The sequence below is a fragment of the Mya arenaria genome, chromosome 4, assembly GCF_026914265.1.
Source record: "Mya arenaria isolate MELC-2E11 chromosome 4, ASM2691426v1".
In the NCBI taxonomy this organism is placed as follows: Eukaryota; Metazoa; Mollusca; class Bivalvia; order Myida; family Myidae; genus Mya; species Mya arenaria.
The window spans coordinates 39,644,451-39,761,054 of record NC_069125.1 but is presented as its reverse complement, the minus strand read 5'-3'; the positions used below and the strand labels follow the sequence as shown (position 1 = coordinate 39,761,054).

The window sequence follows — 116,604 nt, the reverse complement described above, 5'->3', positions numbered from 1 at the left end:
CTAGAAAAAAATATCTATCATGTGTGTCCGTTCAGCATAGAAAAATCCGATCCTCGGGCACGCTGTGTGGCCGGTAACTCGGCAAGCCTCGTTACCTGGCAACGCAGGTGCCCTCGGGTCGGATTTCTATCCGGAACGGGAACACATGGCAGATATTATCATTACTGGACCATTTATACTGCAATATCGCTCATATACGAATAGTTGTGGCCATTGCCATTTTATTTCAAAAGCATTCAAGTAATTTAAGTATTGTGTACACTACAATACCGCTCATATACGATTAATTGTGGCGATTGCCACACTATTTCAAAAGCCTTCAAATAATTTGAGTATTATATACACTGCGATATCGCTTATATACAAATAGTTGTGGCGATTGCCAATTTATATCAAAATCCTTCAAGTAGTTCCATTATTATGAAGCGGGCACGGATATATATTAATTTCAAATATTTTCTATTATGTCTATTGAACATTTTAAAAGACAATTTATGATAGTTTACCGTCCAGTTTTAAAGAATATATATATATATATATATATATATATATATATATATATTTATAATGTCATGTAACCATACGTGTGTGGCCTTGACCTACGGATATGAACATTCGTGGTTGGAGCAGGTGCTTTGCACGTTGATAAGTATTTGAGTTAACTCAAACACGGACAGACGGCGGCAACGTTATGCTCGCCTTTCCAGGAACATTAAGTACAATATGTTTAATTTATTGATGTTTATTACAGCATGGTGTTCAATACTGATTTTGGAAATGGTAAACGTTAAACAATATGTATTATATCGAGACAAAACCTTTTCGATCCAGATCTGTTTTAGCTGGACAGTAAAATTATAAACAAAAGCACAACTAATAGGGAATTACGAAATAATAAAGTTTTAAGCAAAAGAAGAATTTCGTGCTCTGCAGTTATGACATTTTTTTTCCTTTTTAAAAGATTGTTCGCTACACTACTCGACTGCTAGTCAACTAGCTCCGTGAAAGTGAAGCTAAATCACCCTTTCTCTATACAACCATCCCTGTACCGCCCGTTACCTTCTATTTTTACAAAACAGACAGCACTTGTCCTGTCCATAGTATGCGTCCTGACACATGTCATAGATCGTCCAATAGTAGTTCGATATCTCATTACACGTTTCGCCTTCGTCACCTTTGTCTACACACTCTGAATCCCCTCCCGTGTTTGTGCCACCTGAATCCCCGCCCGTGTTTGTGCCACCTGAATCCCCGCCCGTGTTGGTGCCACCTGAATCCCCGCCCGTGTTGGTGCCACCTGAATCCCCGCCCGTGTTTGTGCCACCTGAATCCCCTCCCGTGTTTGTGCCACCTGAATCCCCGCCCGTGTTTGTGCCACCTGAATCCCCTCCCGTGTTTGTGCCACCTGAATCCCCGCCCGTGTTTGTGCCACCTGAATCCCCGCCCGTGTTGGTGCCACCTGAATCCCCGCCCGTGTTGGTGCCACCTGAATCCCCGCCCGTGTTTGTGCCACCTGAATCCCCTCCCGTGTTTGTGCCACCTGAATCCCCGCCCGTGTTTGTGCCACCTGAATCCCCTCCCGTGTTTGTGCCACCTGAATCCCCTCCCGTGTTTGTGCCACCTGAATCCCCGCCCGTGTTGGTGCCACCTGAATCCCCGCCCGTGTTTGTGCCACCTGAATCCCCACCCGTGTTTGTGCCACCTGAATCCCCGCCCGTGTTTGTGCCACCTGAATCCCCGCCCGTGTTTGTGCCACCTGAATCCCCGCCCGTGTTTGTGCCACCTGAATCCCCGCCCGTGTTTGTGCCACCTGAATCCCCGCCCGTGTTGGTGCCACCTGAATCCCCGCCCGTGTTGGTGCCACCTGAATCCCCTCCCGTGTTGGTGCCACCTGAATCCCCTCCCGTGTTTGTGCCACCTGAATCCCCGCCCGTGTTTGTGCCACCTGAATCCCCTCCCGTGTTGGTGCCACCTGAATCCCCGCCCGTGTTAGTGCCACCTGAATCCCCGCCCGTGTTGGTGCCGCTTGAATCCCCGCCCGTGTTTGTGCCACCTGAATCCCCTCCCGTGTTTGTGCCACCTGAATCCCCTCCCGTGTTTGTGCCACCTGAATCCCCTCCCGTGTTTGTGCCACCTGAATCCCCGCCCGTGTTGGTGCCGCTTGAATCCCCACCCGTGTTTGTGCCACCTGAATCCCCGCCCGTGTTTGTGCCACCTGAATTCCCGCCCGTGTTTGTGCCACCTGAATCCCCGCCCGTGTTTGTGCCACCTGAATCCCCTCCCGTGTTTGTGCCACCTGAATCCCCGCCCGTGTTTGTGCCACCTGAATCCCCGCCCGTGTTTGTGCCACCTGAATCCCCTCCCGTGTTTGTGCCACCTGAATCCCCGCCCGTGTTTGTGCCACCTGAATCCCCGCCCGTGTTGGTGCCACCTGAATCCCCACCCGTGTTGGTGCCGCTTGAATCCCCACCCGTGTTTGTGCCACCTGAATCCCCGCCCGTGTTTGTGCCACCTGAATCCCCGCCCGTGTTTGTGCCACCTGAATCCCCTCCCGTGTTTGTGCCACCTGAATCCCCTCCCGTGTTTGTGCCACCTGAATCCCCGCCCGTGTTGGTGCCACCTGAATCCCCGCCCGTGTTGGTGCCACCCGAATCCCCGCCCGTGTTGGTGCCACCTGAATCCCCACCCGTGTTGGTGCCACCCGAATCCCCGCCCGTGTTGGTGCCACCTGAATCCCCGCCCGTGTTGGTGCCACCCGAATCCCCGCCCGTGTTTGTGCCACCTGAATCCCCTCCCGTGTTTGTGCCACCTGAATCCCCACCCGTGTTTGTGCCACCTGAATCCCCGCCCGTGTTGGTGCCGCTTGAATCCCCACCCGTGTTTGTGCCACCTGAATCCCCGCCCGTGTTGGTGCCACCTGAATCCCCACCCGTGTTGGTGCCACCTGAATCCCCGCCCGTGTTGGTGCCACCCGAATCACCACATTCGCTTCCTGAAAATCACATAGACGTATGATTTATGCGAGTTACTTTCACATGGTGATTGTTGTCTCTTAAGCGTTGTCGCATTTTTAACTTCTAGATGCGTTTAGTAGGGAAAATTTACAATTGTATATACAGATATATTGTCGTCCAGTGTTTAGCCTCATTCGCTAGAAATACCCAATCTCTTCAAGTTAATTCATATAACTAAGGTCCTGCCAGACAATCATAAAACAGGCATTAATTCCGTGTGTAATGTTATAAAACGTTTGTTCAAACATGACAAATGGGTATATACTATATACATATGCCAGTTGCTGTTTGATGTTGTTCAAGTGAGTAAATAAACTTAATTTCAACAAAGTTTAACAATGATGCTTGAGAACATAAAATTTGTGAGTCCCTTAAAACAATTAAACACATATTCAATGGGTATGCGTATAAGCTTTTTTATCGTGTTCTTATAACATACAATATATTTGATAACACCGTGATAGTTTAGAAAATGCGAATACTCCCTCATTCCTGGTCACAGACACCAACTTTTCTTTGAAGAACAATGATAGTGCAGAAGTTTATGAAGTGCAATAATTAATTTACTCTCCCATCGTTTACGACCTTACTGTTTTAAGAGTTAATAAGCATAGTTTTGGCATTAAGGAATACGGTTGTTTACGAACTATTTGTATTGTGCAAAATATGACGCAAAATAATATGCATATTCAATTGAATTGGTCATTATATTTTCTGTTCATATAGAGAAAATTTACCTCCAGGAATTTCGTAGACATTCGTTGTTTCCGATTTCAGCCGACATTTCCCATCAATACACCACTGAAATGAAAATTACAGTATGTGTTCTTTTTTCATTTACAGTACAATTCGGCACTTAATTTTCGATTTCAGGGCGGCTATGCCATAATTGCCCTAGGTTCATGTTTTATAAGAGATTCAAATTACCAAAGTACATGTAAGTCGACAGAGAAGGAAAACAATCAGTTTTCGATAACCAGTTATATGTACATTCTTTAACGCCAATTGCAGCAACTTCAATATCGATTGAAGGTATTTCTTTGTATAATTTTAATGCATTATTATGTTAAAATCATTTGACTGTGATGTTTAAAACAAAAGACCCTATGATATATGTACAGATAAAAAATAATAGCCGTTTTTAAGTGCGTTTTTCGGAATTAATAGCTACGCGGTCATAAAATTCCGAGTTCAAAAAGCTCCAAAATGACGCTTATATTTTTTTATCTGTACACAAATGATATGTTTTGTTTTGCTTTGATCATTTAAGTCAAATAATTTAAACAATATAATGCATTTAGATGGAAACAACAACCTTTTTTGCATCAACGTTAAAACATAATTACAAAACAAAATACAGGTCACTGCTACCAAAATTATTTTAAGGAATGTCACAACGTTAATCATTGATATAGAAGTGAAGTTAATACCAGCCTTATTATAAGAACAATTATAATTCTAGGCAGGGTTCCCGCGGCGTAAAAAAAACGACAAAATTGTCGACGATTTTTCAATTCTGACGATTTTTTTTTGCGGAAACATAGTTTCCCGAAGGCTTTTCGGCGGGCTGCTAACGCCTCGTAATGTCCATTGACGGATGGTGACTGCGTATTGTCTTTGGGCTTATTAAGAAGTGTATGTGTAAGATTAAGTACTAGCAGTTTTCTATGAAAAACCTTTTGTTCTGCAGCGTTGCCACATGAAGTCCCCCGGGCCGCGGGATACAGTTGGAGGGCGTCACCTAGTTCACACTCCATCACTGTACATATCGTCTCCGCCTGGAGGTCCTGAAACTGTGCATAATGGGCCAAAATATAATGTATACACTATTGCTGACACTTTTGTGTACCAATATCAGTTTTAGTGCGAGCTAATATGTCTATCGTCTCAGCTTCCAGGTTATGCGACAGTACATAATAAACATTCGGAATACCTCGGCCATTTTTCCATCGAAAATTCCTCGGATGTATGCCTGTACATCAGTAGATTCTGAAGTAGTTTGTAAAATTATGAATAAAGGTATTAATCAACTATAGTGATTTAACGTGTATTTTGTATTACTAATTCAATTTGATAGCCAGTGAAGTGTATACTTGCATAAACAATTAAGATTGCAAAGAGTAAAGTCATTAAGTTTAACTGCTAAATTGATATTACTACGCTATCTACTTGCAGCGTAGTTAAATGTAAATATTTCTGACATTGTTAACCGTCCATATACATACGAGGTTGTTTTCGATGGAAATGGCCCTATATGTTCCGAATGCATAAGAAACATACACAAATATCCGGTAAATGTTTACTGTGCACGGTGTTGGGAAGTTACCCGCCAAAGCGTCACTGTATCCGTGTTTATCCAATTGGAACACCACGGCCAGTATCCAACAGAATTGAAGCAATCTCGGAGCTTGCCGGAGATGGCCGAGTTGTTACGATTGGTGTCTATCGTCTCATTCACTCGGCCCTGTCACTGTACATAATGGGCTCAAACATATGCAATGAAAAAACTTGGAGGACTCGGATCAGTTTGATTCTGTTCGACATATATATTGTTGGTGTTTATTTCTATATTTATAATTTAGCTTAATCATAAACTGCAATTAAAATATGTATTGTTAACAATTTAAAAAACAAAAGATTATAAGTGTCTTTACCGAGCTGATCTTGGCGTTGTCTCCTAGGACGAGTTTACACTGCTGGTCAGGGGTGTGCAGCTCCCCCGGAAGCTTGGCCACGTGTTCCAGATACTCCGCCCGGTTGTACGACCCACATTTGTTCAACATGCAGTTTTCGCTGGGGAATTGCAAGAGAAGTAAGCAAATATAAGTACATGTACTTTTAAAGATGCACTCTTACTCCCAAATAAGATTAACCACAATTTATAAAAACAAATACCAAAAAAGATTAATAAAAGTCGAAAACAATGGTTCTTTAATATGAATGATACTGGGTGTTGTTTGAAAGAAAGGTGCAGAAAACACGGTATTTCTACCTTATGAGACGATAGTAGATCACAGTAAAAGTATTAATCAGTTATCAGCAAGTAATATTTTCCTTAAATGCATTATTAAGTTAGAAGTTAAAGGTTAATCACTCGAAATTTATGTGTGTTATACAAGTGTATGTATTGATTTGGAATTAGAATTTTACTTTAAAAATTAGTTGTGTACCGTTTGGAAAGTATTATAAATACGTGTACACGTAGAAAATATGAGGTTTACTGTTTATTGTGAGAAAATGAAAGCTAATAAAAATGTAAATACAGTCAAAACCCATTGGTTTGAATTCGCTTGGCCCAATATCCTCGTTGGCTCGAACTAGATGTAAAGGACCGATTTCTTTATACTGGCGGTAAACGTTTCCGCTTGGCTCCAATTTTACGAGACTCGATCTATTTTAGCCGTTCCCTGGGAGTTCGAGCGAACGGGTGTCGACTGTAGTTAATATACATACGAGCCAAGTGAAGCGACGAAGGTTTTGAAGGCCTCGACGGAACACTTGGAGAACTTCCATGGGTTAGGCGTGTAGGTGTGTCTCGGTTCAAACGAAGCGACGGTGGGCGCCATGAGGTAACGATCCTCTGGTGCGCAACCGGAACCTGTTGTATTGTTTACGTCATGGTCAGCGCCTAAGCTGTAATAGTAAAAGTGAAGACCGCTTTTAATCATCGAATAATAAATTGCAGTGTAAAAAACCCTCAATATTTGAGCGATTAACTCAATATCTGAGTTCTGATGTCATGGCCCAATGGTGTACAATAGACTGACAATCAATTATGCTTGGAACCGACCGCAAAGCAATCAGAACACTTCGGTCATAGGCACGTATATTTTCTAAGTATCTCATAAAGCACACCAGTAATGTTTTTTTACCCAGGAAAAAGACTCGAGTGTTTCACGTTAGTTCCTCTTATCGTACAGCTAATACAAATCAGTATAAATTAAACAAAGCATGTGTATTTACTTGTGGCCAATCTCATGCGCGCCAATGGTAACGGTGGAAAAGAAGTCCCCCTCTTCGGTGACGGAAGTGCGAATCTGCGGCATACAGACGCCGTTTAGCCAGGCGACACCCGCAACACCGTCATTAGTTACGTCCCCGTCGCCGTATAGATTGTACCTGTAAAACAACAAACATGCGTAACCACAACAAACAATATAATTCTTTCACCTCGTGAAAAACAAAAGTGGATATTTTGCTCGTGGCTACGCCACAAGTAAAATAAAGCTTTTTTTGCTCACTCGGTGAAATATTTAGCGATCTTTCACTGAAACAAACACTTACCCTCTATATCACAAAAAGGTAAAAAATTTCGGAAACTATTTTCCTTTGAAAAAGCCGTTGTCTTTTATGCTTTTAACCTCTATTTCTGTAAGTAATTATTTACACTATTTATTGAGTATTAATGACGTAAATGTTTTTGCAATTGAAACACCTCGGGTAGTATCCAACAGGAATGAAGCTTGCCGGAGATGGCCGAGTTGTTACGATTGTTATTTTTGGCGATCCACAGAAAATAGGTAGTCATTATCCAACATATATGAAGTCTATTCCGAAACTTGCCGGAGATGGCCGATTGGCATTGTCGCATTTTTGATAGGTTTAAAGTCGTGGATACTTTTCTTCGTTCTGGCCATTTTAAAATGTTGCATCTTAATGCCTATTTTTCTCAAACCGGTAACCGCGCATTGACTTATATTTGTTGATCATATTTAATCAAATTGATCCAATTCTCCTTTTTGAAATTGAAAATAAAGGCCTTGACCTATGATTGCTCTAACGTCAAACGCCTCAGGTAGAAACTCACTCGAATGCAGAAATGTGAATTCGCTGTGGAAGAGGTATTACACTTGTGGTGGTAGAGAGAAAAAAGTACAAAAATAAAAACTTCTGAGGGGTTTTGTTTGCATTCAATGAAATTAGCCGTTTCAACCATCGAGATCAAAAGAAGCATGATTATATAGCAGTTTCATACATAACCACGATTTTTTTTTCAAGCTTGTTTAACCCAGGTTCGTTACGCTTTCTACAACAACAAGACTTTTTAGAGATTTCTGAGACATCCTTGACCTTTTAATGTTACAAAATGTAAAGTAAATAAATGAACAACATGTCTTTAGTAACAAGAAGGGCTGGTAAAAATGGGTCCCTGGTTAATATGCGAAGCTAACATACCCAGTGAAAAGAGCGATGTGGTCGTTGCTCGGGGGCTTAACCAGCTTATCCGACCACGTCTTCGTGTTATTCAAGTATACGTCGCTGTCAGCGTACTGTTTTCCATCTACCGTTTTCTCCGCATTCAGGGGCAGCGGATTGGTTGAGTTCCGCTCCTGCACGTGAAATGTGTTCATCCAGAATTTAGTAAAATATATTTAAACGGAAGTATACTTATACCATACTGAAACAATGTATATACTACGCACTACTATACATGTCTTTAATGCAATTAGTCATTAGTTGCATAAATATTGAAGTATCAGATTTATGTATTTAAATGATAAAACCGGTACCGGATAGAAGATAAATCCGGAAATGGTGAGGTAGATATTCATGTTCGGGTCATCGATAGATTCGTACCGGAGACTCATCTGAAATACAGTTCAAATGCATGCAACAGTCTACTTGACACGTGTAAAATATAATTCCTGGTATACTCAGTGTGTGTATACCACGTCATAAATTACGTCTTATATGCTTAGTCGGGAGGTATGATTTTGCTTAAAATGAAGACTTAAAACAAAGCTATTTTGTTTACTTTTCTTCACCATCTTAAATGAAACAAAGGACATTGTATGCCGCTTAGAGAGCACCGCCTTCGATGTATTACCGGGGTTTGATAAGGTGATTAGTTTGCTCAAAGACTTCGACAAACCTATTTTTGCCGAATGGTTTCCAGATATTAAACTCCCTATCAAACTCTGGGAAACGACCGAAGGCTGGGCTCTGTAAGCGGCGTAGACAGCGCTTTGTTTCATTTAAAATGGTAGAGAAATAGTAAAATTATCTTTGTTTAAAGTCTACATTCAAAGCAAAATGTTGCCTTACGACGTAGCATGACGTAATTTATTGCGTGGTTTACAAACTGTGATACTAGTCAAAGACCCTATACAAGTATACAGAATGCACGTCACCCATTCGGTCTGACTTGGAGCTCTTCATTATCAACATCATTGTAGACAGTCAGCACTCAGCATCCAACCGTCGACATGATATAATTATGCACCAGTCAATTGTAAACACGCCCCCACCCCCGCGGGGATAGAGGGGGAAATGGGCCGTGTTTTTATCTTCCAGATGGCCTCGCAGTGCCGTGTAAATGTGGTGGTTTTGTTTTCGTGCCAAAAATAACCGGGTATGGGCCTTACCTAATATGTCCCCGGGGTGCGAGGTCATTTGACGGGGATTTTACCTGAGATGGCTGGACCGAAAGTCAAAGTCCCCGCTATTCCCCGGACCTGGGGGCCGTGATTACAATTGACTGGTTCATTATGTATAGTATTTTTATTATTAAATGCGATAAAAAACAAATATGTTTTAGTCCTGATTTGTCCGGAAAAGGATTGGTGAATTAATAAAGCTCTGATATTAGATTTAACGGAGGAATATAACATGAATTAGGAGTACACAAAAATAACAAATTAAATATAATTTTATTATCACCACCCACCCCATGAATGATGTGTGCTAGGCGCCTACGTAGAAGAAATTCCGTATTTCCCGACTTCTTCGCGTACCTGAAATGTTTTTCGAAAAATAAGGATATCTAATCAAAACATTTCGAAAACTTGTCACGGTATTTCAAACAAAAAATGTTTATTGGTTTCATGAATTTCATCAAAATTCATATAAAAACCCCCAGAGTCATTGAATTTTCAACTACTAAGTACATAATTCATTGTCATACTCGACAAAATTGTCTACATTTGAATATAATATCATGTCGCACAGATCACAAAAGGTAATGTTTATACTTACTTTTCCCATAGAGGGGTGTCCACTACGATCAATACTTTCATAGCATACAGTTCTGCTGCGCGCCTCTCCCGGGGTTTGCTCTGTCGTGATTTGGAAAACAACACCATTTAACATTAGTTTTCAGGGGCAGATCCAGGAATGGACGCTAGAGGCTACTTAGGGGTGCAACCCTTTGCCATGCGCTACTCCTTCAGAACCGAATGTTTATGACATAAAACTGTTTTAATTTTTATTTAGAATTAGGCATTTTAAGCGTATGATGTTACTTTTTTCTCCCATTATGATATTATTATGAAAGGTTACTTTTACTTATACAAAGTTTAGACACCATTGGCGTGATGAGTCTGATCATTTGTATACCGAGGCAACATGATGATGTCATCCATTTGAAAGGCAGTTCTATAAATCAAGGTAGTTGTAGCTAAAAACAAATATCTCATAAAGATTTTTGAAATTTAAAAGTACACTATAATAACGTACAAATGTTTTATCAATATATTTTTAACACATTTTCAGAAATAAATAACCTGTAAAATGCACTAGAATGGTGAGGGCGTGCCAAATTATTCTTACCTTCACCGCAAGATTCACTTTGTCCAGTAATCCCCTCATGTCTTCCTGTCTCGACAGTAACCCTATAAGCAAAATACAAACACTTCATATGGCATTGCTAAAATGTACCTTTCGTTTACATCTCATTACTGCACAAACTAATGCTTCGTTTTTTTCTCTCACAAAACAAGCTTAGTTACGTCCAGACAATAATTCACTATATATACATGTGGAGCAGTCAGACAGTTTCAAAACAGACCTTCCTCTGCACCATGCCAAAACATGATTATAAGACAGTTATAATAAAACATTGACTGTTACTCATATAAAGTTATCCTTGATTTAATAATAAAAACAATCAATGACTGTTATTTTGACATGTTAAATGCTGCGTTTATGTATCCTTAATATGTTTTGGAAAATGTGTTTATATACAACGCTTGAAGTTAAATCAAACAAAACATACTTAACATACTTTTTAGAATGTCCCTGACAGGTGACTCCTCATTCGACTCTAGGGTATCCACGACAACTGGCATCACCTCCCTATCAGCAGCTTTGTCTGGAATTGTTTCCGGTTAATAAGCATGTTTTCGTCTTGTTGGCATACTTCTCAGTATTTCTTCGACGACCTCTGACTTGGCATTGGTGTCCGATACTTTCTTAGCCTGGTCAGAATTTCTCTCATCGTTCTTCAACTCTTCCAGAAGACGTTTCAGCAGATCTGTTGTCTTTGTGTGTTCAAGATGTTCCTCGTCAACCGAGACAGGTTTGTCTACATGTTTTTCTTCCATCATATGCGGGGTTGAATCCGTGTCCGTCAATGTTTCCTGATGTGTGTCAGGTGTCAACTCAAATCGCTTTCCATCGTGAAAGAATGTTCCACTCTGAAATACATTATTATTCCCTTTAAAATAAGTTTTACGGCTTGTGTAATTCCTTCTCAAATACATCGGGTAAAATTTTGAAAAATATCATATTTGTTATGAAGCAGTAAGATACGCCGCACATGGATTCACAGTTGGTCAAGTGACGTAACCAGACATCTTTTAAAGAGTTATGGGCCTTGCTACTCTAATACAATTTACCCACGTGTAATGTCACAATATACATGAATAAATGTATCCGATGTACTATAATGTGTTTTTACAACTCTTAGTGACCCCATATGATTTTGGAATTAATTTCAGTGGTGTTTTGGTAGAAAAATAAACAATATACCGAAATAGAAACAAGCGTTTTTTGGCCTTGAACCGTTGAAAATGAGGTCATTTTAGGCCCGATTTCAGTTGATAGAGCAATAAAGAGCAAAAATTGAACCCGTAACAAATTTGTCAATAAAATGTTACTGGACATTTATTTTACATAGATGTTATCAGTATACAATAACGTTTAAATTGATACCAAAATTATAGTGGGTCACCGGGCATCAGCATTTAACATTATAACAAATGGTTCGGTTAAATTGCAAGCTCATTTGTACAACAGATACCTTAGGGTTCCTGTGAATATCTTGAACACGTTACGTATGTAAACAACTACAGTTTTTCGACGACGACGATGACGATGACGACGACGCTTAAATACTAGCATTTTTTGGTAAAAAAAGTTAACTGATGTACGTGTATAATCTGGCCTTTATAGCCAGAACTTCTTGAAAGTGGATGGGAAGCTATACCTTAATAAGCATGAACGTTTATTTACCAGTTCTCTTGCACACGCCCTGCCGCGCCTCAGTTCACAGGAAACTTGGAACGACCCATCCAGATCTCTGTCATAGTAATACCGCACATTCTGAATGAAGAAAAAAAATCAATGATCGATAGTAATTTGTTACACAAACGTTTTTAAACAATCTACAAAAGACTGCTGCTGCTGCTTCTGCTGCTGCTACTTCTACTGAAGATAATGATTTCTTAGACTAAGAGGCATACAATTAAGAAAATGTAATGTATTACCAGGTGAGGTACATCGCTTTTTGCCACCAGCCGCTGTCTGCCATCAGTGGTTGGTTGAACACGGAATACGGGGGCGTTAGCGTTGAGGCGCCGGTTCTCCTCGAGGTGTAGCGCCACCGGCGTCCGTCCTCGCCTCTCCAGCTGGAAGTGGAGGCTACCTGGAAGTCCAGCCTCCAGGTGCCGCTTGTCGTGATCCGTGGACAAGTCTCGCAGTAGAACCCGCTCTTCGATGGCTTAGATTAGAAGAGGAACTGTGCTATTTTTGCACCTTTTATGTATATTGATCAAAGAATAAGTAATTTAATCAAAAGATCAGTTACATCAAAGTCACACCCTTATACTTGCGCGCTGACTCTGACATCAAAGTTTTATTAAGATATGCGGTTGTCTATAGCCAATATCTGGCTATTGATTTGCAATGCCGTTCGAAACCTCAGTGTCAGTGCTGCTGTAAATTCCACGTGCACAGTGAAACACTAATAAATCAATTCAATGGTTGGATTTTAATATCTTGTCATAGACGTACATTCAAATGTAACTGACAGTGTCACTTGTTCAAGTCCAACCTTTGAGCATCAGTATACAAGAACTGTGGCAACGACAGAGATCCGTTTGTGAAAACGGATTACAAGGACGCTCGGTGACCTATTATTGATAATTCACCCAAAAGAAAGGTTTTGTTGTTTAATAATTATCTAAATGTAATGTTTTATACTTTACAAAGAAATGGTTATGGCACCAAGGATCAGTGGTACTAAGCACTAGGAAATCTAGTGAGTTAGCTCTATGCCATTCTGTGAAGGGTGTACTATTTTATGGCTGTAAAGTATGGGGTTTATATGATAGCATCAAGATAGAAAGAACTCACTTGAAGTTTTGAAAAGCTTTTATAGGTGTAAGAACTCAAAATCCAAAATATTTTGTCTATGGAGACATTAAAAGAATACTTTTAATCACTAAAAGTGTTGTATAGGTAATCAAGTAGCGGTAGAAAATGTTACATTGTGATGATATCGAATATGTTATACCGGTTTATAAAATACTGAATGTACCAAGAAAACTTGATGTAAATCAAAGTGATGTATGTGAATAAGGGGGAGCAGTATAGCATATATATCTAAGGCCTGTATGCCTTTGTAATAAAATATGAAAGACTATGATATGAAGCGCTCATATATTTCAATAAAACTTGAACATCTAAAAAAGTTGTCTTAAATCTTGTTAAAATAGTTAACATCACAAGTGTGTCCATGATTCGTCCAGATTAGGGAAGATTTGAATAGCGATAGCATACATTTAATAATGAAATCACAAAACCTTATCCAACTCAAAACAATGGTCGTTACAGCTTAAGTAAATGTCGATACAAGGTATAATAATGTAACAGTTTATGATAAAACGATTCAAAATATTAAAAAATAGCCGAAAATTATTTTTAACATGAACAATGAGCATGTCAGCTTTTGCAAGGGATTTGACATTGTTGCACATTGTAACGACGTGTTTAAGTTTTTTGAGTTTCTCAAATAAAAATAAAAAATAATATTTTTTCTAGATCATTTTACGACTTTACAAAAACAAAATCTAATTTTATCTTGATACCGAAGCAAAAATAAATATTCCTGTTATATTTCTAAATATCTTCTATGAGTACAAGCGCAAAAATAATCAACATTTTGTATTTTGTTTTCGAATAAAATCCTGCAAAATATTTACATATTTAAACTACAATCCTATTCAAAAACTAGTGAAGCAAAGGATAAGAAATTTATTGAAATGTCTTTTCAATATTTTTTTATAAAGATCATAATTAAATTTTAAACCTATACCGCTAATTTTGATTTATGTATTCGAGAAAAATATATTGTTCATATACAATATTCTTTAAACCTAAATACGACATACCATACGAAATATGCACTAGTATAGCGACTGCCAGAGTCCTTCGCCATCCCAACAGTCGTTGCGTGTCCCGAATAGCGACGACCATCATTGAAACGTCTTTCAAGTTTGAAAGCAAAGGTAATCGCGGAGATATATATACCCGACGACATACGTAGGTAATCGCAAAGAGAAATAATTGGTAATGGATAAAAAGAGTAATAAACATTGACCCAATAGTTCAAACATTTATGAGATCTATATTATTAAAAGTAGATTAAAACAAATTGGTTTCAGGCTAAAACAGCATTTCTCGTATAGGTATGAATAAGATTACGGATGTTTGAAATCTAATGCAAATTTGTAAATAGCCGAGCTTTTTAGATTGTTTTAGGCGCGGCCGTTGTCATTTTTAGCATCTTTTTTGGAAGAAAAAATACCGAGGTAATGTTATAGCCTTGGTGCTGTCGGCGGCGGCGTCGTCGTAGTGCTTGGTCATAACTAAATAACAGCGGTACACATAAGAAATAATACACACATGTAAGGCAAGGCACACAACTATGGCCTTAATAATTTTTTAATTGTTCCCCTTGTTTGACTGGATTTAAAAAAAAAACATTCGCTCCGTGCCGCTCCTGTTAACTCTCCTGTTCAATATATTTAAATATCATTAATTAATATTTTTTCTTATTCCGTGCACAAGTCAAAATGATTTGTTAGTGGTGATACGCTTATTTAAAATGTTTTAGAAGTCATATATCTGTGAATAGCAATACATGGTCTTTTTAAAACACCTAGCTCAGCTAAAAATGTTGATATTCTTTTATTATCATTGGCATATTGCAAAACGGGCATTTCAGTTGAAACAAGTACAAAAATACAAAAAACAATGACTGTATCGATTGTGTATTTTCGGTCACTTATTTCACATATTAGCAATGTCCTATAGGTCCGTGATATAAGTAATCAGCAATCAGTTCCCAAAATTATATTGAGTAATCGAAATTAGGTTCTAACAACGTTGCCAATGGCTCAAGAATATGACACTCTTATGAACTTCCATTGAACTAAACATATGACTTTCATTTCATCACAATCAAAGTATACAGTAATTGGATATTGAATTTTGGCGGATTTAGCAAATAAATATTTTATATTACATGATTTTTCAGATTTTGTTTGGTTTATTTATCTTTTATTATTGTTTTATTATCCTAGTAACTTTCGTATTCGCACGGTATTATTTTTATCAAGTTATTCTCTCTGGTGGTAAAAATATGTACATGTATTTCGAAACAAATTATCATCTGCGCGTACTTTATCTGCTTCATTTATACAATCTTAAAACATTTTGTCAAATTCCATGTGCAAACAAGAGCTGTCACTGTAAGAAAGAATGCACCCGAAGTGCCAAATATGTCTATTAAATATGCCTACTTCCATTAGGAGCTAACATCAGCATATATGCAGGGCCCCATGATTGTTAATGACATCATGCATGAGGGACCGATGAACTTAGATATAGGGGCCTGGGACATGAACACGACCCATCCAGAAATAAGGAATGCATCTTGTACAAAACATGTCGCCTTTATAATGACTTTATGTGCCAAACATATGTGCCATTTCAAAACCCCACATCGCATGGCAAAGTTACAGCCCGGACACTACTTATATTCTATGGTCCATAATAAATGTCTAGCATCGGTACCAGGTTAAATTAATTCAAAATCACACCTACCAAGTAATAGCACCAACACGGGAAAACATGAACGGAATGACAGACGGACGATGCGATTATTTTATGCCATCACAGGTGCCGATAGAAATACTTGCATGTTTATTTATTTGAATTGAATTCGACACGTTTATATAATATCAGTATCATTTTTTCCGAGTCTCCAAAAGTCCAAGTCGAAAGACGGACCAATTATATAATTGTACAATATACTCAACTTTTGGAATTTTATTATGTCTTTGGAATTTTGGTATTTTTCATTGAATTTTCCAAATATTTGACAATGGAACTCTGCATCCTCGTCTTAATCTAAAAATAACCCGTTTAAATCCCCCACATTGTCAGGGCACATTTTACAATCACTCTTTGATCTAGAAATTGACCCTAATCTTGGATATCAGGAAGCTGGGTCATCAAGAATCTTCAGAGTGATTTCGTTCTTAGTACAACAGTGCAGTTCCAATGTTAAAATTCCGTTCTAAGTATAAAATAGCTCCTAAAAGTCTTAACGAGACGGCTCGCTGTATCATGCAAGTGTATTTGTATATATTGATGCCATTATCATTTTTAATTTTAATGACATATGTATGTTTAACTCATTTGACTTAAAAAACATATGTATGATTTGTGTGCCCCTTTACAAGATATAAATCACGTGAACATTACTATACATTTTATCCATAAGGACATAACTTATGCACGTTTTTTTTTTTAAATTCAATATAATTCATGGTAACCAGGGGCGTACCTGAAGTATTTTGAATTGTACGACCGTACACTAAAGAGCAGTGTATTTCTACATTCTGGCCCTTATATGATATATGGGGTTGGAGCGTGACCGATATCCCCTGACGTGGGATTTTTTTTACTTGCCATCTCCCATGAACCTTACTCCAGTTGTACGCCTTGGCGTACTGGAGTATGCCTAGGTACGCCCCTGGTAACCACAAATTATGATATGTAAAAATATTTAATTGACTATGGGACATTATTTTGCATTGTAATGTTGTTGTTTTTAAATATATCTGAAAACCAAGCCGTTAAATCTGAAATAATCAACATAAAAGTGAACATGCTAGCTAGCCACCATTAGGCAATCACCATCTTTAATCTGCTCCAAACGCACACGAGTGATATGCACAACCGCCATAGGCCGCCCAGAAGTCGGGGAGCAGAAGATCCGCCTACAACCTACTTCTGTATGCGTCGAAGAAGGATAGTGTCCAAATCGAGTCAAGCAGAAATATGATTTTGAGTAAGAGTGTAAATTCTCAACATGCATCGTGTCTTTCCATGTTCAGATCATTTAAAAACGAGCAAGTAAACAATGTACAAAGACATTGCCGACTGAATTCTCGCCGCTAATCAGTATGTGGTGAAATATAAAGAATGGCTACATAAAAATAAAATTTATAAATATATTTTGCAGCCGGTGAGTGCTAGTTACAATTGCCAGAATATCAATCATCAACCCCGTGTAGACAAATAATATAAACTTATAAATACACTTTTTATAAATACACTTTTTATAAATACACTTTTTAGCTAAAGGCATTTTGGAAGGGTGTTGTATCCGGTTCTTTTTCGGTAACACCCTTTTGCTCTCATGGACACTTGTGTGGGCAACCTTTTGCCTTTATAGAAATAAATGCTTGAAGGCCTAGTTTAAGGAAGGTTTCGCATGACAATTCCCTGCTGTGCATCTCCTGCTAATTGCACTGATGTCACAGTAGAGGCCAGTTTCCTGTTTGTTTGTTTACTGGCTCATGGCCATTTAGAGTCAATTTCTATAGTGAAACCTCAAAAACTGCAAAGCAAGATACTCAGATCAGCGAAGTGATACGACAAATAGTCAATTAGATATAGATCAATACACAGAAAAGTGTACAATACACGTTTTATATTGTTTTCTTTTTTTGTAAAGGAGGGGTGGCACTTAGGAAAAGGGTTAAACTAGGCCTTAGACTTCAAACACTTTTGTTTTGATTAAAGCAGGATTATAAATACATACAAATATTTGGCAGTTGAAACCTAATGTTGCTTCAATCATACACAATTCCTACCATTTCTGTCCAATTCAAATGTTCAAAACACTTGCAGCCTGATAAATTGTGCTTGCTTCTCCCTTAGCACCTTGTTCTTTTTAAAAACCTGCAGTGCGTTCAGTAAGGCGAGCGTTTACTTAACGCTTGCAAACGTTGTTTTGTATCCCTGTTGCATGGCAGCGCAAACACTGCAAGCGGGGAACCAAACAGCAAACGTTCGACGCAAACATGTCTACTGAACGCATGGCTGGCTTTAACTCTATAGCAATATATCAAGCAGCAAGAATAACAAGTAACTCTCCAAAATCAGACATTTTATTTCAGTAAATATCACATGACAATAAGCAGCATTGCTGATTGGTCCAACATCAATACAGCATTAGTTGTACAAATCATCCACATTAATTTCAGAAGAAATATTTCAATCATTTTGTGATAGAGAAGCAAACTTGTCCAATGAGAGCTTAACAGCCATCAACTAACCCTAGACCATTGGCAACCATTGGGTGATAAATAAACCATATAAAATGGTCTATGTAATCCAGGCTCTAATTGACCATCGCTGTAAAAGAAATTTACAAAAATTAAAGATGTCATGAAAAAAGTATGAGGTAATACTAACAAGATTATGAAATGCTTTGGGGAACTTTTCTTAGCACTTCTGGACGACACAACTATAAGTTAAAACATGAAATTAAAATGAAAGCATATGCCTTGAAGCTTGTATGCGATCACATTCACTGTACATAAATTACGTACAAAAAGTAACATGTAAATAAAGCTTTTATAAATCGTTGATCCCAATTATTAAAAAAAGTATAATGATCCAAACAAAAGCATAAGTTATTAGACCTAACAGCTTAATGCTGTTAAATAAGATTTCTAGTATTGCACAGATTGATCTGACGCGAGTGATCTAGGGCAATATTAGCAACTCTATCTAAAACAATCTAAATCAATACACAGTCGTAATGCACCAGCCCATTGTAACCACGCCCCCCCCCCCCCAAGGTCCGGGGAATAGCGGGGACTTTCGGTCCAGCCAACCCCGGCTAAAATCCCCGCCCTGCGGGGACCAACAAATGGTAAAATCCCTGCCCGCACACCAGGGACTCTAGGTAAGGCCCATTCCCCGCTATATTTAAAGCGAAGACAAGACCACTGCAAAAACACAGCCCATTTCCCCGGCTATCCCCGGTATACCCCCGGACCTGGGGGGCCGTGGTTACAATTGACTGGTGCATAACATCTTTCCTGCACGTGGCATTTTTTCTCATGTTTAAGTTTCATCTACCTATCAAAAGTAAACTCTTTTGTTAAAGGAACAATTTCGTATGAATCAACCTATTCTATAAAACACAATGTACAGAGAAACATCGAAAACAATCACTCATATTTATCAAGTCTGTTTTATTCAATAGTGTTTTAAAATGTGGCTAAAAAGTTAACCAATTGATCAATCATGTTTTTGTTACACCATGGCTTTATAAGATTATGTACACAATCATTGTTCATACACCGGTTCTCTTATATAGTGTGAACGGAATAATGTACCGGAGCTGCAGATGATGAAAATGATGATCAATTAATTTAAGCATTAGAAAATAGATCTGTTAATGACACTGAGAATAATTTTTGTCACAGAATTTCTAGCGAACACAAAATCAGTGTGTTCGTAAGTCACAGAGATCAATGACCATCCCAAAAGTCTCAATCAACAGCGTATCTTGCCGTTCTTTTCCATTTAAGGCCTGCTTTCAGACTGCCCAGTGAGCCTCCGGCGACGTGGAATGCCAGACCCCCCATGGCAAACATGACAAGATAGGCGGGAATAATGCTGCTCAGGTAGTATCGACTATCTGCTGAACTCGACTTCTGATTCAGCAGGGTCTGTAATAAAAATGACAAATCAGTATAATTCAATGATGCAAATTTAAGAAAAATGTGCCATTTATAACACAACCTTAGCCTTTCTAAATGGTTACTTCACTTTGTTTTCTATGATTTGCACTAATTCATATCATTTTCAATGTAAACAATGATTATAAACTTTGCTAATAAAGTTCTATAGCTGAAAAAAGATTAGCTTTATTAAAATTAAACTGCATTAAACTAGCAAACCATATATTGGTCATCACAAATATTTTGCAGAAATCATACCATTGTTTGGTCAAAGAAAGGGCATAATTCTTAAATATTTTTGCCAGAGTTATGGGACTTGCTTTACATGTGTATATTATCATAGTAAAAACATGTACCAAGTTTAACAATAATATATTCAGGCTATATCCAACAAGACAGTTTTTGCATGCTAACAAATACCTGAACTATGATTGACACTACTTGTGTGTACCTTTGTTTTTTTCTTAGGACAACAGACAAACAGATAAGTCCTAGTGAGTAATGCACCAGTCAATTGTAACCACGCCCCCCCCCTCAGATCCGGGGGTATACCGGATATAGCTGGGGTAATGGGCCATGTTTCTACCTTCCAGGTGGCCCGCAGTGCCGGGTGAATGCAATGGTTTTGTCCTCGCGCAAAAAATAGCAGGGAATCGGGCTTACCAAGGTCCCTTGGGTGCGGGGGCATTTAGCGAGGATTTTACCAGCAGTTTGTCCCTGCAGGGCACAGATTTTACCCGGCTTTGGCTGGACCAAAAGTCAAAGTCCCCGCTATTCCCTGGACCTGGGGGGGGGGGGGGTGGTGGTGGTGGTTACAAATGACTGGTGCATAAAGAGAACCTTTTTATAATTAAACCATAGAACTAGAATGCAAGATTTACTCACGAGACAGGAGACCAGCATGTGTGAGGCAACAACGATCGCCAGGTTAATGTATTGTTTGGTGTCTAGGGCGTTGAAGAATATCACACCCCAGAATGTGTGGAGCAGGATAATACACAGGGTCAGGAATGCTGTAAACAGAGTAAATAATACATAGAAGTAGCCATATGCGGGTTCCATCTTTATCAACATAATTGGCTGTCATGGAAAATACTCTATATGTAAACTTATCACTAAAAAAAGAGATCCTTTTGATTTTCATAGCCGGGAACATCGTCGGCAATAACGGTACTTTCTTCTATTACACTTCATACATACCATAGGACAATTGACTGACAAATTTCTTTTTAATGAATATGCATGAGGCAGGAGAGACAATTCTTCCTCCAATGAATTTGTATGTTACACTCAAATATTGTTCAATAACTCATCAGTGTCAAAAGCCTCCGTGGCCGTGTGATCTTGACTACTGCCAAATATTGTACTGAGAAAGTGGACCCAGTTCAACTCCGGCAATCGCCAGAATATTTTTCAACCGTAAAGCATCCAGTACTTTGCGGAACCAATGAAACTGCCTCATTAATTATTCATGATTACGAGATTTTCCTAGCCAAATTGCCCACGGTACACAACAAAGCATAGCGCAGTGTGTAAAGGGGGTATCCGACGATGAACCTGATAGGGAGTGACCAAATATATAATGTAATGGATAGGTGTCTGTCTCTCATACAAAATTAACCAATTATGCATTAAGAAAGTAGCCAACTTGGCTTGTGTTTTGCCAAACAGGGCACTCATTAATTCCCATGAAATAGGCTTTAGATTGATAGTAACTGTTATCAGCAAATCAGTAAATCAAATAACAGAACATAATTGCAAGATTAAATGATTCAGTTAAGACTTCAGTATTGATGAACAAGGGACCATTTTCTCAAAATAACTTATGTCCCTTATAATAGGATCAAGGTGAGCTCACCATTTATGTTTTCGTATAAATTGTGTAAATTTCTGTAAAGTTTTGATAGTTCCAGAAGACTAAAGGAAACTATTTTAAAGATATTCATCATATGAACTACATTTGGCTGTTTTCCCTTTAATACGAGAAGTGTCCATTTTCCCAAAAAATCTTATTTTTTTCCAAATTTTGTGAACACGACTAACTAGAATAAATAAAAATCAGTACTTCATGGCCACTCCTCTAATGCAGTCTAGTGTTTGCATTAAAAATTCAAAACATGTATATAACTTATATAAGGTATTATATTTGCAATTTGAGCATGAATTGTATTTTCCCAATTTTGGAATCTTTTCCCAATTTAAAACTTAGATGGTAAAATAAACAAGCATTTTCAGTGAAAAGATATCCCCCGCCAACGATGGCTTGTTTGTGCTTGAAGGTTAAAAAAAATCTCAGAAAGAATAAGATAAGCACATTGGTTTATCCCTTTCCGAGCCAAATTATAAAATATCGACCGGGACTACTTTATGATAAAAATTTTTAACGAAATAAATCAGAGGGATGATTAAATAAAACTGTCTTTTCCGAAACTGCTTACTCGGAAACATCAATCATTGCAAAATAGTACTCAATAGTTGAGATAAAAATGTAGCCGTAGAAATTCACCGAAGAAGTTCATTGCAGGATGTTGGTTCATATAACATTCAAATTTCATGAAATTCTAGCAGCTAGTTACTGAGAAACGGCTGCAAACAATGATTTTTTAATAAATCAAGGGCAATTACTCTAAGGAAAATTGATCAATCCAAAAGAAAAATAGACAGGCATCATCACAGTATGTTGGTTCTTATTTATTCCAAGTGTCATGAAATTATACCAGCTAGTTGCATAGAAAAGGCTGCAAACATGGATCTTTTAATAAATCAAGGACAAATAACTCATATAGAAATTATACAATCCAAAATATAAATAAACAGGCATCATCGCAGTATGTTGGTTCATATTTATTTCAAGTTTCAAGAATTTCTACCGACTAGTTACTGAGAAATGGCTGTAAATGAGAGTTTTTCAAAAAATCAAGGGCAATAACTCCAAGTACAATTGACCAATCCAAAAAAAAAATGAACAGGCATCATCCCAGTATAGTAATTCATATTTATTTTAAGTTTCATGAAATTCTGCCAGCTAGTGACTGAGAAATGGCTGTGAATGTGCATTTTTCAAAAAATCAAGGGCAATAACTCCAAGGACAATTGACCAATCAATTTTTTTTTTTGGATGGGCATCATTCCAGTATAGTGGTTCATATTTTTTTTAAGTTTCATGAAATTCTACCGGCTAGTTACTGAGAAAACGCAGGTGACGGACGGAAGGAAGGACAGACGGACGGACGGACAACGCCATTTCAATATCCCCCTCCCTATTTCATAGGCGGGGGATAAAAATAAATAAATAATCACTGCTAGACCTGTTACACTTAAGATATTTGGAGAAATTTGGATCAGTTTATACTTATTTCCAAATGAGGTTAAATATAAAATGGTACCTGAGGCAATGAAGAAGTATCTGGAGTCGTCATGTATGCCAATAGTTCCTGGTCCCACCATGTCAGCCAATACATTGATCAGAGAAAACGCACCGCTGATGATGCCAAATCCAAGACCCGAAACTGAAGCACAAATGATAAATTACACAGGGATGTCATTGATATGGCAGCTCATGGGCTTAAAAAACATTTCGTTTTGGGGGCACTTTTGGCCCCCAATGGGGGTCGAAGCACCCTGTCGCAGAAACAAAACTGGCTTTGAGGACTCTCAAAGAGGGGAGGTCCATGGAGCCATTAAATTCGCAGAAATTCGCTGACAAATCACTTCCCTGATTACAATGGGGTCAAGGGAGTTGTGGTAATGGACAACTGACAAGTATTCACTCTTCTTTAATTCTGCACCGCTGAATCAAACACTTGTTTAAGCAGGGTTTGTTAGTCTAAATGTTTATGTTATGACCTCTTACTTAAGATGCCATGGGGTTTGCGTTTCTGAGGCCCCTTAAAATAGACATTTGTACTGGTTCTCAGTTAACAGACAGGTCCATGACTCATATCAGATTCAAACAATCTTCATAATCAAGCTTCAATATATTCCAGTGTAAAATGAATTAACATGTGACAAGTCAACCATTGAAGCATTACCTAATGACGACAGGTATATCATTCATCATGGTTTCAACTACTTAAAACTAATACCTAATAAATATTATCATGCAAGCGCTACTTTAGCCTACCTGCATAGTTAATGCACCCCTCTCCCTGCAGTAAGCCTAAGGAGTCTGTTTAGTACACAAGTTAACTGGCCATTCAATTCACACTGTGATAATTGGATCAGAAAACTGATTTGACTGATCCGATTGGCAGTTTTATTGTTGTACAAAGTTAGAATACCCTGCCTGCTAAACCACTGAGCATCATGAGTTTGTCCATCTAAACACAACAGAGCAAATAATCAATTACCATAAGCCATGATGTGTTTGTTTGAGATGTCCTTGGGTGTAACATGCTGTTCCTGGCCTTGCTGGCTCACCTTTTGTAAACCCTCGTCAGCTTTTCTGAAATATACAAACAATCTTTTAGTGTGATACTAAACCACCATTTTGATACATGTATAACCTAGGAAAAGTAAACATTTTTTTGAAATCTACATTAATTAATTTTATAAACTTATCATTTTTTACTATACCACCAGAGGAAAACTACATTAAATTCCCTGTAAAATATATTAAATATTACCCTAAAAAATGTGTTTGTAATAATTGTTTGTTGATAGAATTTTTCATATGCAGTACATGTGATAGTATATCGAATAATAAACTCAATTTTGAAATGGCTTTTTCCATGAAAAATATAAATATATTTAAAATGCATCATTTTGAAGATTTTTTTATTTTCCAATCTTACTATTCACATTGACGCTGGATTTACAATTGAAAATTGTCTTTCAAAATCAACTTTCAAGTGATTTTTGAATGATTGAATCTATGAACTGATTATAAAATATTTATGCCATTTAAAGAGATATATACATGTATAAGCCAATTTTGTTAACATTTAAATGCAAAAAAATCGTATTAACAAATCCCTTGATTCTACAGTAAAACACACAATAGAATGAATTTTTGGAAATATTTGAGTCGAAAAGCGTTCAGTAAAGTGAGAACCCCAATTATGTTTTTTTTTCATTATTAAATCATTAACTTACCTGAGGAGTTTATAGAAGAGAAATCTGAAGAGTTCCTGGAAAACCACTGAAAATACGAGGCCGAAAGCCAGCTTATCCCTCAGTGGGACGACGGCAAACCACCATATTGATGATAATAGCAACGAAAGCAGCCAGAAGAAAGAACTGAAATATGCAATGGTTAAATCTACATTCATGATAGAAAAGCATTTTTAATTTTTTTATATTTTCCTTTTTTTGAATAGCATTGTGTTCAAATGACAAAAGGATAACATATCATTTTTTGTTAATTTTTCTTAGAATTCATAAAAATTGCAATACCAAAATTTACTCATATATGCTTTTTATGTGGCATTTTATCATCATAAAACTCTTCAAACGTAGATAACTATATATTGTAGTTTAAAAAACAAACTTGAAAGTTTTTATTGGATATGCAATAAGTCTTCCATGACAAAAATAGCCTTTAAGAAAATGTAAATTCATTTGTTAATTTCCAGAAATGAAAACATGCAAAAAAAGCAAACAAAGTCCATGACAAACCTAGTGATAAGAACAATGACTCTCAGTGGATCTCTAGCTATGGTGAACAGGAACAGGCCTAACGGTGGACCAAACGAAATAAAGGTGCAACCAAAAAATTCCATCAAAGTCATGTTTGCGTTTGAATATGCTCTCACCTGGAAAAGAACATGTAAATATCATGTACAATTCCAAATTATATAGAGTACAAATATATAACTAGATGCAACAAAAAAAAAATGTTTCCACTTTTCCAAACTTCCCTAATTTTATGCAACATATCCTGATTTGTTTATTGCCAGAAGACTACCAAACTGGTGGTTTTATGCAATGTAGAGATGCTTTTGAGTTCCCACAAAAAATGTCTCTTTTCTGTGTGAAAATGATATAAGGACGCAACTAAAGTCAACTTTATTTTTTAAATACCAACAACCAAATATACCAACCATGTCCTATCTACAGTATGCAGGCTAAGTGCAAGATTGTTGTAACTCAACATAAATAGAAAGTGTTACAATAGTCTCATGCTAAGCCCTCTATTATTTACTGTATGTACTGCCATACATGCATATCTCTTTAAATTGGTGGTATAAAAAATGAGGATTACCTAAGATGAGTTGCTAAAGCAACAAGCACTCTAAAATTCTAACCAGCACTCATTTTCTGTCTGTTAAAAACTTTGAATAATTTACCATTGCAGCTGACTTGGTAACATCAGGGGTGTAGAAATTAATTTAAGTAGCGGAAAATATCCCAAAAGTAGGCGGGGGGTATGGGTGTTCCCCCCCCCCCCCCCCAGTTAGGGTCAAGAGGACAATGCCCCTTGTGGGATGAATTTAAGCCTTTATTTTTAACCAAAATTTCTAGTCTTATGGTGCATGTTCATTTTGTAGCAGGGAGCCTTTACATAAATGTACTTGAATATGATACTGAATCTGAGTACTACCCCACCTCCATCCCACACACACTCCAGTGAGGGCTAACTAATAATCCAAATAAATGTCAAAATCAAGTTCAGGAAAAATTAATTACATTCCAGACCACATGCCTTGCCATTTGCTAGCAATTCCCTCCTAATCGCATATGTAATTTCTTCTCTATCAATTATACTTTCAGCCACTGAATCACTCTGATCCTCTGAAAATTAAACATCTAATTTCGTTTTCTGTGGTTCTAGATATTTCACCTGCAGCTAACTTATCCCGTTTTAACAACCAAAAGAAATATCATGACACTTTGTGACTTTTAAAGCGTACAAAATTTCACCAAAGGTACATGTCAAATTCATCAAAATAATGGATTATTTTAAGCAGTGACATCACCGAAAGCTTGTTTCACTTTGTTTACACCCAGGTAACACACGTAAACAAAAAGGAATGTTGCGGTAATGGTAATAGGACTAACAGAAGGCCAGACATGCTCATATTGCATACTTACTACGCTTGGTGTCTGGAAAAAATATTCCTTTTTTTCACACTCAATTGCTTTGCAAATCATTAACTTCAAAACATCCCCAGAGGGGGAGTCAACTAATGAGGTCATGTATCGAGCTAATGTTATTGTATTCGGAACCCTGGGAATCCCAAACCTAGCTCTTGAAAACATCCCAGATGGGGATGCGACTAATGCACCAGTCAATTGTAACCACGCCCCCCCCCCAGGTCCGGGGGTATACCGGGGATAGCCGGGGAAATGGGCCGTGTTTTTACCTTTCAGGTGGCCCCGCAGTGCCGGGTGAATGCAGTGGTTTTGTCTTCGCGCAAAATATGGCGGGGAATGGGCCTTTCCTAGGGTCCCTGGGTGTGGGGGCATTTGGCGGGGATTTTACCATCTGTTCGTCCATGCAGAGTGGGGATTTTACCCGGGGTTGGCTGAACCAAAAGCGAAAGTCCCCACTATTCCCCGGACCTGGGGTGGTTACAATTGACTGGTGCATAATGACGTCACGTATCAAGCTAATGCTGTATTGTAGTCTGAACACGCGGAAACCAAAATAAACAATACCAGCAATCGGGGTTTTAAACGGATGTAAACATAAAAACATGACAAAAAATAACAGATTTTATTTTTGTTGATGCGGGGAAAATAGCCGGGTGAAGATGCTAAAGTAACTGGTTTATTTTACCGGCTTCTGGCCAATTTCTACACCCCTGTAACATAGTGCTTGCTATCAAACAATTGGAGCGACTCACCATGACAGCATGTGATTGAGTGTCAAACATGAGTTTTACTGTTCAGGATGTTGTTTTCATGAGTAAAGCAACATTTAGTTAGGGATTAAATAATGATCAGCAGGGATCAGCATAAAAAGAAAACGGTTAATGGGGGGAGTGTTCACATTGGTGGAGTGTTCGTGGTTTAGAATCAGCCTCCGGCTTAGCTCAGTCAGAGGCAACATGCAAGTGTTCCGGATAGGTTTGGGCCCCGCAAAAGTCACAATTATTTTCCCATGTTAACTTCATTAAGTTGCAAACCGATTATCCAAGTTTCATAAAAATTTAGCAGAGTAAGAGTTTAGTCCAAATAATTGTATGTTGACATATATTTTTTGATATGGCAAATCCTTCGCCTAGTTAGGGATTAGAAGAATCCTGAATAACAAGTCAATTATTTAAATAGACTTTAAAGTAAGGGTTTAGAAGGAAGATATATACAGTACAGTAAGAAATGAAATTCATTGATGTTTTGAATGTTAGAATAATAACAGAAACTATGGGAATTCCCCCATTTCCATCTCAACATTAAGATGGGAGAATTAAAAAGGGTCGTGCTAAAAGGCTGACCAAATGGCTGCCAATATAGATATAGAGGGAAAAGGCTGACCAGGCCAGAAAAGGCTGACCAGAAAAATGAGAATGAATTTTTTAAAATATTTTATTATTTTTTTGTTGTTTTCTTTATTTATGTGTAATATTTTAATTATTATAATTGATATATTATTAATACATTATAAATTATAAGAGCGTTTAGTTGAAGATGGATGACTTTTCGTAACGTTTTGTAAGAAAAAGTATCCATTGATTGATTGATTGATTGATTGAATGGTTAAATAAATGGCATGTAAGCCACAATTTATTGCATTGTCTTGTGTTCGGACTGTAGGTACAACGATATTTAGACAGTCTTCATTCATCAAGAAAAAGTATCCATCTTCTTGCAGGCCACACCACGTGGAGGTGCCCATGTGATTTATTGATTGATTGATTGATTGATTGATTTAATGGTTAAATAAATGAAAGAATGATGGATTGATCACATGAACGAATGAAAGATTGATCGAGTTACTGAATACGTAAATGTCTGACCCTAAGTTGAGATTTTTTTCGCAGTCCACTGATTGTCTTGGAAGTGACTGGAAATTCAGACATTTCTTCTTTTTCTAAGCATTCTAATAAATGATCACGCAGTTTTAATGAATTAAATATTAAATCGAAACACGGTTTTTGCAGAAAACAAAAAGATGTTGCATGTGCAATGGCATATAAGCTACAATCTATTGCATTGTCTTGTTGTTGGACTGTAGGTACAACGATATTTATACAGTCTTCATTTTTCCCATAAATCTGCGATAGTTGAATTTTTAGCCCATCCGGAATAATTCTATCATCACGTCGTTCGTTTCCCATGCTGTCAATTAAATAAATTTTATTCTTATGCTCATATGTCATTAAGTTTCACAAATGATCCACTGTATCCTTCTATTATATCATACATGTATTAACATTACTTTTTAAATATTTTATTTCCGAATTAAACAACATCTACTATCGTTGTTAGTTAGAGTTTCGAAAAGGGCGGACCGTGATAGTCAGCGAATAACATAACAAATACAGGCTGACCGTGTTGGTCATAGATAAGAAATACATGTTTCCACAAATGATCAACTGTATCCTTCTATTGTTGTTAAATGCTGTCAGAAAATGTACATGACTAACAGTGTTGTACCATCTATGATCTAATGCTGCTGTGCCTGTGAGCTGACTCATATAGATATAATTGAAGAATTATACATGATTTTACCATATATTGGTGAGTGATACGGACTCTTTTGTAATTAATTTACGATGGGGATATACCCCATTCTAATATATCTAGACATCATAAAATTACATAGAACTGTTAAAAAAACGAAGTTATACCAAAATGTATTGTTTTCAACCACCGATCACTTCCGTATTGACAATTTATAGACTGTGTCACGAGTTCTTACTTCTTGTCAATAGTTTTAGTAGTAAATCTTAAAATTAAAATAAACCAGTCAAACATGGCTGCGCCGTTGGAATAAGATGTCGACAGTTTTTCAACAAAAGTATATCGCAATTATGACGGACTTTTGCTTTGTCATTGAAAAACAATATGTGAAAGAGTTAAGGTGGATTGTATTTTTGTAATTTCCAGCACAAATTTGTACTATGCTTTTTTAGACATCGTAAAAATTATAGTTTTATGTACTGTTTACATTGTATCACTTTCAGTTTCAGATTGATTACATAACTAAATTTATTTTGAAAAAGGTTTTGTATATATAAACTGTTAACTAGTAACGGTCCCCAATGATTACTTTTATTTCATTTCGCCTATATTTTAATTGATAATTTGGGTAAGGGGGTAGGGGCATGGCGTAGTCCAAATAATTGTACGTTGACGGATTTTTTTTTAGAATTTTGATATGGCAAATCCTTCACGTACAAATTGTTTAGTATCAAAAGTGGGTAGTTGTTCCGATCAGGATTCCGGGTTAAAGCATATAGCATCTATAAAATATCATAAAAACAAGAAATATTACCAGATAATGTTATTTTATATTTAGTTCCGTACACAAAAAATAAATATCCAACTTCTAATTATGAGTTTGACGGCTTTTCTTCATTTCATTCTGTCAAAACATAACGATATATACATGAAGGGCACCTGCAAGGCTTCAGGGCACAGTTTTAAATCGCTCGGAACATTTCGGCCATGGCCGAGTTGTTACGATTGTATAACGAGGTCTATCTCGAAGCTTTGTCGGAGGAGGCCGAGTTATTACGATTGTATCGAGTTGTTCCCCTTCGCATAATTGTTGTTTGTGTCAGTCAACTTTCGTTTTATTGGAAAGGTAAACAACTTGTTTTTATGCATTAAATGCTTGTTTAGTGCAAAATAACATTTCACTTACATGGTAAAATATGAATATTACTCTTTATGATCAATTTCAACAATAAAATACTTCACTTAAAACAATTTCAATATTTTTAAAACACCCCCGTTTTTTGCACATTCCCGTTTAGACGTTAGGGATTGGAAGAATCCCGTATAACACGTCTATTATTTTAGACTAGGGCATGGCGTAGTCATTCTAAAATGCCGTCCAGGCTTTTTTTTTAATGATGGTTAGCCTGGTCCAGGCTAACCAACATTAAAAAAAAAGCCTGGACGGCATTTTAGAATTCTAAAATGCCGTCCAGGCTTTTTTTTAATGTTAGTTAGCCTGGACCAGGCTAACCATCATTAAAAAAAAAGCCTGGACGGCATTTTAGAATGACTAGGGCATGGCGATATTGTAGTCCATATAAACAGATATATTCTGATGAAACTTGGTGCTGATGTTGGGTTCAAGATATTCTGATGAAACTTGTTACAGATATTGGGTTTAAGAAGCAGGTTATTTTTATAGTTTTATCCTGTAAAATAAATGATGGACATGAAATTTGTAATTTTGGACTGGAGATGAACCAACAGTGAAGTTTATTCAACCGTATTATATATTTAAGAGAAAAAAACGAGTTGTTGATTAATCCTGGAAAATGTAAACAAATTTTGCATTGTTTGAAGTTCATGGGCGCAAGCGTTATTCAATCATTTAGTTTCCATTTGTATCATCTCACATACATCCCGATTTTTACTATGTGTATTTTTCTCATTCTTACATTGCTATCGAGTATCTGTTTATTATAACGAATAATATGTTTTTTATTATAACAATGAACATTTATCTACTATAAGTATTACCTAATTGTTGTTGTTTTTTGTAAATGCACACGTATGCAAAATAACTATCATTTTCGGCTTTCTCATTTCTACCAAGTATCGGTTTGCTGGTCTGCATCGAAAATTTATTGCACTGTCATAAATGAAAATATCTGAATACACAGAAGTTGTTTACTATCAATGGTTGGAGATTAAAACACCTGGCATTTATCATTAATCATACATCACTTGAAAGAGGTTGTCACTAGGATTAATTTTACTACCCCATGTCGGTTCCATCCAGTGGTGAATTAAGTGTCGACAATTCCTAATTACCTAACAGTGCGAAATTCTTACATTTACATTATTTATAGCTATTAAATGTGAGAAATTCCTCGGTAATTGCAATAAATATGTTCCATAACAATGTTTATAAATGAAAATATATTCGGCAACAACATCGCATCCGGCCGCTGTCCAGTTTTTGGCCACTCAATACATTCACACCTCCGCCAACCCGTCCACAGCCAATGAGAGTATTCACACCTCTTACATAATGTGCCCTGTATTCCTTGGCCAATGAAAATATTCCGTCCTGTCCCGCTTACTCCGCCTCCTATTAGGTTAAGCCAATCAAAATAATTCATCGACATTATTCTGTAAGTAACTGACTTAGCTATAATTTCTTTGACTTTGCTAGACTCAGGTAGTGTATCATGCCTTATTCTCTTTATCATAAAATCATACATTCAACAAAGACATCTTTTTGTATTTTAATATTACTTATGCGTGTTAATTCATTGACTTTGTTCAAAATAAAACTGACTTTGAATGACTTTGCTAGACATTGCTTGACTTTGCTATAATTTGCCTGACCTTGCTTGAATTAGATATTGTATTCTTGCAAGTATTTTTGTATTCTCATAAAGTCTTTTATTCAACAAAGACATCCTTTTGTAATAAAATATTACTTAAAAATGTTAATATATTGACTTTGTTAGGAATATATCTGACTTTGCTAGGCTTTGCTAGACTATACTTCGGCTCAACCTTGCTCAACGTAGATTGAATTTGATATTGTAGCATGCAAGTATGCCTAATGTTCGTTCCCATAACAACAATTACTCAATAAAGACAACTTTTTTTAGATTTAAATCTTACTTACGAGTGTTAATTCATTGACTTTGTTCAAAATATCCCTGACTTTGCTAGAATTTGCTTGACCTTGCTCGACATACTCTGCTTGAATTAGAAATTGTATCGGGCAAGTATGCCTAATTTTTGATCTCATAAAGTCATTTATTTAACAAAGACATCCTTTTGTATTTGAATATTACTTCTGAGTGTTAATATATTGACTTTGTTCAGAATAAATCTGAATTTGCTAGGCTTTGTTAGGCTTTGCTAGACTTTGCTCGACGTAGCTTGAATTTGATATTGTAGCATGCAAGTATGCCAAATTTTCATTCCAATAATGTCAATTATTCAACAAAGACATCCTTTTGTATTTTGTATTTGAATATTACTTCTGAGTGTTAATATATTGACTTTGTTCAGAATAAATCGGACTTTGTTCAGAATATATCTGACTTTGCTAGGCTTTACTAGACTTTGCTTCGGCTCGACCTTGCTCGACGTAGCTTGATTTAGATATTGTATCATGCATGTATGCATATTTTTTGTTCTCATAAGAACAATTATCCAACAAAGACATCTTTTTTTAACATTTAAATCTTACTTATAAGTGTTAATTTATTGACTAGGTTCAAAATATCTCTGACTTTGCTAGGCTTTGCTAGACTTTGCTAGACGTAGCTTGGATTAGAAATTGTATCGTGAAAGTATACGGTATTTTATTTCTCATAAAGTCATTTATTCAACAAAGACATCTTTTTGTATTTTAATATTACTTATGCGTGTTAAGCCATTGACTTCGTACAAAACTGACTTTGCTTCAAATTACTTGACTGCTTGACTCAGATATTGTTTCATGCAGATATCATGCAAATATGCCTTATTCTCGTTCACAATAAGTCATAAATACGACAAAGTCATCTTTTTGGGATTAAATAACGATTATACGTCCTACTAAACTTTCTTTGTTAAAAAAAAACATGACTTTGCTTGACTTTGCTTGGCTTTGCTAGGCTTTGCTTGACTTTGCTAGGCTTTGCAGTGTTTAGTAGGACCATATAAACAGCCACTTCAGAGTCTTTGACGATTTTTGTGTTGGCAACTCTACGTTATAGGGAACACAATAAATATCCAAATGTTAAAAAACGTTTCCTCAACGCGCATTATTGTGGCAAGGCAATATTGGTGTGGAACGAACAGGCACCCTCAAGAACCACATAGGCTTAAAGTGTATTGTACGCCCTTATATGAATTGTAAAGTGTAACTTTACATCTAAGTTTCATTCAATAAAGTTGTGTGGCGCATTGAAGTGCAAGCATGCATGCACGCATTTTACATTCACAATAGGCTTGATCCTAGGTCAGATTTAACATTGATAACTGGTTTTATATAAAAGTCATATGTTTTTTAACACATGATTGCTTTCATATGTTGAGAGTTATATCACATGTATAATCCATGCCTTGCCATTGGCAGGTCACTCTTGAAGCAACTCCAGGTAAATGATGATACCAGGCGTCTGCAGAGTATTGCGATGACAGGCAAGGTGGCTATTCCATTCCGAACCAAGACGCAACAAAAGCCAGAGGAAGTTCTTGCCATAGTTAGGAGTACACTTGCTGAGAGTACTTGTAATGAAAATGTGCCCTATATTCAGGTGGAACCAAGGCAACTTCCCCTTGTTAAGAAACTGTTGGTGAAGTCACCGCTTCAAGTTTTGAAAGGAAGACTACAGAAACTTGTCTCAGACAACGGTACAAGTACAGTACTACAAACATGTACATGTAGTATGGTTTGAAATTTTTTAATGATAATTGAAAGTTGTACCTGTATAATTGTTTCATTAATTAAGAAAAGCAGTGCACATAGTGCTATTCATTTTTTTTCATGCCTAAAGTAATTATGATTTAACATATAGAGGTTAATTTTTTGTCTCAATGTAAGATATTTGTCAGAGTGCCATGGTGCGATATCCTTGCATCTGTGAACAATTATTTGTAAATTGTAGTGTGTTTTTTCCCTTTGCACAAAAGTATTTTCTGATGGAGAAAAAATTGTACAGAAAGTTTTGTATTATTGAAGTACTTACCCTTTGTAAAACATACAGTTTACTGATTGCTTACCTTTGAAAAGGAGTTCACCAAATAACCAAATTAACTCATACCAGTAAAGTATTATATAAGGCCCTTATGGGCCTCTTGTTTAGATTTAAGGCGTGCAAAATTGAATGTGTATGCTACTTAATTACGGAAATGCTTGTTGAAATTATGTTGATCCCAGTGCCCACTGACATTTGATTTGGACGTTATATTCAGGGCTAAAATTTCAAAACAGTGAAAGATATCAAAATATTGTTTGAAAGTGAAAAATCACTATAAACTACACAAAACATAATTGGAGGGGTGACTACAAGGCTGTAATAAGTCTGTCTATATATTGAGGTTGCTAGTGCAGACTTGTAAACACCCCTCAAATTTATGATAAGAAACGATATCCACTTGTTGTCTGAATATATACCTGTCTGCTGTATATATAAAAATCTGGCGCTTGACTCAAGGACATGAACATTTTCTTGTAAATAGAATATATATATATATATATATACTGCCCATAATTTGAATTATAAACAATCCTATATTTATGTTACAACTTACAGGTGAGGCCTGGACACCAGACTTAGAGACAGATTTACCCACTCACTGGGAACGTCATGGAGACCTGGCACTTGTACCAGACACAGCATTCTGTCTTCCTATCTGGAGTAACATTGGTGAGTGAGTTCTCGTTTACAGCAACATTATTATGTGTGTTTTTTACTTCTCTGTTCATTGAGTGAGTATTTATATGTACATGATAAGTATATTTATATTTTCTAAACTGTGTGATGAAGCTTACATGTATATCTGTATCTCTTTTTACTATACTTATCCACCATTTCAATTGTTATAATAAAACTATCAAAAGATAACCCTGACAGTTATTCTGCTAAAAGTGTCTGCCAACATCATTTCTGGCTAGGCTGTTTTGGAACATTACTTTTCGAAAAAACAGAGTTTAAAGATAAAACTAAACACACAAAAAAACAATTTCTATCTTATATTCAATGAATTACCTTAAAGGCCCATTTAGTGTAATTTTGATGTTATAAAATATTAAATACAGCTAAAATATAAAAAAAAAAATATCAATAGAATAAATTTAATATATAATTAATTTCATAAAAGTATTTACAGGAATAATAAATAAAAATAAATAAAAAAAGTTGTGCAAGTAGCAGGGATGAAATCTTGGTCCTCTCGGTTTACTGAACAGACAATAACCACTTTTTTAAGACCACAGTGATGGATGATTGCATGAGGTTTTGTGAAACAAATAAACACAATTTGTAATTTTGGGAGAATTTGAAAACATTCAAGCGAACATCGTTTACATTCAAATATTTATGTTCATGTTCTGTAGTTGCTTGAATATACATAAGTCAAAAGATTGAATAAGAAGTGTTTAAAAAGGCTTATATGTGCAACAAAAAGTTTATTTAAAAAAAGAGTAAATATAAACAAATACACCAGTCAAAATAGAGTACCGTATTTGCCTGTAGATATTAAAGACTGAGATACATGTACCGGTACTTCTCTTTATGAACGGCAAATTAACGGGATGAAAATATTAAAATTGACAAAAATCACATAGTTTTACTAATGTTAACTTTTGTTTCAGCAATCGTTAAAAATGACTGAATATGATTCTATTCATTTTTTATTTTTCTCAGGAGGTGAGGTATGGCACTGTGTTGCAGACAGCCTTTCATGTACCCGACTGGCACGGAAGTCCCGTGTATTAAAAGATGGATTTCGGAGACCATCGGTCACTCTACTCTACGGGGATAATGGATGGGTGAAGCAGGTCGATAATGGAATCAGGTGAGAAAGATTATAGTTTTGCTCAAATTTCAGCTGAAGTCCAGTACACTATTATGTCATTTACATGACTGTGTCCTATCTTAACTAATTCTGAAAGTATAGGGATAGATGCTGGAATGACACTGAAGATACAAGATACTTTATTTAAAATCGGGTATATGATAACAAGAAACATTAGCTCAATGAGCTATTTTGCGACATGGATAACAAACATACATAACAATGGATTGGTGACCTGTAACTAAAAGCATATAGTTTTAAATAGGTTGCATATTAGAACAAAATATTTGCAAAAGCAGTTTCTAATTATATTCATGCAGACAATTACAAAAAGTAATATGGATTAGAGCACTGTACACAATGGTAACACCAACTAGTTTTATGACTGAATCAGTAATGTGCATGTACACAAGTAAGTTTTACATTTTTGATGAATTGAATTCTACCAAAGAAATTGACTCCATTGAAATATATATATATATATGTCAGGTGTTATCTTAGAACTAAAATAGATACTGGTACATGTATCAAAATTATTGTTATTGTTACAGCTTGCAACATGTTGCCTTTATTATGGCCATTTACAACAATATATATATTGCAGATACAGCTATGACATCACCAGGTGCATGTTTAGTGCAGGAAACATCACTGAGAAACTCAGGGTGGCCTCGTTTGACTGCAGAGGGGAAACTGTGGTCGACCTCTATGCAGGTATACACTTATTTTATTCCATGACCAAGTACCAAGTGTAGGTGTCGGCCTCTTACCCAAGAGGTCATGGGTTCCATCCCTACCAGGGGTACTTCCTCACTGCCTCTCAAAAAGGACACAGTACTGGTTTCTGCCCTAGAAACTGACTCAAGAGGGATTTTATAAGCTATCAGCTTTTGTCACAATTGAGCTGAAATAAATTGGCATATACTAAGGTACCAAGCAACATTAAAATGTAGAAGGTTTAAGAGTTCTTTGGCATGATCTTCACAATTTCGTCTATTGAACGATGATGTCATCAGCAGTCTTGAAGCATTTTAACCTTGTCTTAAGTTTGTCACTATATTTTGACTTAATAATCCACAAAAGAATTACTCGGCTAAATAAATTTTTGTTTATTAAAAATAATTATTGCATTATTAAAGAATCTCGGTGTAAAGTGTGGTTGTTTTTTTGTATCCTTTTTATTACAATGTATCAGAGAAAATATTATTTTACAGTTAAAGATTTTGGAAAGGAATTACACTGATTATGCACTGAAATTTATAATGTAAGATGTCTTGATTATGCACTGAAATTTATAATGTAAGATGTCTGTGAACATTTACTTGTATAATGGCTAGAGACTTACTCATTGACCTAAAGTTAGTTCTGAGAATTGCTGTTCTTAATCTTAGTTTTCTAGTGAAGTTATTGAATACATCAAATTACGTTAAATGTATTTCTTCCGAATTCTTGTAATACTACAATTCTTTAGAAATAGTCTTTAACAACATTATAACGAATTGATAATTAATATATTCTATACACTTAACTTCTTGTGTGTTCAGGTATCGGCTACTTCACGCTGCCCTTTTTGATGTACACGGGTGTGGCCCATGTGTATGCCTGTGAGTGGAACCCAGATGCTGTCGAGGCATTGAAGCAGAACCTGCGACTTAACAAAGTGCAGGACAGTTGTACAGTATTATTTGGGGACAATAGAAAGGTAGAATAACTTTTAAGCCATAATGTCTAAATACGATTGTATTAAGGCTTAAGAATATTGAATTGACAATACAGAGGCTTAAAGAACATTTAAATAACATTTACAATGTTATTGTTTCGGGCTCAATTGTTGGTGGAGTTTGGCATGTGGTCACTAATCTGGACAAGTGGGTTTTTGATGGGTACTTCAAAATGCAAGACCACACTTTCGTGTACATTGTGCCAACGACATTGATATACATGTAGCATATGTTATCCTCTCTTTGCCAAAAATCAAACTGTAAAGTACTGTCCCTCATACATTCTAGGTGTGCCCAGTGGGTGTGGCAGATAGAGTGAACCTTGGCCTGATCCCCAGTTCCCGTGATGGATGGCCTGTAGCTTGCCGGGCTCTCAAGCCCTCTACTGGAGGAATACTTCATATACACCACAATGTCAACACCATGTCCAGACAGGTGGGGATCACAAATATGGGCTATGTTCAAGACCATACATGGGAACAATTAGATAATGCAGGGTACAGTAGGAAACACACTAAGTTAAAATCAGATGACTGTTGTGGGCACAATATCAACACCAGGCACAGACAAGTTGGCTTAGGCACAGGGAAAATTGAAGACAAAGGTGTGCTACTGAATTTGGATGACAAAGGGACTCATAAGTTAAAATGTGGTAATAGTTTAGAAGAAGATGATAAAGTTCAGTTGGCAGATGAAAGATTGTGTCACCATTCAGCCTGTGACTCTGCTGCTTTGAATGGTACATGTCGATGTGTTTTGTCGTCGGGTAACAGTCTTTCCTACTCTGATTGTCAATGCAATAACCATCAGCCTGTCCAGTGCAAAAATACACCTGATCATGCATGTAGTGGAAGTAAAATCTGTCACCAATTGACTGCCACGAAAAATAATCACAGACAGAATAATCGCCAAACAAATACAACGGTCCATCAAAACTTGGAAATGAAATCTAAATGTACTGGCAAAGGTATCCGTGTCCAAAATGGTCGCACCAAAACATACATAGATCATGACAAGAATGGACCTGTGGACACGTTTCTCAGGGAAGACAAGTATGCCTTTCAAGGAAATCACAGAGATGAGAATGGGACTGGACATTCAGACGATGGTGGGGAAGGGAGTCGGTCCGGTGAGGCTTGGAAGGGTTGGGCAATTGAGACGTCTGGAGAGATTCGGGCACTGCTGGAGAGGGAGCATGGCGGGGTGTGGAGGAGCCAGGTATTGCATGTGGAGCATGTGAAACAGTACGCTCCCCATGTCCACCATCTTGTTCTGGACTTGAAATGTACTCCAAACACTAGTGGAAACAACAATTCAATATTGGAATGATTTACCTGTGTACATACAGATATGTGACATTTTTTGTACATAACCGTGGTGTATCTACTTAATCTATGTAACATTGTAACCGTGTAACTAAGTGAGCTAATTGAATTGATCAAACTTGAAAATCTACATCAGTTTTGAAAAATTCTTTTGTAAAATGTTGTAACGTTGGTCCAATGGGATTTATAAATATTAAATCTGACAATACTAGTTCATTTCAGTGTATGACCTTTTGTAAGACTTTGTAAATTGAGTTCATAAACTTTGTTTGTCGGTTCCCTTCAACACACTAGAACATTTCAACTAGGGAAAGGATTCTGAAATAATTAGCAATACCTGTAATATTCATCACATCAAGTCAATGTGAAGAGCACATACTCCAGTCAAGTCATTTCAAGACCAAGGTTTGCAAAGAAAGCTACTACCACTGCTCAAATATTTGGTACATTTTAAAGCTACATTGTGTATGAGAATTTGTGAAGCCAGATAAGTATATAGGAGATAGCTCTGCTCTTTGGTTCACATTATCTGCATGCTGTGGAGCATTCCAGTCCTCCAGTACCTTTGAATATAATATTAACAATTAAAAGCTACGGAGTGTTATGAGAGAATGTTATTGAAGAAAAAAAGTCCAGTTATTGTTAGTGATGTTCCAATGATCAATTATAATCAAAAATTGATTGTTTTGGCCTGAAATCAGCGACAATAGTTATTTTCAAAGCCTTGGTCATGCAAAACAATTTCAATATATATGCACATTTAAAGAAAGGCACACAACTTTGTATTTTCAGTTAAGCCCCTTGATTAACTGAAGTCCTGGTGTGGTGCTCTTGCTTTTCATACAGTGTTGCACTTTCTATAGCCATGCACCCTAAGACCTTCATGTAACACTGTCACTGATTAATTGTAACTGGCTATATTTAAGTTTGTTACACAATTTATTTTAATGAAATAGTGTTTTCAATGTTACTTGGTGCGAAGTCGATGGGTCAATTATTCAGAATTTGTTGAAGTTAACAATGCTGTTTAATGTATACACTTTTGATCTGCTATATTTCTGACAATATTTGAGACAATGTACTGTTTGTCAGCAAATCATCAAACATTTCATATTTAGAAGTTCATGAAAACTGTTGATAATTAATCCGTTATTTGTAAGAAAGTTCTGACTTATCAGCCTATTATGTTCTATTCTCAATCTGGTTTTAAAAGAAATTGTGTTTTTAACTTCCAATACCAGTACTGTATATTGATTGAATATATACATTTCAGTTTATTTCAATGAAAATATATATCAAATGTACTTTAATTGATCAGGAACACGAAAATGAATACAACACAACTTTATAGTAAATAGCATATTTATTAGTGATCTTCCTGTATGTTACACATTTTAATCACAGACAGAACGTTACAGGGTATTAACTATGAGCATGGAAGTCAATGTTACAGTGAATGTCCCCTTCATGTATTACCCGACATTCTGTTTTTAAGGAAATCTAACTAATTCACAGCAATGCATATGACATGCATATACACCATGCTCAAGAATTAGTACATATTCATTTTTGTTTGCATAAACTTTGATAGACACTACAGAGTTTTAGCATTTCAACTGTCATCACCATCATCGTCATCAGTCCTCTGGCGACTTCTAAAAGCTTTTTTGGCTTTACCCCGGCTTTTAAACTGCGGCTTTTGTACACTGTCGCATTCTGCACCAACTTCTTCACTTTTACCACATGTTACATCATTAATATCAAGTTTTATTCTAGAACTTGCACTGCACTCTGACAGATCACCATCAGCCTGTCTTTTGAGGGGATTTTTCATTTCACTATCATCTGATTTTCCTTCCTCCTCCTCTTCACCTTCTTCAAATCTGCCCACTGTTCCTGCTTGTTTTTCCCGCGGGACTGATTGACCCTCCACATATCCCGCTTTTGTCTCCCGCTTATTTCGTCGGGTGAATGTGATTTTTCCGGCGGAGCAGGCGTTTTCCTCCAGGTCAACAGCTGTCTCTTTCTGCTCTGTTTCTCGCAACTTTTTGCGTTCCTAAAAAGTAAATGATAACTTGTATAGCAATGCATTATGCTGATTTCATACCTTACATTTATTGTTATATTGGATCCAAATTTATAACAAACCCATGCAAAAAATCTGATTCTGCAGGAATTAATCATTTTCTCAACATAGATAAAAAAAAATGATGCCATATATATAAAAAAATGATGCCATATATATACTCTAACAGCAGTAGTAACATTTCCTCAAAGAACTGTATATATTGGCAATAAATGGGAATAGTAAATAAGTATGAGGCAAAAAAGAAGATCATCAGAAAGCGAAAACCATCTATGGTCTTTTTTTCTTGTCAAAAATGAAGCATTCCTTGACAATGATTAATGTTATTGGCCTTGCTTAACATGTGCGTATTGTCACTGGCACCATGTGTACCAAGTTTCATTTGAATATCTGTACCAAGTTTCATTTGAATACCTTTCACAGTCAATGAGTTATTGCCAAGGAAGGGTAAAGTTTTTGCACTACAACATCAACATCAAGGCTATCAAAATACCTCTACTTTTTTTTCTTTACAGAACAGACTAGCTGAAAATAGTACCAAACCATCCTCTACAATGTACAGCAAACATAGTTTTATAGATTTAAGATTAACCTACATTAAGGAAGGCAAATGCGGCCTGTTTGTTGGAGGCATCGCTTGTGTCAACATCTTCAAGGGAGTATGTGGTCCAGCGTTCTGGGTGGACTTTATAATCTGGTACTCCTCTGCCCCGCCCCCTCCACTGACCCCGGCCACGCCCACGTGGAGGCCTGAAACGGGAAATATGAGATGTTGCTAAAATGTTCTATATCTGCAATATAACTATACATGTAGATTTAACTGTGACAGCACAAAAAGGTGTTTAAAATGAAAATATGGTTTAATAAGTATATATTTTTTAAGATAGTCTTTGACAAATTTAAAACGATTATTACATTCCTTGTTATCTAAGCAGTTTTAATTGTCTTTGCACCAGGATCATATATAGAAATTGTTTTTGACAACCTTACATAGGAACTCTGAACTCTCTGTCAGGTCTGCGATTGTCTGCACTTGTATTCCGTGGTCGGCTGTGATAATCACTCACTGCATAAGAAAAACAGAAAATTAATTCCGAACAAGAAAAATGTCAACACATCAATTTGTGCATATTGTCAGTTAAACATATTTAATTATGATGATTTGGTTTTAAACTAAACTTAATGGGCTTTCATCATTGATCTTTTGAAAGATATACGGGGAAGTCACACTATTAAATGAAATATTTATACATATCACCTACATTTACAAGAAGGTATTTTTAAGGCAGCATAAAAAAAAGAAAAGAAAATTCTCATGACAAGAAAGTCTGAAAACAATACAAATTGCATAAAGTGTTACGCCCAAACACTGGCAGTAACAACAGAGTATGTGGTGTTTTTACTGTTTTGATACATGCACTGCAAAACAACAAAGGTGTGGGACTGCTTTGCATAGGTCAGAACCACATGATTCATTAATCCTACTCGAGGAAACAAGTAAGGCAATAATGTAGGAGGTGAAACAGTGGCTAAAATTAGCACAAGTTCGCGTGCATGGCAGTAGTAAAATGCTTGTAAAATGTAATTTTATATAGCCAGACTTGTTGCAATTTCTTAAGCCAAGAAGAATTGTTAAAATTCTGGTTTGTTATTTCAAAAAGTCTCACTTTACAGATTTTTCACCTTTTTGGGAATTGGCCCAGGGCATTTAAATTTGTGAAAATAGCAATAAAATGCCTAGAATTGTACATTTATGTAGCTTCTTGACAGGGTTACAGGGGGGTAAAGCCTCCTTTATTCTCTTGCGTTTGAAGCAATGCATGAGCCTATGATTGCATTTAAACATATCTGTCCTAGTTGTAACAAGAGCCGTCGTAAGACAGCGCGCTCGACTACACCGCTTTGACTTAGAAGTGAATACAATAACGATGTAATATTACAAAGTTTGGTCTCTTTATGTCAAACCTAACTAAAATTATTTGATACATAAGGTGACTTTGATGCTGCCCTCCCACCAGCCCGCCCAAACAATGACGCAAGTCATTCAAATAACTTGATTTCCCATTATGAAAATGTGGCTATGAATATACAAATATGCCTTTCAAAGGAAATTAAAAAAAAGAAAAAAAAAGGCCATAACTTGTATTTAGGCTTAAAACAGAGTTATGTTTCTAGTTGTAAGATGGTCGTAAATAATTTTGAATTTTATTAAGTGCATTTAATGAACGGTATAGAAGTTTTTTTTATTAAAATCCCAACTTGCCCTTTACTTTTACTTGCCTAAAACTTTAACCTAAGTCAATCAGGGGCCATAACTTGTATTAAGGATAATATGGAGTTATGTAACCTCATTGTGGAATGGTCCTGAACAATGTGTGAAGTATTAAGTCAATTGAACAAAGGATATAGAAGTTATTAATAAATATTCCAACTTGCCCTAAAACTTTAACCCAAGTTCCATAGTCAATCAGGGGCCATAATCTGTGTAAAGAATAATATGGAGTTATCTAACCTCATCATGTGATGGGCCTGAACAACTGTGTGAAGTATTAAGTCAATTGAATGTAGGGTATTGGACTTATAAGTGAAAATCCCAACTTGCCCTAAAACTTTAACCGGACGCCGATGCCGACCCTGGGGCGAGTAGTATAGACCACCTATTCTTCGAATAGTCGAGCTAAAAATACACACACATAACCCCTAGAATTGTGAATTTTGAAGTCATTTTCTGGTGTCAGGCAAAAGTATACTTTATGGTCAATTCAGTCCCTTTTTCGGTTAAAAAACATACACTATGACTGTAGAATTGTCAATGTACCTGGTCTTCTGCTATGTGGTTTCTCTGAGCCACTGGGCTCATCATCAATGGCCTGCTGGGTGAGAAGCTGTTCATCTCTCCTCCAGTCATCGTGGGCTCGCTTCGTCTCAAATGCCTTGTGACGGGCCTCCAGGGCATCAAGATTGGCAAATACATCTTTGCACCTACAGTTATCAATAGAGAGACTTTTAACAAGCTTATTAATAATTCAGTTTTTTTTCAACATTTTCTCTAAAATTACTTGTTCGCTGATTATTCATATTGAGTGTACTGACCTTCAGCATGCTTAACAGTTATGAAATTTCAACATATTTTTATCCGATGATCACCCTTACAAAAAAAAACATAACCAATACTTAATGATGTACGAACCTCTCATTTAAACCTGAATTTCCAAATTTAAATCCCACATCATCAGCATCATTTTCATGTTTTTCCTCCTCAGTTTTCATGGTCATCTACTGAAATAAAACATCAGTTTCTACAAGCAGCTAATTACTTTGTCTCACGTGTATAGAAAAATAATATCAATAGAATTACTTAAATTTGTGTAAAAGAGTTCAATATACTTGTGTGGTAAAAGCATACCATACTGATGTATGTCTTATTCCTTAAACTTTTTTATAAAATGCTTTATTATAACAAGAGCGCCTCGCAGTGGGCACCAAGTGTCCCCTACCGGTTTAAAGCCTTATGAAAAGGTTGAGCATATCTCCAGATAATCTCCATGAAAACTTTTACAAATCCTACTAATAAATCAAAGTTGTTTAAGTCACCTCAGCCCATGTGATAATGAACTTATGGACTTTACAGTAAACTTTATCCATCAAAATGCAACAGTTTTAGCTGTAAAATCTACCAGATCACCCTATCTATATATCTCTGTTTAATGTCAACTCCTCTTCCGAGTGTTACTGACATGATACCCACGTCTACTTTTGGGGTATCAGGTCCCAAAGGCCCAGTACCAGAAAATCCTGATCTGAAAAGAACCAGTCTGAAAATCGATAATTTATGCAAACCTTAAAGCAACCTTAACTCCTGGTGTGCAAGCATGATAAGGTCCTTCACCAATAAGATACACATACAATTTTTGGTTAGCACCAGCCGCTCCAGTACCTTTAAGTGCTTTGATTTTGTATTCGAGAAAAAACGGCTTGATTGCTATGCAATGCAACACAAATTCTTAGAAGTTACGGAGAAGATATTATTTTTATATAGATTAACACAACAGTACAGTTTAATAAACGTGTTTAGTGTACCTTTTCTCTTCAGAATAACGCAAATTGACAAATAAACGCAGATGTTGGCCGCGGCCATTAATATTTTGTTGAGTTGCCGGTACCCGGTACCGCGTAATATGGGATTAGTTATGAAAAAACTAACACGCCGCAAGATTATTAAATTATTGCTTAACATGATAAATGGCTGACTGCATAAAATTCATTTTACTTCTTACTTAAAAAAAATCCAAAATCATAAAGAAATAACGAGTTGTATAAATTTATTTACACAAAAAACTGGTAACAGGAATCTTATCTAGTTAACCAGTGAACGTGTAAGTTACTTGCTAAGTGGAATTCGCAAATCACAACTATAGATGAACTGTGAGTTACTGCTAGAAGCTATAAGATCATTTATAGATAAGTAGTAACACGAATATTATCTAGTTAACCAGTTATTATGTTACTTATTAAGTGGAATTCGCAAGCTAGTTAACCTGTTAATGTTTAACCACTATTCAGTGATACTTTAGTCCAAATTATTATTTTTTTGTTATTACTCAAGTACATTCTATGCTCTAGAAACAATTGTCATTAGAATACGTTGGGCAATAATGTTTATCATTCACATAATGGATATGAGAATGCACTTTTTTAGACAGACAGAATACAGAATTGTTTATTGTCGTAATCGTGTTAATAACAGTTTCGTGACAAAACATGGTATGCATCGGAATACTTAATATGGTCACAATGAAACATGGCATATTACAAGGAAAACAAATAAAAACATAACTGAGAAGAAAAAATGTATCAAAAATACTAATGATAAATATCTTAATCAAAACGTCAATGGTGCGTACCTGAAATCATACAGGATATCAGTGATTTGGGAGGCTAATATCATATGTATTACTTTTAATTCTACTATTTATCATAGGTTTTCTTAGAAGAAATGCTTGGTTCATAAATTCTCTTAGATTTCTCGTTATGACGATGTTTCGCGATTTCATTAGTCAGTCAATAAACGTGTACATACAAGTTTGGGTTTCTGATATATAATGGTTTGATCAACTCCTTTGTGATATTGTTATACACTGGGCATACGACGACAAAGTGGTTTTCATCTTCTATTTCGTTAGAGTTACACTAAGTACAATGACGACCAGCTCTATCAATTGTATTACGGTCATATCGGCCTGTTTCAATATGTAATTTATAAAGCTACAATTTAAGCTTTGACAAAGCCATTCTTAATTTCTTTGGTAAAACAACTAGATAGAAATCCAAAATCACGGTATACGTATATGAGGTATAACTGTTGTTAACATGTTCAAACCATGACTGTTTAAATCCACCGAACACTATATTTTTTTTAAAACAATATGGATTTGTTTTCCCAATATAGTTTCGATTTATCCACGCATAAGAGAAACCATAATATATATACATATCTAACAAAGTGTTTACATCATTTAAGCACAATTATTACGATTAGCAAGACTTCAAAACATTTCATTGTAAAGCTTAAAATATATTGAGGAATTATGTTTATCAACGTAATGGATATGAGAATGCGCCTTTTTAGAAATAGTAAAACATCTGTGGTCGTACAGTGACCAACCCGTTGAAATTGTGAATTCATTAAACTATTTCGGTGTTGTTTTTTCTAGTTGTGGGTCCTAACGGTACTTAACCAAATATTGGGTATTACTGACAATACAAATGTGTTTTGTTTTGTAGGTAAAACGGGTAACAATATAGCATCGAATTCTACTTATGACATTTCTTTCACGTATAAGTTCTGACTCGTATATATACGTTAATAAAAGTAAATCGCAATTAATGACAATAGACAGTCAGAGCGACTGGATACAGTGTTCTGATCAACCGTCAAGGCCCGGTAAAACTGAACTGTTTATTGGAATTCTATAAGACACAAAAGAGATCTTTCTCTCCCTTGAAAATATTGATGAAAAGTCAGTATAACGCATATTCAGAGTCTGTCTGAAGCAGCAGTCGGACCCGCCATTTTTCCAATATACGTCAGTTAGTGAAGAAAATGCTAAGCGGTCATAACCAATGTTTAATGTTTCACCGTATTGTTCTGTATAAAAGATTCATAAACAGGAATTTTCGTCTTTAGCAAGACAAATCGGTGTTTTGATTTTTCTAGGAAACCAGGAACTGAATATGTCGATAGTGACTTCGGTGCATTTTGGACAGGACTTACCCAGGCAATGGCCGTATGTCGGCTTCTACTTAACTTAGGCTTACTTGGAAATGTCGAGAGTTCTTCATACTTCAGGTATACATTAGCTTAATTTCTTCGTCTTTATATAGACATTCAAAGAAACTGTTGTCATGGGTGACTTTGCATATTTGTTTGCCATGATCTCTCATCTGTTTGTAACAAAATGGCAGAATGTCCGCAAAACGGTTGACAGTAGTATTGAACTCGGTGTTTTGTTCGATAAACATATATCTACTTTTTGTTATATTGCTGAAGCATAAGGTTGTTGAACCAATGAATCATAGGTTAACATGAGTTAATTCAGTCTAAATAACCTTATAGCATTCCCATGTTTTTGTTGTTTTAAAACTTCATAAGTAGGCAGGTACGTGCATACTTGTCCATTTAACTCGGTGTACATGTAATCACATCAAACGAATAATGAACTTCATTCTAAAGCGTGTATACGGCTTAATATATTGTCTCCAAAATATGTTTTGTTCCTCAATTATATGTCAATTATGTTTTGGAATACCTTTAGAAAAACTTTTGGATCGGACGATATACCAAATATTTTGTTCAACAATTTTGTCAACTATGTTTTGGAAAACCTTTCCATTTAGAAAAGCCTTTGGATCGGACTTTTGAGCAACTTCTACTAGAACTAGTTTACTTAATGTCAGTGCTCTTTAAAACATCGATACTGTTTACAGAGTATAAAAGAGATTCCAATATTGTAAACAAGTGATTTATTAATTGTTTACGTTTTAATAGCTTGCTATTGATTAACACTACATCGGAGGTGAGCGCGCAGATTCTTTTTAAATCTATTTTAAGTTCTAGTAGGTTTTAAGTGAAATACGTTCAATGGCATTTATAGCAGTATGGGGTTTGGGATAATTATCCAGATTTAAAAGCATTTGTCTGCTCTTGGCATACCATTTCATCGTGTAATTGAGGTTCGTGTGTAATGCCAACATTGCAAAGCTGAAAGATGCACTCTTACTCCCAAATAAGAATCACGGTAATTAATACAATTGTTTTAATATACCAAAAAGTATGAATAAATATTGAAAGCAATGGTTTTTATGAAGGATATCGAAATTAATTTGAAAGAAAGATGCAGAAAACACGGTATTTATTCCTTATGAGACGATAGAAGATCGCAGTAAATCTTTTAGCACTCACCAGTCATTTGATATTTTTCCGTATTCAGCTATTAAACACGGATACAGAATTGTTATCAGTAATTAATATTTTCCATAAATGCATTATTTAGGAAGTAGTTTTTTAAAGGTTTATCACTCAAAAATGTATGTTTGCTATGCATGTATATGTATTGATTTTGAATACGAATGACACTTTAAACGATATGTTGATATTTGTGTAATGTGTTTGTTGTCTTGTTTGGTTGTGTCTCTTGTCTGGTTTTGATCCACGTGCCTTTACACAGGTTCCTGGTAAAATGTTTGGCTTCTGGGCTTGTTGCTGTATTTTTTATTGTTTTATGAGGGAACAATTTTCGATGAATAACGTCGAAAATAACGGCCCGTCTTAACATATGTTTGTGGATTTGCGTGGTTTTTGTTTGTACAGAGTCCTTTTCTGACGGCTATATGGTGTCTTAAATCTAAGTCTTAGCAAGGAATTTCGTACTCGGCTCATGTCCCATTCATAGTTTCATATTTTATTTTGGCGATGGCATTATAACTGTAGGGCAACTGTGTATTCAATGTTATCGCCATTCTGTCCAGTGGTCTTGCCGTCATTTATAATGTGTCCAGTCAAACTTTCTTTCTGTCTCCACAAGGACATCCGCTTTCTTGACGACCATTAAGATTGTGACAGACACATACATTTGTCAGCAGGAACGCAGCGCAGCGCATTTTCTTGACAGGATTGCTGTCTCCCCTCATTTCGGTATGCTTAATAGCTGTGGTCGTGATGCGCCGACTGTCTTATATATGACAGGTGTTTCTCATCTTCTTGCTGTACAGGATTTTCTCCACCACATTATGGGCATGAAAAACGTAACAATATCCTTAAATTGATTAAACTGCGCTGCATTGACTTGCCAAACGTAAAATTTATAGTACACGGTTCCAAATAATCAATTATATATTGTACACTTATAAGGTTATAAAGGCGACCACAAGCCGGTTGAACTAGTAATGTATGAAGGAATAATGCATTGATTGATTATGGGTATTTATTCAAAATGACATAAAATAAAATCAAAGTCGACAAGAATAAGTTGACAGGTCTTTCATTATGATTCCCGTAATACAATATCTGGGTGGATAAACCGACAAAAGGCAAAGCCGCCGCCACCCATAATCATATGTCGTTTTGACAGCTTTAGCTTACTATCATATGATCCTGCTCTCAATACATAATTATGATGGGACTATTGTCACAAGGGAGATGCTGTGTAAGGAAAGCCTGCTCAACACTAAGAGGGTATATACAATATGTATAATATATCATATGTAGGGAACCATTGTTCCTTTAAAGGCTCCATGTCTCTGAATAGACAAACTTGCAATTCAAAAATATATTGATTTGAATACCTAGTAGCACTCGGACGTTGATGAATACCTAGTAGCACTCGGACGTTGATGAATACCTAGTAGCACTCGGACGTTGATGAATACCTAGTAGCACTCGGACGTTGATGAATACCTAGTAGCACTCGGACGTTGATGAACACCTAGAAGCACTCGGACGTTGATGAGTACCTAGAAGCACTCGGACGTTGATGAACACCTAGAAGCACTCGGACGTTGATGAATACCTAGTAACACTCGGACATTGATGAATACATAGAAGCACTCGGACATTGATGAATACCTAGTAACACTCGGACGTTGATGAATACCTAGAAGCACTCGGACGTTGATGAGTACCTAGTAGCACTCGGACGTTGATGAATACCTAGTAGCACTCGGACGTTGATGAATACTTAGAAGCACTCGGACGTTGATGAGTATGAATACCTAGTAGCACTCGGACTTTGAAGAATACCCAGTAGCACTCGGACGTTGATGAATACCTAGTAGCACTCGGACTTTGAAGAATACCTAGTAGCACTCGGACGTTGATGAATACCTAGTAGCACTCGGACGTTGATGAATACCTAGAAGCACTCGGACGTTGATGAAAACCTAGAAGCACTCGGACGTTGATGAATACCTAGTAGCACTCGGACGTTGATGAATACCTAGTAGCATTCGGACGTTGATGAATACCTAGTAGCACTCGGACGTTGATGAATACCTAGTAGCACTCGGACGTTGATGAATACCTAGTAGCACTCAGACGTTGATGAATACCTAGTAGCACTCGGACGTTGATGAATACCTAGTAGCACTCGGACATTGATGAATACCTAGAAGCACTCGGACATTGATGAATACCTAGTAACACTCGGACGTTGATGAATACCTAGTAGCACTCGGACGTTGATGAATACCTAGTAGCACTCGGACGTTGATGTATACCTAGTAGCACTCGGATGTTGATGTATACCTAGTAGCACTCGGACATTGATGAATACCTAGAAGCACTCGGACGTTGATGAATACCTAGTAACACTCGGACGATGATGAGTACCTATTAGCACTCGGATGTTGATGAGTATGAATACCTAATAGCACTCGGACGTTGATGTATACCTAGTAGCACTCGGATGTTGATGTATACCTAGTAGCACTCGGACACTGATGAATACCTAGAAGCACTCGGACGTTGATGAGTACCTAGTAGCACTCGGACGTTGTTGAGTACCTAGTAGCACTCGGATGTTGATGAGTATGAATACCTAGTAGCACTCGGACGTTGATGTATACCTAGTAGCACTCGGACGTTGATGTATACCTAGTAGCACTCGGACATTGATGAATACCTAGAAGCACTCGGACGTTGATGAGTACCTAGTAGCACTCGGACGTGGATGAGTACCTAGTAGCACTCGGATGTTGATGTATACCTAGTAGCACTCGGATGTTGATGAGTATGAATACCTAGTAGCACTCGGACGTTGATGAATACCTAGTAGCACTCGTACGTTGATGAATACCTAGTAGCACTCGGATGTTGATGTATACCTAGAAGCACTCGGATGTTGATGAGTATGAATACCTAGTAGCACTCGGACGTTGATGAGTACCTAGAAGCACTCGGACATTACAGAATACCTAGTAACACTCGGACGTTGATGAATACCTAGTAGCACTCGGACGTTGATGAATACCTAGTAGCACTCGGACGTTGATGAATACCTAGTAGCACTCGGACGTTGATGAGTACCTAGTAGCACTCGGACGTTGATGAGTATGAATACCTAGTAACACTCGGACGTTGATGAATACCTAGTAGCACTCTGACGTTGATGAGTACCTAGTAGCACTCGGATGTTGATGAGTATGAATACCTAGTAGCACTCGGACGTTGATGAATACCTAGTAGCACTCGGACGTTGATGAGTACCTAGTAGCACTCGGATGTTGATGAGTACCTAGTAGCACTCGGACGTTGATGAGTACCTAGTAGCACTCGGATGTTGATGAGTATGAATACCTAGTAACACTCGGACGTTGATGAATACCTAGTAGCACTCGGACGTTGATGAGTACCTAGTAGGTTCAAACATCATATCAAATAAATATTTGAGTTAATAAACTTTATATTCTACCAGGTATCTCATTCTGTAATATGCTTATACAAGTTTACACATATGAACACAAAACGATAATCTTAGATATCACTAAATCCATATTCAAATTACTACAATTATATAATTTATAAATTATAATTATTTTATACTACTTGGTCCGTTTAGTCCAATGCTGCGAAACTGAATGACTATTTAGCGCCTAAAACATAAATAATATTACGCCACCTACTAGACATTACATCCAATCAAGGAAACTATTTTTCTTCTAATTCATAATTTCCAACGAAGAAAAATTACATTCACTAACGCCTTTAAGTTAGTAACTACTCCGTCTACAAAATACATTGATTACTCATGTATCCATTATGGCAGCCCCTTATGGGTTGTGCAAACGGACGAGCCTATGATGGCTGTATATTGAAACCATATGGAAAAGCCTATGTGCGCTTTATATGGGACCAATATAGGGAAAGCCTATGTGGGCTGTATATCGGATCAATATAGGGAAAGCCTATGTGGGCTGTATATGGGACCAATATAGGGAAAGCCTATGTGGGCTGTATATGGGACCAATATAGGGAAAGCCTATGTGGGCTGTATATGGGACCAATATAGGGAAAGCCTATGTGGGCTGTATATGGGACCAATATAGGGAAAGCCTATGTGGGCTGTATATGGGATCAATATAGGGAAAGCCTATGTGGGCTGTATATCGGATCAATATAGGGAAAGCCTATGTGGGCTGTATATGGGACCAATATAGGGAAAGCCTATGTGGGCTGTATATGGCACCAATATAGGGAAAGCCTATGTGGGCTGTATATGGGACCAATATAGGGAAAGCCTATGTGGGCTGTATATGGGACCAATATAGGGAAAGCCTATGTGGGCTGTATATGGGACCAATATAGGGAAAGCCTATGTGGGCTGTATATCGGATCAATATAGGGAAAGCCTATGTGGGCTGTATATCGGATCAATATAGGGAAAGCCTATGTGGGCTGTATATCGGATCAATATAGGGAAAGCCTATGTGGGTTGTATATGGGACCAATATAGGGAAAGCCTATGTGGGTTGTATATCGGACCAATATAGGGAAAGCCTATGTGGGCTATATATGGGACCAATATAGGGAAAGCCTATGTGGGCTGTATATCGGATCAATATAGGGAAAGCCTATGTGGGCTGTATATCGGATCAATATAGGGAAAGCCTATGTGGGCTGTATATCGGATCAATATAGGGAAAGCCTATGTGGGCTGTATATGGGACCAATATAGGGAAAGCCTATGTGGGCTGTATATGGGACCAATATAGGGAAAGCCTATGTGGGCTGTATATCGGATCAATATAGGGAAAGCCTATGTGGGCTGTATATCGGATCAATATAGGGTCTTATCTAAGCAATAATGATTTCATGCGAGCTAAATATAGGAATTGTGTAACAAATGGTAACGGGCCAACTACTGGCAAAAACCTATATGGGACCAATCTGCACATATGGGAAACAATTTGCAAATGTTTTCTAGGAATATGGGACCCATATGGGAGCCAACAATGACTAGACTTGACTAAATCGTGAATTAATTAAGCAATCAAAACATCTGCCTATTCACGTTTTATGTTCCTTCTGCAAAATAAAATAATTTCTTCCCAGCATTTAATTGCAAGAATCATATGTATTACTGTGTGGGTCACATATGGGCCCTAATGCTGACAGAAAACCTATATAAGACACATCTAAGCACGTTAGCTGGGTTAAAGATATTTGAAAGCGGTATTTAACATTACTTATCAGACTAAATATTGAGCAATATATATGTATGTTCTCCTCTTCGGAAACAATGGACTGTTAATTATTACCAAGGGACCGTATCCACAAAGAAACTTAGTGAAATGTTTCAACTAAATCAAAATTTCAAAACATTTTTAAACCCTACTACTTTTTATGAAATGTATTCATATGCATTTATTGTTTCGGGTATGCTATACTTCTTTTCATATTGTTGGTGCATAACTATTAGAAGTATTCTTTCAAATCCACTTTGAAAATTGGCTGCGCCATGCACAATATACCAAATAAGTTGATCTTGTTTACTTTTGCCTTTAAAAAAATAATAGAGTAAGAGGGAGATAATGGAGAACTAATTATTGCTCTTGTATGTTTTAGGTGTAAGACGTTTGATACGCCTTGTTGTCTTGGAATTGGTTTTCTGTTTTGAATGGTCGTAGGGTAATGTTTTGGTCGAAAGCAGTTTCTATTTCATCTTGATCTTGGGTTTCGAACAATCCAATTGATATGTTTTGTATGTTACTTAGTCTGTTTTGAAATACATGTTTGTTTGAAGAAAATGTAATTTTTTGACAACGACGACGACAACGACGACGACGACAACAACAACAACAACAACAACAACAACACAACAACAAACAATAGACATCAACAACAATTGTTTGTCACAGTAAGCAAAGTTACCTTTTGTTTTGTAATCGTCACATAAATAATATTTAATTTTTTTAACTCTTTATTTTTTTTAAAATATTGAGGTGTTTTAATAAAAAAGAAAAAAGAATATCATTTAGTTTTTATACATTTATAATATTGAAAATATTCTCGGCATTAAGTCCTTTGAAAAGAAATTTGAATTGTTGTACATGACAAAGGTTTCCATGTATCTTATGCATCATAAGACATGTATCACATTTATGATATTGCATTACAAAGCACATTCAAACGAGCGTTCCTTGGTTGCTAATGACACTTCCCCGTCAAATATCAAAAGCCAGATGAGCATTCACCAAACAATTAATTTCAGATGAATGCACGGTTTTCATATTGCATGTGCACAGTCAATATCGTATCTGCATTTAGTAGTTTCTAATGGCTACGGGGAACTCTGTAGAGTTTTGAATATCAGAATAATAAATCAAGATGCACCATAAAAGAAAACAGTTCTCATCATTTAGTGAATAACCAGAAGCATATAACATGAGGTCTGGAATTGATGTTATGTGTATTTCAAACTAAGTAAAATAGTGGAAACCACTGGGACAAGCCCGGTAGCGTAAAACGTAACCAATATCCCGTTAAAAAGTCAACCAAACACCAAACAAGAGACAACAAGGGGAACATTCTGACCAAGTTTTAACATTTTCTGATAAATGCCTACCAAGATATGGTACCGGACGGACGGAAGGACGGACGGACAGAAGGACGGACGGAATGACGGACGGACAACGCCAAAACAATATCCCCCTCCCGAAATCTTCGATTCGGCGGGGGATAAAAAGCTGCCTTACGGAACACCTCGGCAAGTTTCCATCGAAAGCAACCCCGGATGTATGCCGGTACATCAGTAGAAATAGTTCTTAAAAGTTAAAATAATAATATTAATTAATTGTATTGTTTTAACAAAGTCCTTAGGTTAACTTTCTGAATTAAAATTACTACGCGATCTACTTGCAACGTAGTTAAATGTAAAGCATTCTGACACTGTAAACCGTCCATATACATCCGAGATTGTTTCCGACAAAAATGGCCGAGGAGGTCCGATTGGAAAAGCTACAAGACAACAGACATTACAGAACTATCATAATATCGTCATGAGCACGTGTTGGAATAACCGCCTTGGAGCGGTCAGTATAATTATACTTAGTGGAAACTGACTGTTACCGTTAGTTTGTGTATTAGTAGTAAGTTTGTGGCTCTATAAGGTAGAGTCCCATTGCATGTCCATAGATTGACATCAATCATCCGCTTTTGGTTGAAAATAACAATGACGGATGAAAGAAAATTCATCCGACTTACATATAACTCGATGTTAAATGATATACAAAACAACGCAACGGAAATAAATTGGGCAATTAAAGTTAAAAACCTGTTAGAATCTATGGGATTCGCTGAAGTTTGGCTTAACCAAGGGGTTGTAAATACAAAATATTTTATACACACCTTTAAGATGAGGGCTAGAGATTGTTTCATGCAAAAATGGAATGAAGAATTACGAGAGTCATCAAGAGCGTCAACATACATACTATTTGCAAATTTTAATTATCAGTCATATTTAGACACCATACAAAACAATGAATTCAGAACAGCTTTAACACGACTAAGAGTAGCATCACACAGATTAGAAATAGAAATGGGCAGGTGGCACAAGCCCCAAATAATTCCAAGAAATGAACGAAAATGCCAACGTTGTAATACACTTGAATTCCATTTTCTCTTAGAATGTCCGTTATACCATGAATTAGGAATCTTATACATTAAGCGATATTATTGGCGCAATCCAAATATTCCTAAATTCATCGAACTGATTTCGAGCGAAAATGTAACTACTATTAGAAAACTATGTTGTTTTGTCTATAAGGGCTTTGAAATGCGTCAGTTTAGACATTAGACACTTTTCTCCACGAACTATATTTCAGTATTTTAAGCAAATGTGATATAACTTTACTTTGTTTATACATTATGATTGATTTTGAAAGTTGTTCTTTCGGAAATGTTTATATACTGTACATGTTTATATTATATGTAACTGATGGGCTGTAAGCTTATAGTTAATAAAATCTTCTTCTTCTTCTTCTATAAGGGTTGAACCTGTAGTTTAAAACGTTTCTTGAAGGACCTTTCACAGTGCAAAAGACGGTTGGGAAGGCAAAAAAAATGTTTGTTTTTTAGTTTTGAGGAACATTTTTTTTCTGGAGTAGCACAAACATCCCATGCGACATGTTTCGGGGATAGTAAGGAGTTGACCAAATTTGACAATAGAATATTTGATCAGATTTTAGATAAAAAAAGCATTTGCATTTTTTTCGGAAAAGTCTGTTGACAATATTACTACGTTATTGTGTCAAATTGACCCAGACTACCTAATCAACACTGTCTTATGGATTCAGAATAATAAGAAAGATAGGCAATGCAATAATGAAAAATAGTGTATTTAATTCATTTCCTGGTTACCAATATCATGCTAGAACCGCTGCAATCACCGCAAAGTCTCAATACATTGTTGATTGGGAAGTACTGACTAATTTGACACCGAAGCATATTTATTTTGTATAAAGGCATTTCCGGAAAGATGCAATTTATGCTTTCTGATAAAATCTTTTTCCGTAAATACTGCTCAAGTCCTTAAAACTTATAGTCAATATGTTCAGTTCTGAATATAATTTCACCATTTTGATATATGGTTGTGACCAATCTCATTTTTGGCCGTACTAAGGATATCAAACACTTTTAAATGCCGATACACACATATATATATGTAAACGTTAAAAGTCAAGTACGAACATGTCCGTGTGGTTGTACTTGCCCAGACATTAGTCCTCATTTGATATATAAAACACGTTGAAAGATATCTTCATAAGCATAGGTCATCGTGATCTCCTCTGACAAAACTGTTTAGATATTGCTTCTGAATCATTATTAAAGCTGCACTCTCACAGATGTACCAGTTTTACAACTTTTTTTATTTTTTATCTTGGAAAGAGCAAATTTTTGCGTAAATATCTGAAAACCAATGATATAAGGTTGCTGACAAAAACTCAAATCGTGGATTGTCATATTTCCGTTCAAAAGTTAATGTTTAATGGGTTAAACCGTTACTAACGGTTTAGGAAAATAACATAAAACGTCATTTTTTGAACTTAAATAAAAAAATCTGCGAACTTATTTTTGTCAGCAGACGTATATTACTGGTTTCCATGGACTTTCGCAAAAATGGCTTGTTCTCAGACAAAAAATAAATAAGTTGTCAAAATGTTCAATCTGTGAGAGTGCAGCTTTAAAACTAGGTCGTCATAATGCAATGATAACTACAGGGACAAGCACATGACCCCCACACTAAGCGATGACCTTGTTTGGGCACATGGTATTCAATATACACTCAGCGCCTCAATATGTACCACGACAACAAACAACGATTATATTGTTATATTACTATAGTTATCAAGCTGTTGGGGGGGGGGGGGTGATAACGCCTTGTGGTCAGTGAAACAAAGAAATTCAGTGATGGTTTAGCATGTGTACATTACCAGCAACGTGGCTCATGGGGATATTGTTCTTCATAAAGGTATTGCTGAATGATGGGGGCAAGGGTGAGGTTGAGCGTTATTTAACCGGTTTAAACACCCAGTGTGTTTTAACTTTGTTCTTCATAAAGGTATTGCTAAATGTTGGGGGCAAGGGCGAGGTTGAGCGTTATTTAACCGGTTTAAACCCCCAGTGTGTTTTACTTTGTTCTTCATAAAGGTATTGCTGAATGTTGGGAGCAAGGGTGACATTGAGCGTTATTTAACCGGTTTAAACACCCAATGTGTTTTTACTTTGTTTTTCATAAAGGTATTGCTGAATGTTGGGGGCAAGGGTGACATTGAGCGTTATTTAACCGGTTTAAACACCCAATGTGTTTTTACTTTGTTCTTCATAAAGGTATTGCTGAATGTTGGGGGCAGGGGCGAGGTTGAGCGTTATTTAACCGGTTTAAACACCCAATGTGTTTTTACTTTGTTCTTCATAAAGGTATTGCTAAATGTTGGGGGCAAGGGCAAGGTTGAGCGTTATTTAACCGGTTTAAACACCCAGTGTGTTTTAACTTTGTTCTTCGTAAAGGTATTGCTAAATGTTGGGGGCAAGGGCGAGGTTGAGCGTTATTTAACCGGTTTAAACCCCCAGTGTGTTTTTACTTTGTTCTTCATAAAGGTATAGCTGAATGATGGGGGCAAGGGTGAGGTTGAGCGTTATTTAACCGGTTTAAGCACCCAATGTGTATTTACTTTGTTCTTCATAAAGGTATTGCTGAATGTTGGGAGCAAGGGTGACATTGAGCGTTATTTAACCGGTTTAAACACCCAATGTGTTTTTACTTTGTTCTTCATAAAGGTATTGCTGAATGTTGGGGGCAGGGGCGAGGTTGAGCGTTATTTAACCGGTTTAAACACCCAATGTGTTTTTACTTTGTTCTTCATAAAGGTATTGCTGAATGTTGGGGGCAGGGGCGAGGTTGAGCGTTATTTAACCGGTTTAAACACCCAGTGTGTTTTAACTTTGTTCTTCATAAAGGTATTGCTATATGTTGGGGGCAAGGGTGAGGTTGAACGTTATTTAACCGGTTTAAACCCCCCATGTATTCTTACTTTGTTCTTCATAAAGTATTGCTGAATGTTGGGGGCAGGGTGAGGTTGAGCGTTATTTAACCGGTTTAAACCCCCCAGTGTGTTCTTACTTAGTTCTTACTGGCCGTGTCAAGGCAGTTACCCCAACATTAAGCAATGGCGTATATTGATATTTGTGTAATGTTGGTTGCCATGAAGCGTTCTACATCTTATATCGTGACTCTCGTGCCTTTGAACAGGATACTGGTTAAGACTTCAATCAAGTGGGCTTGTCCCTGGATATTTCATTGTTTTACTGATAAAACACAATTTATAGCTTGCAACATAAGCATAATTATCATGTGAACAATTTGCAATTTGGAATGATTATAAATGTTTTCCGTCATACATTTTTGATCTTACTGAGTTTAAGTTTGATAATCAAACAAACAATTACAATGCTCTACTATTTATTTCACGTTCTTATATAATATTCAGTTGCGCTTATATTGCCAGCTATAATTAACTCTCATGTATTTTACCCACCATTTTGGCGAACGAATATTCACCATACTGATATTAAAAGCTTTCCTTGTCAACAATTTTATTGCGAAATAAGACATCAAGATTGCGCTTTTGGCAAGCTAAACCAAACACCAATCGTTTACCTGTGTTGAACTCCATCTTTATCTCCTCTTGGATAATTGTTTTATTGATTTCTACTTGTTTAACAAAATCTCTGTTAATATTGTTTTACGGATCGGACAAGATAATTGGCCTTCAATATAAATTTACGTGTGTTTGTTAATACAAAATATATTTCATTAGTTTGTTTAGATTTGTTCCATTTGTTATTTTAATGCTGATGATTTTATTACGAAACATGTAAAAAGGATAATGAAAAGGCCATGACACAAATATTATTAATGTGTTTTGATATAAAATGTGTAATACGTAACACGCATGTTTTTGACTATGTTTCAGTTAAGAACAGCCTTAGTCATAAACGACTTTGGGTACTGTTTTATTTTGCAGCCTGGCTTATCTCAATACATTTTTGTAAGGTTTGTATTTCGATAATCAAAAAAAACATTTCTCATTTACAGCATGTGTTCGTACTCAAATATAACCACAGTGCAAATATAAACTAAGCCGTGTAAATAAAGGTGGTCATTTTTGATATACTGTTTTTCTTTTGGCATTTTCAAGATATTGGCATTCTGAACATATAAGAACAACTAGTGTTGAACAATTGTTAATATGGTTGAGAAGTGTTTTACTCATAACTAAATTAAACAGTTAACTAGACTTACAATGTTAACAATGCAATGACTCTGGTATGTCAGGCAATATATGTACTTATATTGGTACCTTTAGGTGTGTCATTTGGTTATACTATCTTGTATTGGTACCTTTAGGTGTGTCATTTGGTTATACTATCTTGTATTGGTACCTTTAGGTGTGTCATTTGGTTATACTATCTTGTATTGGTACCTTTAGGTGTGTCATTGGGTTATGCTATCTTGTATTGGGACCATTAGGTGTGTCATTTGGTTATACTATCTTGTATTGGGACCATTAGGTGTGTCATTTGGTTATACTATCTTGTATTGGGACCATTAGGTGTGTCATTTGGTTACACTATCTTGTATTGGTACCTTTAGGTGTGTCATTTGGTTATGCTATCTTGTATTGGGACCATTAGGTGTGTCATTTGGTTATACTATCTTGTATTGGGACCTTTAGGTGTGTCATTTGGTTATGCTATCTTGTATTGGGACCATTAGGTGTGTCATTTGGTTATGCTATCTTGTATTGGGACCATTAGGTGTGTCATTTGGTTATACTATCTTGTATTGGTACCTTTAGGTGTGTCATTTGGTTATGCTATCTTGTATTGGGACCATTAGGTGTGTCATTTGGTTATACTATCTTGTATTGGGACCTTTAGGTGTGTCATTTGGTTATGCTATCTTGTATTGGGACCATTAGGTGTGTCATTTGGTTATACTATCTTGTATTGGGACCATTAGGTGTGTCATTTGGTTATACTATCTTGTATTGGGACCATTAGGTGTGTCATTGGATTATACTGTCTTGTATTGGTACTATTTGGTGTGTCATTGGGTTATACTGTCTTGTATTGGTACCTATAGGTGGTTCGTAAGGCAATGCTATCTTGTATCGGTACCTTGAGGTGTGTCATTAGGCAATGATATCTTATATTGGGACCTTTCGGTATGTCTTAAATTGGTACCTTTCGGTCCGCCATCAGGTGATACTATCTTATATCAGTACCTTTCGGTCCGTCATTAGGCAATACTATATTGTATTGGTACCTTTCGGTCCGTCATTAGGCAATACTATATTGTATTGGTACCTTTCGGTCCGTCATTAGGCAATACTATATTGTATTGGTACCTTTCGGTCCGTCATTAGGCAATACTATATTGTATTGGTACCTTTCGGTCTGTCATTAGGCAATGCTATATTGTATTGGTACATTTAGGTGTGTCACTAGGCAATGCTATCTCGTATTGGTATCTTTAGGTGCAAGGCTATCTCGTATTAGTACCTTTAGGTGTGTCGTTAGGCAATGCTATCTCGTATTGATACTTTTAGGTGTATCTTTTGGCAATGCTATCTCGTATTGATACTTTTAGGTGTATCTTTAGGCAATGCTATCTCGTATTGGTACCTTTCGATCTGTCATTAGGCAAGTACCTTTTTGTATGTTATTATGCAAGAATATCTCATATTGGTTCCTTTAACAATATCTTATAATGGTTCCTTTCTGTCTGTTATTATTCACACAACAACACAATATCGTATATTGGTTCTTACCGTTATTATGTAACAATATATTATAATGGTACCTTTTTGTCTGTCTGTTATTATTCAACAATATCTTATATTGGTTCTTACCGTTATCATACAAGACTATCTTATAATGGTACCTTTTTGTCTGTTATTATTCCACAATATCTTATATTGGTTCTTACCGTTATCATGCAAGACTATCTTATAGTGGTACCTTTTTGTCTGTTATTATGCAATATTCATAAACTGTATACTTCTTTAAGTCTAGATAACCTTCAGACTTCTTTTTTGCGTTCAACTATTCGTCAACGGTGAAGCGAGATTGACAGAACAGCTTTCGTTGATGGCTAGCACCGGATCAATTGATGCTGCAAGCCCACAGCGGAAATTACTTTCACAGCTTTTCTCCTCTGCTTTGAAAAAAAATATTTTTAGATGTCCTATACCTTAAATAGCATTTATCGGAAAATGAAACATTGAATAAGAAGTTTGAGACATTAGGGAGAAATTCCATAACTTGATTGCATTCGTGGCAGTCCAATTTTTGTAGTTTGAAGTAGATAGCTCTTGACAGATCCTGGCCCAATTTCTCAAAAATCCTCAAGTTCTCACTTAACTGAGTAAACCAATTAGATTCTCTGTATATTGTAAAAAGGAAAGAAAAAAACATTGTGTGTGGTTACTCATAGATTTATTTGTTTTGTTTTGTTTTCTTTCTTTATATAAAAAGAAAAGAAAATTACGGTCGAAATTCGCTATGTCGAAATCTGTTAAGTCGATGTTCTGGTTTTGTCGAACTTTTTTCGAATGTGTTGAGTTAAACATGTTTTGTGTTTAGGTTGTGTCAAATTTTCGTTATCTCAAATTATTTCCCGAGATCCCAATGACTTCGATATAACGAGTATTTACTTACCCTTAACCCATTTTGGTATTTGCGGCAGTTTAACTGCATTTCTTGCTCTAACTTCTTAGACAACGTTTTTAAATGTTTGACCAACACTCTATTTATGAATACAAATTAACCAATGAGATAATTTGATTTTAACCAAGTTAAAACTACATGCTAGACTGAAAAGTAGTAAAATGAGTTGATTAAGTGATGGAGTAATAATTTAAATATTTTCGAGAAAGTGGGGCCTGATCAGTCTACACTCATCAAATCCCAAGAAAAAACATCCATCCAGCTATCTCTAGACTATATCTCTATCCGTCTTTGGTCTAGCCCGAGAAAATGGCAATAACATTTTAAGAAACGAAGATTCGGGCGGAAATCTATCAAGAATTGTCAGTTCACTGATTCAATCGTCTGACGAGGGAAAACTTATGTGACACGTTTTCAATTATAATTTCATGAATATTTGCGAACAAGCTTGATTTTTGTTTGTTCTTTTGAGAAGTTGTATTTGGTTAGGAGAGAGAGTTTATTTGCAAAAGTTTACACAGATCGGACAGTTTGACCTATGTATGGATTCAATATTGTCAATATTGTTGTATTTGCGAGTATTCTGTTTGCTCATTGGCCTGTAGGTCGCTGTGATGTGCAGTCAAAACTCGTTATGTCGAAGTCATTGGGACATCGGGAAATACTTTGAAATAACGAAAATTCGATTCAACCGATATGCAAAACTTGTCTTACTAAACCCAACACATTTGAAACAAAAATCGACATAATCTGAACATCGAGAAAACAGAGTTCGACATAACGAGTATCGACTGTATTTTCGGTGACAGTCAGTGTGTCTACATGGTCATACATTCACATATATTCCCAGTTAGTAGCTTCTATTGGCATCTTTATTAAGTTTTTCTTTCATTTTCTTACACTAGAACTTCCTTTATTAACTCAATTTATTTAATACAAAGTTGTGGAAGATCTTCAACAATGTTATGATGAAAATTCCGATTGAATAGGCAGTCATTGCATTTTATATAACTAGCTCTTTACCAATTGTGTTAGTTCTAATTTATGTATAATACATATACTTTTAATAATTATATGTAAGTATAGAAGAGACCTTGTCAGCAGTTAATCTTAAAAAGGGGGATGTTCCTATCAGCCGCACAATGCCCCACCACATACAAGACAGCACAAGTACCACACATGTTTCATTTACAGGTGTATGAATGCTAACAATACAGGGAATTCACGGCTAGACTCTCTTGTTGTAAAATTACTTGCTGTTATGTTTAATTTTAAGCAAAGAAAAACTAAATATATATTATCATGTAATTCGTTTACAAAGTGTTGAAGGACGGCAGCCATTTTTATGTCTCGTTTGTCTTTCGGAATGTTTTTAGAAACAAGGTTAAGAAGGCACAATACCCTTCCCATGTAGTAAGTGGTGATATGGTCTGATATTCCTGATAAAGAGTACGCAAAACATGAATGAAGCTGGGTATAAACCTACTGTTTTGGTAACAGAAAAATATCAAGAAAAACAATGGCTAAAAAAGTACATTCCATTTTTTTTTACCTTCCTACCCTATTTTATTTTTTTATTATTTTTGGAGTGGGGGGGGGGGCATGAAACCGGAAACAAACATATTAATTTTTAGGCCTAAGTATGAATGCTTATTATTTTAGACCATAAGAACGAATATATTGTTCCATCATTCACTGATCAATTTTAAATATTTTATACATGTTTATGCCTATCATTTTAGATTAACTTACTAACGCTTAATAAACGCTTAAAACTGGCTTAATCACACGTGCCTTCTAATGAGAATTTTTCCCATGGCAGTAAACCCATATTCTAATGTTGGTCGATTTTTTTATTCATTTACATTGTTCTATAAAAATCGACCATGTGTGTAACTTGCTTTTTGTCCGTTGATAACATTCAACGTGTGATGTTTTGGTCGTTAGATAAGGTAAGACGGTTGGCTACTAGGCTTATCATACATATTGACATTGGCCCCAAAGCGATATTTGTACTAGCAAGCGCTTTTTACGTCTTGAAAAAAATGCTTTAATTTCAAGTACTTGTCGTCATATACCATAGACAAAGTAACGACCGCGATGGTGTTTTGCTTTATTTTGCTTTATTGTTTGATATTTGAAAGCTTCTATTTGTGTGGTTTCCATTGTGAGTGGGTGTTTTTTTTTGCTTAATGTTTGCGTCTGTAAAAGTGGGATTGTTGCTGATAAGCGATGTTCCGGTAGAAATTTGCTTCTGGATTTATCCTTGTGGTATCATTTAATTAAGATTTTGTGTGGGAAGAAAAAGGAAAAAAAAAGTTGAATTAACATTATATTTTTTTTCGTTCAACGTTTCTTAGTTGAATTCAGGAGCCTTAAGTCCTGCGAATACTCACACTGATCAGGAGTTAATTTCATATTCAATTGTACGCTAGACTTACGATGTCTACACCAGATTTGGTTTTCCAATGGTTTTCAATTCATTATCACACTCGGTCCACAGAGGCACATCCCCTTAATCGTAAACGTTGGACACATCTAGTCAGCCAAAATGGGAAGGTTTGGTTTTCTTCCTCGGAGACTGGCGTAGGCGTTATTTCAAGGGTAACCATGTGTTATTGTTCCTCTTACAGATCGGTAATTGGATTATAATAGCATGAACGTGACGTACGGAACAAACAGTTTTGTCAAAAAAGGCTTTAAGTGTATGTATACAAAGTATTTAATGGGTTAGGGAGGCAGTGTGTTAACGCAAGGTGATCTAAGGCAGCCAGCGCACTAAGTCTTGATTATCGACCCTCCAGAATGCCGTCGTCCCGTTCCTGTCCCTATCGATCTAGGAAATAGCTTGTTTACCGCGGAGTTTCCATTCGTTTATAGGGCTGCCAGGGGACCGATAATACCGCTTTCTTTGCGTCCACTTCTTGGGCTTAATATCTGTATTCCAATTCGGACTTCTTGCGAATTCATAGTCTTCAAGCTTAGATCATTCCTATGGAAACAAATGATAAAACTATTGTTTATTCTCCTCGATTTATTCTCTTATAATTGTATGGTATTATTGGCGTGGCCTGTGTGTAATTATTGATATTGAGTTATGACACCTTCTTTTCCTGTCGACGTCGGAGTTTAATCATCGATCACGTCCTTTCCTTAACGGCAGCTACTGTCCCGCATGGCGAAACTAAATATCAAAGTCTGAGTGCAATTGTCCGTTTGTATCTGTCTGCAATTATTATTTACTGCCGGTCTCTTTGGGATATATTCTGCGAAGTTCTGCAAAGCCATATGTACTTTGAATGTTCTAAATGGAGACCGATTAATCTGCGAAACATTTTCAGGAAAAATAATGCTTCACTCTTGTCAAGTCACTTGATGCTAACCTACAATCTTCATTTTAGAATATCAATTATTATTAATTCCAAATAGGTTTACAATGTATGAGGGTAAGTGAATTAGTGAGTGATTTGAATGCGTGAATTCATAAATAGTGAATAAATTAATTTAATAAATAAGTAAGTTTAATGAATAAATGTTTTTAATATCTAAATGAACCATTTGATATAATGAATGAATTTATAAATACGTAGTAAGATACACAAATAATTAATAAATAAATTGATAAAATAATAGATAAATAAAAATGGATAAATAAATAAATAAATATATGAATAAATAAACAAATATATAAATAAACAAATCAATAAATAATTAATGAATAAATAAATAAATAAATAAATAAATAAATGAATGAATGAATGAATGAATGAATGAATGAATGAATGAATGAATGAATGAATGATAAAAAATAAATAAATAAATAAATAAATAAATAAATAAATAAATATATAAATTAATTAATTAATTAATTAATTAATTGATAAATAAATAAACAAACAAACAAATAAACAAATAAACAAATAAATAATAAATAAATAAATAAATAAAAAATAAATGAATACATAAATAAATAACTAAATAAATAAATAACTAAATAAATAAATAAATAAATAAATAAATAAAAAAAAATAAAAAAAAAAAAAATAAATAAATAAATAAATAAATAAATAAATAGATAAATAAATACATAAATACATACATAAATGAAAACATAAATAAATAGATAAATGTAAATAAATGTTTCTATATAAAAGAGTGCTCTATAAATAAATGAATAAACAAATTATGTAAGTAAATAAAGAATAAATTATTGATACAGGATTCAATTGGCGTATTGATCTCATTTGAATAAGTTTCCCTATATGTCTGTTTTTGTAATAACGACGAGACCAATATTTACCGCTCAATAGACGCGCCGGCACTATGAAAGTAAGTGGCGTCTGGTCCTGATTTATTTTTAAATATTTTGTTTAGCAGATCCCAAGGTCAATCAATGCCGTCGATTTGAACATATTTAATCAAAGGTTCGTGCAGAATTGTGGATCATGAATATAAGTTAGTCTGAACTATACGTTTTGGAATCATGCAAACCAACTTAGCAGGCGCCATATAATTAAGGAAAAAAGTAAATGATGTAAAATAAGCTTGTCATTCATCGAGCCATTGGCTATTATGTTAATTATTGATGCCTGTTATAATTTGAGGACTTACTAACTACTATTATGTAAAATAAATGACCAAAAAAATTGAAGGTAAAGTAATGGCAATTTTATTTTTGTTCATTATTTCAACTGATAACTGACTTTGCAACCCATCAAAACGATACAACTTAAGCATGAATGTAAAACATAACTCTAAACTGTTTATGCATATTCTTTCGCTAGTCATATCAGCCTTAAATTAGTTCACATAGCTGTACAACAGGTAGTTAAATCCGGCCCAAATATCACAAAAATACATAAGTCAAATCTCAATCTAAGACTTAACTCATTTACCACAAAACATCAAAAATTGTTCAAAATCTCATATTATTACACCTTTTAAAAGTGCATTCTTTCGAAGAATATGTTGATTTAAACATTTGGTCAAGATTTCTAAGAAAAATCAAATTTTACAGCATAAAATGTAATTGAGTTCAACTCAATGTTTTTTTAACAACCACTCATGTTTATTTTTGCACTTGAATAAGTTTTCTTCTATATACATGTGTGTAATGACAAAAGAGTTTAACACATTCTATGGCAATATTTGTTTTCAAAATAGTAAAAACAAACAAGAATTGGACTCATACTATGATTTTATGTGGTAAAATGAGTTAAAACTGAGATTGAAATTTGACCTGAGTTTTTTTCCCTGATTTATCTGGATTTTAAAATCAGACCAGAAGTTCTCTGATAACTCCACTAACCATAATGTTACATAGAGATGCCTGGTGACCCCTTGTAAATTGACATCATTTAAAGAAAACTAACTAGTAAAAATAATGCATGAAAGTACGTTCAACACAAAGTTCTTGTAATCTGTAATTTTGGTTTTTAGTTCGCACATCGCACATGAAATGACCTATTTTTCAATCAAGCATGGCCAAAAAGCGAGTTTCTGATAATTATTTTCAGTGCGTATTCTGCTCTACTTATTAACTGCACTCTCACTAATTTACCGTTTTTTACAACATTCTTTTAATTTTTTTGTCTTGGATTAAGCAAATTTTTGCGTACATATCTGCAAACCAGTGATAAAAGAATGCTGACAAAATATTAGATCGCAGATTTTCATATTTCAGTTCAAAAACTAATGATTTATCGCTTAAAGCGTTACTAGCGGTTTAAGAAAAATGCATAAAATATCAATTGTTGAACTTAAATAGAAAACAAAAATATGTGACTATTTTTGTCAGGAATCTTATATGAATGGTTTACATGCATTTTCGCATAAATTGAATCGTTCCAAGACAAAAAATAAAAAAAAGTTGTCAAAACGTTCAATCTGTGAGAGTGCAGCTTTAAACACTTCCAAATGATACCAAAATATATGGGGTTATCAAGCAAGTTCACATATTTGTGTATTGGATATCTTAAACAACAGAGGGAGGATATGTTCGCGGAAGTATTCATTCTAAACTAGGTCATAATCACACGCACAAACGCCATCTTTGAGCTGTAACAACACGCTACATTTAACTCACAAAATATGTTTGTTTTAGAGACCAACATAAACGAATAATCAAAACGTCCATTCAATGATTCGGGCGACCTGTCTACTGCTGTATAAACATGAACATATGTTCGACCTATGTTTGCAAAGGATGGCGGCACTGTTATCCCATATTGGTTTGACAGGCACTGCAATTCATAATAGTAGATAAACATCAGCATTGATATGGATTCCAAATAAAATAAATATTTCTATAATTTCCGATCTCTTTCTGTTTCGTATTTTGATCGTTAATCTGTGTCTTAAATGTTTTCATTTGTTGTTTCAAAACTATTTACTCTCCAATGTTTCTGCAGAAGTGAAATGAGAAACGGATGTTACATATATTGTGCGTCAATGATACAATGAAAACTACTGGGACAAGCCTAGTAGTCGAAACAAACCAAACCTGTTAAGCAACGTGGGTAGGAGTTTTAAATTAAGAACTACCGAACAGAGTCTCATTAATATTTGACATTTAAACAACATAAGATGTGAGTACGGGCGATATTTTATTGCATCCACATGGCTCCAACAAACTACAGTGAATATCAATAATACAATGAAAACTACAGGGACAAAGTAAAAAATAAAATTAAATAAATTAAAAAAAATAAATCCTTTTTTCAACATGGTTATGAGTATTTAAATTAAAGACTACCGGACCCAGTCTCTGTAAGACTGGAAATTAAAAAGCCAAATATGTGTAACGGTCCGCTGTAGGCGGCGGATGTGCGTTCATAGTCTCCACTTCTATGCGTTTGCTAGAGCTCAGCTGTCCTGTGAGACATAGTAAGTTGGAACTTCAACAATATTTAAAGCTGTGCTTTCCTGATGGTCGAAGTGTACCCTGTAGGCGGCAGAGGTCTACAGCGGCGGAGGTGCGTTCATAATAATATTCCGTATAAAACAGAAGTACGTTCATACCGGATGTAAACTTGGTTGGTAATATGCAAATTAGCAAAGCCCGGGTTATGTGAGAATAGAGAAGTTAGTGTATATAAAGACCAGTGGACCCCTCCAGGGTCGAGCATGCTTTTTCCTGAAGGAATCTGTTGGTGTTTCATTACGCCAGAAAGCTCGACTATCTGGTGTTTCATTCACTGTCGCACATTATATATGTTTGTAGTCAAAGTCACTTTTTTGGTCCTTGTGGTCAAAGCCGATAACCTTCAGCGGACTCCAATGATTATAGTAGTAAGAGTCTGAATTTTTTTATTCAGAAATCATTTTTTTTCTATTGCTAGATCACTATTTGTACATACTTGAACCAACTGTATGATAAATTTACTGATTTATTCTACAACGGTTGTGAAAATTGTTATATTAACTTAATGTGGTAAGTCAATCTCGTTGGCACGATATGTTAGTTTGTGTTGTGTGGGAATCCGGAGTCCCCGTAGAAAACCAACTTGGGCGGGTTGGTGACTACAAACCAAACTTACAAGCGCCCAGACCAGGAATCGTTATGCGGTTTAATACTGATTAAATCACTGGACAGTCTGGAATAATGGAGCATATATATGAACCCAGTCTATGTCCAGTAGACAGGCCTCTATTATCATATTGTGTGTGCCTGATCTTATATTCAGTCTTCCATCTGAGAGCTGGATAAATGCTCATTAAAGCTGTTCAGAGAATTCTCATGAGATGAACAAATAGCCGGAGATACCTCGTAATTACCTACATTGAATTTGTAACCTATTTCTTCCGCTTTTATTTCTTTCTATATTGGTCCACATGTAACAATATGAATAAATATTTCATTGATTTAATTAATAAGATCATACAAAAAATGCTACAGCTATCAGGCGCGGATCTATGATTTGACGTTTTAAGGGGCGTACTTTAGTGCGCACCTCCACGACATGAACCGCCTTCCCCAGGAACACCCCGAAATAGGATGGACACATGTCAAGTTTGGCTATTTCTATAGTCTACTTATCTAAGATGATGCCAACTAAAGAGACAAGCACAGAAGCTTAAATATACCCAAGATCCTGATTTAAGTCAAACAAACACAAAACAAGAGACACAGCGCGACAAGACAACACACATTGCACACATATTTCAAAATACCGGTATTGGTAATTGTCAGGGTCACCGCTTTGGTGATCAACACCAATTGTCATTTGTATTGATCTGAACTGTTTGCCTGTCAGTGATATCTCTTGTTAAGTTCTTGCTGGTTTCATCTTGAATCAGATAAACATTTGGACTGGGTGCAGATTAGCTGCTAGATATTAGTAATAGTAAGATGACCTGAATTAAAATCTTAATGACTAAGAACGGGCGGAGTGAGCGTCATCTAACTGACTTAGAATACAATGCCAATGGTTGACACAGTGTCAAATCAAAACCTGACGCAGTGAGTGTGTATTGGATGAGTGGCAGCGGGCGGTCCTTTAAATACACACGAAAATTGAAATTCTTAATGATTGAGTCAACTACTTAATGGTTGCCTATCTGTAGTTCATTGGCTGTAAATGTAGGTTGTATTCTAACTTTGTTTTTACCATTTAGGCAGCATGTCCCCGTAGTTCCATTTCGTTTGAATTACGGCCTTTGGTTTTGTGTCTGTTGTCCAAGCCTATTTGTAGTATCAATTTTAACCGCTAGTTTCTACTGTAGTAATGTTACAATTATCGACTATAGAAACATAATCCATTTTTGTTTTCCCTAGAACTTAAATAGATAACAAACGAAAACAGACAAACACAATAAGCATGCTGTTTTCAACACAATTGGATATACGTACAAATTGAAAGCAAATAAAAAATAAATCATCAACATCCATTGATTGCTTATTCACTTGGAAACATCACAAGCCATTAGATATATATTTTAATCTGCATCATGGGAAGTTAACTTTACTTGAATCATATACATACCCAACGGAATCCCATATGCTATGGTTAAAGAGGGGGTAGTGTCAAACCTATTTAGCCAGCAAAACATGTGCCGCTACAAGATTAACGTATATTTGTGATTGTTCATGATAAAGATATTATATATAGCGCATATTGTAAACTTATCCGCTTTTAACATAGCTTTGTTATTGTTAGCTTGTGCAGCTGATAACTTAAGCAGTAAACCTAAAGGCAATGCGAGTCTTCTTAATGTCTTAATAAAACATTCCGGTAACCATGGTTTCTTGGACTGCAGCTCATATCGCTTAACGCATAAACACGGAGTAAAGTGAGACAACTATGCACGTTGGAGTAATACATGCTGTTATACAGTGTCACAAAATAAATATAATAAAATAAATGGCTGTTATTAGAAATGTTGTGCATAATTTAGTTTTTGTAAATATTCCATGCATTGAATAAAATGAGCTTTTTTAATTTTTTGCTCCTCGTTTAAACATATTTATCGTGACACTTCTCACATCTCACAAAATAGTTGTAATGTGATGTACACGTGTAAATTCTTTGTTTATATATATATATATATATATATATATATATATATATATATATATATATATATATATATGTATAACTATATTTTGTTTATCTTTATTGCACATGCTCAGAAGTGTACACGGTTAAATCCATTATGAAAGTAATATTATCGAGAAGTCATAATCCACAATTGATTTCAAGGCAGGTACGTGTATATAACATTAACTTATTTTTATTTTTCAGGATTTCTGTTGCCACCACCGAAATACAGCGAAGCACTAAGATATCCAAAACCAGACAGTTTTACAACAAGTCCCAGACAATTTAACTGCCAAAGTGTCGTCAATATAAGTGACGAAACATATTTGTTCTCAAATAGCTCAGATCCCGCGGAAATACCCTACACCAACTTAGACAGTCATAACCATAGTCATGGAGACACGTTTGGGTCTAAGCTTAAAATAAACGCATGTAAGAAGTGTAACGATGGTAAGCCTCTAATTCTATTAGAGGCCATACCTGAAACCCTGGCGTCGTCAGGGGAAAATTGTGTAGAGAAAACTTACGCGCAGTTGGAGGTGGTTGCTGCCGGGCACACAAGCTTTACGACCCTCAAAGAAGGGGATACTAAGGCGGAAGTACGTGCGAAGAACGATTGCAACTCAAAAGAGTTGGCCAGCCAGGCTATGTGCGGTGTTGGGGCGAGGGACGGCTGTGAAGGGTTGGCGGAGGTTATGGGAGGGATGAATCACTGCAGGGAGGTCGCTTCTGCCAATGCTAAAGTAATGCCTGTGCCAGTAAACGGCATGATCACTCCTGATAAAATGATGGTTGAAACGTTGCTTAGTGAGATGAGTGAAATCAACAATGACTCTCTTCTTGTCAATGGAGACATTGAGGACATGAACGGTGATATATCTGATTTAGATGATTTTGACGATGATTTGCCTCCGCCTCCAAGAGAAGTGCTGGAGATGGAATGTAGCATGGAACCAGAAGCCCAGACTAAACAAGATTTACATGATCTAGCACAAGTATTATCCCGAGAGGCAACAGAAAGGAGAGACAGTGACTCTGGTAGCAGTGAGCATGCACCTCTCTTACAACAACCACCTGATGCTCAATCAAATTATCCCAAAGATACTTTCGACGAAAATGTCGACGAGAGTATAAAGTACAAAAGAAAGGTTGATAATGGTCATGAATATGCTGAAAGCGGTTATACAGAATCTAGCCAAATGGAATTTAGGGAACATCTTTTTAACAAATCAAACGATCATGCTGTGGATACTGTTATTTATTCGGAACCGGAGTTTTCATCCTCAGATATATCGATAAAAAAATCCGGTGGATCGCCAAAAAGTGCAATCGACATGTGTCAGAGAACGCTTAAAAGAACTAACAACGGCATGGATCACACTGTGTATGAATTGAGTCCTTCAGAATCGTTCTGTTACTCTGCAGACAATGTGCAAGATGACAGTAAAAGGCTTCAAGAGCATTCGAGCAATGAAGCCATATGTAGAATAGGACGAAGTTCATCAAGTTTGACAGAGCCTACTAAGAAAAGACAACCCTTAAGCAGAGATACGAGTGTTTCGTTCAAGAAACCGCTAGTAGTTGGACCGCGGGGCGGAGAACGGGCGTCTGTCCGGGTAGATATGCAACCACGTGACGGTGAGGTGGAACCAGCGGACGGGGAGCCCCTGGTTACCCCAAACACCCACAACTCTATCACCTCCATACCTTCAAACATTGTACGTAACTATGTTGTATAGTTATTACTTTAATCTGTTGATATAGCTGCAGAATCGTATTCAGTACGAGTATAAAATTGTAGTCCAAATTTAGTCATTTTCAACTTTTATAAATACATGTATTATGCAACTTGTATCATTTGTGTCGAACGTTCCAATAATTGATACATGTATTCGTGTGACAGGCATTGGCAGTGAGAAAAACGAATTAATACAGCATGATTAAATAGCGTTCTTCCATGCAAGTGAAAGTTTAGAGCAGGTATATATTCCATTGTTTGTGAGTTTTGTTGGCTTGCGAACTGTTATACTTAAGGCCCTTTTGTGGCAAGAGTACTGTTAAACAAACGTTTTGAGGAGCTACTATATTGTCTATGAATGCATTTTCTTCTCTGGAGATTTAATTGGATAAAATGTATATATCCTATCTATTTCATATATGTAACACAATACAGTTTTCTAAAAGTACCAGGAAAAGGCTTTGTTTGCCACATGATTTCGTCTTATATATTCATGAGTGCACTCCGCCCACATATATGTAGACATTTTACCACAGTTGTTGATAAGGACAATGTCAAATTTTGCAATCATTATACACCAATTGATAATGCAGTTCATGTAGGTTCTTTGGATAGCAATCAATTCATAGGCAACATTCTAACTAGATTCAATATAATGCATTCGGTAGAACATATTAAGAAGTAGACCATTGTATCGCCAACTAAAACATCAACATCGCCAGGGGATGCCAACGCTCGTTAGTTCTTCCATCGATTAAGTGGCATTTCATGACACGCAAATTTAGTTATAGTAATCGGACTTGCTATACATAAACATGTGCAGACAAATTCACAATTCTTATCAGTTTCTTGTAAACATCAGATTTTAACTATTTGTACGTCAACGACGTCACAAAGACGGTAGTTCTATATCGATTAACAAAAACAATCGATTTCGATTTGTTGAAAAACAACAACCAATGTTATAACAGTTTTCTACCTTAATTTAAAGTTTGTTTTTCCCGTGTTTCAGAACCTGGAGGACAGCCGTACCTATTACAAGCGCAAGGCGGCTGACAGAGGGACGCTCTACTGCGCCATCGGGGGCATCACCGTCGTCGCCATCATCGTGTTCTTGCTCATCTACTTCGCATAGACGCTTGCTTCTCCAGTTTCCTGGCCGTTTGTTTGCATTATTGACTGTTTTTGTTTTCCATCCCTGTTCATGTTTGTATATTGAGATATTTCATTGCAGTGTTCAAGTTTATTAAATTAGCGAATTGCCCTTGTCTTGCTGTAGCATTTAGACAGTAAAAAATCACAAATGGCAAACACACGATGTTAAGCAAACAACAGCACCATCAAATTGTGCAAAAGCCCAATGCTGACATGTCTTCACATCGCTGTAACTGTGCCATAAAATGATTTGAAAATATAATATATACCGTATACTACCACATTGAAGAATCACCTTAAACTGGAATCGAAGGATCCGCCGATGCTTATGTCGTTTGATGTCCAGGCGAACTGCTGCGGGTGGCTAGATTTTCAGGTCGACAAGAATCGAAAACCTTCGTACACGTTTGATAATTCACTCGGATAGCCAAGCATTCTTGCTTAGTCAGTTATACCCTTTTGGTGAGTTCGGGTCTCTATAAGATTTCTACGTCGTACGTAGATAATTCGTTTATCGTGCTAGTAATAACACCGAACTTTTAGAGAGTAGCACTTGCCAAAGTGTTTCATAAACAAGAATAAATGTTCATAATGTTTGTTAATTATCAATCATACTGTTAGAAAATGCGCCAAGATTTCCACCTGTATGGTTAAATAGCTTTATAGTTTGATTGTGTGCTCTAAATAGACCCTGGGCGTCTAGAAGATTGGTAGAAACAATTGACGAACAAAAGTATCTCTCGTAGTGGTAAACCCTGTAAGTGACAGCAACATTTTCTAAAATCCTTCTTATCTAGATAACACAAATAACAAAACGTCAAATAAACAGAATAACACAGAAACAAGCGTCTTTTTGTGTGTTTCTTCTTAGCGTATTAGGTCATATACACTGTTCTCGACATTGACAAGATTACAAAGAAAATTATAAATAAAAATCAATTTTTAAAAGTCAGGGGCAAATGCCTTCAACCTTTCGTGGGTGTACATATTCTTTACTGCGATTATTCATATTTTACAGTTATGTAAAATTGTCCATAATTTTTCTTTTAAAAGAATGTCAGTAAACCTAATAGACAGCTTCAAAACCCTTCGTTCGATTAACAATGATTTTTAAACTATCTGCGCATGCGCGCAGGTAGCGTTAAGACCACAAACTCCAAAGAACTACTTCTATTCATGTCGTTTTAACCCATTTTTTTGTCTCAATGCGCTCTATGTTTAGCAGAATGACGTCGAAACCATACAAATAGAAGATTGGTCGTGTTGCAGTCCGAGTATGAGTTGTTGTTGTTCGGCTCTTTCCGCGCTGTAATTATGTATCCCGGCGTTTTATTTTTAGCAGAATATAACTATTTTTAGATCGTTATATTTATCAGATTAATGAGGGTCAAGATAGTGGAGGCTCAGGTAGGATGATAGCATACAGCAGTGATATTCACTCGAGTTTAGCCATGATGTTTCAGAAATTATTACCGACCGTAAGTGTCCCATCGCCTGCAGGATTTGTTATTAAAACCTGACGTGACCCTGAAGCACGCTTATTTGCAATGGTGATGTTTTATTCGACTTTTATGAGATAAGAAACAAATATAATTATTGTCTTAGTGTTAAAATAGTTGTATCTCAGGTTTCGCATTGCTAATGCTTCAAATAATATACATTGTAATTTACCTGCTACACAATAACAAGATACTATTCATTTTATGATTTTAGGCGTATATATTTCTAATGAGATGTTTTCATTTTTTGCATAAAAGCTTCGTTCCGGTATATTCTTGGCATACTTAGACATTAGGCTTTCAATTTATATAAGCACACATGCCCGGATACGACAGTGAGTCATGAATACGTTTGGTGAAGTAAAGTAGTTCGGATTAAACCTGTTTAACATCAAAAGAGTACGAAGCATTCATAATAGCACTAGTACTATTTCTACACAGGTATATATACTTACATAAAACATTAATAACATTAAATTTATCAATAAACTTTAAAAAGCACAATCATATTCTCATTCATAAAAACAGACTAGTTCCGATAATCAATAAATAGTTTGAACTACATTAACTGACCTATATTCTAAACATAGTTTCTACATACATTAACTGATCACATGTTTGTCCTCACCGCGGGAAAACGACCATCTGATAAGCTCTGCATTTTAAACGGTATTATTGCTAAAGTTGCTCGTAAAAATAAAATCATTTTCCTTAAAGAATTAAAACGTGTAAGTTCATAAAATTTGTCTAACGTATGCTATCTAATCAAAGCACCGAAAAGCCGATTGAAAAGAGCATTTACTGTAACTTCAAATACATGGGGATACGTCGACTGAATTGATATAAAGCTGTGCATTTTGAATGGAATTATTGCTGAAGTTGTTTGTAAAAAAATGATTTTCCCTAAACAAAACGTTTATGTTAATAAAATGAAATTATATATATATATATATATATATATATATATATATATATAATATATATATATATATATATATATATATATATATATATATATATATATATATATATATATATATATATATATATATATATATATATATAGTATTTTCCTATCGTATGATATCTAATCAAAGCAACGAAAAAACTTTACAAAACCATTGAAATGGGGCATGCATTGTAACACTTAATACATGGGGATGGGCGATTACGACGATTGAAGTGACATTTACAAAAACAAAATGACACAAGGCGCCATAAATATATAGATATGTTTGTTTCTTCGCCCAGTGTGGGCACAAGCGCTCTCGGTACATTTTTCACTTTTATTTATGTGCCCTTCACCCATTCCCATAGTTCAAATAAAATTTGCAACTCTCACATATTTGCCCGCAGGTAGTCTTTCAGCGCCTCGCGCTTTGATTGGCTTTTTGATTGTATATATTCTTTCAAAATCAACTTCCAACTTGACGATTGATTCGCTTTATGACTAAAATACATGACGTAGGACAATAGTTAATAATAGATAGTAAAAATTAACAAATATGAAAAGTACACACGCACACACACACGCACACGCACGCACGCACGCACACACGCACACACACACACACAGTTTCATGCTTCCTATATCAGAAGTTGTATGCAAGTGTTCGGAATTATTCTATTTTAAACAGGCAGCCAAGACAGTTTGAAGAATGAATATTCGACATCAAATTAATTACTTTTTCTCTTTTTCTACTTACATTGGTCAAATGGTTGAAACATGATAAAATCATTATGAGACTGATGGAACGCAAAGTTTTAAACATTAGCTTAACAAAATTATGTAGGATAGTTGTCTACGTCCGATTGTAGCTGAAAGGATTTGGCACTGTTGCTCCGGCTGGACTCATTCGGATGCAGATGTCGGTATCTGGCCGTTGTGAACTCTTTATTCTTTATTTCCCTTTAAATTGATGCTGGCTCCGATTAAGGTCTGTTTCGCTGACCGCTTCAGGGCCAACATCATTCGAAACTCCTCGGCTATTTTCATCGAAATTAACCTCGGACGTATGCCGGTACATCAATAGAAGTGATTCGTTAAATTTTGAATTATATCATTAATAAAATGTAGAAGTTTAGCTTATATTTGTTGATCTAAGATTAAATTGATTACCAGTGAAGTGTATTATTGCACACATAATTAAAATTACCAAGAATTAAGGCATTAACTGCAAAATTAAATTACTACGCGATCTACTTACATCGGACTTAAACATACCAATTTCTGAGTATGTAAACCGTCCATATACATTCGAGGTTGTTTTCGTTAAAAATTGCCGAGGAGTTCCGAATGGGCCCACATGCATTGTTTTGTACATTGCGTGCCTCACGCTAAGGGTCTGCTAGTCACCAGTCAGGGTATTTATTGAATGTTTGACTTCTGAGGTAACCTTTCCCTGTAGTTTCTTATGAATTATTATTAATATTGAAACATAATACTTTGTTTACCTTGGTATTTAGCCCTTTGCTATCGGGGAATCTTGCCGGAAAGTTGCGTACATAGTTTGCTATCATAATATATATAACTACGCAATATGATTTTAGAATATGTGCCAGGAATTGTATTTGTACTTGTTAATAGTCCGGTCATATCGTGACAAAAGTTCACGAGATTGTGCTCTTTTGATTAAATAGGAATGTAATCTAAGCCTAAAAATCACAACTATTTTTGTTGAGAAATCGCCCTGACTATGGTTTTTATAACCCCAATTACCAGGTTAGGAAAAAGCGCTGACTGCCTGTTTTGCACGATGCCTATGGTAGATTTGACCATTTGGCCTTTCGAAATAACGTTCAGCCTTTCCTTTTGGAAATTTGACGTTGGAAGCCATCACCTATTGCATGACTCATTTGGCAACTCATTTGGACGATTATCAGTCAGTAAGCATTTCTTTATTAGTTTCCATTTATGCATACATACAGCCAGTCAGATAACAAAACTAAGCTCATCAATATCCACATGCAAACCAATATTATATTCGTCTGGCAAATCAGTCAGGCATTCAATTCTTTAGTTAGATATATATTCTTTCTTGCAGTGTCCAGTCAATAGTCAACAAGTGAACTAACCAAACTGTACGAAGTTAACAAAAAACTTTTCATGTCTGTAATAGCCAGTTTAATCTAATCGTAGGTGGAAACAATTGGTCTCAGTGACCACGTCAAGCACTGTTCATTAATATTTTTCAAGCCAATCTCTGATTAATAAGTAACGCGAAGCAATGGCTGGATTGATAGCCCCAATCATCTCACGTGTCATTTTAGGAAAAAAACGATTATATCGATGTAATCTAGTAAGTGGAAGGACGTATGTAGCAGTACAGCCAGGGAAAACGTATCAATTAACAAGGTCACCATGGAAAAGGTCTCCAATGGAAAACACTGTAAGTAAAACATAGTGGCATAGTGTCAGGAAAGTCCTGTTGGGAAGGATTAAGATAAGAACGGTGCACTTTTTATTTTTTGTTAAACGAGGAGCATATGTTTGGGTTTTCAAACAAGGACACATTATACGAGTGCACATACGATTTTACTAAAACCAATATTGGAGAAAGTATATAGTGAGAATATAAACCATTACAGCATCTTTAAGGACAAATGCTAACCCAAACTATTCATTCACACTTTAATTCATTCTAGATTTAATTTAGATTCACATTATCAAAACAATTCTGGCAAGACATTTTAGCACCAAAGTATCTAGGTTATAATCAGTTTAAGGTGAAATGAAATCAGCTTAAAGAATGCTAAGTCAAGAAGCAGATAGGCGATCTTAAGCAGACATTAACCTAAAATAAACAATTTTGAAATATGAAATAGTTATCATCAGTGATACTGGTTGACCTATTTGGTTGAATATACCAACAACTGTGACTTCTGATGGGTTTTATAGCCAGGAAAAGATATGATGGCCCCAATTTCTCGAAACTCCTTAAGTCCCTTATAACATGATTAAGCTAATCTCACTATTTTGTTGTTCTATAAAATGTGTTATATTTACTTCTTCAAGAGGGTTTAGAAATTATGTAGGAATAATCTGTATGATTATCAGAATAAACCATTTTTCATTATCAAAATCCATTTTCAGTATGTATTTTTGCTAATTAAAATAAGCGACTTAAGTTTGTTTAGCTTAAGAAGTTTCGAGAAATTGGGGCCGGGTGCTTAGCAGATGCTTGGACTTAAGTGAATATAATTTAGTTCACAAATATTGAAAAGTTACTTCTACGGAATAAGAAACTCGAGGTACATTGTTTATCGTGCTAGTAAAAACACATACATTTAGAGGGACACGCCTGCCAACGCGTTTTGTGAAAATAATCATATTGTATGTGAATTATCAATCTATGTTTAAGCAATTACGCCAAGAATTTCACGAGCGTTGGTTAAGCAGCTGCTTTGTTGTTGAGAAGATGCATGAACTAAATTGAGTGTTCTTCGTTGATTAGAAATGTGATAGAAACATTCATAACAACAGTATATGTCAACAACAGTTGCTGAAATACTTTGTTATCAGATAATGAACAAAATAAAACAACTTTCCTTTGTAGAACAACTAGAAGGCTAGAAAATATTTTTTGATTCTCTTTAAGTACATTTGTACATGATTTTTGTCATCCACTGTTTTATGAAAGCTGAACATTATTTTGAACAAACTTAAGAAAAAGATTAAAGTTCGCGCAGAACAATTTTTGCATTAAAAATAGTTGATCGTTCTAGAATGACATGTGACGAGTCACCTAAATCGTCTAATGACACAATCTGGAGGGAATGTCAAAGGATATTGTCCTGTCTGTACTCTCAGGTTATTCGGAACGGATAAGGCTGCGTCTGCTTGATTTGCACAAAGTTTTGCAAAACGACAATGTTTTATTTATGGACATTTGAATATGTATTTTGCTTTATGCCTTGTCTCTGGTATATTTAATAAAAATAAACATGACACATATATATATTTACTAAAAGTTGCATATAAATTTATAAACATTGACCTTTTCGTAAAGGTGTTAAGTGCTGGTGTTAATTAATAAAATCAAACTGGGTGAGCCCTGACACATGTAGTCCGAACACTTTAATTAGAACAATGAATAGAAGCAACTACTAAGTTGCTTGGTGTTAAAAAGTATATATTGTTGCTGACCCATCTATGTTTAAATCTTCTGAATGTATTGAAATCAATACAATGAATGAATGAACAGCAGATTTAAGAAAATGGACAAAACATAATTTAGAACACTAAGCAATGAAACCCTTAGTAATTAAGGTTAATAAGTTGGACAATTATCAGATAGAAAGCCATTCATTATACCCTTCAATTCTTCCAGACATCCAGCCAGTCAGATTACAAAACTGAGCTCATCACTATCGACATGCAAAACATCTGGCCAATAAACTAGTTCGTAATTCCGTCCTTCACTCAGTCAGTCAGCAGCTAATCTTTCATGGCAGCCATTCATTCAGTCAATCATCAAATTTTAAGACTATATGAAGCTTGCAAAGTGCTTTTTTTGTATTGACATTTTTTTCGGAATGACATGTAATCGTCAGTTTATTATTAACATGGATGGAAACAATACATCATAGGTCTCATATCCACAGCATTATAATAAAAGTGAAACAATTGTGAACCAATCGTCTCGCAGACGTGTCATTTTTAAAAAAAAAAATCGGTTGTGCCGACATAATATAGATCAAAGTGCTGAAAGCACTGATGGACTAGGGCTTCATTTAGGGGAATGTTGATAACCATGTTCTAAGCATTAAACAAATCGGCTCACATCACAAGGGGTCACTGTTTAATGGGCTAGCTTAAACTTTAGACTAAAACTGCTTGCAAGCTGCAAAGGAAATTTTAAAAGTGTGGGTAGAGGAGGGGGGGGGGCTAAAGTGTTTAATCAGATAAAGTCATAGTTCTTTTGAAAATCTCAATGTCGTTAAATCAGACCTAAACAAATTAATTTACGTGGTTGGCGTATGTTAACCAAAGTACACATACTTCTTTAATTTGATTAAATCATTTTTTATCAAAGGTCTGTTATTTGATGTTTCAGAGAAGATTTTCAATGATGTAATTATATCCTATATAGAAAACCTGTCACCTCTTTCAGGGAAGCTTTAAACCACAGGGCCATACTTTGGATAATATTTGTAAAAGACATCAATAAATGCAACAGTTGGCCATTCTTGTATTGTCCTCTGTCTCTGTCCTGATAGCTTCCTATCTCAATAGTTGCAAATGGTTGTAGGTTCATGATTCTCCTGGTCATTGGTCATACAGAAAGATGTTGAATGTAGAATAAAGAAGCTTTCATTTCAGGCACTCCGAATTGAATAGAACTGTACCATTTGGAGTGCCTAGAATTTGTAGGGTTCCTAGGCAACATGTATCAGGTGTTGCAGTACATTTACTTTACTACAAATACTTTTACCCGCCCTTGTAAATCTAAAAAGCTTTCATTTCGCAAAAGTAGTTCATATATTAAACTAAAATAAGGTTGCTAAATCAGAGTTTGAATAATTCTGATATCTAGATGTGCCTTTAATTGCAGCAATTTAGTGTCCAACTCATGATGTCAATTGAGCTGGTTAAGCAATACTGCATTTCCTTGGTGTGGGGATTGCTTTATTAACTTGAATAAACAAACAGTTCTTGCGTTGGAAAGTACAATGTATTAACAATGTTACATGCAATTTTCTTGACCTGACTCCATCCAAGCCTTTAATCTAAGATCAACATGTACTTGGGGCTATGTGTTTTATCAATGAGAACTATAAATTATGTTCAATTTAGTGCCACTTATGATATATCATTCCACATACAAAACCACTAGAATTTTCTTTAAAACAACTAGCATTAATATCCTATGTTATGATAAAACCATTGCCAAGTTGATAATTTGAAAACACTAGAAATTTTTATCTTGTAAGGGTTTGACATAGTCGTTCTAGACAGCTGGACTTGTTTTGCAGTTACTTTGAAAATCTTTAAAAGCTAAACTGATCAAGGCTGGAGCAAAGAACTCACAATACCAAAAGGGATTTTAAAGACTTAAGAGATCATTCTCATATCACCTATACCATTAGTTTTTATCTACAAACTTAAGTCAACATAAAAATGTTTTACATTAATATTGCAATGAATAAAACATATTGCAATAACATAGCAATCAAGTATGATCACTATAAGCCTAAACATGAGATTTCAACATTTTCCAGATAAACAATAAATAATTTTACTTAATAATTTTCTCGATACTTACACAAGCTGGAAAATGGTCTCTTTTTGAAAACTTCCCATATTTCATGGCTTTCATCATTCAAACTAACATTTCGCTTGTTATTTCAATATTCAATGATTTTGTAAACATTCATAAATGATGGTTAAATCTAAGATTCATACTAATTATGCCTACCAAAAACACCTGACTGACCAATTAGAATCCAACTTCGGCAGGGCTTATTGGTGGTTCAGTGAAATCAACCATGACCTCCCACAATCTGCACTGATCAACAGTAGTAAATGCATTGTTTCCATTGTTCTTATTTTCATAAAGTTAGAAAACAACTGCAGTGAATAAAATGTATTCCTTATCACTGAGAAATTATTTAGAAGGAACGAAGCCGACGGTTACATTTAGTGGGATATCAAATCCTACAAATATATTCATCATTTTATGTAACCGTATTTACTATAAATGTTAAAGTTTTGAAAGTCTAAAAAGTTTCAATTTTTGTATATTTTGTGCTTCATTTAATTTCATTCTTTGAAAATTGTTTTTTTTAGTGTTCAATCCCAAGCATACTTGTTCACATTTAAGTGCAAGACAAGTCTCTAAATTATGATCTGAATAAATTTTTATATTAATGTTATGTCATATAAAAGATATACATATATTGTACTTTTTAAAAATAACAGTTTTTCATCTGTTTAAAATTATTTCAGATGCTGTGCATTGAAATTTGATTATGAGTTAAAACTATGATGGGAATAATTCAAGGGAATGTTTTTTTGTGATTTCTAGCATTAAAATTGTCTGAATCGCCTGAAAATTTATAAATTACGTAAGGTACCGGGTATTCTCAAATTGGTCACACTCTTTGAACGTTGTACTGTCTTCATTTTGTTTGTCTCAAATTTAATACAGCATTGGCTTCACTTGTTGTTTATTAAAGGGACTGTACACCAGATTGGCATCAAAACAGTTTTTTTTCTTTAACGAATCTAAGGACAATTTTTTAATAAACTATTTTACTCTTTGATATCGTTATTGTAAATAAAATACCAAAATGTAAAAAAATTGCAGTGCAGTGTCGAATCCACTATGCTATTTAGACTTACTCTTACTGGGTGGAATTTCCAGATATATACCTAACTCGCTTAAATCACGTAATAACATCAACGGCAGATTACACATAAGGAATGAATTATACTCGGTAGACATACAATGTACCTAGTATTCTTTTTTTAATGGAAAAAAAAACGAAATAACTGCTATTAATAAATTATTTGTAAACTATGTGCATCATCAGTTAGTTAGTTTCAATGCATTAATTGTACATATCGATACCAAGTTAATGTCAGGTTTCTATAAAAAAGAAAGTTTTTTCCTTTTTTATTATTAACTGAGTACAGCCCATTTAAAATGTACCTTATAATGTCTGTGACTTATACAATATTTAATAGTAATGGTCTGCAACCAAGGTTTGTTTGAATTATCAAGGTTTCAAACTGCATTGTGTATGCGATTGGAAAGCTAATATTGAAAGCTCCCTTAGTATAATTTTTAAAAAAATAACATAGACCCTGCAAGGTACGGGATGATTCATAAAGATTTGCACAGTTATTTATGTATAATTGCATTTATTGATACAGGTTACCTTTTTCAAATCTATGATTTAGATTGCAAAGTATAACTTATATAAATAAATATATATTCTTAACTTCTAATAAGTAATTAGTTAATTTGTCAACTGCGCACCAAAACACTGTATCTGAATGTATATGCAAGCTTATGCATCCGTCAGTTGTAACCATGCACCCCCCCCCCCGGTCCAGGGAATAGCAGGGACTTTTACTTTCGGTCCAGCCAACCCAAGCTAAAATCCCCGCCCTGCAGGGATGATCTGATGGCAAAGTTCCCATCAAATCCCCCCCCCCAGCACCCAAGGGACATTAGGTTAAGCCATATCCGCACTGTATTTTCCACGAAGACCCGATACTGCGGGGCCACCTGAAAGGTAAAAACACGGCCCATTTCCCCGGTATACCCCCGGATGTAGGGGCCCTGGTTACAATTGACTGGTGCATACTGATCCATAGTAATCCAATCTCATGCCAATACGATTTCTTGTCTGACATCGCCAGGTAAGTTATTCTTAAGCATAAAAAAAGTCTGGACAGCATTTGAGAAAGGCTGTTGTGAGGTTAAATCTTCATTACTTCACTATGCCACAACATTGGGTGATTACTGATTTTCATTCTTGGCTAGGAAACAAAAAGTGAGATCAAAGCGTCTTCAGAAAAAGAACTTTGATGCACCAGTCAAATGTAACCACGCCCGCCCCCCCCCCCCCAAGGTCTGGGAAATACTTTGACTTTCAGTCCACCAATCCCCTATAAAATCCCTGCCCTACCCTGCGGGAACGAAATGGTGATAAAATCGAACTGGTGGTAAAATCCCTGCCAAATAACCTCGCAACCCAAGGTTCTTATGTAAGGGTAATTCCCCGCTATATTTTGCGGGAAGATACAACCACCGCAATCATCAGGCACTGCGAGGACACCTGAAAGGTGAAAACACTGCCCCTTTCCCTAGTATACCCCGAGGGGGTGGTAACAATTGACTGGTGCATAATAAGATTAGAAATCAAAAGTGAGCAGGCAAATGGCGATGGTTTATCACACAATGTCATTGAACAAATGTACTTACACTCATCATATTCATAAGCCAGATGCTGTGCACATATTAATACATTTGGCTTCATTTAGAATAAAACTTCATAAATAAGTATGCGCATATTTGATATTTATTTATCTCCATTTTGCAAAATTGAAATCACATGATTTTATCAAACGAACTTGTATTGCTTGAAATTCTACGTGTCAAATTAAACATGCTATCCACGGTAAGATGACAATAAATCCGTTTGGTGGTGGTAATCATTCAATGGCGACTTTATTGATAAATTTCTTCAATATAACACGTATAAAATTCACACCATCAGCATCCGGAAGTAGTGATAACATGTACATGTGTGAATCATTCGGCCGCTCTGATCAGAGTGAATGAGTCAATACAGTAGACTGGTACCCGAATTTACTTATTCTCAAAAACACAAATTATAACGTTATACAGGTACGCGGCATATGGTTTTTATTTTACATTAATAGTATTTAAACAATCAATACTAAAAATCATGCTGTATTTAAAAAAGTGCTGAGTGCCATGCAATGATTAGTTAAAAAAATAAACTTTGTATTTAAAAAGAAAATGTCACGGAAACATGCAAATTATGTCGAAAAAAAGAACAGCCCTGTTAATAAATTAATACCAACATTCTATACAAAGGATAACAATACTTTTAAAAACAAACAAACAAATATCCTGGTTGTTTACTACTTAGACCGCACGCTTGATTCGGTTTACGTACCCACAAGACATTTCGAATGCGCGACGGGCACCGTGGTTAGCTGATACTGGTCTCTATTCGGATAAAAGAGAAAGCGGCTACAAGTCTATCAATAAAGAGCTTTGAACGGAAAATGTCGATGCGTACTTTTCCAATATGTTCATATTCTTATTGCATTTAATCTGAGCGTATGCAAGAACATTCATGTAGTTAACCCGATTAACTCACTCGCTACGTACCCATTTCCTGTGCTTCATTAAAAGAACATACAATTAGCTTGTCTTGTTAGGAGAACTATTTTTATTGGATGTTTTCATTGTAATCAGTTCTGGTACTGCTTTGATTATTCAAATTCGCTAACGGCAATCCAATTAAAATACAGCGTATGAATACATTACGTCAGTGAATCCCCGGATGCGGCTTGAAAATGCAGACATCGCGGTTACGGCTATGAACTAGGCCACAAGTGCCCTAGTCCAAAAATGAGAGGACATGTGTAGCAACACATCCACGGAAATACGTATCAATTAACAGCATCACTATGGTATTATACAAAAGGAAGAGATTTTCAATGGAAAACACTGGAGTACATTGACATGTTGTCGGTAAAGTTGCATTGTGGCAAGATCATCAATACGTGATAGTGACGTTAATTCAACTTCTTTTTGGTCTTGTCTCACATGATTACACTTAAACGTCCGTATGGTCGACATATTTTATGGTTAATTTTTAGCGATTCAGCCTTGTTGGGATAATTTGTGCAAAAAGTAAGTTTTTGTCCCCAAAATTTCGATTCTCATTGCAGCGCGCACTTAAGACTTAGGTTAATTTTATCAAAAGATAGTGCACCCTATTAACGCGGTAGATCTTTTTATCTCTAATTATCATCAATATAAGATAATTTAAGGCAAGAAAGATATTTCCTGTTTGATATATGTAGAATATGACGAAGTACATCAAGTTTGACAGAGCCTTCTAAAAATGGCAACCCTTAAGCAGAGATACGAGTGTTTCGTTCAAGAAACCGCTAGTAGTTGGCCCGAGGGGGGCGGGGAACGGGCGTCTGTCCGGGTAGATATGCAATCACCTGACGAGAGGTGGAACCAGCGGACGGGGAGCCCCTGGTTACCCCTATCACACACAACTCCATCACCTCCATACCCTTAAACATTATACGTAACTATGTTGTATACAAGTTTTATTTTAATGTGTTTATATCTGCAGAATCGTATTCAGTATTAGAATTAGGTAGCAGCAAATAATTCATTTATGTCCAACTTTTCAAAACATGTATTATGCTTCTATTATCATTTGTGTCGATCAGAACGTTCCAACAGCTGATACATATATTCAAATGACAGTGTTTTGCAGTGCCAGTGTAAAGATCTTTTGAAACTTAATAATAAGACATGATAAAATAGCATCTTAACCTAATTAATGGAGGAGCTGCTATAGTATCTATGAATACATTCTCTTTTCTTGACAATAATGGGATGTAACTTCTGTATCCTATCTATTTCATAAAAATTACATAATTCTCTAGATGTTAAGACTTTGTTTTCCACATGATTTCGTCTTATATATTCATAAGTGCACTCCGCCCACCAATATGTAGACATCAGTCGTTGATAAGGGCAACGTCAAATTTGCGATCATTAGTTACCGACTATCAGTGCAGTTCATGTAGGTTCTTGAGATAGCAATCAATCCGTAGGCAATATTTGGTAGAACACAGTCAGACATAGACTATTGTAGCGCCAAATAAAACATCAACATCACCAGCGGATGTAACCGTCGGTTCTTCCATCGATTAAGTTGCGTTTCACGACACGCATATTTAGCTATAGGTATCGGACGTGCTATACATAAACATGTACAGACAACTCACAATTCTATCAGGTTTTTTCTTGTTAAAATCAGTGTTTAACTGTTTGTACGCCAACGACGTGATTAAGACGGTAAATATTAAAAATTACGACAAACAAAAACAATCGATTATGATTTTTTGAAAAACGACAACCAACGTTATAACGTAAAGTTTTTTTACTAAAATTAAAAGTTTGTTTACACGTGTTTCAGAACCTGGAGGACAGCCGTACCTAATACAAGCGCAAGGCGGAGGACAGAGGGACGCTCTACTGCGCCATCGGGGGCATCACCGTCGTCGCCATCATCGTGTTCTTACTCATCTACTTCTCATATACGCTTGCTTCTCCAGTTTCCTGGCCGTTTGTTTGCATTATTGTCTGTTTTCGTGTTCCATCCCTGTTCATGTTTGTGTATTGAGATATTTCATTGCAGTGTTCAAGCTTATTGAATTAGCGAATTGCCCATGTCTTGCTGTAGCATTTTGACAGTTAAATAATCAAGATCTACACCTTGGCAAACGTACGATGTTGCGCAAACAACAAAATTATCAAATTGTGCAAAAGTCCAATGCTAGCATGTCTGTTCATCGCTGTAACTGTGGCATAGGATGATCTGGAAAGATATTAGATATACCGTATATAACCACATCAAAATACCACCTTAAACTGTAATCGAAAGATCCGCCGATGCCCATGCTGTTTGGTGTCAAGGCGAACTGTTGCCGTCGGCTAAATTCCAGGCTGACACAAATCAAAGACACCTTCTTTGACGTTACTACATGAACACAAATAAATAAACAACGAGTTTAAACATCGCCATGAGAAAATGTCTAGTTCCCATTAGACATATGCCCTGGGTTTATAATTGCAGCCTTCCTCGCGACCAAAGAAAGGAAAAAAAACATGACCTAAATATAAGATCAGAAAACCTTTTGAAAACATGTTTCTTTTCTATATCTAATTTAGATCAATAGAATCAGAACAATTCTGTCGAGACATTCTCCACCTAATTTACAATGAGTTTATCAAGAAAAATAATCCAGCTTAAATAATGCTAACAAAGGAAGCAGATAGGCGACCTTCACGGAGACGTTAACCTATGGTAAGCTATTTTTAAATAGTCGTCATTCAGTAGTACTGGCTCATTTCCGCGCACGTATACACACAACAATGGCTACTGATGGGTTTAAGAGCCAGAACAGGGTGACGATTTTACCACATGTTTGGACAATAATGTTACTCAGTGCTAATTTGCCGTTTTGAATGTTCCCTCGAACAATATTATGTTGTGAAATCATCATTTTGCATGCACGTACGATAATTCAATCGGATAGCAAAGCATTCTTGCTTAGTCAGTAATACCACATACCCTTAATTGTGATCCCGGGTCTCAATTAGATGATTTAACAAAATCAAATATGTTCTTAAAATTTGGCTGATAAATACTAAAACTTACGAAGTAATAAAACGTTATTTTTACGAAGTGAGAAGATGATTTGTTTATCGTGCTAGTAATAACACCGAACATTTAGAGAGAAGCACTTGCCAAAGTGTTTCATAAACAAGCATAAGTGCTCATATTGTTTGTTCATTATCAATCATACTGTTAGAAAATGCGCCAAAATTTCCACCTGTATGGTTAAATAGCTTTATAGTTTGATTATGTGCTCTAAATAGACCCTGGGCGTCTAGAAGATTGGTAGAAACAATTGACGAACAAAAGTATCTCTCGTACTGGTAAACTCTGTAAGTGACAGCAACATTTGCTGAACTCCTTTGTATCTAGATAATACAAATAACAAAACGTCAAATAAACAGAAAACCACAGAAAGCAGAAACAACTGTATGTTTGTGTGTTGCTTCCTAACGTATTATATCATATACACTGTTCTCGACCTTGACAAGATTACAAAGACAAATATAAATTGAAAACGATTTTTAAAAGTCAGGGGCAAATGTCTTCTACCCAGCAGACATTTCGTGGGTGTACATATTCTTTACTGCGATTTTTCATATTTAACATTTATGTAAAATTGTCAATAAACTGTCTTTTCAAAGAATGTCAGTAAAACTATAGAACAGCTTCAAAACCCTTCGTTCAATTTACAATGATTTTTGGCTTTCTGATTGTATATGTTCTTTCAAAATCAACTTCCAACTTGACGATTGATCCGCTTGATGACTAAAATACATGACGTAGTTTAATATTTAATAATAAATATCGTACAGAAAACGAATATGAAAAGCACACACAAACAAAACAACGTTTCATGCTTACTATATAAGGAATCGTGTGCAAGTGTTCGGATATATTTAATTTTAAACATCTAGCCAAGACATCTTGAAGAATGAATATTCGACAGCAAATTTATTACTTTTTCTTTTTCTTCTTACACTGGTCATCTGGTTGAAAAATGATAAAATCATTATGAAACTGTAGGAACGCATAGATTTATACATTAGCTTAACAAGCTTATGTAGGATAGTTGTCTACGTCCGATTGTAGCTAAGACGACTCGGCAATTTCACTCCGGTTGGACTCATTTGAATTCAGGTGTCTGTATCTGGTCGTTGTGAACTCTTTATTTTTAAAAATGCAGTATTAGTCCCAAACGAGATTTAACACAGTTAATACAATTGTTTTAATATACCCCAAAGGATGAAGAAATGTCAAAAACAATGGTAATTATGAAGGATACCAGGTGTAATTTAAAAGAAATGAGCAGAGATCACGGTATTTCTACCTTATGAGACCATAGTTAATCGCAATTAATCTTCCAGCATTCACCAATCATATAATATTTTTACGTTTTCACCTATTAAATGTATAGTTGTAATTTTGTTAATAGTTATAATTTTTTTCCAAATGCATTAAGTAGTTGAGGGTCTATCACTTAAACCTTATGCTTGTTTTACATGTGTAGGTATTAATTTTGAAACAGAGTGTCACTTTAATTTCCCTTTAAATTGAAGCTGGATCCGATTAAACTCTGTTTCACTGATCATTTCAAGGCCCAACATGTATTGTTTTGTACGCTGGGTATCTCACGTTAAGGGTCTGCTTGGCATTATTCTTGTGCCTAAAACTGGTTATTTAATGAATGTTTGACTTCATAAGTGACTTTTCCCTATAGTTTCCTATGAAATATCATTACAATGTTGAAGCACGATGCTTTTTTACATTGGTATTTAGCCCTTTGCTTTCGGAGAACCTTGCCAGAAAGTTGCGTACATAGTTGTTTGCCATCATATTATACATCAACTACGCATTATGATTTTAGAATATTTGCTAAGAATTATATTTGTACTTGTTAATTGTCCGGATGTATCGTGACAAAATGTCACGAAATTTTGCTCTTTGGATTAAATAGGAATATACTCTAAGCTTAAACAATCACAACTAGTTGTGTTAAGAAATCGCCCGAACTATATTTAAAGTGATTGGTTTTTAATTGTATATTTATGACACCAATTAAATATTTTGCTTCTATAAAATAAGAAGAAGGATGGTAAAATTAAACTTCAATATCTACTAAAAAATGTTGAAATCCATAATATTTTAAGAAGTAAAGAATGCATAGCAAGTAGTAAGGATATGTTATTGTTCATCTACATTACCAGATACGGGAAAAGCGCCGACTGCTTGTTTTGCACTAAGCCTATTGATGTTTTGACAATTCGGCGTTAGCGAAGCAACGTTAACCCTTTCCTTTTGGAAATTTGACGTTGAAAACCATCACCTATTACATGAGTCATTTGTTAATTCTATTGGACGATTATCAGTAAGTAAGCCTTTCTTTATAAGTTTCCAATTCATCCATTCATTCAGCCAGTCAGATCACAAAACTAAGCTCATCAATATCTATATGCAAACCAAAATCAAAAATGTCTGGCAAATCAGTCAGTCAGCCATTCCATTCTTCAGTTAGCATATAACCTTTATTGCAATGCCCAGTTGTAACCAAACTGTACAAAGTTTACAAGAAACTTTTCGTGTCTTGACAATTTCATTTGGAAGACCTTTAATAGTCAGTTAATCTAATCGTGGGTGGAAACAGTTGGTCACGTCAAGCACTGTTCATTTTTCAAGCAATTCTCTGATTAATAAGTAATGGCTGGATTGATAGCCCAAATCAGCTCGCAGACGGGTCATTTTATAAAAATATCGATTATGTCGACGAGATCTAGAAAGTGCGGGGAGGTATACAGCAGGACAGCCAGGGAAAGCGTATCAACTAACAAGATCACTATTGAAGGGGTTTCCAATGGAAAACACTGTAAAACATTGGCATAGTGTCAGGAAAGTCTGTGATCCTGGAGGACAGTTGTATCTACTACAAGCGAACCAAGGAACACTTCTGCGGTTTCTGGGGCGTCGCCGGCGTCGTCATAATCTGTTATTCTCAAAGGAGTTTGCTTCTCCATTTTCTCGACTGACTGCTTACATGGTTGACGGTGTTTATCTTTTTTGATGTTTATTTATTAGGATGCTGCATTGCAGTGCCCAAGTTCATTTAAGACTGTACTCTGTTTACACTGTGTTATACTAGAATTTTAAAAAAGTATACATACCATATATTACAACAGGCAGTACCATCATTAATAGTCATATCATTTTAGAAAGTTGTTGATGGCTTTCTAAACAGCTGCTTCTTCTCATGTGGGCACAACTCAAGAGAAGCCGTTCTTCACTACATGTACAAATATAAATAAACAACGAGTTTTAAACCTCACCGGGAAAAATGTTTAGTTCTCAACAGACATATGTCCTTGGTGTAAAAAAATGCATTGGGTTTTATTTTTTTCGTTTACCTCCCGGTCTAAGAGTGAATTATTAAGAATGAATAAACTGGCCTAAATATAAGATCAGCTAAACATTTGAAAACACTTTACTTCATTCTAGATTTAATTTAGATTCACATTATCAAATCAGTTCTGGCAGACATTTTAGTACCAAAGTACCTAGGTTATGAAATCAGCTAAAACAATGCTAAGACAAGAGTCAGATAGGCGACCTTCAGCAGACGTTAACCTAAGATAAACTATTTTGAAATACATGTAGTTGTTTTCAGTGGGAATGGCTTATTTATTTGGATATACAAATAACTGACTACTGCTGGGTTTTATAGCCAGGAAAGGACATGTTTGCCAAGCAGATGCTAAGACTAAAGTGAATATAATTTGGTTCGAGGTATACGAGGTATACTGTTTATCGTGCTAAAAAAAATTACTTTAGAGAGAAGAGCATCTTTGTTTAAGAAAATACACCAAGAATTTCACATGCGTTGCTTAAACAGCTGCTTTGTTGAGAAGATGCATGAACTAAATTGAAAGCTCTTCATTGATTAGGAAGTTGATAAAAACACTCATAACAACTGTATATGTCAACAACAGTTGCTGAAATACTTTGCATTCAAATTATAAACAAAATAAAACAATTTTACTTTGTAAACGTATTTCTCTTAAAAATGTGTATCAATATGATTTTATCATCCGATGTCTTATGACAGAATAACATTATATTTAACTTTTTTTAGAAAAAGATAAAAGATTAAAGCGCAGAATTCTTTTGGATATAAAATAAATGGCAATTGCAGAACAGAATAGAATGACATGTAATGAGTCACCTAAATCGTCTAATGACAAAATCTGGTTGTAATGTCAGAGGATATTGTCCTGTCTATACTCTCAGGTTTCTCAGAACGAATAAAGCTCCGTCTGCTTCATTTCCACAAAGGTTTGCAAAACGACAATGTTTCATTAATGAACATTTGACTATGTATTGTGTTAATGCATTGTCTCTGGTATATTTAATACAAACCATAACACATATAAATATCTACTAAAATTTGCATATAAATTTATAAACATTGTCTTTTTTATGAGAATTAATAAAATCAAACTTGATCAGCCCTGACACATGTAGTGTGAACACTTTAATTTTATGAATGGATAGAAGCAAATACTTAGTTGCTTGGTGTTAAAAAGTATGTATTGTTACTGGCCAATCTCTTTTTAAATCTTCTGAATCTATTGAAATCAATAAAATGAATAAATGAACAGCAGATTTGGGGAAAATTGACCAAATATAATTTAGAACACTTATCAGTTGGACAATAATCAGATAGTAAGACCTTCCTTATACCCTTGAATTCGTCCAGACATCCACCCAGTCAGATTACAAAACTGAGCTCAGCACTATCGACATGCAAAACATCTGGCAAATAAACTAGTTCGTAATTCCGTCCTTCACTCAGTCAGTCAGCAGCTAACCTTTCATGTCAGCCATTTATTCAGTCAGTCAATTTTCAGACTATACGAAGCTTGCAAAGTCCTTTTTGTGTATTGACATTTTGTTTCAGAAGGTATGTACTCGTCAGTTTATTTTGATCATGGATGAAACAATTCGTCATAGGGCTCGGTTATTCCAACGTAATATAGAAAATGAGAGGACGTGTTTAGCAACATAGTCAGGGAAACGCGTAACAATTAACAGCATGACCATGGTATTATACAACAGGAAGATATTTCCAATGGAAAACACTGGAGTACATTGACATGTTGTCGGGAAAATTGCATAGTGGCAAGATTAACCATACGCGCTAGCGACGTTGAAATCGAAACTGTGTATAACAAATTGTTTTTAATTCAACTTCTTTTGGGCTTGTCTTTCAAGATTACACCAAAACGTCCGTATGGTCGACATATTTTGTGGTTAAATTTAAGCGATTCAGCTTTGTTGTGATAGAATGTGCAAAAAGTAAGTTTTTGCCACTTAAAGTCTAACTCTCATTGCAGCGCGCAAATCAGACTTGGTTAATTTTGTCAAAAGATAGTACACCCTATAAAAGCGGTAGACGGACCCTTTAATCTGTTAAAATCAGCACAATAAGGTGATATGAGACAAAATATATTTACTTCCTGTTTGTTTTTGCACAAAAATAGTAATAATACTAATAAAAAAAGAGCATTCGAACAATGACAATGACGCCATTTGTAGAATAGGACGGGGATGTGGAGCCAGCGGACGGGTAGGCCCTGGTTACCCTCAACACCCACAACACTACCACCTCCATACCCTTAAACAGTGTACGTAATTATGTTTCATACATATTATTTTAATATGTTCATACAGATGCAGAATCGTATTCAGTATTAGCAGTGAGTAGTAGCCCAAATTTAGACATTTTCAACTTTTGAATACATGTATTATGCAACTTGTATCACTTGTGTCGATCCGAACGTTCCCGTAATATATACTTTTTTGAGTGACAGTCATTGGCAGTGTCAATTAAAAAAACTTTCAAAACTTTATAATAGAACATGAATAGCGTGCTTCTATGAAAATAAAAGCAGGTATATATTCCAGTGTTTAATACGAATGTCTTTATGTTATATATATATTCATATTTGCAATCCGCCCACCCATATGTAGATATTTAACATCAGTCGTTGATAAGGGCAACGTCAGATGTTGCACTCTTTAGCCACCAAATGATACTGCAGTTCATGTAGATTAACGAACATGAAAAGCACATAATAAAACGTTTCAAGCTTCCTATATAGGGACTTGTCTGTAAGTGTTCGGATTTATTTAATTTTTAACATCTAGCCAAGACATCTTGAAGAAGGCTGGACTCATTCGGATGCATTGTCGGTATCTGGCCGTTGTGAACTCTTTATTCTTTATTTCTCTTTAAATTGATGCTGGCTCCGATTAAGGTTTGTTTCGCTGACCGCTTCAGGGCCAACACCATTTGAAACTCCTCGACCATTTTTATCGAAAATAACCTCAGACGTATGCAGGTACATTAGTAGAAGTGATTCGTACAATTTTGAAGTATATCATTAATACAATTTAGAAGTTTAGCTTATATTTGTTGATCTAAATGTAAATTGATTACCAGTGAAGTGAAGTGAAATTAAATACTACGCGATCTTCTTACAGCGGACTTAAACATACCAATTTCTGAGTATGTAAACCGTCCAAATACATTCGAGATTGTTTTTGTTAAAAATGGCCGAGGAGTTCCGAATGGGCCCACATGCATTGTTTTGTACAATGCGTGCCTCACGTTAAGGGTCTGCTACTCACCAGTCAGGGTATTTATTGAATGTTTGACTTCTGAAGTAACCTTTTCCTGTAGTTTCCTATGAATTATTATTAATGTTGAAACATAATACTTTGTTTACCTTGGTATTTAGCCGTTTGCTCTCGGGGAATCTTGCCGGAAAGTTGCGTACATAGTTTGCTATCATATTATATATAGCTATGCAAAATGATTTAGAATATGTGCCAAGAATTGTATTTGTACTTGTTTATAGTCTTGTCATATCATGACAAAAATTCTCGAAATTGTGCTCTTTGGATTAAACAGAAATGTAATCTAAGCCTTAAAATATCACAACAAGTTTTGTTGAGAAATCGCCCGAACTATATTTTTAAATGATTGTTTCTTATAACACCAATTAAATATTTTGCTACTATAAAAATAAGAAGAATGATTGTAAAAAATAAACTTCAAAATATACAAAAAGAAACGTCGAAAACCATAATACTTTAAAGAAGTAAAGAATACAGAGCAGGTAGTAAGGACATCTTATTGTTCATCTACATTACCGATCGGGAAAAGCGCCGACTGTCTGTTTTGCACGAAGCCTATGGATGTTTTTGCGAAGCAACGTTTAGCCTTTCCTTTTGGAAATTTGACGTTGGAAGCCATCACCTATTGCATGACTCATTTGGTAATTCATTTGGACGATTATCAGTCAGTAAGCTTTTCTTTATTAGTTTCCATTCATCCATTCATTCATTCAGCCAGTCAGATAACAATTCTAAGCTCATCAATATCTATATGCAAACCAATATTATAATCGTCTGGCAAATCAGTCAGTCAGCCATTCCATTCTTCAGTTAGCAATAAAATCTTTCTTGCAATGCCCAGTTAACAAGTCAATAGTCAACAAATGGAATTACCAAACTGTGCGATGTTTACAAAAAATACTTTGCGTATCTTGACAATTTCATTTCGAAGACCTGTAATAGCCAGTTTAATCAAATCGTGAGTGGAAAGAATTGGTCTCAGTGACCACGTCAGGCACTGTTCATTGATATTTTTCAAGCATTTCTCCGACTAAAAAGTATCGCGAAGCAATGGCTGGATTGATAGCCGAAATCATCTCGCAGACGTGTCATTTTAGAAAAATATCGATTATGTCGACGAGATCTAGTAAGTGAGGGGAAGTATGTAGCAGGACAGCCAGGGAAAGCGTATCAATTAACAAGATCACCATGGAAGAGGTTTCCAATGGAAAACACTGTATACCATTGACATAGTGTCAGGAAAGTTCTGTGAGGCAAGATTAATATAACAACGGTGCACTTTTTATTTTTTGTTAAACGAGGAGCATATGTTTAACAATTGGATATATAAAGAAGGACACTATACGAGCGCACATCAGTTTGACAAAAACCAAACAAGAGAAAGTAAACGTACACCATTACAACAGCGTCAAAAGACAGTTATTAACCTAAACCATCCATTTCAACCTTCTTTCCCTGTTTTTAAGATTCTGGAGGACAGTTAAAACTACTACAAGCGAACAAAGGAACACTACTGTGGAATCTGGTGTGTCGCCTGCGTCGTTATTATTATCTATTATTCTTAAAAGTGATTGCTTCTCCAGTTGCTCGGCCGTCTGCTTGCATTATTTACTGTTTGGTCTTTATCTCTTTTTATGTTTGCTTATTAAGATGTTTAATTGTAGTGACCAAGTCCAAGAATGCGCGCTAATAACACTATACCATCAGATGGTCTAAAAAGCATATATACAATAAATCACCACCGTGCATTACCGTCATTAATAAGCATAAGATTTGGAAAAAAATAATAAAATTGTTTGATGGCTTTCCGAACAGATGTTAAGTGGATATAAATCAAAGACGTCGTTCTTACTTAACTTCGTGAACAAATATAAACAGCGAATTTTAAACGTCACCAGGAGAAAACTTTAAGTTCCCGATTGACATATGTCCTGGGTGTAATAGTTGTATTGGGTTTCATTTTCATTTTCAGATTAGCTCCCGTTCCAAGAGTAAACCATTGAGAATAAGAAAAAATGGCTGTTTGTATTTGTGAATGTGGTTTAGGGTGTTTATATGTGTGTAGGTGATGTTAAATGTGTGTGTCTCTAGTTCATTGGTTTGGGGTGTTGATATGTGTGTAGGTGATGTTGAAATGTGTGTGTCCCTAGTTCATTGGTTTGGGGTGTTTATATGTGTGTAGGTGATGTTAAAATGTGTGTGTCCCTAGTTCATTGGTTTGGGGTGTTTATATGTGTGTAGGTGATGTTACAATGTGTGTGTCCCTAGTTCATTGGTTTGGGGTGTTTATATGTGTGTAGGTGATGTTAAAATGTGCGTGTCCCTAGTTCATTGGTTAGGGGTGTTTATATGTGTGTAGGTGATGTTAAAATGTGTGTGTCCCTAGTTCATTGGTTTGGGTTTTTTATATGTGTGTAGGTGATGTTAAAATGTGTGTGTCCCTAGTTCATTGGTTTGGGGTGTTTATATGTGTGTAGGTGATGTTAAAATGTGTGTGTCCCTAGTTCATTGGTTTGGGGTGTTTATATGTGTGTAGGTGATGTTAAAATGTGTGTGTCCCTAGTTCATTGGTTTGGGGTGTTTATGTGTGTGGAGGTGATGTTAAAATGTGTGTGTCCCTAGTTCATTGGTTTGGGATGTTTATTTGTGTGTAGGTGATGTTAAAATGTGTGTGTCCCTAGTTCATTGGATTGGGGTGTTTATATGTGTGTAGGTGATGTTAAAATGTGTGTTATCCTATTTCATTGGTTTGGGGTGTTTATATGTGTGTAGGTGATGTTAAAATGTGTGTGTCCCTAGTTCATTGGATTGGTGTGTTTATATGTGTGTAGGTGCTGTTAATATGTGTGTGTCCCTAGTTCATTGGTTTGGGGTGTTTATATGTGTGTAGGTGATGTTACAATGTGTGTGTCCCTAGTTCATTGGTTAGGGGTGTTTATATGTGTGTAGGTGATGTTAAAATGTGTGTGTCCCTAGTTCATTGGTTTGGGGTGTTTATATGTGTGTAGGTGATGCTAAAATGTGTGTGTCCCTAGTTCATTGGTTTGGGGTGTTTATATGTGTGTAGGTGATGTTAAAATGTGTGTGTCCCTAGTTCATTGGTTTGGGGTGTTTATATGTGTGTAGGTGATGTTAAAATGTTGTGTCCCTAGTTCATTGGTTTGTGGTGTTAATATGTGTGTAGGTGATGTTAAAATGTGTGTGTCCCTAGTTCATTGGTTTGGGGTGTTTATATGTGTGTAGGTGATGTTAAAATGTGTGTGTCCCTAGTTCATTGGTTTGGGGTGTTTATATGTGTGTAGGTGATGTTAAAATGTGTGTGTCCCTAGTTCATTGGTTTGGGGTGTTTATATGTGTGTAGGTGATGTTAAAATGTTGTGTCCCTAGTTGATTGGTTTGGTGTGTTTATATGTGTGTAGGTGATGTTACAATGTGTGTGTCCCTAGTTCATTGGTTTGGGGTGTTTATATGTGTGTAGGTGATGTTAAAATGTGTGTGTCCCTAGTTCATTGGTTTGGGGTGTTTATATGTGTGTAGGTGATGTTAAAATGTGCGTGTCCCTAGTTCATTGGTTTGGGGTGTTTATATGTGTGTAGGTGATGTTAAAATGTGTGTGTCCCTAGTTCATTGGTTTGGGTTTTTTATATGTGTGTAGGTGATGTTAAAATGTGTGTGTCCCTAGTTCATTGGTTTGGGGTGTTTATATGTGTGTAGGTGATGTTAAAATGTGTGTGTCCCTAGTTCATTGGTTTGGGGTGTTTATATGTGTGTAGGTGATGTTAAAATGTGTGTGTCCCCAGTTCATTGGTTTGGGGTGTTTATATGTGTGTAGGTGATGTTAAAATATTGTGTCCCTAGTTCATTGGTTTGGGGTGTTTATATGTGTGTAGGTGATGTTAAAATGTGTGTGTCCCTAGTTCATTGGTTTGGGTTTTTTATATGTGTGTAGGTGATGTTAAAATGTGTGTGTCCCTAGTTCATTGGTTTGGGGTGTTTATATGTGTGTAGGTGATGTTAAAATGTGTGTGTCCCTAGTTCATTGGTTTGGGGTGTTTATATGTGTGTAGGTGATGTTAAAATGTGTGTGTCCCCAGTTCATTGGTTTGGGGTGTTTATATGTGTGTAGGTGATGTTAAAATATTGTGTCCCTAGTTCATTGGTTTGGGGTGTTTATATGTGTGTAGGTGATGTTAAAATGTTGTGTCCCTAGTTCATTGGTTTGGTGTGTTTATATGAATGTAGGTGATGTTAAAATGTGTGTGTCCCTAGTTCATTGGTTTGGGGTGTTTATATGTGTGTAGGTGATGTTACAATGTGTGTGTCCCTAGTTCATTGGTTTGGGGTGTTTATATGTGTGTAGGTGATGTTAAAATGTGTGTGTCCCTAGTTCATTGGTTTGGGGTGTTTATATGTGTGTAGGTGATGTTAAAATGTTGTGTCCCTAGTTCATTGGTTTGGGGTGTTTATATGTGTGTAGGTGATGTTAAAATGTGTGTGTCCCTAGTTCATTGGTTTGGGGTGTTTATATGTGTGTATGTGATGTTAAAAAGTGAGTGTCCTTAGTTCAATGTCGTTTTGGCCATTCCTTGTGCCCCTAAACAGCGATTAGTTTTGAATTTTCGACTTCTGGGCTTGTCCCTGTGGTTTCATTGCATTATCTAAATATAAGATCAGATAAACATCTAAAAAACATTTTACTTTATTCAAGATTAAATTTAGATTCGCACTATAAAACACTTCTCACAAGACATTTAAGCACTTAAATACCTAGGTTATGATCAGTTTAACGTGAAATGAAAACAGCTTTAAGAATGCTAAGAAAAGAAGCAGATAGGCGACCTTCAGCAGACATTGACCTAAAATAAATAGTTATTATCAGAGGTACTGATTGATTTATTTGGGAAAGGACATGATTGCTCGGCTGCAAAGCAGATGCTAAAAAGAAATATTGAAAGTTTACTACGAAATAACATATAAAATGTTACTTCTACGGAATAAGAAATACGAGGTATAATGTTTATCGTGCTAGTAAAACACATACATTTAGAGAGACGCGCCTGCCAAAGCGTATTATGAAAGTACTCAATGTGAATTATCAATCTTTATGTAAGAAAATACGCCAATAATTTCACATGCGTTGGTTAAACAGCTGCTTTGTTGAGATGATGCATGTAAGTTGATAGAAACACCCATAACAACTGTATATGTCAACAACATTTGCTAAAATACTTTGCATTCGGATTATAAACAAAGTAAAACAAATTTACTTTAAACGTATTTTACCCATACAACTAGAAGGCTAGAAAATATATCTTAATTCTCTTAAAATGTATTTCAATATGATTTTATCATCCAATGTCTTATGAAAGTTGAACATTATATTTCAAAAAAAGAAAAAGATAAAGGATTAAAGCGCAGAATTCTTGTTGGTATTAAATAAATGGCCGTTGTATACAATAGTAGAATGACATGTCACCTAAATCGTCTAATGACACAATCTGGAGGGAATGCCGGAGGATATTGTCCTGTCTGCATTCTCAGGTTTCTCAGAACGGACAAAGCTCCGTCTGCTTGATTTGTAGAAAGGTTTGCAAAACGAAAATATTTCATTGATGGTAATTTGAATATGTATTGTGTTTAATGCATTGTCGCTAGTATATTTGATGAATATAATAAAACCTATTAATAAACATGTATACTAAAATTTGCATAGAAAGTTATAAACATTGTTCTTTTTTGCATAGGTTATTGTTAGCTCATTAATTAATCAAATTAAAATGGGTCAGCACTAACGCATATAGAGCGAACACTTTAATTTGACAAATAAATATAAGCAAACACTCACCTGCTTGATTTTAAAATCTATATAGTGTTACTGGCCGTTCTCTGTTTAAATATATTGAACTTATTTAAATCTACAAACTACTGATTTACCAAAATGGCTAAAATATAATTTAGAAAACTAAGTTATAAATCCTTAAGTAAATGGGTAATTAGGTGTACAAATATCAGATATATCAGATAGTAAGTCATTCGTTATACCTTTCAATTCGTTCAGACATCCAGCCAAATTACAAAACTTAGCTCATCAATATCGACATGCAAAACATCTGGTAAATAAGCCGCTCGCCAGCCACTCATTCATGCATTCAGGTTCAAAGCCGGACAGACTATACGAAGTTTACAAAGTGTTATTTGTGTATTGACAATTTATTTCGAAAGACATGTACTCGCCAGTTAAATTTTATCATTGATGGAAACAGTTTGTCATAGGGTCTATATTCGTGGAATTCTAAGTAAAGTGAAACAATTGTGGAATTAATGGTACGAATCATCTCGCAGACGTGTCTTTTGTTTTAACAAAGCGGTTATGCCAATGAAATATAGAAAATGAGAGGACGTTGGTGGCAAGAAAGCTAGGGAAACGCGTATCAATTAACAAGATCACCATGGTATTATACAACAGGAAGTAATTTCCAATGGAAAACACTGGAGTGCATTGACATGTTGTCGTAAAGTTGGATTGGAGGAAGATAAACGAAACGTTCAAGTGACATTGAAATTGAAAATGTGTAAAGAACAACCTTTTTTATTTATTCAACTACTTTTGGGTCTTTTCTTACAAGACAATTGTTTGTATGGTCGACATATTTTGTTGGTAAAACTTAAACGATTCAGCCTTTATTGGGTAGTTTGTGCAAAACGTAAGTGTCCCCACAAGTTTGATTCTCATTGCAGCGCACTTAAGATATGGTTTGTTTTATCAACATATATTACAGCCTATAGAAGAGGTAGATGGATCTTTTGATTTGTTACAATCCACACAATATTGTAATTTGATGCAAAATATGTATACTTTTAGTTTGTTTGGTTTTTGTTCACTTAAAGTAGGGGTTTCTACCTAATGAATCCCATACACTGTGATATGATTTTATGCTTATTGTTGAGAAGAACTCTAGAGAGCAGGGTTTTTTTAAGATTGTCCAAGCATGGCCTTTATTTGATGTAAATGTGAATTAAATATTTGTTAACATTCGGATGTTATTGGTTTTTGGTTTCCTCCTTTTGGCTTGTCTCCTATTTTCAATAATTGGTTGACGTTTCAAATATTTTGTTTAATCTTAGTGGCATATGCTTAAAGATTGACAAAGCAAACTTATCATTTAAGACAATTTTGTCTACGTTCGCATTTAGAGCAGGTAAATTGATCTCTTTAGCGTTACCTTAAATTTCCATATTGGACTTTTGTTAATATTAAGGATTTATATCACACTATTGGATTTAAAAGGAGTGCACGTAAAACACTAGATTTATTATCGGAGAAAATATATAGTAAGAAGATAAACCATGAAAATACCCTTATGTGTTTCAGATCCTTGAGGACAGTAGTATCTTCTACATGCGGAAGCTGGTCGGAGAACCGAGGAACGCTCTGCTGTGGCACCTTCGTCGCCATCTGTTCTTCTCATTAATGCTTGCTGCTACAGGTTCCAGGTCGTCTGCTTGTATTATTGTTTTTGTTTTCATCGTTGTTCATTGTGTAAATTGGTTTGTTCATTGCAGTTCAATGATGTATGACAAATAGACAACAATCCTTATACCACGCGAAATGTCAATGCTGACAGAGTTATTTAAGCTAGATTGACAAAAGCCTGGTAGCATATTATCAATTATGACATTTTTAATGGTACAAGGGTAAAAAAAACAAGAAGGCTGCATAACGTACTGCTGTAGCTGTTTTCCATGAGAATGATCTGAAAATAAGTTAGAGCATCACCGTTATCGTCATCTACTCTTCTCAAAAATGCTTGCTTCTCCAGGTTCGCGGTCGTCTGCTTGCCTAATTGACTGTTTTACTCTCCTCATCATTGTTCATTTATCCACGTAAATAGTCAATGCTAAGAAGGTAATGTAAAGTACATGGAGAATATCGCCATGGCATAACATCTAATATGGACCTTTTAGTGACACAACGCTCAAGAAGCTAAGAACTATGTACACCGTTGTAGCTGTGTGCCATTGGATATATCTGAGAAAAAAGTAGCTTTTTGTATCAATTACTGTGAAATCTTATATATGCGTTGGCACAATTTTTTTTTTGGTTTTCCGAAAACATACATTTTCGTGGGTAAATATGTGTGAATGAACATGAATTTTATTAGCAACAAATATTTTCGTTGAGATATTAAAGCCTTCTCTCGAAATAAACACAAATTAATGTCCCACGAATAAAATGAGTTCACAGTACCTTCTAACGGAAACAAAAAACATAACACGAGCGGTTCTACCGTAAATGGTATACATTGAATGTTTTAAAAGGTACACAAATTTTTATTGTTTGAAATGTAGATAATGTCTTCTTTTCATGCATACTCTTATATAAAGACATCGACCTTGACAAGTAATGTTGGACTTATAAAATAGATGATTTGAAAGAAGACGCTTAGTTCTCAACAGACATATCTACCTAGTTCTCAACAGACAGAGTATTTCCTGCGGTTATTAATGCAATTCATTCCAGATTTTCTCTTAATATTTCAAAATGAATTATGTTTTTTACGGCATTTGAAAACAAACCTACTGGAAACACTTTACGGAAATGTTGGCTTTTGAATTGTATATGTTCTTTCAATATCAACTTCCAACTTGACAATTAATACGCCATTAGTTGCAATGACTAAAATACATTATATTGTTCAATTTCAATCGGTAACGGACATCGAATAACAACTGAAAATGAAAACAACAGTCCACGCTTTTGTATATATAAAGGCTGTTAGCAAGTAATCGGAATTATTCCGTTTGAACATTTTTCAAGAACAGCTCGAATAATACTCTAGATAATATATATTTAGCTGAGTGTTGTTGTTTTTCTCAATTAAATAGGAACAGGGCTTTGATAAGGATAGAGGATAATTTTAAGGTGCCGTACGACTTAAAGTTGCACTCTCACAGATTGACCGTTTTGACTTTTTTTTTTAATTTTGTCTTGAAATAAGCTGATTTATACGCTAATGTCAGGAAACCAGTGCTGACAAAATACCAGATCGTCGTTTTTCATATTAACGTTCGGAAATTAATCTTTTACGGCTTTGGGCGTTACTAACGCTTAAAGAAAAAAATGACTTTTTCGGCATTTTCCCAAACAATTGAGATGTGTTCCATTTTAAGTTACCTTATATGACTGAATTGAATGCATTGACGCCAAAATCAGCTGATTCTGAGACAAAAAAATAAAATCAAAATCAAAACTGTCAATCTGTTAGAGAGCAGCTTGAAATCGGTTCATATATTATAAATTAATGTTTCATTTAAATGTTTTTAAAATTGGCTTATATGTGTTATGCCATTTATAACGCAAACACAGTGTAAAATAATTTCATTTGTTTATTACAGGGACAAGCACAGTAACTAAAAAAGTCATCGAATACCCTATAAACAAAACGAGTGACACATAACGTCACAAAACAGCTATGATAGACTTCACATGCACCACAATATCAATGAATGCTGGGGGTTTCGCATTGGAACGGTCAGTGAAACAGGGGTCTACTGGGGGTTAACACCAGATAATGAGAACTCTTAATCACACTTGGGGGTTAAAATCAGAAAATGAGAACTCTAATTCACACTTGGGGGTTAAATCCAGAGAATGAAAACTCTTAATCACACTTGCGGTTAATCCAGAGAATGAGAACTATAAATCACACTTGGAGGTTGAAACCAGGGAATGAGAACTCTAAATCACACTTGGAGGTTGAAACAAGGGAATGAGAACTCTAAATCATACTCGGGGTTAAAACCAGAGAATAATAATTCTTAATCACACTTGGTGGTATATCCAGAGAATGAGAACTCTAATTCACACTTGCCCAACACTACTCAAAAACAACAAAATTCCAGAGCCAATAGTATGTTTTAAAACATTCCATATTCTCTGGTCTGTAAATCCATTGACTGATGAATTAAGTCATTCAGTGTGTTGAATCTGTTTTATACGATTCCTGTTTTGTTAATTTTAATCTTTGTTTTACAAACCACAATATGATAAAGCAAAGTGTCATCTTTCCTACCGTCCCATGAAGTACTTTAATACATTTATTACATTCTAAGTTTACCTCTGTAGGTTTGAAAAAGTTGATAGTGAACACACAAGAGAAGGCAATGTATATGCATATATGTCTTCCTAACTAGTATATAGTAATTTTAAGCCAAACTGGCCCCTATCTTTATGTATTATAATACGTCATATGGTGACATGTCCATCTCAATGAATTTTGATTATCTAAGCCAACACGTGCTGCGTTTGGTGCAAAATCTCTAGCAAATTTAATAAATTTTATGAAAAATATATATATATATCCATGTGCATAACCCCTCGCTAAAAATATCAAATCTAATGCTCAAAAATACGATTAACAATGTTTTCCCTTTAAACTAATAACATTAAACCTTAGGTCAATCAACCGGACATTTATCAATCTGATTTTTAATCAGAACATCAGCAATTAGTCGATCAGACTAACAGTTGTTACCTACTAGCCACCAATTCATGACGTATATCAGTCAGTTAGTAATCACGCAATCAGTCAGTTGCCTGTCAGCCTCTCATTCATGCAGGCTACCAGTAAGAGTGGAACTAACATTTCTTGCACACCCGCAATTTATTAATTCAGTCTAATAGTCAATTAGTATTTCATATTTTTTGTCTGCCAGCTCATTTATATCAGTCAGTAGGTAACGATCATTTATTGCTTACCGGTCACTCATTTATTCAGTCTATCAGTCAGTAAGCAACTAATATTTCTTGTCCACCAGCAACTCATTCATTTAGTGTATCAGTCGATAAGTTACTCACATTTCTTGCCTATCACCAACTCATTCATAAGTTCAGCTTGTTATTCATTCAGTCAGTACGTCACACAAAACCATTGCAACAAAGAAAATGCCTATAGAAAGTTTAAAAAATGTATTTCAGAATAGTTGTTGACCAATTTCTTTTGGACAACCTGTAACTACCAGATTAATTTAATCAGGGATGGCAATAATTTGCCTTAGTGACACATCTGTTGATTAATAGATATAGTGGAACAATGGCTGGATGGATGGCCCCTTAAAATTATAGACGTGTCTTTTAAGGGCATTTATATAATGCTGACAAAATCTAGAAAGGGAGTTTTTACTACGTACAGGAAAAAACGGGGAAAATGTATTAATAAACGAAACTGTGATGGACGTACATCAAAGTCTTGAACAGTTTTACTTAGAAGTCAGAATAATTGCCTTAGGTCTACAAATAATTGTTGTTTATGTTATTCAAAATGCGTTTAAGTGTGTCGAAAGACTCGGCAATTTATGCATTAATGACAACATATCATCTCAGTTTCCAAATCCTCTAATTTATAAGTAATGTTCAACAATGGTGAAATTGACGGGACGATTCATATCGCAGAACTGGCATTTTACGGATAGTCTACACATCACAGGAGGAAATTCAAGTTGAAGGCCATGGTAATGGATTTAAGGAAATCATAGTGAAATTGGGCAAAACTAAAATGATAACAATTTTCATTTAAACCTTTGTCCATCAAGTTAGTGAAAGTATGATTTGTGTTTGAAAGAAAGAAATGAGAGCACAATAACATAAACTAAATCTTTCTAAACAAATTATGTTTTCCTGTATATGTTTTTTTATAAGACTTAAGTCATATTATTGCCAAAATGTTGTTGTTTAAAAAATGAATATGTATGCTGTGGCAGATTACTTTTTAATCGACGTAACTAGCCATTATATTTACATATATATGACGATAAATTAAATCAGATTAATAAGTGCAAGACGCCCTTTAAATCGTTATTAATATATTGGAAGCAGCTGTTTTAAAAAACCCAAACATTTTTCACATGTAGTGTTGGCTGTTTGGATGAAACATCAACATTTCGCTGGCCTCGCATAATGGTCTGAATCTGGGCGGGTTGAGGTTTTTACCAGACTTTGTCACACATATTTGCCTCAAGATGTTTACAGTGATGACAAAATATATCATTTATATTACAAGCTTAAAGAAAGCACCTACCTGTAATAAGATCTAGAGAACAATCATTTTAGAAATGTATGAAACGGCAATGACATGAGTCTAGTGAATCTCCTTTAATTTGAATGAAACTATAGCTACTAACCCACTAAGCTAAAATTCCTTCACCTGACAGTGTCGTTCAAGAAGTTTACAAACAAAAATATATGTTCCCAGATATAAAGACACGAAAGAAAAACAGTTGCAGTGTATTGTGTTACACAGTGTTGTGTTATCCGAAAGCAATCGGGCCAAACTCCGGGAAACATAAATTACTCTTCCTACGCATTAATGTCCAACTTGTGTTATGGCAGATTACACAGGATCGGAGATTGGTTGAGGGTATTCCTTCAATCTCCTTCTTATGCCGGTCACTCATCGAGGGCACAGCGCTGATAGCATTTTTGCCCTAAGCAAACGTTTGTATTTGCCTGAACTAACATTACTTTGATATCCACGAGTGACCATAGCATGTTACAACTGATTTTTGTTTCTGAACATCAATATACAATTTAAAACAATGAATTGTTTAAGAAAACTGTATATAATTTACAAAGCAATGTGACCGCCAATTTTATTAAATCTGGATAGAAACTATTCATCCAAATGTCCCACATCTAAATAATTTGTATAGTGAAATATTGGCAGGATTTATGACACCATTGCTATATTGCAGATATGTCGTGTTAGGGTAACTGTGCGTTCCCGACGATATCTAGAAAGAGTTTTTAGGGGTGGGGCGTGTAACTTACAGGATATCCAAGGAAATTGTGTCAATAAAAGGGATGGTCTACGTTTCATATCGTAGGGAAAGATATCCTGTAACTACACGGGATACGATTTAGATGCACGTTTGACATTGCAGTTGTAAATCGTTTTTGCACGATATTTGAATTTGTATCATTATTTGCTACTAAAAATAGATATAAATACATTCAGTAACACGTACGGAGACACCATTTTAAGTGTACACATATACAATGTTCCTAGCGTTTTTGGATTATCGATGGCAGAGCTGAAGCGAACGTGTATTCAAAGGTAAAAATAAAAATGTAAGGCACAAACTAAGATTTTAAAATGTATACGTCCTATTTTTTCACAGTTAATGTCAAAACGTGTCAAAACCTTAGCAAAAAATATAAACACACTATGCGAACTTCTGAATGTGAATATAATTTGGTTCACAAATATTGAATATAACACATAAAAAGTTACGGAATAAGAAATACGAGGTACATTGTTTAATTGTTTATCATCCTCGTAATAACTCCTCACTTTTAGAAAGAAGCGCTTGCCGAAGCGTTTTATGTAAATATTAATCATATTGTATGTGAATTATCAATCTTTGTTTAAAAAAATGCGTCAAGCATTTCATGTGCACTGGTTAACTAGCTGCTTTGTGGAGAAGATGCAAGAACTGAATGGAAGGCACTTTTTTATAGTTTGATTCTTTCTTAAAATCGATTCTGGGTATCTAAAAAGTTGATAGAAACATAACTCCTGTAAATTTCAACAACCTTTGCTGAAGTACTTTGCATTTACAAAATAATTCAAGCTACTGATCTTGAAAACATTGTTAACATAAAACCAGAAAGCTAAAGAATAATTTATTGACCCTCTTAAAATGTATTTCAACATAATTTTTATCATCCACTATCTGTAAAAATTTGAATATTATTTTCAACAACCTTAAGAAATCAAAATAAAGCTCGCGCAGAATACTTTTTTACATAAAAGAAATTATCACTGTAGAACTAACTAAAATGACATGTGATGAGTCTCTAAAATCGTCTAATGACACACTCTGGCGGGAATGTCCGAGGACATTGTCCTGTCGTCTGATGACAAACTCTGGCGGGAATGTCCGAGGATATTGTCCTGTCGTCTGATGACACACTCTGGCGGGAATGTCCGAGGACATTGTCCTGTCGTCTGATGACACACTCTGGCGGGAATGTCCGAGGACATTGTCCTGTCGTCTGATGACACACTTTGGCGGGAATGTCCGAGGACATTGTCCTGTCGTCTGATGACACACTCTGGCGGGAATGTCCGAGGACATTGTCCTGTCGTCTGATGACACACTCTGGCGGGAATGTCCGAGGACATTGTCCTGTCGTCTGATGACACACTCTGGCGGGAATGTCCGAGGACATTGTCCTGTCGTCTGATGACACACTCTGGCGGGAATGTCCGAGGACATTGTCCTGTCGTCTGATGACACACTCTGGCGGGAATGTCCGAGGACATTGTCCTGTCGTCTAATGACACACTCTGGCGGGAATGCCCGAGGACATTGTCCTGTCGATACTTTACTAGGTTACTAGGAACGGACAAAGCTACGTCTGCTTTATTTGCACAAAGGTTTGTGAAGGACAATGTTTCATTTATGGCATTGTCTCTAGTATATGTGATTAATATCATAACACATATTAACATAAAGTACAATTTGCAAGAAAGTTATAAACATTTTCCTTTCTGTAAAGGTTAGTGGATGATTATATTAATCAATCAAATCAAACTTGGTTAGCCCTGACCAATGTAGGGCGAAACCTTTAATCTGATAAATCAATATTAGCAATCACTTACCGGCTTGGTCCTAAAAATTATGTATTGTTGATTGCCCACTTTGTTTAAATCAATTCAATATATAAAAATTATTAAACGACTGACTACTAAATTACCAAAGAAGGAAGATAAATATTAGACAAAATATAATTTCGAACAGTAAACACTGAATCCGTTAGTCAATAGGTAATCGGTTGGACAATACTCAGATAGTACGCAATTTTTATACCTTTCGAATCACCCAGACATCCAGCCAGTCCGATTGCAAACAAAACTTAGCTCAACCATATCCACATGCAAACAATCTGGGGAATAAGCTAGTTTGCATTTTCGTCCTTCATTCAGTCAGTCAGCAACTCATTCATTCGCTCAGTACCGAGCCAGTCAGACTATACGAAGTCCTTTTTGTCAATTTCTTTCAGAGGGCATGTACTCATCATATGGTCCAAATTCGCAAAATTATAAAAAAAAAAGTGAAACAATTGTGGTATCCAATCCTCTCGCAGACTTGTCATCTTTTTTTTTGTTTTAAAAATCGGTTATGCCGCCGTAATACGTAATATAGATAAGGAGAGGACGTCAATATAGCCAGGGAAACACCTATCAATTAACAGCATCACCATGGTATTATAATACAGGAAGAGATTTCCAGCGGAAAACACTGGAGTACATTACGGTCGTCGGGAAAGTTGGATTGGGGAATGATAAACGAAACGCTGTAGTGACATTGATATTAAAATGTGTAAAGAACAACCTGCTTATTTATTCATCTACTTTTTGGTCTTATCTAACAAGACAACATCGTAACATTTTGTATGGTAGACACGATTTATTGGTTTAATTTAAGTGATTCATTCTCTTTGGGGTAGTTCGTGCAAAAATATGAGCCCCCAAAAGTTTGATTCTAATTGCATTGCGCACTACAGGTTAATTTTGTCAAAAGGAAGTACAAACAGTAGAGGTAGATGGGTCTTTGATTTTGTCACAACCCGCAAAATAATAGCTCTTTTTAATTTTTTTTAGTAATTTGAGGTAAAATCCGTTTACTACCTGTTTGTTTTTGCACTAAAAAAAGTTTTGTACAGAATGAATTCCACACTTTGTTTTATGATTCTTTGCTTGTTGTGTAACATAGTAAAAGAGAAAACAATCTTGGTATTTGGTTTTTTTAACTTGGCCTTGATTTGAGGTAATTGTGAATTAGATATTTATTAACATTCGGATTTTTTTAAAAAAAAATGGTGTTTTTTACTTGTCCTGTGATATTTGTTAGTGTTTGATGTTTCAAATATTTTGTTTAATCATATTGTCAAATATGCTTAATTTGACAAAGCAAACTTAAACATATTATCATTTTAATAGAAATTTGTCTACAATCTCATTTACAGCAGGTTAATTTATTTCATTAGCTTCACCTTAATATAACAATAGAGCACTTTTAAATATTTCTTGAACGAGTATTTATATCACACTATTTAATTTTTTAAGAAATATATTTTACGAGTGCACCTTAAATACTAAATCCAATACCGGAGAAAATATATAGTAAGAAAAAAGACCATAACAACATCCATCCTCCCCCGTGGGTGACATCCTGGAGGACATTTTTATCTTCAACAAGCGGAAGCTAGTCCGGGAACCGAGGAATGCTCTGCTGTGTCATCAGGGTATCATCGTCATCATTTTTTTTTTCTAATTTATGATTGCTGCTACAGGTTCCCGGTCATCTGGTTGCATTATTGACTGATTTTTGATTTCATCGTCGTTAATTTTGTAAATTGCTTTGTTTCATTGCTGTTCAATGATGTATGACAGATAGCAACAGCCTTCATACCACGCGAAATATCAATGCTAACAGAGTAATTTAAGCTACATTGACAAAAGCGTGGTAGAATAACATCAATTATGATTTTTAAAATGGCACAAGGGTCACACACCAAAAAGGTTGCATACCGCTGTGAGTGTTTTCTATTAGAATGATCTGGAAAAAAGTTTTTCAAGATGGTCAATGTCTACTTTTTCATGCAGACTCAATCTAAAGACATCGACCTTGACAAGAAATGTTGGACAAATGAAACGCGATGTTTTGAAAGCAGACGCCTAGTTCTCAACATATTGGTTATATCTATGTGTATACATTTCTGCGTTTTATTCCAGATTTTCTGTTGATGTAAATTTATCCATAAACCTTTTAAAATGAAAATGTGTTAGTTTAAAGGTATTTGACAAAACAATCTGAAAACACTTTTCAGAAATGTTGGCTTTGGATTTGATTTATGTTCTTTTAATATCAACTTCCACTTGAATATAGATCTGCTATCAGTTGCAATGACTTAATTACATAATATCTTTCAATTTAAATTATTTACGAACACTATTGTTTTTCAAAATCAACGCTCCATGCCTCATAGCTCAAGGCTGTTTGCAAGTGTTCGCAGGTATTCCGTCATAAGATTTAGAATGACAGCTCGATGAAGACTCGACATCATATTTATGTACTTGAGTGGTGTTGATTTCTCAATTTAATGATGCTTATAGAACTGTATGAATGCATAGTTTGATACCTTAAATTTACTAATGCGAGCTATGTTTCCTCGGAAAGCTGTCTTTCTATGTCTGTATTGTACATTTGAGGATTTGTCACTGTTACCCAAGCCGAATTCATTTATGTTCATTTGGAAACCATGTCTGTAGATAGTTGTCCAGTATTTGAGAGTAGTACTCAGAAGTTAGTTATCACTTTTTTATGATTTTTTTTTGCTTGCCGTAATGCGTGTGTGGTATGTCAGTCCGTCGTTTAGTGTATATCATATCTTAGTATTGTGCCTTTAAACAGGGTCTCCGTTAAATGTATTGCTACTAGGCTTGTCCCTGTTGTTTACATGATATTTACATGGATATTTTTTCAACAGTATTGTTAACACTACGCTTCGTTTACCTTGGTAATAAGTCCTTTACCTTTTAACAAAAACTGGCCGAAACATTCCTTTGCTTTCATATTGCATTTTAATTATGCAGCATATTTTAGAAAATGTGCAATTAATTGTATTTGTATTAATTAATTGTCAAGTCAAATCGTGACAAAATTCGTTAGCATTTTTAAATCCATCATATCCAGATTGGAATACAAATGTATTAGTGTACTTATCGGAAATCATGCAATATCAAAATCCATCATATGTGCAGGAAGTTGCAATACCAATTCAATCTCTGAAGGTGCAATCAATCTCTGAAGGACATTCTAACATTATTTTCATTCACGTCTTCTAGAAGAATATTAAAACTCAATATCTACCAATTTACAGAAAATGACAGAATTCATGCCGAACATGCAAGAATGACATGTTATTGTGTATCTATATAGTCTGAAGACACGAGGGTATTGTGTACTTTGGTACGTGTGTTGATCAGTTCTTCAAAAGACCTTCAATCGCTAGTTTAATTTAATCACTATGAGAAACAATTTCTCCCAGTCTCCAAACCCACTGATTAACATGTGAAGCAAAACAATGGCGGGGTTGATGGCACAATTCATCTCGCAGAAATGTCATTTCAGAGTAATTCAAGCTCGACGAAATCAAGAAAGCAACGAGATGTATAGTTCTAGCAGCATAGCCATGGAAAATTAATGGACAAGCTAGAGTCGTCATAGATATAAAACCCAGCAAAGAATTTCCAGTGAAATCCACAGTGGAAATGACATATATAGGTTCTGTTTGGCAATTTTATGGCGTACTTAAAAATCGTTTTTGAATGTGTATCTGAATCTCTAAAGCTTATGATACTTTTAAAGCAGTGACACTCTAAAAGGAGTTTTTGGACGCTGAAAGGATGAGAGTTA

General features: G+C 35.7%; 4 protein-coding genes across 5 annotated transcripts; 2 read left to right on the top strand and 2 right to left on the bottom strand.

Annotated features, from left to right (window-relative positions):
* Positions 1-18,462: 18,462 nt before the first annotated feature.
* Positions 18,463-29,866, bottom strand: LOC128233023 (gamma-secretase subunit Aph-1-like). The gene is made up of 7 exons (XM_052946877.1): positions 29,800-29,866; positions 25,682-25,818; positions 25,160-25,303; positions 24,415-24,509; positions 23,452-23,574; positions 20,951-21,078; positions 18,463-20,053 (listed from the first exon to the last, which is right to left on the bottom strand). The coding sequence occupies exons 2-7, from the start codon at positions 25,792-25,794 to the stop codon at positions 19,874-19,876; spliced, it is 783 nt and encodes a 260-aa protein (XP_052802837.1). The 5' UTR covers positions 25,795-25,818; positions 29,800-29,866; the 3' UTR covers positions 18,463-19,873.
* A 57-nt stretch (positions 29,867-29,923) lies between these two features.
* On the top strand, positions 29,924-39,916 carry LOC128229671 (tRNA wybutosine-synthesizing protein 2 homolog). 2 transcript variants are annotated; one of them, XM_052941450.1, is made up of 7 exons: positions 29,924-30,032; positions 34,221-34,498; positions 35,401-35,514; positions 36,514-36,664; positions 37,269-37,378; positions 38,209-38,366; positions 38,674-39,916. In XM_052941450.1, exons 1-7 carry the CDS (start codon positions 29,947-29,949, stop codon positions 39,712-39,714), a joined length of 1,938 nt encoding a protein of 645 aa, XP_052797410.1. In that variant the 5' UTR covers positions 29,924-29,946; the 3' UTR covers positions 39,715-39,916. The 2 variants fall into 2 exon arrangements, with proteins under 2 accessions (XP_052797410.1, XP_052797411.1); XM_052941451.1 differs by having other exon boundaries at positions 29,942-29,969.
* A 1,138-nt stretch (positions 39,917-41,054) lies between these two features.
* Positions 41,055-45,886, bottom strand: LOC128231997 (protein TSSC4-like). The gene is made up of 7 exons (XM_052945319.1): positions 45,877-45,886; positions 45,482-45,596; positions 44,987-45,072; positions 44,615-44,778; positions 42,787-42,862; positions 42,393-42,546; positions 41,055-41,766 (listed from the first exon to the last, which is right to left on the bottom strand). Exons 2-7 carry the CDS (start codon positions 45,533-45,535, stop codon positions 41,323-41,325), a joined length of 978 nt encoding a protein of 325 aa, XP_052801279.1. The 5' UTR covers positions 45,536-45,596; positions 45,877-45,886; the 3' UTR covers positions 41,055-41,322.
* Positions 45,887-47,848: 1,962 nt separating this feature from the next.
* Positions 47,849-76,123, top strand: LOC128232356 (uncharacterized). Its single transcript, XM_052945864.1, has 3 exons — positions 47,849-48,145; positions 73,327-74,840; positions 75,873-76,123. The coding sequence occupies exons 1-3, from the start codon at positions 48,121-48,123 to the stop codon at positions 75,993-75,995; spliced, it is 1,662 nt and encodes a 553-aa protein (XP_052801824.1). The 5' UTR covers positions 47,849-48,120; the 3' UTR covers positions 75,996-76,123.
* The last annotated feature ends 40,481 nt before the right edge of the window (positions 76,124-116,604 follow it).

Bases quoted from the DNA above. Each gene is read 5' to 3' on its own strand.
- LOC128233023 (XM_052946877.1), bottom strand. From the start codon at position 25,794: ATGACTTTGATGGAATTTTTTGGTTGCACCTTTATTTCGTTTGGTCCA. The intron at 23,575-24,414 runs GTAATTGATTAT...TTTGTGCTTCAG, and splicing joins CAAACACATCATGGCTTATG to TTTCGGGTCTTGGATTTGGC. The intron at 21,079-23,451 runs GTACCATTTTAT...CTCTGTTTACAG, and splicing joins ATACTTCTTCATTGCCTCAG to CATTCCTGACCCTGTGTATT.
- LOC128229671 (XM_052941450.1), top strand. From the start codon at position 29,947: ATGTCGACAGTTTTTCAACAAAAGTATATCGCAATTATGACGGACTTT. The intron at 34,499-35,400 runs GTACAAGTACAG...TACAACTTACAG, and splicing joins GAAACTTGTCTCAGACAACG to GTGAGGCCTGGACACCAGAC. The intron at 37,379-38,208 runs GTATACACTTAT...TTGTGTGTTCAG, and splicing joins TGTGGTCGACCTCTATGCAG to GTATCGGCTACTTCACGCTG.
- LOC128231997 (XM_052945319.1), bottom strand. From the start codon at position 45,535: ATGTCAGTAACACTCGGAAGAGGAGTTGACATTAAACAGAGATATATA. The intron at 44,779-44,986 runs GTTCGTACATCA...TGATAACTGTAG, and splicing joins AATTCAGGTTTAAATGAGAG to GTGCAAAGATGTATTTGCCA. The intron at 42,863-44,614 runs GTACATTGACAA...TTTCTTATGCAG, and splicing joins ACCACATAGCAGAAGACCAG to TGAGTGATTATCACAGCCGA.
- LOC128232356 (XM_052945864.1), top strand. From the start codon at position 48,121: ATGTCGAGAGTTCTTCATACTTCAG. The intron at 48,146-73,326 runs GTATACATTAGC...TTTATTTTTCAG, and splicing joins GAGAGTTCTTCATACTTCAG to GATTTCTGTTGCCACCACCG. The intron at 74,841-75,872 runs GTACGTAACTAT...CCCGTGTTTCAG, and splicing joins CCTCCATACCTTCAAACATT to AACCTGGAGGACAGCCGTAC.